This window comes from Martes martes (genome assembly GCF_963455335.1).
Source record: "Martes martes genome assembly, chromosome: 5".
Lineage (NCBI taxonomy): Eukaryota > Metazoa > Chordata > Mammalia > Carnivora > Mustelidae > Martes > Martes martes.
This window is the reverse complement of record NC_137892.1, coordinates 144660365-144804543: the sequence shown is the minus strand read 5'-3', so window position 1 is coordinate 144804543 and position 144179 is coordinate 144660365. Positions and strand designations below refer to the sequence as shown.

The 144179-nt window shown below is 34.1% G+C and overlaps 1 protein-coding gene across 1 annotated transcript; it reads right to left on the bottom strand.

Annotated features, from left to right (window-relative positions):
* Positions 1–41252: 41252 nt before the first annotated feature.
* Positions 41253–123501, bottom strand: CDH9 (cadherin 9; the record flags this gene model as incomplete). Its single annotated transcript, XM_080804574.1, has 11 exons — positions 41253–41740; positions 46692–46943; positions 47039–47156; positions 51200–51321; positions 51763–51899; positions 63829–64082; positions 65252–65439; positions 67556–67723; positions 68308–68427; positions 75661–75955; positions 123274–123501. The coding sequence occupies 11 exons, from the start codon at positions 123499–123501 to the stop codon at positions 41253–41255; spliced, it is 2370 nt and encodes a 789-aa protein (XP_080660700.1).
* Between the last annotated feature and the right edge of the window lie 20678 nt (positions 123502–144179).

Below are 144179 nucleotides of genomic sequence, written 5' to 3'. Positions count from 1 at the left end.
AAATGTGACTCCATTGTTGGCACTTACAGAAGATCAGCGTGAGCCCCAAATCTGATTTGAACATCTAGGCAATTCAGTGCTAGAGAATTTCAAAAAGCTACTCTTTACTTTTGAAAAAAAGTGAGTAATTGACCAATTACTAATGAAGAGTCTTATGTTTTTGTATTTGCGTTCATTTATTCAGTAAGATTTTATGCAAAAGTGTTTTCAACAAGTTGAAAGGCTGTGAGGTTAAAGGTAACATCATATCAGTTCAAGTCAGTGGTAAATATAAGTCACAGGGATGATAATTATAACGTTAGTCATACAAACTTAAGAATCAAAGATATTTTCTTGCCTACAATGTCACTTGTAAATTTTCAAGTATATTTTAGTTGAATAAAAGAAAAATGATGAGATATTGTATTTAAGCAACTTGTCAAATACTCATGTATTAAGTATAGTGAGGTGCCATGATAAATGGAAACCTGCAAATAGATTGCATAGATATTCTATTCAAATGGTTTATTGTGTTCTGCATTACTGAAGTTTTGTATTGCACTTTACTGGTTATAAATGTAACTAAGTACTGTGTTATCTTTTGTTTCAGATATAACTAAATACAATCATATTAAATAATTTAAAAATGGACCATTAAAACCACGTATAAATAAAGTTCATACCATCATACCAAAAAAAAAAAAAGGCTAAATCTCCATATTTACCCATTGATGTTTATCCATAAGAGATAAAAATATTTTTTTAAAGATTTATTTATTTATTTTAGAGAGAGAAAGTTTGTGAGTGGGGCAGAGGGGAGGGAGAGAGAGAAAAGCAGCCTCCCTGTTGAGCTTGTATAGGTGGGACTTAAGGCGTGGGGCTTGATCTCACAACTCTGATATTAGACCTAAGCTGAAATCAAGAGTCCTGATGTGTAAGCGACTGAGCCACCCAGGCATCCCAAGATAAACGTATTTTTAAAGTGTTTTGTAATTTCTTATGTTGCTTCAGTTTATAAAATGAACTCAGTTTTTAATATATGAATATTAATTCATATATATTCATATATATGATATAATATATTAATATAATATCATATAACATAATTCAGATATATGGGAAAAAGCATCATGAAAGGATAGTATACTTGAATAATTATGTAAATATGTTTTTTATTTGTTTTTGTTTTGTTTTGTTTTTCACATAAATAGATTTAAGATTCTTAATATATTGAGTTTTAAAAAGCACAGTTTTTCCCTGGAGACTGGCTTTGAAGTGACCCCCCCCCAACAAAAGAAGTGCTTTAAGATGTTCCAGAGAGAGTGCTTTTCTAGTAAGTAGGGAAAGGGAATGCTGAAAGAGTTGCTGTTAGTAAAAGTGGCTTTTGGTTCACAGATATACCAAGGAGCTCCTGTCCGTTGAGGTTCACTTCTGAATAGAGAAACCACATTTCCTAGAATAGAGAATGCTTCCATTCCCACTGACCAAATGTTCTCAATTGTCCATTTCTCTCTCTCTCTCTCTCTTTAATGTTTTTTTGTTTGGGCATAATTACAAACAGTGTTGAATTAATTTCAGTTGTGCAACATAGTGATTCAACAAGTTTATACATGATACAATGCTCAGCACAAGTGAAGCTTCCATCTGTCGCTATTACAGTATCATTGACTGTTTTTTACCCTATGCTTTGTCTTCTTTCCTCCTTACAGGTCCCTGAATTCCAACTGACTCCCAAGTCTGAGAAAGAGCTAAAAAAGTGAACATGCCCTCTTACCCTAGGAATCTACTGAGTGCGGCGAGACGCTTCCTGTCAGACTATAATGATCATTTTCCCTTACTTGTCCAACTTTCTCTTATAAGTTTTTGCTGATCTTTGTTACTCGTCCTCGCCACACAAAGGAAAGCCTTTTTCCTTTTGATTTTGAGACACTAGTAGATTTCTAAGATTGAGGCATTCTCCCTGTATAATAAACTTTGTTCTGAGTAAAGTCTTTCCCCATCTAGGTCTAGATTCATATTTATTTGACAGCACCCTGTGGCTTGAGTTAGGATGAAAAGAGAGGGGCAGAATAAGGCCAACTGTTTGTTCTGACAAGAAATCCCAGCAGATTTCCACTGATGTGGCCCCTTCTGCTTTCATCAAGCCCCTATCCATGACATATTTTTCTTTATTGGGGCTACAGAGCTGGGACAGGTGGGGAATTGCTTGGGTTCCTCGCCATGTTAGCACTCAGAGTAAAGATCCATTAAACAGTGAAAAGTTGGAGAAAAGTCTCAGCCAAAACTGTGATGTCCTTTTATTGCGGTCTGCCTTATCATGGATTGAGAGATAAACATGTCATCTCTATCCATCTGCCTATTGATCTCCACAAATAAAGGTGTCAAAGAATAACAAAAAAAACTACCACAACAAAATGGTTTGTATCAAGGCTGAATTTATTAATTTGGCAGGAAAGAGAGATTCGTATCACTCTGGAGAGAGTTCAGTGGTTTACTCTGGTTGTGTGAGTACTAGATACAGGGCCAAAATGAACAAAGTTACTTTAAACTATGACAGACTTCTGAAGACATGTTTTATTGGTTACTAAAGGAAATCTAAAAATCTCTCTTTTGACTGATCAGTTTCCATCATGACACTTTTTGGGCGAATATGAAACTGGGGTTCGGTTCTTAATAAGTTCTGGAATGGTTTAAGGCTCAAGCACACTGTGGACTTGTGAAAACTTAGAGAATTCCTGTACAGAAGCCAGTGATAGGCTTCTGAGGTATTCCTCTTCAACGCAGCAGGTGAAATGTGTAATACTATCAAGTATGTGTCAAATAATGGTAAAATGTGTATTAGGAAAGTATTATGTTCTTAAAGTCCAGACATATCAGAATCCTACATTGTCAACATCTGCTGCCAGGAAAAATTACAGGGAAATGTGTATTCAGGATAAAATAGGCACATTTTTAATAGAGGCCTAACAACCAGGGATTAAGGTTTTAATTTTTTTTCCCAGTCCACAACATGTGATTAGTCTCCTAAGGTGTCACTAACTGGTTAGCCTAAACAACAGAGATTACTGTTTCAAGATTGTAGAGCCACAAAATACAAAATCAAGGTGTTGGCAGTGTTTATTCCTTTTGAGGGATATCAGGTATTTGGGAAATATAATTGAAAAAAAAAATTCTATCCTATCCTAGAGACCTTCCCCATAAAAGTAATAGAGAAAGAAAATAATTTTATTATTGAATGATCATTAAAGAAGAATGTGATGTTCTAACAGGCAATTCACTAAGAGGTTACAAAGACAGAAAGGAATCTCAGCATTTTATAGTCAAGCAGATAAGCAGATATGTATTCTCAAAATGAATACTAATTAGTCTTCAAGTAAGAATAGTTGACAGTACCGTTTTTTCACACATAGATTATGCCAGATTCACCTGGTATTTGGGTGACCACCTCTGTTAGCTAATTGGCTTTATGAGATGAAGATCAAACTTCTCATGTCTTTATGACATAGGAGGCAGTTTTGCAATTTGGAGCAAATGCTCAATGGGATGTCTCTTTTATTCATAAGAGGGAGAATGGAAAGTCTTACTTATTTTTATTTTTATTTATTCTTAAAAAGGGAAAGATCTGTTTCAGGCCTCTTCCTAGCTTGTAGAAGACTATCTTCTCTTTATAGAAGACCATATCTTCTCCTTGTGTTTCTTCACATCATCTTCATTTATTCCCACTTTTTATAAGGATACCAATCATACAGGATTAAGGCCCACCCCAAGGCCCTCATTTTAAATACTTGACTACCTCTATAAAAACCCTATCTCCAAAAGGTTCATACTTTGGGTTAGAGCTACAACATAGATATTTTGGGGAGGATAGAATTAATTTCATAACTGCATTATATTACTATCTACAAGGCTAAGAGACTGAAGAAATCAGCATTAGCCAAAGAAAAAGCCACATAGGTGGCTGGCTGGAAGTTCTGATTAAGTAGGAAAAAGATACACTTCTTTAGCTCACTTCTTTAGACAGAATTAAGTACAGGAAGACAGAAAAAGTGAAAAGAAAAAATACCGCTGGTTTATAAGGGATTTACTACTTTGCACACTCCTGCTGCTTGAAAGGAGAAAGAAAAAAGTTCTTGACCTTTTAATTCATTATGATTTTATCAATCAGTAAAAGTAGTGCAATTAGAGACAGAAATTTAAAATTTGCACCTGAAGCTTGGAAAGATTTGCAAATTCTTTTTATGGATTGTCTCAAAATTGCAGGCAAACACTTAGCTGGTGAAATGCAATTAAGAATGTTTTTTTTTTTTTTAATTTTATTTTTTCAGTGTTCCAGGATTCGTTGTTTATCCACCACGCCCAGTGCTCCTCCTTAATACCCAATACGTGTCCTCCTTAATACCCACCACCAGGCTCACCTAACCCCCACCCACCTCCCCTCCAAAACAGTTTGTTTCTCAGAGTCCGCAGTCTCTCATGGCTTGTCTCTCCCTCTGATTTCCCTCAATTCACTTTTCCTTTCTTTCTAATGTCCTCCATGTTATCCCTTATGCTCCATAAGTAAGTGAAACCATATGATCATTGACTCTTTCTGCTTGACTTATTCAAAATCTGAGAGGAGAACACAGGCAGTAACCTCTTAGACATCAGCCACAGCAACTTCTTTCAGGACATGTCTCCAAAGGCAAAGGAGACAAAAGCGAAAATGAACTTTGGGACTTCATCAATGTAAAAAGCTACTTACCGCACAGCAAAAGAAACAGTCAACAAAACAAAGAGACAACCCACAGAAGGGGAGAAGATATTCACAAATGACGCTACCGAAATGGAGCAAATTAAGAATCTTAAAGCACTGTGCTTACTCCCCCGGACCTATGGAAACCACTCTGCCCTGAGGCAAGTAACCACTTGTAATGGACTAGTCTATTTGTAATCCTCTAAGAAAAGAATTTTTACTCATTACAGAAGTATAAATATCCTCTCTGATTAAACAGTTATAAGAAAATTTATCCATTCTTTACCAACCACAAGCCAAAAGTCTTGAATACTTGTGCAGTTATATATGTGGAGAAACGTTATTGAAACTTACTGTCCTATCTCAGGCTCTGGTGATTGAAAGAGTGCTGGAATGGAATGTTTCAAACGTACTGGAAGTGCCCTTATATCAACAGAATTTTGAGCCAAACCATCATTTATAGACCATTTGAGTCAGAGTTCTGGACTAGATGCAGAGAGTGAGGGTGGAGAACGTCCGAGTCTCCATCCTTTGCGGCCAGTTGAGTGTTTGCATCAATAAGAACCAGGACAGGTGGTCACATTAATTCCCACTCTTGTGTAACCTGGGGTCTTGGCTAGTCTTTACATTAGCCCAAAACCTTGAGTAGGGAGATTCCCACTCAAAACTGTAGGGGAATTCAAAATCAGGGATCGAGTAAAGCTGTGATTACAGTGGTAAGCCAGAGTGAACCAAAGTCAGAGCAAGGGTCAGAAAAATTGATAAATTAGAGGAAATGCAAGCACTAAGTATAAGTGTAGAAATATAGATGACTGAGTAAGAACAGAAACTAGAAGATCAAGAGCAAACCCAAATATTTCCAGATGGGGTTTTTTTGGTCAGAGTTCAAATGAAAAGAAATGCATATGCTTGAGGTGTGTATGTATGTATGCATATATTTATTTATTTATTAATCAGTATGTGCCAGGTGTTATTGATGTATATGGGTGGATGACTAAATTTTAAGACTCTGGAGTAGAACATTAAAGAATATTTTCTTTTCAAATGAATTGAATGCATTAAAATTACATACTAGTTTTATTGAAAAACTTTTGTTACCAGTGAGAGCGTCTGCAATGTGTGGATGGAGGTCTTGGATTCCCCATGGGAAGATTTACATGGGGATCCATGCTGGAAAAAACACAGCCAGAAGGAAGGCAGCCAGCACAAGGCAGTTTGTTAAAGTGAAACTACACTCTCGAGGTGGGAGAGAGGGCAGATTTTGGTAGATGGAACCAGCCCCTAGGTTGTTTTGGGATTGGATATTATCAGGTCTTTCTGAGCTGGGGGGAGCTGTGACATACAGTGGGTTGGTCTCTTATAGAGGCTGCTTCCAGTCATTTTGGGGATTCCTCCCACAGGCTGGGAGCGGGAGTTTTTGATGCTACAAAATTAGTACAGCAACTGCCATAGCAGCCTTTCTCCATGGGGTATGCACCTGCAATGCAAACGCATTAAAATGAGTCTAGGGGTTATTCTGGGGCAGAAGAAGAGCGCTCATGCTTCTTACTTGTGGCTCATTGGTCTCTCAGCCCCAAGGGGTCAAAAACCACAAGATCAGGATATTGTGTCCCTGACTTGTAATGTGTAGCTTAGTTATCACCCTCCTTGCCTCCAGTTCTGTTCTCTGTCATTCCCCTTTAAGAACTGGGGACTCTTGAAATCAGGTAACGTGATGCCACCAGTTTTATTTTTGTTTTTCAACATTTCCTTAGCAATTCGGGGTCTCTTCTGATTCCATACAAATTTTAGTATTATTTGCTCCAGCTCTTTGAAAAATACTGGTGGAATTTTGATTGGAATGGCATTAAAAGTATAGATTGCTCTGGGCAGTATAGACATTTTAACGATGTTTATTCTTCCCATCCAAGAGCATGGAATGGTCTTCCATCTTTTTGTGTCTTCTTCAATTTCTTTTAGGAGTGTTCTGTAGTTCCTCGAGTACAGATCTTTAACCTCTTTGGTTAGGTTTATTCCGAGGTATCTTATGGTTTTTGGTGCTATAGTAAATGGAATCGATTCTCTAATTTGTCTTTCTGTATTTTCATTGTTAGTGTATAAGAAAGCCACTGATTTCTGGACATTGACTTTGTATCCTGCTACATTACTGAATTGCTGTATGAGTTCTAGTAGTTTGGAGGTGGAGTCTTTCGGGTTTTCCATATAAAGAATCATGTCATCTGCGAAGAGAGAGAGTTTGACTTCTTCCTTGCCAATTTGGATACCTTTTATTTCTCTTTGTTGTCTGATTGCTGTTGCTAGGACTTCTAATACTATGTTGAACAAGAGTGGTGAGAGTGGGCATCCTTGTCGTGTTCCTGATCTCAATGGGAAGGCTGCAAGCTTTTTCCATTTCAAGCTTTACTACAAAGCTGTGATCACCAAGACAGCATGGTACTGGCATAAAAACAGACACATGGACCAGTGGAACAGAGTAGAGAGCCCAGATATGGACCCTCAACTCTATGGTCAAATAATCTTTGACAAAACAGGAAAAAATATCCAGTGGAAAAAAGACAGTCTCTTCAATAAATGGTGCTGGGAAAACTGGACAGCTATATGTAGAAGAATGAAACTTGACCATTCTCTTACACCGTACACAAAGATAAACTCGAAATGGATAAAAGACCTCAACGTGAGACAGGAATCCATCAGAATCCTCGAGGAGAACATAGGGAGTAACCTCTTTGATATCAGCCACAGCAACTTCTTTCAAGATATGTCTCCAAAGGTGAAGGAAACAAAGGCAAAGATGAACTTCTGGGACTTCATCAAGATAAAAAGCTTCTGCACAGCAAAAGAAACAGTCATCAAAACAAAGAGGCAACCCACGGAATGGGAGAAGATATTTGCAAATGACAGTACAGATAAAAGGTTGATATCCAGGATCTATAAAGAACTCCTCAAACTCAACACACACAAAACAGATAATCATATTAAAAAATGGGCAGAAGATATGAACAGACACTTCTCCAAGGAAGACATACAAATGGCTACCAGACACATGAAAAAATGTTCATCATCACTAGCCATCAGGGAGATTCAAATCAAAACCACATTGAGATACCACCTTACACCAGTTAGAATGGCCAAAATTAGCAAGACAGGAAACAACGTGTGTTGGAGAGGATGTGGAGAAAGGGGAACCCTCTTACACTGTTGGTGGGAATGCAAACTGGTGCAGCCACTTTGGAGAACAGTGTGGAGATTCCTCAGGAAATTAAAAATAGATCTTCCCTATGACCCTGCAATTGCACTGCTGGGTATTTACCCCAAAGATACAGATGTAGTGAAAAGAAGGGCCATCTGTACCCCAATGTTTATAGCAGCAATGGCCACGGTCGCCAAACTGTGGAAAGAACCAAGATGCCCTTCAACGGATGAATGGATAAGGAAGATGTGGTCCATATACACTATGAAGTATTATGCCTCCATCAGAAAGGACGAATACCCAACTTTTGTAGCAACATGGACAGGACTGGAAGAGATTATGCTGAGTGAAATAAGTCAAACAGAGAAAATCAAGTATCATATGGTTTCACTTATTGGTGGAGCATAACATAATAATATAAAGGACAAGGGTAGATGGAGAGGAGAAGGGAGTTGAGGGAAATTGGAAGGGGAGGTGAACCATGAGAGACTATGGACTCTGAAAAACAACCTGAGGGTTTTGAAGGGGCGGGGTGGGAGGTTGGGGGAACCAGGTGGTGGGTATTAGGGAGGGCACAGATTGCATGGAGCACTGGGTGTGGTGAAAAAACAATGAATACTGTTACGCTGAAAATAAATAAAAAATTGGAAAAAAAAAAAAAAAAAGAACTGGGGACTCTGCCTCGGGGCGTGCCTTCTACAGCTCAGGTCGAGCTTCTCTACCTAAAGCTTTGAATCTAAATTAATTAACTCTAAGTTTTCAGATATCTCACATAAAGAACAGAATTAATATTAACATAATGCAGTGTACATTATGAATACATTGTATAAAAGGTAAATATTATACTGAAGCAGTGTGTTCTGTTTCAGATTTTGTATTCTGGTATATGCAGGTATATAAAGGCACAATATATAAGGAAAACATAAATTCAGCAAAATGTAATAAACAGTCAAGGCATGAAAAGTTTCATTATAATGGTTAATATTAACAAAATGGTAGATCAGGAGAACTCAGCAATTTGATTACATGTAGTATACAAAAATATGTTGAAGACAAAAATATGTTACCTAATTTTAGTTGCTCCAGGTGTATACTTGAAAGAAAAAAAAATATATGCAAAGAATAATTAACCATTTAAAAAAGAGCAAGTTAGATCGTGATTAATATACTTTAATGGATATCTATGACTTATTACAAACTGGCAAAGTAATGTCAGAGGACAGTTTTACTAAATGATACATGCTCTGATTTCATAAAATATGTATGTTGGTGCATGTATATGTACACATGTGTACATACATATATGTACATAACATGCAATTTATTGCATGAAATATATTTATTGCAATATAAAATTGACTTAATTTTTTAAAATAAAAATTTAATTTCTGAGTAAATCTAATACATTGAAAGATGGAATATGTTCTAGTTTTAAATAGATGAGATGGTAATTTTTGTTGGCCTTCACTTCCCTGCAGAGAATTTTCTTTTAATGGTCTCTAAGGAAGATAATGATGCAGTATCCCTGAGTAAGTATCTCATCTTGAGAGAGCACAAGATTATAGTTTTTAAATGATAATGAGTTTGAATTAAATTTTGGCACAGTAATGAGTTTACACCATTTCATTCTTTGTCCTTGCTTCAAACTCTGTTTTGAAAAGGAAGTGTAAGACTGTTAGCGGCTGATATTGTCAGAGCAAATAATGGTGATATAGACATCTTTTCTGAGGGATTTTGACAGAATCTGTACCATGGAAACAATCTCTCAGCAACAAAATTGCCCAGATTGGGAAATAATCCCCCAATCTACACATCCTTTTTGCTGATACTTTTGTGATTTTCTTTAAGCTACTTTAATTTCTCCATTAAAGAAACCCCAGGGATAAAAATCTATGACTACATTAATACTATATTCTATTTGTATTAGAAAATCAAACCACAGAATTATGGCTTTGAATGTTCCCTCAGAAGTAATCAAGGATAGCACATTCATTTGAGATAGGGAGAGAACAGGATCCAGGATGCCAACGTGCATTGCCCAAGGCCAAGTAGTTAGTGAGTAGCAGAGCCTCCAGGGAAATAGAATTCTCCCTAGTCCTTTTCAGGGACGTTTTTTACTTAAGCTGTAACAAATACAAAATACAAATTGAAGGCGTTATCCTTAAATTAGGATTTTACACAGCATTTATTTTAATCTTTTTATTTGAGTTAATTGACAACATTGCTTTAGTTTCAGGTGTACGACATAGACTCCTGTATACATATTATGCTATGCTCACCACAAGGGTAGCTACCATCTGTCACCACACAAGGCTCTTATAATATCATGGACTATATTCCCTATTCTGTGCCCTCTTTTCCTATGACTGACTCATTCCATAACTGGAAGCCTGAATCTAACACTCCTCTTCATCCACTTGCCTATCCCCTAGCCCACCTCTCCTCTGGCATGCATTTATTTTTTTAAAAAAGACTTGATTCTAGAAAATAATTCCTTTATGAAACTTTCCATTATATTATGCTTAAAATTCATACTGATTAGAAGTGTGAAACTTAATTTTAAAATTTTAGTGAATAAACTTTATTTTTTTAAAGAGTTTATTTATTTTTTGACAGAGACACAGCAAGAGAGGGAATATAAGCAAGGGGAGTGGGAGAGGGAGAAGCAGGCTTTCCGTGGAGAAGGGAGCCTGATGCTGGGCTCAATCCCAGTTATGACCTGAGCCTGATCCCAGGACCCTGGGATTATGACCTGAGCCTAAGGCAAGATGCTTAACGACTGAGCCATCCAGATACCTCATGAATAAACTTTAATATGTATTAAATTGGGCTCATTAAATAATACATTTATATTTTATTTCTTGTAAAACTAAAAAGATAAACTTGAAATGGATAAAAGACCTCAATGTGAGGCAGGGATCTATCAAAATCCTAGAGGAGAACATAGACAGTAACCTCTTCAAAATCAGCCACAGCAACTTCTTTCAAGACATATCTCCAAAGGAAAAGGAAACAAAAGTAAAAATGAACTTTTGGAACTTCATCAAGATTAAAAGTTTCTTTACAGCAAAGGAAACAGTCAACAAAACAAAGAGGCAACCCACAGAATGGGAGAAGATATTCGCAAATGACATGACAGACAAAGGGCTGATATCCAAGATCCGTAAAGAACTCCTCAAACTCAACACACACAAAACAGATAATCATGTCAAAAAATGGGCAGAAGACATGAACAGACACTTCTTCAAAGAAGAAATACAAATGGCTAACAGACACATGAAAAAATGTTCATCATCATTAGCCATTAGGGAGATTCAGATCAAAACCACATTGAGATACCACCTTACACCAGTTAGAATGAACAATATCAACAAGACAGTAAACAACAAGTGTTGGAGAGGATGTGGAGAAAGGGGAACCCTCTTACACTGTTGGTGGGAATGAAAGTTGGTGCAGCCACTTTGGAAAACAGTGTGGAGATGCCTTAAGAAATTAAAAATAGAGCTACCCTATGACCCCACAATTGCACTACTGGGTATTTACCCCAAAGATACAGATGTAGTGAAAAGAAGGGCCCTCTGTACCCCAATGTTCATAGCAGCAATGGCCACAGTCGCCAAACTGGAAAGAACCAAGATGCCCTTCAACAGACGAATGGATCAAGAAGATACGGTCCATGTATACAATGGAGTATTATGCCTCCATCAGAAAGGATGGATACCCAACTTTTGTATCAACATGGACGGGACTGGAAGAGATTATGCTGAGTGAAATAAGTCAAGCAGGGAGAGTCAATTATCATAGGGTTTCACTTACTTGTGGAGCATAAGGAATAACATAGAGGACATTGGGAGATGGAGAGGAGAAGTGAGTTGAGGGATATCAGAGGGGGGGAGACAAACCGTGAGAGACTGTGGACTCTGAGAAACAAACTGAAGGTTTTGGAGGGGAGGGAGGTGGAGGGTTGGGTGAGGCTGGTGATGAGTATTAAGGGGGGCACATATTGCATGGAGCACTGGGAATGGTGTATAAACAATGAATTTTGGAACATACAAAAATTTTTTTAAAAATTGAAGTGAATAATTACATATCAGAAATTCCTCATCTTGTTATCAATTGAAAAAGGAACTCAATTCAAAATTGACCAAGAAAGTGAAAAATCTGAGTAATGATTTATAAACAATCATTGGAAAAATAAATGTTTTCTCTATAGATAGATATATCATCTACCTAAATATATTTTGTTATTTGACTTCAATTCATTTCTTTTTTTTTTTTTTTTTTTTTTTTTTTACATAACATGTACTTTGTTATATGAGCAACTGCCATCTGTCGAAACCAAGAAACAAAAATGTTTCCAGAATCCTCTTTTAGCTTATGCATTTCTGAGCAATTGGTTCCCGAATGCCTCTGGTACCTTGCTCCTAAAAAGGAAAATACAAAATAAAACAAATAAACCAAAAAAACTACATATATATATAGATATATATCTATATATACAGATAGGCATCTATCTATATATATATGATTAAGTCAGCTTAAAACCAGAATGCTTCCAGTAAGCCTATAATGGCTGTATCTTAGGGAAATTATCATATATTCTATGGAGCGCTACTGTTCTACATCAGGGTTTCTGTGTACTTTTATTCAGTTTCTCTCTCAACAAGTATTTAATGAGGACATTCTGTGTGCTCAGTTCAAAGTGGACATTAATGGGATAATTGTAAGCAAAGCACATAAGGTTCTTAACCTTGTGGAGTCTCATTCTGATGGAATAGATTGTAATCAAGCAAATAATCACAAAAATATACAAATATATGTAAACTACCATACCTCTGATGAAACAGTGCATGTTGTAACCTTGAATAAATATAAAATAAATAACCTTAAATGGTGTAAGAGGAGGAGTTAATCATTTGATAGACCAGAAAAATCTCTGAAGATGTGATCTTTAGGTTAAAATTAGAAGGAAGGGTACAATTTCACAAGGGGGAGGATGTGTGAGGTAGAGTTAATAGTGTCCCAAACAATGGAAGCAACAACTGAAAGTCCCTTTGAACAGAAGCATGTCACATTTGCAGAAACATAAAAAGGATAAAATGGCTATCATCCAAAGAAAATGAGTGTATCTGAGGCAAAACTGAAGAGGCATAAAGGAGCCAGACCTTCTAAGTTGTGTTAAAGAGTTTAGGAGCAAAGGAAGTGCACTGATTTTTGTTTTTAATTTAATTTAATTAAAAAAATAAACATTTTATTTGTTTGTTTGTTTGTTTAATTATTTATTTATTTGAGACAGAGAGAGAGAGCGCGCGTGAGTGAGCGCACAAGCAGGGGGAGAGGGACGTAGAGGGAGAAGCAGGCTCCCCGCTGAGCAAGGAGCCTGATGTGGGGCTCCATCCCAGGACCCGAGCCAAAGGCAGCTGCTTAACCAACTGAGTCACCAAGGTGCCCAAATTTTTTTTTTTTAATTTTATTCTTAGGGGTATGGAGTAACATAAATAAATTTTAACTTTATAAAATTATTCCCAAGTACAGCATAGATAAAATGGTTTGTAAGTGCCTAAGGCACTGGGAATCAAATTAAAAGGCTGTTGCTGACTCCAGGAGTGCTATGGAGGTATCTTGGAGTAAGAAGTAGTTTTGCATGTGGAAAGAAGTAGACGTAGTGTTTGAACAGTGTTTAGGAGGAAAAAAAAATGAATAGGAATGTGATGATGGATTAGATAATGAAGACTTTGGGAGAGTGTGAGATACTGTGTTTTCTGGCTTACATAGCTAGGTGGAATCAGTTGTCATTTACTAAGATAGAGAAGGCTGAAAAATAATCACTTCTGAGGGTAGAAAGATCGTGACTTTAGTTTGGTCTTGAGTTTAATTTGCCTTTGAGTCAGCCAGGGAGTGATTCAAGTAGGCAAGTGGGTTGTAAGTCTAGAGCTATGAGTATTTTATGATAAAGTGTTTTACATGTGGAAGCAGATCTCACTAGAAGGGACTTTTATTTGGAAAAAAAAAAAAAAAAAAAGAAGGCACTTTTGGCTGATAATATAGAACAGTTATTAAAACTGTGTTCATCCCAAGCCAGTTTAATGTAATCACATCTGAAATCCACTCTCAAATATGACTGTTATGCAAATGAGTAAATACCTCTTCTATTCTGAAGTTAATGCTGGTCTTTAAATTACTATTTAGGAACATATTGAAATTTCAAGTAAGAATTATAATCTAATTGAAGCAAAACAAATAGTGATATCTGAATGGAATATTCTTATCATGCTTACAGATTCAAGTATTTGCCAAAATAAAGTTCATTACACAAGACAGAGACATTTGATTACTTTGTTAGTGAAGATTTAGGCTTCAGGGGCACCAAGTAGACATTTTACTTACTCCAGGTGGCTTGTCAAAGACACTGATGCTTGTGCCCTAGATTTCTGGGACTGTGCAAATAGTGCAATTTGGAATATTCCTTAATTACAAGGCTGTGGGAATTATGAATAAAGCTTATAACGAGAGCTTCAAATTGAATCTCTTAAGTAAGACTTCATGATTGGATGAAATATCTTTTGTCACTTCAATAAAACATGCAGTAAGAAAATATGTAAAAAGGACTTGGGATGCCCTAAACTATTAAGACAAGAGTTCTTACCTTTGTGGCACTTCACAGTCTACCAGAGTGAGACCGCTATAAAGCTAAAGTGCCAGAGAGTAGTACTATCAGAGCAGAACAGTATTCAGGGTCAAAGAAAAGTGTGGTCCATTGTACTTGAAGGTGAGGGTTAGAGTCTTAAAGGGGTGAAAAGGAGTAAGTGCTCTTGCTTCACATAGAATTAAATTTAAGTGCAGTTGATGGCAGAGATGCACTCTCTTAGATGTCTATGTCACATCTTCTTCTCTCTCCTAAATCACTTAAGACTTCCTTTTCCTGCCTTGATCCAAGATAACTTTAGCGCTTTTTTCACAGAGAGAATAGAAGCAATGAGAAGAGAATGTCTACATGTATCTACCTCCACATTTATCAAATCTATATGAATCTATGTTTTTGTCTTTCTGTCACAGTGGATATGCTGCTTAGGTCCTTTATAGGTCAGAAATATCCACTTGTGATTTTTTTGTCTTCCCTTCTCTACCATTACTTCAAAAATTGTTCCCTGTTTCTCTCTCTCTACCTGTATGTTTTCCTTCTATTAAATCATTTCATTAATATACATCTTGGCTTTCATAACTCACCTCTCAAAATATCTCTTCTTACTCTGAACCCCTTCCAAGTAACAAACTTTTGAATTTTTAACTCTCCTGGCTTACTTCTCTCTTTTCTTTGGAAACACTTCAGTCATGATTCATTTCTCATGATGCCACTGACATAGCTCTTCTCAGGATAACTAATAGACCTTGGATGCCAGCTTCAGTGGACGGTTTGAAAACGTCATCATTCTCAACTATCAGCAACATTTGACAAAAGTGATATTTTTCTAAGTTATCTTATCCAATCTCTTAACTTTTAAATGCTCTCTATATAGATCAGCTGCAAATTCATATCTTGGGCTCATATCTTACTCCTTAACTCCAGAAAAGTATTTGTACTTGATTGTATACGAGGAACTTGAAATTTAATATGTATAAAATGAAACTATAATTCCTCTATCCAACCTACACTTCTGTAGTGCTCCAATCTCAGTGAAGAGATATCTTCATTTTACTTGCTCAGACCAAATCCATGGAATCATCCTTGAGCCTTGTCCATAATATTTCATACTCTCTACATCAACAATGCTATAGGTTGTTCCACTGATATTTATCCTTGTCTGACCAGTTCTTACTACCTCACTTCAGCCATCATTGTCCATGACACCAAATCTGATGCTTGAAAAATAAGTCTCACCATATTGCTTAAATTCTTCAGGGTTTTCTTACTCCTACAATCCAAATTCCATGAGAAGGTCTTCAAGGATGTTTATGGTCTGAGCCACTGTTATTATCTATTACCTGTTCCTTCCCTCTTTCCTTCATTCTCATTCTTATTTTCTCACTCCCATTTGTGCTTTTTATTGTCCCAAAGATTGTGCCAAGTAAATCCCTGCCTTGATGACTTAGTGGGTTTTTTTGTTGATTTGTTTTTGTTTTTGTTTTTTGTTTTGTTTTGTTTTTTTGTCTTTCTGCCTGGGAAATACTCTCCCAGAATTTTCAAGCACTTTTGTCCTCTCATTTCCTTCTGGTGTCTGCTGAAATATTATCATATTGAGGAATCTTTACCTAATACTCTTATATAAAACACTACATACCTACTTAAGAATCTTTGTCTTTTGGGGTGCCTGGGTGACTCAGATGGTTGAGCATCTGACTACTGGTTTTAGCTCAGGTCCTGATCTCATGGGTCGTGAGATCAAGCCCCACATCAGGCTCAACACTTATCAGGGAGTCTGCTTGAAGATCCCCTCCCTCTGTCCCTCTCTGCCCCTCTCTCAAATAAGTAAAAAAAAAATCTTTAAAAAAATCAAAGAGAACCCCTGTCTTTCTTAACCTGTTTTATTTTCTCCCTAATTCTTAATCAACCCTCCTTTATCCTATATTATATTTATGTGTTTGTTTTATATATTTTCTCCACCAGAATATAAGTTATATCCACATTCTAGAATATGACTACATTGAAGTTGTCTCTTTTACTCACAACTACATTAATGATGCACAAGTCTGTGTGTAGCACATATTAATATCATAATAACATTTGCTAAATAAATAATTGACTGACAGACTGAATAAATAAATGAAAGGTACAATGTGAATAAGATTTCAGATGTAATGGAAAACCCAAGTATGCCTCAAAATATAAAATATGACTTCAGAGTATAGCTACACCTTTTTTGTATAAGAGAAAAATTGACGTGGCTAATTATTATTTTACCAGATACAATTACTGTTTTTCTACGTTTATCTGTAAAGCCTTAGGACTGAATTTCATTTCTGATTTTCTGATATAAACAAATAATTCTGAATGTCTATCATGTGCTTGGCATCACATTAAGTAATTGGTATGCAAAATGAGTGAAGACTAGATGTCATTGACCAGGGAGAACAGTAATCATTAAGTTTCTTTTTTATTTTTTTCAAGATTTATTTATTTACTTATGAGAAAGAGAGAACACACAGCAGGAGGGGCAGAGGGAGAGGGAGAGAGAATCTGAAGCAGACTCTGCGCTGAGATCAGAGCCTGATGTGGGGCTTCATTGTAGGACCCTGAGATCACGACCTGAGCTGAAATCAAGAGTCGAATGCCTAACTGTGCACTACCCAGGTGCTCCCATCAGTCAATTTCTATACAGAAGAATAAGCGCTATGATTGGAGAGCATTGTTTTAAAGTATGCTTAGCAGTGGAGTACTTAAGTGTCTCAGTTGGTTAAGAGTCTGACTTCAGCTCAAGTAACGATCTCAGGGTCCTGGGATTGAGCCCCATGTCAGGTACCCTGCTCAGTGGAGAGTCTAATTGTTTCCCTCACTCTGCTCCTCCCTGTGCTCACTCGCTCTCTTTCTCTCTTTCTCAGTCTCTCACATAAATAAGTCTTTTTTTTTTTTTTTAAATGGAGTATGCTCAGCAGAGGTATTTCACATGGTCTTTATTCTAGGCTTTACAGATTTAACTATTAGAAAGACTAAACACTTGCTTAATGCACCAGCTGGACAAAGATGCCACTTAAAAAAAAATGAATGTATTAAATTTTTTGATGGCCAAGCCTTCAAGAAGTTTTAAAACTGCCTCTATTGTCATGTTTCTCAAAGTGGCACGATCACAAAAGGCTTTAACCACATTTTTCTAAGGATAAGCCCATATCTTTGATTTTATTACCATACATTTAGTACAAGAGCCTTTTGTTTAATGCTTATGACTACATTTATCTAAAAACTGGGAAGAACACTACTGAATGCTGATGGGTAGAGACATCTGCCAATGCAGATCTGAGATTATGTTGTACCACTTAAATCTACACGTGGTAGGCCATAAAAAGTTAAAAGTGAAAGTGTTCTGATTCCATTTCCTACTTTCCCTGACTCTAATGGCTTCTTTGATCTTGCTCAGAAGCTATAATTGGGACACTTTGGAGTGAGATAACCAGAGTTTCATTGACAGGGGGGTAATTTTGTTTCCTGAGGGTATGATGATCCTTTTGGTATTTTGCCAAGAATCATTTTTTAAATTCAAATATGATGAGCGAATCCTTAAGAAAAAAATATATAATATTCTTAGTGTGCAAAAAGAAGTAAATTAACTATCCTTCAAATGTAAAGTTTTAAAGAGATCACATTACATAATGAAATATCTATTTCGTACTGATGTTAGTATTACAAGAAGTAAGACGGAACTGCAAGATGAGAAAAGAGACATGATAAGTGGTACAAGCAGAATCTTCAAAGAGCAAAATAAAAGCATTTAAAAAAATGTGAGCAAAGGATATACAATGCTAGAAATTTTCTCAGTGACTACAGTGGAGGTTTCATGGAATTAAACCTTTTTACGCATTGGATCATTTCAGAGAGAGGCATTGCAGAGAGCCTTTTCAGAGCAAACAGAAATGTGGCAAAAGACAATAGAGGAACAGAAGACAATTTGAATGAACATGGATCAGAAAAAAGAAAGATATTCCTAAAATTCATCTCTAAATAGAGCTGACCAACTACCTAGTTTGACACAAAATTAAATGACTACACTTTTAACAAATTGCCGTGATAAGTGGGGTTCCTTTTTGTTTTTTGGGTTTTTTTGTTTGTTTATTTGTTTTTGGTCTTGTGATGAGGACTTCGAAGATCTGTTCTCTTAGCAACTTTCAAATATGAAGCACAATATTATTATATATAGTCACTATGCTGTACATTATTATATCATTGTAACTTACTTATTTTATAACTGGAAGCTTGTACTTTTTGAATTCCCTTGCTTTTTTTATTCATGCAAAATGTATAATATTTAATGTAATGAGTATAAATCTAATTATAAATTTTATCATAAGCTAAGTTCTTTGTTCTACATTTTATGTTGGGTAGCTCATACAAGACATTTTGGTTGGCTTAAAATGGGGACACATGTCATGTCAGTGGAACTGAGGTAAACTGAGCAAATCACTTTAAATGTTATTATTTTTCTGCTGTTCATAGTTGTCATGGAACCATGATGAAAAACAACTTAGTTTGGTGTTTAAAGCATTTTTTTATCCCTGGAACTATTGATTGGATTGATAATGCATTTCTCCTATTCATCCTATAAAGTGTAAGCTGTTATTTTTAAATAATTGTTTTATGTGCACAAATTGTCAGATTGGCATCTAGAAAGACAAACATGGAATTTTATTATAAACTTGAACTTAGAATTTTGAACACAATAAATTGCACAGCATCAATTGATATATCACATAGTTCTCAGAATTTAGAAAAAATGAGAATTTCAGATTATATTATCTAGAGAATTATTACAGATTCTCACAATCCCTTCTGGGGGGATAATTGCCTTATGTGGTTATTAATGCAAAATAGTTTGTGGGCTTGTGCAAAAAGGCTGAATTTACGTGAGATTGTAAATGATGCCATTAAGTTGACCTCTTCAGTTACTTCTGCATCTTTTGGGGAAACATTTTATTTCATCTGGTCTTGAAGAATTCCTTTGTCTTCTTAAATGAATACATTAGGAACCCTTGCTTCAATAAATAACCATAATATCCTGTAAGCCTCAAGGGATTTTCCCTTAGTCCCCTTTTTTTCTCACTCTGAAATGTAATGGGCCAGTCATTTCACCATGGGCTTCTGATAAACTAACCTCATGGGAAAATAGTAAATTTATTCCAATCAGATCTAGGAAAAATATAACTATGGGTTTTGGTGTTCAAAAGTAAACATAAATCTCCTAGATGCTAGGAAACAAGCTTGCACTTAACATAACCTCTATGTATTTTTTCTTCTTGCCAGTATGTTCTCACATACTGAAAGTGAGTCAGTCCACAATCATCCACATATCCATTCAGCTTGACCGTTTTAAGGCTTGAGATAATTGTTGTGCTTGATGTTTCTATGTCTTGAGAGAAGACAAATTGGATGCACATAATCTATTTTTTTATTTTTGAGAATGTCATAATAATTGCTAGCACTTGAGGAAATATGTTAAGAAGTCTGCTTTCTCATAGGGTTTATATAAAATGCTAAATTCAATGGTGTTTAAATAGATTCCCAGTTGACGCCTGAATAACACAGGGGTTGGGAGTGCCGACCTCCCACATAGTCAAAAATTCCTGTATAACTTTTTACTCCCCTGAAACTTAACTACCAAGAGGCTACTGTTGCCTGGAAGCCTTACTGATAACATAAACAATTGATTAACATATACTTTGTTACATATTGTATATACTATATCCTTACAATAACGTAAATCAAAGAAAAGAAAATGTTATTAAGGAAGTCATAAAGAAGGGGCAATGCATTTACAGTACTGTACTGTTAAAAAATACACCTATATGTGAGCCAGTGCGGTTCAAATCCATGTTATTCAGGGATCAACTGTGATCAAAGAAATAGTTTTAAATGTTTTTGATGAATCACTGCATTAAACTTTGGGTGACATGTCCATTCTCAGCACCAAAATCTGGACCTTGTTATATGGTAATATCGTGTGAGAATCTTCATTGAATATGCAGGTTAATACTTTCTACATTTAACCACAGGATCTTTTTTTTTTTTTAATAGTACATCTTGCAAGGTGGATATTCCATACTAGGTGCAAGGGGTATTAGGATATGATATTTATTGTGCATGGCCATTTGCTAGGCTGAAAATGTTATCACTCTAAAAGGCAGTAACAAATACTAAACTAAAACTAGCAATTAGTAGGAGCACCTGAGTGGCTCAGTCAGTTAATTGTCTGACTTGATTTTGGCTCAGGTCATGATCTCAGGGTAGTGATATCAGGCACTGCTCTGTGCTCCATGGATGTCTGCCCATTTCCCCACTCATATGCACTCTTGCACACTTTCTCTCTCTCTCAAAATTAAGTAAACAAATTAAAAAAAAAAAAAAAACCCTGGAAGTTTGTACCTTTTTTTAGTAAACTAACTTTAAAGAGGTAATTCCATTTTCATTATATCCCACAGGTCACCTGTCTTCAATATACTAGTAATACATACAAAGAAATGACTTCAAAAAATGAAGTCAACTCAGTAAACACAACAAGAAACTTCTCTAAAATTAATCCCCAAATTTCTTGATGGAATCTTTTACCTGTGTCATTTTCCCTTCTTTATTTTCTCTCCCTTGTTTAATTCACGGTGGCATGGTTCTACTGACAGTATTTTACTCCTATCACACTCAGGAAAACAAAATAAAAAGTCTCTTGCTTCTAGCTCCTGTCCCATCTAATTTTCTTGTGTTAGAACTATATTGAGTATAGTTGCCACTAGTGACAAAGATAAAATAAACATAAGCCATGAACTTGTTTTTGGCTAGTTGGTGTGTTCTGTGGGCATGAAGGAGTGGTTGGAAGAAAATCCAGTTAGTATGGTGCCTTAGGTGCATGTTCCATGTGGTTGTTTCCCATTTTTCTGTGAACCTAAAATTGCTAAAAATAGTCTTTAATAAAATAGAAAAACCAACAACTAAAAAACATCTTGATATTCTCAAGAAATAAAGCATATCTACACACAAAAGCTTGTATGCAAATGTACGTAGCATTATTATTCATAATAGTCAAAAAGTAGAAACAAATTGATGAATGGATGAACACATTTAATATATCCAAACAATGAAATAATATTTAGCAATAAAAAGAAATGAGTGCCGATAACATGCTATAGCATGGATAAACATTGACAAATGTGCTAAATGAAATAAGCAAAGTCATAAAGGCCACATATTGTATGATTCTATTTATATGGAATGTACAGAATAGGCAAACCAATAGAGGCAGAAAGTTTGCCTAAGTTTGGGAGGGAAACTTATTACATATGTACCTATGTGCAAGATAGCGTTTTATTTCCTAATCATATAAAGGTAAAGGTTTGTTTCTTTATTATATCTTTATGCCATCTGACCTACTGTATTGACTCTGCTCCATCTGTTTCTTACATCATTATCCCTAGTAATTTACCTTTACCCATTATTTCCACCTTTACTACATTAGAGATAGTAGAATAGGCAAGGAATACCATTTTGGTGGTTCAACACATACTAGGGAAGTAGAAGGGTAATGGCTAAGGGGAGTGGCATTTTGGGGGAGATAATAAAATGTTCTAAAAGTTCTTGGACATGTGGTAGTAGAAACAAAATGTATTAATGGATGCATGATTTTGTGAAAATACTAAAAATACTGGAGCAATACACACTGAATGGGTAAATTTCATGGTTATGAAATATGTCTTTATTTCAAGATGTAAAATAAAAATTTAATTATTTTATAGAAGAAGGGACCCACAAAAACAAAACTTCTTATGGCCCATGAAAGCCGTAATGCAGCCCTGACTCTGTTAAGAGAGGCTTGGAGTAAGTGTGCACTACCTGATGTTTTTGCCCTTATTTACTTATTTATTTATTTATTTATTTATAGATCATGGAGGGGAGGGGCAGAAGGAAAGAGAGAATCTTAAGCAGACTTAACCCCCAGTGGAGAGCCTGATATGGGGTTCCATCTCACAATCCTGAGATCATGACCTGAGCCGAAATCAAGAGTTGATGCTGAACCATTGGAACCAGACAGGGACCCCTTTGCCCCTACTTCCATTTCTGACCTTAAAATACAGAAGGAGAAGCAAGCCAATACCAATAATTCTTGTCTTTCAGATCCTTCTGTCTCATTATATGTAGTGTGGAAAACATACCAATAGTTCATGAGATACTTATGGTTAAAAATACCTCTGGTATTGAAAAATACACAAGATCTGACTGCAAGGTAGCATGTACACAAGTGATCTCAGCCCTTTTTCTAGCATGGCAAACTTACTGAATGACCTCAGTCTGGATCAAAAGCAAAACAGAATTAATACCATATCATTTTCATAAATTCAGGATGTATTAAAAGAGAAAAGAGTTATAAGAAAAGTTCAGTAGAAATGCAGGTCACTATTCTGATATTTAAAAAAATAATACAGGCTGGGAAGTAGCAAAATGAATAGGATACTAAAGCCTTGGCTGGATTTCTAGAGAGAATTTACTAAGTACGGGGTGTTTCATCTAAAAGGCATTAGGATTCCAGTTCCCCTAAGGATAACATTTGGTAAATGTTCGCAAATCTAAAATTGCTCCTATTCTATATTTGGAGGACGGCTAATACATAAGCTAGATTCAGTTTTTTCTTCCAAATACATGGTTTCTTTGGTAGTTAATTATACCCTTTTGTAATGAGAAGACTTGAATTAAATTATTTAATAATCATCTTTTTTTGGTCGTGGTAAAGTTAGGCTGTAATAGAGATACAACAATAATTTAGCTACTTAAAAAGGATAGGAGATTCTTTCTCTTTCATGTACTAAATCATGGTCAGTATTACAGCTGGCAGACAGACCGCTCTGCCCCACAGAAGCATGGCTGTGTTCTCCCTGATCTCCAGCTCCACAAATTCTGGCTGATATTTGAGGCTGGTTTATCTTCCCATTGTAGACTATTTAACTTATTCAGAAACTTTTTTTTTTTTTTTTCATCTTCAGAGTCCTTTGTTTAATCCATCCTGAAGGAAGCAGATTTTGGGGTTGACTAAAACAAGTAGTTTAAAAACTGTGAAAGCCTTCTGATAAAATACTCCTGGACTATTATATAATAGTCACAGCTGCAGATCTAGAGGCAGACTGCCTGGGAGATATTTTCAGCTTTGTTATTTATTAACTGTGAGAACTTAAGCAAGCTATTTAATGTCTCCTTACCTGTTTACTCATATCAGAAATTCATGTAATAATAGTCATGCCTCAGGGGCACCGGGTAGCTCAGTGGGTTCAGCATTGCACTCGTGGTTTCAGCTCTGGTCACGATCTCAGGGTCGTGAGACTGAGCCCTGTGTCGGGCTCCAGGCTCAGCACACGGAGTCTGCTTGAGATTGTCTCTCTCTCCCTCTCCCCCTCCTCCCCCTGCCCATGCTTTTTCTCTTTCTCTAATAAATAAATCTTTTAAAAAAATAGTCATACCTCAATGATACATTAAATCAATAATAGATTTAAGGAGCCTAGAATAGTAGCAAAGCCATAATAAATAATACTGAGTACTGTCTGCTAGAATATTAACTAACTTGAGGTAAAGTAAGGTAAGGTGTTGCCTTTTTTGTTTACTGTTTTCTCTCTGATACCCAAAAGGCCTGGGAAATAGTAAGCGCTGAAATGTTTGAGTTAATAAATATTGAGGCATTCCACAAAATATTCTTACATTTATCTATTTGTTAATACAAAGAACCCAATACTCAAAATATGGTTTAATGTAACTGATATAGCATAGTGTTTCTGAACTTACTCGGATGAATCCATCTAATTTGAATGCTGGATCTTCAAACCCCTAAAGGTTTATTTAACTTCTGAGTCACATTTGCCTCCTCAATAAAATAGGATTACTAAAAGCATACCTCTCAAATGTTATTTTAGGATCAGGTAATATGATATACCTAAAGTGCTTAAGATGATAATTAGAAAAGTGATGAATCTATCACTGGTATTATTATTACTACTATTATTACTTCCCATTTGGGTAATCATTAAAAGTGTAGGGGTTCTCTTTGTGCTGTAATTACATTAACATTCAGTAAGCCTACTTTATACCCTTGTTATTTTGTCTTTCATTAACTTTTAAAATGCTTGTTTTCTCAGTAGACATGTTTCATACCATTTTATATTCCATCTGCTCTCACTGGTATATGACTGCAATGAATGCCAACTGGTGATTCATCCTAGTGATTTAGAGAAAGTGTTCTTTAGATATAAAATCAAGTCAGCCAGTTTCTCTGTGATCAATTACTCATGTCTTTCTTTCAGAAAAGAGATATTATTTAAAAGGCCTGTCACTCAGTAAACCTCTCAGAAACATGGTTCCATCCAGATATGGTCTTTATTTAAATGAAGTATTTTTGCCATCATGTCTCAGAACAGCAGTACTTCTCTCAGGCTTAGGTGCAATGATCTTATAGGCACTGTTGCTAAGAAAGATCTTCACAGATTCTTTGACACTGATTGTCTTTTTGTTACTTTTCTCACTGACAAGGGACAGGAAAATGAGCTTTGACCTTACCATTATTATTCAGTAAGTCTTTTCAGTGGAGACAGTCCCTTTGGAAAAATTGTTGTCACTCACTTAATTTTCTTCCTACAGTATCATTTTGAATATTCCCTGAGTTTTATGAGGTAAGGTTTTCCTAGTCTGCTCTCCTCTTTGAAGACAAGGAATAGTCATCCCAAATATTTCTATTCAGGTAGCCAACAAATACATATATTACTAATTCCATAGTATTAGCATATGCTATGTGCCAAGGATAAACAGAATTTACTCTCTGTTCTCTTGGAGTCACTGCAATAGTGTGAGAGATGGCTGAAGTTGAAAAAAAGTAAGGTGTATAGCTAGTGCATTAAAGGGATCCAATTTATTAAATTTTTGAAAAACAAAAGAAAATGTATATATTCATCCAGCGTATTATTTCAGTTGACTTTTGAACTCTGAATGCCCCTTATTTTACTTTCAGACACTGTATTTTAAAAGGCAGTCTGTTACCAAGAAATAAGAATCATTTATTTTAGATAAAGGATCCTTCTTTCTCATATTTTCTACTGAAACAGTGCCAAGATTAATAAACTACAGAAGGCTGCTAAATCATCATTGATCATCATGGTCACATTTCATGAGAAATTTATTAACTTTCAGACTTCAGGAAAATCCAAAAGTCTTTACATTATCTACAGGTTTATTAACATTAGGAAGTTTTGTCATAATGCTAAAATCTAATACTTCCCCCAAATGATCTTTTGTTTTTGGTACAGTATATATTTTTTGGACTGTGGAATAATTATATGATTGTAGTTTGACCTTCAGAATATCTTCTAATAATAGACATCTATACATGTAAGTTAATTGCTTTCTTACATATCTTTGATTAGTCAGAATGTTATTAAAATGTATATAGGAGTTTGTAGTTCCATCTCAGACATTTAGAATTGGGAATAAATTAAATTTCCACATTTCCTATGAAGATTGAAATCGTAAGAATTTATATAGATTGGCTATTTTGATAGTATCTTTCTAAAATAATTTGAAATAAGGGCGCCTAGGTGACTGAGTTGGTTAAGTGTCTGACTTCAGCTCAGGTCATGGTCTCAGGATTCTGGGATAGGACCCTGCATTGAACTTCCTGTTCAGCCGGGAGTCTGCCTGTCCCTCTCCCTCTGCCCCTGCCTCCACTTGTGCTTGCTCTCTTACGCTCCTTCTCTCAAATAAATAAATAAAACCTTAAAATAAAATAAAATAAAATAAAATAAAATAATTTGAAATAGTTTTCTCTTGAGAATAATCTTTGATTTATGAACAATAGGAAAATTTCTTTTAAAGCTTCTGAAGCAAATCATAGCCCTATAATATTATCTTCAGGTTGTTAAGAGGTGCTGTCTGCCTTGAGCTCAAAGAATACTTCCTAGGGTTGGGTCCTTTGGAAAGAGTTGACACATATAGTCATTCAGCTTGTTTAGAATCCCCTTAGGAGATTTTTAGGAGACATGCTTAAGGCAGTTGAGTGATTTGCTGACTCAACAGCTACAATGTATATATTAAACAAGTTTTAGTACAAAGCATTGTGTTAAGAGTTTGCATCTGGATTTTACGGGATAATCTGTGCGGGGTAGGGGTAGAATGAGCATGACCATCTCTTCCAAACTGACTGAGCATATCTGTAAATGTAGCTCCAGGCTGAGTCTGCACAGTGTTTGTGGGAAATGATAGGGTGGTAGTCCATGTACCTCTAGAATTTGGGTTCCTTTTGAAAAGTTAGTTTCTCAGTTCTAAGTTTCCAGGGCTGTCTCTATTACTCATTTCAACAGTAATTAAGCAATTCAGAGAAGTGAACAAAATCGTATATTCTGAAGCCAGAGTATCCTTTATTTGGATCTTCCTTTTCGCTCTATGACCTTGGGAAATAACTCTCTGTGCTTTGGTTTCCTCAACCATGGAATAGGGATAGCAATGGTACTAACCTCACACTGTTGCCAAGGGAAATAAATGCATAGAATACTTAGCACAATACCTGCCACATAGGTTTACTCAGGAAACATTAATTTTATATATGTAGAGTGTTATGGAGGTTGAAAGGGACTTTTACTAAGATCTCATAATTGACAACCTGATGGTTCATTTCTGTTGCCTCTCCAGATCAATTTTCCAAACTTTCTGATCTGCTTTGTGTTGATCTACTTTGTGCTAAAAGGTGTATATGCTTCCTTATCTTTTAGCTTTCCACTGGGTTTAGCCGATGGGAAGCACCAGAAATAGATATGAGTATAAGAAGACAGATCAAAATATTGATGTCCCTCTCTGTTTGCCATGAGTGTGTTATGAAACAGATTTCTTTACCCACAGGGACCCTATTCCAAACTTTGTTCCTGTCACACTGCTTGTCTGCTTATTATTTTTGAACTATGGGTGAAAAGTCTTCCCATTGTTATTCACTCTCCCTTGTTGGTTTCCTTAACTCTGTCCTCTCTTTTGCATATAATCCTTTTCTTTGGTTAAACACATTGAACATGCTGAATATGACATCTTTCTTTTTTGATGAATTAAATATGAGACAAAAATGTATCATTAAATACTCCTTTGAGGCTTACAAAGAGACTCTTGAAATATCTCTGCCCTCTAATCACCAAACACCTACTCTTCACCTAATTTTATGTACTTAAAATTGCAGGGAAGCAGAGGGGTAGTCATGAGATGTCAAAGGTTACAAAAGTTGTTGTTCATGGAAAACTGACATTTTGATTCCCTTCCTCCACGTGCAGGGGAGGAAATGATTCTTTCCCAGTGCATCTGCTACCTGTCGCTATGTAAAAAGCTATCTCAAATATATGGGTATAAAACAAAAGCATTTCTCTTAACTCACCATTCCATGGATTGGCAATTTGGTCGAGGTTCAGGTGGGTGATCCTTCTCATATTGGCCTGGGTATTATTTTCAGGGCTTGATCACAGTTCTGGAGGATTATTTGGAGTAGCTAGAGGCTCTCCGTATATAAGTATCTCTTATCCTCCAGGAGAGTAGCTGTGCTTGTTCATATGAGGGAGGACTGTTTCTCAGGACAAGGGGAGAACTGCAAGTCTTTTTGAAAGATAAGCTCAGAACTTGTACAAGTCACTTCTGCCATATTCTGTTATAGTAAATAGGTATAAATGCCAGCCAGCAGCCTTAATTCATGGCAAGGCGGAATAGATTACAGTTCTTGATGGGAGAAGTTGTAGGCAATTTATGTCTAATTTTTCAATGTACCATAGTCATACCTCCCAGCATCAGGTGGACATGTGGACATGCTCAATGAGAATGAAACGAAAGTCACATAAACAGATCAGAGATATATTAACAAAAATACAATCTGGCTTCCTCTCTCTTCTTAGTTAGATGTTGACTAAGATCCTGAATAGGAAGGTTACTTTATGTTATCATCAAAGCAGAACGGGGAGAATATAACAGGATACTTTTGGAAAAGTCCAACAGGTATCTTATAATTTTGAAGAGTGGACAAAATTCTGGAGGTCCTTTCCATTACTGTCTAGATGATTAAAGCTTTGATAATGAAATAGCCCATGACAGTGGGCTAAGAACAAAGTACAGATTAACAGAGCAGCTCCAGAAAAGGTGGAGGCTCTCTTCCAGTTTCTCAATTCCTCCCGCTTCCCCTACATTCTCTATACCCTTCTCTATGACCCATGGAGGGCAAAGAATATCTTAGAACTTCTGAAATACCATGTAAATGAGCACAGAAAGCAGAGAAAATTTGCCTGTAGTAAAGACTAATGATCTCTAGAAAATAGGAGACTTTGATCTGTAAGAAGATAGTTGGTCAAATCAGTAAATGGTACTATGCAAAAACTGACTCAGTGCCTAAAGGCAGGGAGATAATACTTTCATAGTAAACTCAGTAAACTAGTGATGATGGACACTTGGCAACTTCTAAAGTGGAAGTGGTAAAAAATATGATTTAAGTAAGATAGGCAAGATAAACCATGGAAAGGTATGTGTTCCTTCTTGTTTATTGTCTCTCTGGCTACTTATTTTTTCTCCTATCAAGATGCATTGCTAGGCTTTGTATTGATAAAAGGACATTTGTACAATGAAAGATAATGAATGCTGTTAAAAGCACATAAGAACTCTCCTATGAGCATATTATTCCTTAAATCATTGTCATCTTTGTTCTCAGTGGATTAGAACTTAACTCATTTCTATGGTTGATTTTGTTCTATTTGGGATTTAATTTTAAATTAAATTTTAATGAGGTAATTTCCTTTTCCTCATAAATTGAAGAATAAGGATGAACTTTCTTCTTTTTAACTTGGAATAGAATTCAACTTTTAAAAAAATCTTGAAAATGCAACTACCCTTTGAGATTTATAGCATATTTTTTTAGCTTGGAGCTTTTCTTTTTGATCACTTACATTTACTGCTTTTCCTCTTGGACCTTTCATAGGAATCTATAAAAAGAGCTTTTCTCTCAAAGATGAGAATTTCCTCTTAATCTTAAGTTCACTTCCTTGATCTCAATTCACAAAGGTGTTTTTGCTGCATATACAGAAATTACCAAAAATATATGCCTAAAATTGTTAAGTACACATTAGTTTTTCTTCTGAAATAATATTTTACTTATAGGTTTCTGTTGCTTGGTGACATGTATATTTATTCTTAGAAGGAAAATGAATATAGTATTTAGAGAATAAATCATATTTTTTGTTATACTGCTGAAAACAAATACAAATCCTGTTAATTAATTAATTAGTCATATATGATCTAACAGCAAGCAGTTTAGCTCTATTAGTTTCAACTGAATTAGAGTAGATTTTTAAGTAATTTTTTTAGGAATTCAGATCATTCTTTCATTTAACAGAAATTGCATTTAAATATCTTTTAACATTGTTTCTAAATTATTTGTTATTCAGTGAGTAAAACTGACGGTTATTGCATTAAAGTTTTAATGAATAAAGGTTGAGAATATTTAATATAATTTCATGAGAATAAGTAAGTATGAGAGTAGATTAATAATGAAAAAATGCAAAATACGATCTTTCATTATAGCTGGAAGGTTAAGGAATTAATTTTACAGACCATGAAATGGAAATAACTTCCCCACTATTTTATTAACTGATGCTTAGATCAGTATAATCAACTCTCCTATTCAGAGCATGTCTGTTCTCTGATCTAGTAGCACTAGATCGACATTTCCAGCAGTTCATTAGGTTAACATAATTCAATAAATAAATACCCAAGTAAGAACTACATCATATTACATGATTATTTCTTGATAAGATGCCTTATTTCATTAACCAAATACATCAACAGTTTTAAAACTGAAAGTGTGAATTTGTTAGCAACATTTTTTGTAAGTTACTCAATTTATTAGCATGATGCCATCAATACAGGAAACTACCGTTCACCAAGAAAATAAGGGGAATATTTAGAATACTATAAGCCTCACCACCAGTTTTTTCTTATTGATTGGGAGAGTTGTAATTCCAAGTATGATTTTTTTTTAAATTAAAGTCTGAGTGTATAAATACCCTCAGATGACATAAATGGATGATCTTCTACACTTTTGGAAGATATTATTATATAGATGCTTTAATATGCATATATTACAGATATAAATATTATATCTGTCTATCTACCTGTCTATCTAGATTACATGTATTCTGGTTTTTCTCTTGGCAATGTATGAAGTTTTCTATCGTTGAGGAGTGAAAAAGTCACAGGAATAAAAGGTATAACATAGATAATGTAGTCAGTGGTATTGTAATAGCATTGTATGGTGACGGATGGTAGGTACACTTGTAGTGAACATAGCATAACATAAAGAGAAGTTGAATTCTTATGTTGTACACCTAAAAATAATGTGATATTGTGTGTCAACTATACTCAAATAACAAAAATATGAAAAATAATCATGCTTGGGGAATATGTGGATATGTGTGTGGAGCAGAATGGAGAGCCATCAGAATGTCTCCCTGGCTCACCTCTGTGATTTGCTTTAATCGAATACGCATAGAAAAAGAAGCCATGTATTTTAATCAGTGTCCAGAGGAAAAAGTAATGGGACTAGTGTCACCATTGCTCATACCTCTATTCTTTCATCCTGGTAAGATGTTCCTAAATTCCAAATTGGTCTACTTAGAATGAATGTGGCTAATGATAAGTGTGATGTTCAATATTCCTTCTTGGGATTAGACTTAATCACTTCCAGGCACCATTTTAATTTGCTTGCTCTATAGATTAATTCAAAAGTGGTCTGAATTATGTTTCAAAGTTTTGAAAGCATAATATGGAAATGCAAGACATAAAGTCATCACTTCTGACCTCAACTCTTTGTGTTTAGTGCTGGCGCTTTCTAGTGCCTCTGCCCCAGTCCTATGCAAGAGAACAGTGCACATTCCCCACCATTACCTGGCTTCAAGTTGTGAATACAAATTTACTGATAATTACTACTGTTAACAGAAGATTCAAAATACATCCAAATATATTTTAGTTCTTAAGGAAAATAGACATACCTACACATGCTCCATATGACTTATTTTCCAAGGCATACTAATAATGTATAAAATTCTGTGGGAGTTTCCCCCGATCATAGATTAATTCCCCCATCTAAGAATAAGATAACCAATAGAAATCTTGTCCATATTGTGTCATTTTACATTTTACTGATGGGGAATTTTTTTTTGGACATTATCCTAACATTGTGCCATGTCTATATAATTAGTAAAACTCATTGGATTCTTTTTTTTAATAAAGTAGAGATTATTATTCATGTTATTATTTAATAGTAAGCATCTCAATGATGAAATTCCCATTGCTCCATTCAGCTTATTTTCGAAGTTCATGTCATTAAGGAATGATAATATAGACTCAGTTCCTGGCTCACTAAAAGTACACAGTAAATCTGTGTTGTATGTACTGTGCTGAACCACTTATTTAATACTATAGGAGAGTATCAATTTTTAATACATTTCTTATATACTGCAATTTTGTTAGCTTTTCTATTTATTCTTAGATATCATATGTCTTTAGATTCAGGTATTGTCCTTATCTCGAACTTGCTTGTATAATTTCAGATGCTTTCATTTGCAAGAAAAATATTTTATATCCTTTAGTTTTGAAAAACCCCAAACTTTTGTTGGATGTTTTGTTATTTTTTAAAAGATTTTATTTTTAAGTAATCTCTACACCCAATGTGGGGCTTGAATTTACAGCCCTGAGATCAAGTCTCATGCTCTACCAACTAAGCCAGACATTTCATTAAATTTTTAATCAAAATGAGTATTATTGATATTATCTGAGACAAATAGATAATTAAACAGTTCCTAGCTCAGTGCTACTACCATGCTTTCAGTTTCATAAATGATGATCCAATATAGGGTACTGGCTAAAAACAGAGCCTTCCCACTCAGGTTGCCAAGAGTTAAAACTTTCCTTCATATTTTACTAACTTGTAACCTTTTTTGATTTTAGTTCCCTGTTTTATATAATGAAGACAAGGGTAATACCTAAATAAAAGACTTTTGAGACTTAAGTGAATAATCATTGTAAAATGCTGAGTACAGTGCCTAGCACATATAAACATCAATACACATTAATGTAGCTATTCTGTTTCTCTATCTACCAACTTCCTTAGTCTATCAGTAACCAAATGCACATCATACAACTATGCTCTATACTAAATGATTGCATTTAATAAAAGAATACAATGATAATTTAAGCAATTTTATGATACCTCAATAAAGCAATTTCTAGATACCTCCTAGATATCTCTAAAGTACTAGGAAGATGGGGATAAGAAGGTTGCCATAAATGTTTATTTTTAAATGTTTATAAAAACACATTTTAGGGCACCTGGAGGCCTCAGCTGGTTAAGCATATGACTCTTAATTTCCGCTCAGGTCATGATCTCAGGGTCATAAGATTACGCCTCACACTTGGGCTCCACAACCAGGTTGGAGTCTGCCTGGAATTCTGTCTCTCCCTCTGCCTCTCCCCACCTCATGCCCTGAATAAATAAATACATAAAAGTTTAAAAAAAACATAATTTTATCTGTTTTTAGCTTTATCAAATTACCATTTTTATATATCAAAAGCTTAGTTGTAATTTGTGTGTTGCATTCTCCAGTACAGGTAAATGGACTCCCGCTCAAAGTGTAATTTGGATGTGGAGACCAAAGATGCCATGCAAACACACCAATGAGGTATGAAAAGCTTTGTTATTTATGTGATTGAGTCCTCTGGAGAGAACACTGATAGCCTCTCGAGTAAGTCCAAAATGACTGCTTTTATTGTGGTTAGACAGTAGGGCTGGATGAAAGGTTGCTTCTATAGGTAGGACGTAAGTGAATTGAATTTCCTGCCTGTGTCCAAGGAAGGAACACCCAGACTTCCTTATCAGCTTGTCTAGATGTGGGACTCAAGAAGATGGAAGGGTGAGACAGTAAAACTGTCAGTAGTCAAAAATCAAAAAATGGTCACAGTGTCCTCATTGCACTGTAACCTTAAACTTCAGTATCCAAAATTTACAGAGTTCAATGAAGTAGAAACAGCTTCTTACCATATTCTATTCAGAGATTCCTTTGATTGATTTTTACTGGATATAGTAATTCTCATTTACCTATTTTTAAAAGATATAATTGTGAAACACATGTGAAGCCGAAAAATACCATTTTATCCTTTATCTTTATACCATTTCTAAGTCCTAATCACATACCTCATTATAGTTAGTTACTTGTGTTTATGTTTTATCTGTTGAATTGAATTCTAAAGTCTTTTTAAAAGGAATGGGTTCTGCATTGTACTATTTTTGTTTTTATTTTTCAATTAGTCTCATAATGCTAGCTATTATTATAAAATTAATACATTAATTATTAAGTTATCTAATATCCTATCAATGAAGTTTCTTGGTTGATATATCATCCTGAAAAAGGTAAGTGATAACTTGAATGAATACTTTTCATTAGAAACATCTCTTTTCTCAGCATACTACTCCTATAATTAATAGGAAAAGGCATCAGTACGTTTCCTATGAAAAAATAAATTTGAAACTAACATATCACACAACCGAGTCATTCTTTAAAAGTTGGTATTAGAAGGTTTATAAATGTGATATACTCTGATGGTTATAACTTTTAATTCAGCTAAATGCATAGAGATATATGTTTTATTTGGCTTCAGTTTCTGTTTATATGCATACTGTTCTAGAGCAGATTATTAGGTGAATGTAAGCATACCAAATTTCCAAGTATGTAAAAGGTTTTAAGTGAATTTTATAGAATAATACACACTGAAAAGTAGTATTGAATGGATGTAATAAAGCCAAATAGACAAAACCATACCTGAATGTTTAAATTCATCTCAAGAATGTATTTCTTTATAAAACATACATGTAAGGTTATTATTTATTAGTGTAAGAATTATATACTAAATTTATAATAATTAAAATCATATAAATAACATATATTAATAATAACTTTCATACATATTTTAGATTTCTGGTCAATGTTGTAGAATAGGAATTACAAACTCCAATGCTTAATGCCTATGAGGAGCAGTCAGGTCATATAAATTACTGAAGGACGTGTGTAAATATCCATAGAGAAATTTCTGGTCATCAAGGAGTTGAAATACTTCCTTCAAACTGGTGCAACTTCAGGGTACCAAATAGAGCAAAAAGACAATAGACTACTAAAGAATTTCTGTTTGTCTAAAACAGTGGAACTATAATATTGGACGCAGATATGCAATATCATCGTTGAAGAGATAAATAGACCAAATATCCTTAACATGAGGGACAGAAGGAACAAGAAAAACAAACAAAGGGCTTGACATGGGATACAGGACTCAGGACTCCAATTCTGAAGGAGAGATCCAGGGACTACCCAGGTGAATGGCTATAGGAGCTACCAGGAGGCACCCAGCATAGAAGGCAATTAGTCCCTCTCACTAGAGCAATTCAGTGACGGAAGGAAAGATTTCTTCAAGGAGATCACATTAGCTCTGTACTTTTTTATGCTTCTGAATCTCTAGAGAGAAAAATTAGACAATTGACAGTTTGGAGTTGAATTAGTAGTAAAAATACATAGAAAAACCAAGGAAAAAAAATAGCCGGGAAAACATAAACCATAGTGTGTATATATATATATATATATATATATATATATATACACACTATATATATATAATTTTGGTTACATTGAAATTAATTACACTGAAAACACAGTCACATACTTGTGAAAGAGATTTATAGTATATGTTATTGAAAAATGAGTATTATAAAAATTATAAAATTATAAAAAATATAAAAATTACCTAATTATGTGTTTAGAAACAATAAGAAAATACCAGCCATGAACTGGCAATTTGTGAAATTTACTGAATGACATAAAAATAATGGAAAACTGCCTAATTTCACTAGTAAATTCCATAAGAAAATTGAGAGGGAATTATTTATGAGGGAACTATCTTGACTTTTAAATGCTAGCAATATCATGGTGACTTTTGTTTCTTAATAATATATTAGGTAATAATATTCTGTCAAACAACAACTGTAACAAAGACTGCAGATAGGATAAGGCCCAATGTCTGCGTTGCTAGTTTTAACATAATGGCTTAAATAGCTGGTTTCCTATTCCGTATAAACCGTTATCAAACAATATTTATTTAAAAAATACTCAGACATTATTACTGAAATTTATAATGAAATTAAACATAGTAAGAAAACATGTTCATAGCGTTGTTCAGCTTGCCTTTACTCACAAACTATTACCCAAGTGTGAGAAAAGAGGACCAAGAACAGCCCAATAAGTAGGTGATTATAAGGATAATTAAAACTGCAGGGATAAGGCTATTTATTTGATTCATTTTTTTGTGTTGGCTTGTGTTTTGATTCTGACATTTAGAATTGATGGCCTGAAATCCAATCCCAAGACCATATTCTTTTAGAAGCACAGATCATCAAATACAATTTTAGTTTAATAAGGCTTTTTTAAAAACTGGAAAAAATTAGTCGTGCTCTTCTGTAATTTTGAAAAGATCTTTTTAAATAGTGACCTAATTATGATCAACCAGAATTCAGCCTACAGTAACTAGATTTAACAGTTTAGGCTATAATCAATACTGTGTTGAAAGCATGTACATTCTTATGAATTTGAGTATAATTCTTTTTTGTTTGTTTTATTTTAATCTCCTATATATTCATAATATTTTACCAAATTAAGAAAAGTGTCATATCTAAATTATGAGCATGTCACTTAACCTTTAACAAATATTTGCTGCATGTCAACAAGGTATGATTTGGGGACCAGTCATTGTTGGAGGAGGTCATTGAGAGGATGTGACCTCAGGTTGTCCCAAAGACTGGACCCTGGGGAGTCAGAAGCTCCTCACGCAACCCTCCCCTGTCCTTGGAATGTACATTCTTCCCACCATTCCCACTAGGAGCTGTTTCAGTAATGCAGCCTTAAGACAATAGGGAGTATTTGAGACTATTTAGACTAAATATATGACTGAATTCAGTTAAATCCTCTCTATATACTTTCAAGATTCTGGCAGGCAAGGGCAGAGATCTACATGTGCTGTTGCTGCCCAGGACAAGCTTCAGATGTAAGTTCCCTTCCTTATTAAACCTGCCACCTACCAATCTGGAGTGGCCTGCTCTTTCTTCCATCTCCCCTTTCCCTAGGTGTAGAGAAGCCAGTTGTGAACCGACAATAATTCTAGTAGAAGTGGGCAGATGAAAAAATTAAATAATAAACAAATTATGTATCATGTTCAGTGGTGATATTTGCTGTGGAAAATTTTTTTTTAAAACAGATTGGGAAAAGAGAAATGGATTTGGGAGATTATAGTTTTAAAAGTGGTGTTTTAACCAGGACTTGAAGGAAGATCTATGGTTGACTTCATGGGTATCTGGGGAAAAATAATTCCAAGCATAGTGACAAGTTAGTTCAAAGGGAAAATGGTTAGCATTTTTAAGGAACAAGGAGTCCAGAATAACTAAAGTGAAATGTGTTAAGGAAATAGAGGAGAATAAGATCAAAGAGATAATGGGTACTTGATCTATGACATGGCAGATCCTTTGTGAGGACTGACTTTCACTGTGAAGAGCAGTTGATAAATTTTGAATAGAGAGGTGAGATGCTCACACTTAATTAAAAGGGAGTAAGGAAGGGAGGGAGGGAGGGAAGAAGGAAGGAAGGGGGTGAGATAAAGAAATGCAACCCATTCTGTATTCTGTGTTCAAAATAGACAGTAGGGGCAAAAGCTAGTCAGAAAGAACAGTTAGAAATACACTGCAATAATCCAGATAAGCCTTTTAGGCCCCAGGATTGTAGCAGGGGATGTGATGAAAAAAATCATTCTAGGGATGCCTGTGTGGCTCAGTCATTAAGCGTCTGCCTTAGGCCCAGGTCATGATCCCAAGTTCCTGGAACCCAGCACTGCATGGAACTCATTACTCAGTGGAGACCCTGCTTCTTCCTCTCCCTCTGCTACTCCCACTGCTTGTGATCTTTCTCTTTCTTTCTCTCTTACTATCTCTCTCTGCCAAATAAATAAATAAAATCTTAAAAAAAATAATTCTATACCAGACAGATTTTGAAGGTATAGTCTATAGGATATCCTAAAATATAGGATATGAAGGATTATGTAATAATAGGGATGAAGGATGACTTCAAGATTTTTGGCCTGGGCAAGTTAGTAAGATGCTATTGCTTTTTTTTTTTTTTTTCTTTATTTTTTTCTTTTTCTTCCTTCCTTTTTTCTTTCTTTCCTTCTTTCTATCAACTTGGGCCAAGTTGAAAGTAGAGCAGATTTAGGGATGAAACTGGAGGTTAGAATTTGGGTGTACCCTACTTAATTAGGCATCCAAGTGGAAATGTAGAATAGTTTGTTGGACATGTGTTTGGATTGTTAAGAATGAGGCAGAGATGGAGGTCTTCATTTGGGTATGTTCAATTTATCTCTATATTGATATGTCCATATGTCTACATAGATATTGATATAGATATATATGTCATAACTGGGAGGGTAGATAGATCATTAAGAGCCAGACTTTAAACCAAAAAAAAAAAAAAAAAGAAAGAAAGATGAGGACGTGGACCACTCTAAAATAGAGTTAGAAAGAAGCCAGTTAGGGAAAGTAAGTAAAGTAAAAGAATAACCAGCATAATAAAGGATCTGCAAGCCAGCTCTGGTGCTTATACCAAAATGGAAGGAATCATTAGCTACGGTCAGTTCAACCACTGGTTACAGTAGGATTTTTTTTTTTTCTTATTTGTTTGCTTGCTCTTGTTGTTAATGCTGTTTTTTTTTCTTTACTAAATTAATTTTTAAATCATTGAAAGCTATTTCACACACCTGAGAGTAGTGTCGATGATAATACTCTCCAGACTACTTATTAAAGTTCAAATAATGTAGATAGTTTCCTCTTTCTGAAAAAAACCTTCAAACATAAATATAAACATATTATTCTGAAAATTATTGAATATACAAATTAAAACAATGGTTAAGTTTTAATTGTATTTGGAAAAAATGGTGACTGAACTAGCTTCAATTCTATCTTAAGTTTAAACAGTCAAAGCTAGCTAATTTATTTTGTTTAGAAAGTAAACACATTAGGAATTAATTTCACTCAAATTTTACCAATGCCACAGTTCATGAGGAAATAAAAAAAAGCTGATGAGACTTCTAAATGTATTTTTCCCATTATAAGAATGTCATAGATTGTTAGAAAACTATAGGAAGTGTTAGTATTTCACAGATCTGGTAATTTTGATCAAATCATACCCTTTGATTTATAGCAGACATAGTCATATGCTTATTAAGAATGAAATCAGTTGGCTCTGTCCTCATAAACACCCAGTTTATCAGTCATTCTTAGATCAAGGAAAGGGAGAACTCAAACCAGTTTTATTAAAGTGCTGAAAAATGGTAGTCAAATGAACTTTTCTTCATAATCAAGCTTAAAAATTTAATGTGTCTTATTCTATGTAGTCGCAATATGATTTTCTCATAGGATTTGTAGGTTTACAACTTTCAGGTAGCTTGCTTTGTTGTGAGGCGCTTAGTATTTAAAGCGTGGTAAACCCAGGCACATGTGACTATCAATTTCCCTTTTCTGACTCAACATAATTTTAAAAAGCAGGTGTTGCACCTAGCCATTACACACCTCTTTTTGATTTGTTAACTTATTGCCACTTACTCTTCTAGTGATTATAGAATAAAGTGATTATAAAGAGGTCTGAACAGATATCAAATTCATTTTTTTTTTTTTTACTACTTTAGGCCACTCAGTATCATCCTTCTCAAATATTTGTCTGATTCGTGCTGAAATAGTTCTAGCAATGGGAAAACGGATTACATTCTAAAGTGAAAACTAAGAATTTCTAAATGAAAACTAAAACTAAAAACTTGCTGTTTCCTGGGAAATTCCAATGATTAGAAGCATTTCAAGTATTTCCTAAGTGCGAAGTATGTCTTATTTTCTCAGCATTAAATATGTGTTAGCTTCTGGTGGTAAAGATGTTGAAATGGTCTTCAAAAATTTTATAACATACTAACAAAATACATAAGTTTGTTCATAATTGGTATTTGCTGTTTAAAAAGACTTGATAACAGACTAGCTGATGTTAAATTTCTATATAAATTCCACTCTAGGAATCACCCTGGGCATGACATTTGCTCCTTTAAAGATGAATAATAAAAGAGAAAGAAAAGGATAATTCGTGGCACAGAAAGAGAGTAATATGCTATTTCCTTATGAAGTTTCTATCTTCTGGTTTAGGTTTTATCCTCCAGATTAAACCAAGGCAAGTTTTCTGGTAGTCTTTTAAAGATTTACAAATAATTATTATGTACAATTCTTCCTTTCTCTCTTCTCCTTCTTTCCCACGTCTTAATTTGTCTGTATTCTGTTTTCTGGACAAGTCCCATCATTAGTAAAACTTCACATTCCCTAAGGCTTCTTATCTCCAATGGACATGTCACTAGTTCTTTTAAGATTTTCTCAAATATACAGTGACTTTGAATCTCCTCAGTAAAATTTTCGATTAAAAAAACCCCAAACTCCTCTCTGTTGATACACATTTTAAATGTCACCCAGATTATATCCCATGAATTACCTGATTGTGGAGAAAAAAAGTCAGAACTATTACTTTTTGTTCTGAAAACTATTCTATTGAAGGAAGAGTGATTTAGATTTTTTTGTTATCTGCATAACATTCCTTACATACACTTCATACACTCGCCAATAAAATTCACTGGTTGATTCTACAGAAAAAAAAAGTATACAAAAAACTTAATAAAAAAAAACCTTAATCATTTCCAAGCATATTTATAATAGTTTATATTTCAGAGATCTCACATCTTATCGATGGATAGATATGAGTGGCTCAATAAACCCTTCTCCATATTTAAGTAGCAGAAGAAAAACATCATTACTTATACTAAAGCTCTTTTACAGTCTTGCTACATTCTAGTTCTAAATCACATGAAGTAACTTAACTGTTTTTTTCCCTGAGTGAATCATGTTTTGCCTATAGAGATGTAAAAAATTTCTAATATAAGTGAGAGCAGAACTGCTTCTAGAAATTAAATAAAATGATATTTATTTTTATAAATACTAGTTTATTTCATAAAAATACAAAAATATAAATATACATTTATAAAAATATGAATGAATTAACACAAAGACATTCTTCAACTAAATAAATATGGCAGTAATAGTCATTCCTATTTCTTTAGGGATATACTTTTTCGTATTAATTTACAAAGCAGTTGCACAATGTTTAATAGTAAAGGTGACTGTAAGTCAGTTAAGAAAACATTTATAAAGTCTTTATACTTAAGGAAAGGCACAAAAAGCCTTTTATGTAATTTTTATTGATTATTGATGTGATATACTTTCCTTCAGAGATTGTTAGGCAAAGAGAGTGAACTGGTTATTATTACTTTTTTTTAAAAATCTATATCATTCGTATTCATTCACAGAAACTTACTGATTAAGCAAACCCTTACTAAGACAACACCTACGTATTGTTTGTAATTTCAAATTTTTAAAAATTTCCTCCAAGGAAGAGAATGCGGGCCACTCAATCTAGTAACAAGGAGAGTACTTCCAAAAACATGGATCAAGTCATACAATACTCTTAATCTCGGTCACTGTCATCACCCCCATACATATCGGCAAGCTTTTTAAAACGAGGCCCCCAGTCGCTGAGGTAATCATAATCTTGGTTACAATCTGCTGTGAGAGACTCTAAAGAACTGAGTGAATCCGCAATGGAATCATTCCCTTCATAGGCATATGTTGCCAGTGAATCATAGGGTGGTGCACTTGGGTCTGAGTCATTTTCTTTTAATCTTCGGTGGATAAAATCTTGTACATCAATATTTTCCCACAGAGGCACAGTCCTCCTTATCTGAAATATAGTTTCAGGCATTACATCCCTTCTAAGTTTACTGTCTTCTCTTGCTTCTGGATTCCTTAATGTGCCAATGTCAAAAGCTTGGGTATCTTCTTCCCCGCCTCCTTCATCGTTGTAGGTCACAATGTTGTCCCGGACATCGTCTTTTGAAATTATCAGAGGTTCCTTTTTCCTCTGCCTCTTCAGTGCAGCAAACAATACAACTAAAACTATGAACAACAACAACAACAACAACAACATCAACAAAGAGAAAATAGTGAGATTCCATGATTCAGGTTTAAATTAAATATAGCACACTTTGCTGAAGGAGGTTTGTGTGGCATGAGAGATGCTGAGATTTGTTTGGAAAAAGAGTAACTACCCTACACAGATACAGGGTGCCTTGGGCCAATGACTAAATGTCCTGCATTGGTAAAGCAGTAGATATTAAAATCCCTTTATTTACTTTCAAGACTCACTATCCTTAGATTTCTGGCATTGCAAAGGCCTTTTTCAGTTATGGCTAATTCATTTAGCCAACTGTTAATTATGTGATTCCTCATTCCTCTCAACAGTAAGCTTGCTTAAACACAATAAAATTCTAAAACTACAATCATTAGTATCCCAAGAGAAACTGAGCACCAATTTAATATTTTCTTAATGACTCAAGGGTATATATGCAAAACATTATTCACATATATGCATATGTATGCATTATATATGTGCATATATTACACACATACATATACATATGTGTGTATATATACACATAAATATATACGTGCTACTGATCTAATTACTTCCAGTAGCTCATATCTGTTTATTTTTTATTTATTTCTATTTGTTTATTTATTTTTATTTTATTTATTTATTTATTTATTTATTATTTATTTTACAGTACATCATTAGTTTTTGATGTAGTGTTCCATGATTCATTGTTTGCATATAACACCCAGTGCTCCGTGCAATACGTGCCCTCCTTAATACCCATCACTGGACTCACCCATCCTCCCACCCCCCTGCTCATATCTGTTTAAATTCCTTTATTGACTTGGTTTTGAAAGCCTGCTTAAAATCTGAACTATAACTCTATAAATGACAATATAAAATTTAGTTTAACTTATCTTTAACCTGTATTCATCTTACAAGACAGCTCAGACTAATTATCTGGTTACTGAAGATTTCCTTGACTTATACAGTTGCTTTGGAACTTTCTGGCTAAAATGTTAATTATAATCCCTCTATTCACTATTCAATATATTGTTTTTATTATTTACATACTCATATTATCAGGCTAACTGTGAACTTCCCCACAGAGAATATACTTGCTTGTTTTTTGCTGTATTACTGAAATTTAACATATGTGTATATGTGACAGTGAATGTATGCAAAATAAATATGCTTTGCAATTTACACACTCACTTAAAAATATGAAAAAAACACACGATTTCCAAAATATAAGTTTTCCATTGGAAATGGACCAAGTCCCTAATTTTATATATAAGAAGTGTTAAGAAATAAAGTTAATTTGGCTAAAGCACCCTTGCACATTGCATGGGAGAAATAAAAAACATGTTCCCCTTACTTTGGGCAGCTAAATGTTTTGTCAATACTCCTTCTGTTTTAATAAAAAACAAGAAAATGTTGGCTCAAAATCTGTCATTTCTTTTCTCAATTTTTGTATTGAGATTACACAAAGCAAACTCATTTACATTAAGACCACATTTCACCAAGGCCTTTGAGTGCCCTATAACTCCATTAAAAGCCTGTCCAATGCTATTATCATATTGACCAACACACTTTCCTTAGCTCCTACTAATTGGTAGAAAGAATAAAAAAAAAATTCTCTTTGAAGCATCTTCAGTTAACCTCCACAGAATAGGTTATGGGTGCTGAGGTATTATATTCAGAATCATCTTGGAGACAATTAAAAAAAAGTGAACTTTTCAATAAAAATGGAACATATTTGTACTCTCCCCTATTAAAGGATGAAAATAAGTTAATTAATTCCAAGATAGATCTGAAACCCACCAATCTAGTGAATCATGGAGTAAAAAAGAGGCCCTTCTAAATTTAATATTAAATTAATTTATAAATTCTCTACTTTTCTCAAAATTTTTATAAATTCTCACTATAAAAGAACAACAATATAGTCAAATTATTTTAAGGGTTTCTTAGCTAATATAATATTTGTTAACTCCCACAAGTGGAGCTTAGAATATTCTAAGTTTTTTTTCTCCTCTGTTGGGTCAAAATCACCTATTTCGTTTCCCCAGCCTGAGGTTATTTATTGAATGGAATTTAGAAAGGTTAAGATAAGGAATAGAAAAAAGTGTATCATTATGTTCATTAATCTGTAACTGAAATTTATTTCTATTATGAATATCAGAATATACAGTTACTATAGTGATAGTCAGAGTTATGTGTGACTATTAAATCAGTAGAAAGCAGGGATATTTTATATTGCATTTTAGTTATGACATATCTCAAATGATCATTAGACTTGCACTAGAAGAGGGTACATATGACAGTAAGCACATTTTGCTTTTGTTTCTTGTTTAATTGGATGCACACATTTCCTTTTGTCTGATATATCCTATTCTTATTAATTTAATTATCATTCTAAATAGTTCCCATAAGCTTCCTCTGACTCCCAAGGTGTCTTAAGGAACCAAAAAAATTAGAAAAGTCCTGCCTCAGGTTTTAGTCCTTGACTTTGCCTTGTAACATAGACAAACTCTAAGAACTACATTTCTTCAGACTGTAATAGGTAGGTTTAAAGTATCATTGTCCATGCTATATCACTCTCTTGCTAAGAGTAGTCTCTCTTTACCATAGAAACTTAGAAATTTAGTAACTGTGTGCAAACAACAGTTGTTGGCGAGGATGTGGAGAAGGGGAACCCTCTTGCAGTGTTGGTGGGAATACAGACTGGTGTAGCCACTCTGGAAAACAGTACAAGTTAAAAATAGAACTACCCTATGATCCAGCAATTACACTATTAAGTATTTACCCAGAGGATACAAAAATACTAATTCAAAGGGATATATGCACCCCAGTTATAGCAGCATTGTCCACAATAGCCAAATTATGCAAACAGTGCAAGTATCTATCGACAAACAAATGGATAAAGAGGTGGTATATATCTTTACAGTGGATATTACTCAGACATAAAAAAGAATGAAATCTTGTCATTTGCAATGACATGGATGGAGCTAGAGAGTATTATGCTAAGTGAAATAAGTCAGAGAAAGACATGGATGGAGCTAGAGAGTATTATGCTAAGTGAAATAAGTCAGAGAAAGACAAATACCATGTGATTTCGTTCATATGTGGAATTTAAGAAACAAAACAGATGAACACAGGGAAAGAAAAAAGGAAGCAAACCGTACATAATGCAGACTCGTAACTACAGAGAACACACTGAGAGATGGTGAAAGACAGGTGGGGAAGAGGGATAAGTTAAATGGGTGATGGGGACTAAGGAGGGCACTTGCTGTGATGAGCACTGGGTGTTGTATGGAAGGTTGAATCACTATATTGTACACCTGAAACTAATATTACACTGTATGTTAACTAAGTTGAATTTGAATAAAAACTTAAAGAAAAGATGAAATCACAGCAAAATAGCTTAAGGAAGTTTGATAACAAAACCTGAATTAGAACCAATTTTAACTAAAATGATAGAAAACCACTCCATATATAAGCAGCCAGTTGGGAAGGTGGATGGGCAGAAAGGTGGCAGACTTTTCAGAATAATGAAACAGCCTTCTAGGATTTCTGCATAGGAAAAATATGCAATTTAGTTTCCTAATGTTATGGTATCTCAGCTTGTTTTGGGGGTGCTTTTGTTCCCCCCATGGGCGCATGCTTATCTTTATGTCTGTATGTATTATCTTAATATAGAAATGTTAAAAATCAAATTTGTAATATACATATTTCCATGTTGTTAGAAATTAGGAAAGTAGAACTGTGTGAGCAAATAAAATATAGTATCAGTAGCACTTAGCCAAAAGGGAAGCCAAAATTTATTTTCCGTGGGGATACAAAAATATTTTACAGAAGAGCTGAACTTCCCAGGAGCAGTTCTGAGATGTGGATTGGTGGTATGAATATTCTAAAGCACCCTGAGAAAATGTTTTTCTAAATAGTTGGATCATTTTAGCTGAGACAAATGTTTTCCCCTCACTTTTCATCAATCCCCCACTGAAGTCCTGCAAGGATATTTGGCCAAAGGGATTTCATCCAGATAGCTTGAAAGGATTTGCAGTGAAAAGGAGCCAGCACATATGAGCACTGGAACATAAATTTGGCTGGCTCTCATGCCCTCAGCATAAGCATTTTGGATGAATATTTGATGGAAACAATTTTGGGGGGAATGTTTTACAGTGGAACAACTGTTTAATTGAATTAAATTGTTGTCCTGTTAGGGCATGCTCAAATAAAACATTTGCTATTGAAAGCATGACTTTAGAAAACATTGCGGGACTAGGTATGACCACAATGTCATGGTGATATTTTTAAGAAATGAACTTAAACTTTTATTTCACACCTATGTTTAACAAATTACATGAATAAAAAGTTTATCTTATCTTGACAATTTAAATGCACTTGCCAATTAGGTGTCTAATATACATAATTTAATATTTTGTATATTAGTAATTTTGTTTAGTAATTTTGTTTGTAATTTTATTAGTAATGGTAGTCTTTGTTTTTGAGAATAATGGTTTAGAAGGAAAATTCTGAAATAGACTTATCTGAGTTTGAATGCTAGTTAAAACCTTTCTAAATGAGTGAATTTATATGTTATTTAGTCTTTCTTGAGAAGAATCCAAGTATTTATCTTACAGTTGATATGAAAATTAAATCAGTTATAAAATTAAATATCCTTAGAACAGTGGCTATGGTTTGTTAGCAGTAAGCAGTATAATATAAAATAGATATTTAAAATATATGTCTGTATATAGTACTAGCTATTATCTGTTTTTTATCTCTGGAAAGCTAGACCTATCTCAGAGAAAACTCAATTTTTTTTTTTTCCTAATAGAAAGAACCATTTTATAAAAAAGTTAACTATTTCAACATTTAGCCCTAGAGAAGTGTGCTTTTCGGTTGCACCATCACTGAACGAGAAGGGAGAGACATATTAGAGCGAAATGAGCATTCGGAAGTGTAACTTACCAAGTAGGATGATAACACAAAGAAGGATGGCAATGAGGGCCCCCGTGCTCAGGCCAGCTGCTAGGACCAAGGCCTCTGCATTGCAGGACTGCATGTTTCCTTGATTATCACAGGCACACACACGGATAGTGAGTGTGCCAGTGCTGCTCTGAATTGGATAATCATTGTCAAAGATTAAAATCGGCAGTAGATAGGTGCTCATTTTGTTGCGGCTGTACCCATCCTTTCGAGTCATGATTCCTGCTGTATTATCTAGGGGAAAAAAAAAAGTGAGGGAGAAAAAACTCAGACCAGTTTTTAATTTTGCATCTGAAGGTCTCAGTTTTAGCTTTAAAAATGTTCTATACCTTTATTATCTACAATAGTGAAGTTCGGATTGAGAGGAAATTCTGGTACTGGTTCAAAGAAAAATTTGTGGCCTCGGGGAGGGTCGTCTTTGTCCATGACACTGACAGTCTGAATCAACTGAAACCAAATCAATAAATTAAATAAGGCACAACGAAAAGCAACTCTTATTGTTATAGGACATTTTAAGCCAGGTTTGTGTTTTAAAGATATCATTGACATTAAAGAAAGAAAGAACAGGCCATTTTCAGAAATTATGCCAAAGCTTTTTATGGTTCAGTGTAGTGTAACAATTAGTTAAGGTTAAAATATGTTCATCAAGTATTACTGTGTGAGGTGTCTCTATGATCACTGTCTGATTCTTGGCTCCTGGAATATCCAACCTCAAAGAAAAATTTAATCAGTCCAACATCTATCTTTTTTTAACATTGTTAGAAAGCACCCGTCTGTTTTATTAATAATTGGTTACTAATTTGTTGCCTCCACTAACTAACGATTATCTCAAAGGCAGAGAACATAACAGATGCATTTAAAAAAAAACAAAAAAAAAAAACAAAAGTAATTAGCACAGCTACTCCTACAGATCAAGAACACTAAAAATATAGTTTTGGAAAAATAAGCAATATGGTACATAATACCAGAAAGCAAAAGATTCTAAAGTGATGGGACGATCTGACTATGATCATATTGCATATTTTATTCAAAGTTTTGGTTTTTCTTTTAATGGTATCTGTAAAGTGTAGGAAGATATACGAATAAATGCCTTTAATATTTCATAAAATTAGGTCAAAGTTGAGAAATTACAACACCTCTTAACTGTACTCACTGTAAGTCAGACGTGTGCCTTACCGTGAAGATGGAGCAGCAAATAACAGGTCAGTCAGAAAAATTCCATTGAGCGTTTTATAGTGGAAAAAGCACTAAGCTACACATCGGGGTGCCTGTTTTTCTATTCACGGGTCTGCAATCTGGTGCGACTTGAAATCACAGCCATTTAATTACTCTTACTTTCAGATTTCTTTTCCACAAAAAGAAAGAGGTGCACCACTTCCAGGTGTAACAGTGCAACTTCTGTGATGAACAATTATTGGAATCTCACAGCAGTTTGACATACCTATTGTCTTGGTTATTGTGTACCCTCTACAGCCCTACTAACCTGAGTACTCATTAGTCAATACCGTTTCCCCGTTAATTTAATATTAACTATGATCTCATTCATTTTATTGGCAGAGAGTCACGGAACCTTACTTTTGTTTATACAATGCTTCTGAAGGTGCACAATTATGAATACAAACTTAATGCACATTTTCTCCTTGGGAGATTGGATCATGACCTAGAAAAAAATACTTGTAGTACTTAAATACTTTTGTTTAACCTCCTGTTCCAGATTGGCAATGATATGTCTAATTTTTAGGAATATTTTAGACGTAAACAACATCAGTCCTATGGTTATATGGCTGAGTTCTTAAAATGATTAGATGGGGGAACCTGGGTGGCTCAGTGGGTTAAAGCCTCTGCTTTCGGCTCAGGTCATGATCCCAGGGTCCTGGGATCGAGTCCGGCATCGGGCTCTCTGCTCCGCAGGGAGCCTGCTTCCTCCTCTCCCTCTGCCTGCCTCTCTGCCTACTTGTGATCTCTGTCTGTCAAATAAATAAATAAATAAAAATCTTAAAAAAAAATGATTAGATGGGCCACTGTTTATGCATATTTTAACAGAGAATACATATCAGTAAGCTTAAACTATATTTTCAGTCTTGTTAATTTTAACAAGCAAATCGATTTCTGCCAAGTGTATGAACAATGACAGAAATTTTAGTAGTAGTATATATTAAAATAATAATTAATATCAATATACTTTATCATTGTCAAATACTAAATTATACTAAATACTAAATAACGTGTATCAATTACTCACATGGGTCAACAGAAGAAAAGCATATTAATAGGCAAATAAGTAAAGACTATGTATATGCTATTGTCAATTGGCTTGTCTCTTCAAAACATATGTTCAGATCCTCATTCCCAGTACCTGTGTATGTGGTCTTATTTGGAAACAGGCTCTTTGTAGATGCCATCAAGTTAAGATGATGCCATAGGATTAGTGTGGGCCCTAAACCAATGAATGGAGTCTCATAAGAAGAGGGAAATGTGGATACAGAGAAATAGAAAAAGAATGTCACGGGACAGTGTGCACAGAGATTTGGAGTAATTCTTAGAATACTTGGGATGCCAGTGATTTCTGGCAATTCCAGAAGTTAGGAAACAGAGTCCTCTCCTAGAGTCTTTACAGAGAGGACAGACTGCTGACACCATTGATTTCAGACTTCTAGCCTCCAATACTGTGGGAGACCACATCTCTGTTATTTTAAGCTCTCTAGTTTGTGGTAGTTTCTCATAGTAGCCTTGGGAAACTAATACATCTGTGAAGATTATTTTAAAATGGCCACACATTTATGAAAAAATGTTCAGCCTGAATAATTTGGGAAGAATCCATGTTAAAATTATTATGAGATATTACCATTGGGTGGACACTTAAAGTCTAGTCTTCCAATAAATAGGCAAAACACTGGGTAAATGACCTATTTGGGAAGCTGTTCGGAGGCATTGGTGAGTATTTACATATAAAATTTAATTATTCTTGCTTCAAAGGTTGTATCAAAGGAAAAGAGTACCAGGTAGTGTATAAATATAAATGCATTATAGTGCTCATTATGGTGCTGTCTGCTAGAGCAACATTGTGTTTATAAACCAAATTTCTATTAGTAAGTGGATAGTTGAATGAGCTAATTAATCTATAGCTGCACTATAAAAATTCAGCATCAAATTAAAAAGAATCATTTACTAAATTGAGAGTATGTCCATTACATGTTGCAAAATGAAAAAAGAAAAACAATTTTTAATCCAAATAACTGTGTAATGATTCTTTTTGGCAAATAATGATAATACCCCATTTTTATTCTTGGGTATGTAAGTGGAATCTCTGTCTGGGTCTGCTTGTTTGGGCTGCCACGAAAATCACTGCAGCCTGGATAGTTTCAATAACAGAAATTTATTTTCTCACAGTTCTGGAGACTGGAAGTCTGAGATCAAGGTACCAGCTTAGCAGGTTTCTGATGAGAGCTCTCTTTCTGGCTTGCAGACATCTTTGCTACATTCTCACATTGCCTTTCCTTTGAGTGTGTGCATAGAGAGAGAGACAGCGATCTCTCTGGTGTCTCTCCTTTGAAGGACATTAATCCTCTCCAATCAAAGCCCCAACCTTATGATCTCATTTAACATTCATTGCTTCCTTAGAAGCTCCATCTCTAAATACAGCCATGTTGGGGGGTTAGGGCTTCAGATGAATATTTGGTCCATTGCAATCCTCACTGGAAGAAAAGGAGGACAGTATTTCACTTTTGTTTTCTATATTTAAATAGACACAATGGTATTATGTATGATTCTTAACATCTATCTACTTTTTCTTTAAAGAAGTACCTAAATAACTTGTTAAAATTTCTTTCAGTGAAATTTGTGCAGTTGCTGTCATTTATAAAATGCCATATTAGTGCCCAAAATGAACATACTCTGCATTTGCTTAAAGTTACTTTAGAGATCTCTTATATATTAGGGGGACTTTGCAAGAGGACTTTGTAACTCTTGTACAGTCTCATTTTATCTCAATAATATTAAAGTTGAAAAATCACAAAGTATAATTTATCAAACCAAAATATCCTGCCTGAGATTAAAAGAGGAAAATATAATCAATGAGACAATTATTGCAATTCCCTTTATACTAACCCAGAACAATTTCATTTTCATACTTCATGTTTTATTTAGTAATATATTTCCATTCTATTCTTGAATATAACTCAGTATCAGCATAATTATGAATCCAGGGAAGAACTTTCCATATATATATATATATATTCATTATATACCCAGTATATAAATTAAAGCATATATTCAAACTTTTCCTATTACATCATGACTTTCATAATAAGAACAACTTCAGAAGTCATCTGATTAGATCGCTGTGAGTGTTTTGGAAAGGGGAGATGAACAGGTGACAGAGGATTGACAAGGGTTTGCATAAAAAAAGTTGGTGCAAGTGAATTAATATAATGTTATCTGCCTTTGTGAAGAGGAGATATATTTTTAAAGTTCATAATAATTTTATTTACCTGCCCAGGTTTTGCATTTTCACAAACAAATGTTTCATAGTACATGGCAAATTCCGGAGCATGGTCATTTATATCTAGAATTCTGATGAAGACAGGGATGTGGCTACTTTGTTTTGAGTTATCTGCAACGAGAACATGTGTAAGACTTCAGTCTCATTTACAGAGAAGCGGTGATACCACTCACCCCATTTGTAACTTAGCAACAGATCATTTCTGTAGTATTCACTTTCTCAATTGGATTGCTGATGAATAGTTGAGCTTTCTTACATGGTCCAGATGGAAAGCATGATTAAAAAGAGGAGAATATGATTGAGAATGAAGTATTATTTGTAAGACATAATTTCTTAGATTAATTATTTTTAGGAGGTTAGATTGTATTTCTATCCTAGAGTAAGGCGTAAAAGAATATCAAGTTTAAAAAGTGGATATTCGATAGTCATTAAAATAATACAAGTATCCAACACAGTCTGATGTTGTTAATGATAAAATCATTCAAGAAATAGAGTCTACTTAATGCTATTATTTTACCACTTTGGTGTTCAGGTGGATTATTTCCCACTCACTTATTTCTGTGGCTGTAACGGTGATGTTGTGCCAAGGAGATGATTCCCGATCGAGGGGTTTCAAAGTGAAAATAGAGCCATTTTCGGAGTGAATGCTAAAAATCCGGTCCATATCAGTATGCCGATCAATAGAGTATCTGGCAGAAAAGAGATTCATGAATCTAGGCATGAAGATTCTTAATTCATCTGCTATTTCTTAATGTTACAGACTATTTAAGCAATGTTCTCATAGAGTCATGACCAGTAAAATGCTGACAACTTTCACAAATTTTTGTTTAATATAATTGTCATTTAAACAGTTTGATATATTCTGCCTTTTCTATCACTACTATTCTATGATTATATGTACTTCAGAGTTATTATTTATACTCCTGAGTCCTTGTGGCAACCTTTAAGTGAGTTTTTAATTGTCACTTGATTTGCTTAACCTATCATAGACCTGTTGCAGTGCCTGAAACATAGTAACCAGTCATAGTAAATTTGATAGAGTCAATTGCATTAGATAAATTAAAATATGCTAAAAAACATAAGAACATGTGTCCACGGAGTCCTTATAACTGTAAGTGAATAGAGAGAAGCTGCTGTAAAGTACATTGCTCTTGAATGGCTCTCTATTCAAGGAACATCTCAGATGCATCAAAGGTTATCCTCCAATCTAGTCCTCTAAGCTATTGCAGATAAAAATGAAATGACATATTACACAGAGTTTTATGACTCTTTTCTTCAAGGCTGGCTATGGAGGATGTCATCATAAACTTTGTATCACTCCATGGTTGGCAAAATAATGCCTCCCCACCTCCCCTAAAGGATGCCCACCTCCTAATCCCTGAAACCTGGGACTCTGTTACTTTACCTGGTGAAAGTAATTTTGCAGATGTGATTAATGTTAAAGTCACCGAGAAGGGAGATTATTCTTGATTCTCTAGAAAGGCCTAAACTAATCATATGAACCATTTAAAGTGGAAGAAAAAGGCAGAGATGGGGTCTCGAGAAATAAGACGGCAGGAAAAAAAGAGATTTAAAGTATGAAAAGGACTTAACCTCTTACTGCTGGTTTGAGGACAGTGGAAAGGGACCGCATGCCAAAGAATACAGGCAGCCTCTAGAAACTCAGACTGAACCTTGAGCTGACAGCAAGAAAATAAGAATTTCAGACCTACAGCTGCAAAGAACTGAAATCTGCTAATAACTTGAGTGAGCAAGGAAACGATTTATCTCCTACAGTTTCCAGACAGGAATGTGGCCCTGTCCACACAAACACCTTGACTTCAGTCCGGTGAGACTCATCCCAGATCTCTGACCTATAAAACTGTAAGATAATAAATTTGAGTTGCTTTAAGCAGTAAGTTTATGGTAATTTTTAATGATAGCAATGGAAGGCTGCAATGCACTTATAAGAAAGATCTTTTAAAAGACCAGCTTATAATAAAATCCTATCATTATGTCAGGCCATATTAGGCTATACTAACACTTTACGTCTGTTTGAGATTTCTGCTGAGTGTCTAATTAAGCCATATAGGAAAACAAGTTTTTCTTAAACATTACTGTTCATATGAATTACATTAGGATCTTGTTAAGAACAGATTCTGATTCAGTAGGTCTGGTGTTGGAGCTAGGATTTTTATTTCTAACAAACATCCTAGACCAATTGCGTGTTATAAGCCTATGGACAAGGCTCATACAATAAGGTTATATACGATGGAATAAACTGATTAGAATAAAGACAGAAAAAGAAAAAAAAAGGGAGAAAACTAACAGACTAAACAGCATCCGGTATAGTTCTCATTTTTCTAGGTATCTTATTAACTTCAGTTAGCAAATGCACTCCTTTGACCTGGTGAATTGGGAAATTACAACTCCCATTATAAATATAATATATGCAGTATCAGGCACTGATTTTGACAAACATATAAGTAATAGATATTGAGCATCCAATGTTATAAACATGAAATATTTGTAATTTTAAAAAATATTGGATGAAAATCTATTTATCTAAATTCTATGATTTTTGTTTGTTTGTTTGCCTTGGTTGTTATAGTAAAGAATCCATGACTTAGTCTATTGTTTTAAGAACTATACTGAAATTAAGAGATCCATTAGTAAATTCAGCTTTCCAAAATAATTGTAATAGCTTAACATCACGGGGTTTGCCTGATTTATGTTCTGCTAAACTTTATCAAAAGAGTTTCTCAGACTGACAGATACCATTTCAAAGTGAGTATTTGAGCATGTGGGCAAAATATATACATATACTGGATTTTTTAAAAAGATTTTATTTATTTATTAGCAGAGAGAAAAAAACAAGAAGAGGGAGCAGTAGGCATAGGGAGAAGCATACTCCCTGCTGGGAGCCTGATGCAGGGTTCGATCCCACTGGGATCATGACCTGAGCTTAAGGCAGACACTTAACCAACTGAGGCACACAGGCACCCCTATATAATTTATCTCAAATATGGAATAGCTAAAAGCTTTACATAGTTGGTTTTAGGTTCCTTTCTGTATCTAGTCTCAAAATATAAAACCAGACCCTTCACCTTCTTGTCCTTTGGAAGGGTTGTGCGTGGGCACTAGAGCCACGGGAAAATGGTGGTATCTTCTCACTTTTTCAATAATCATAATTGTAATTTTCCTACATGGTGTTATGAGAAAATTGGGGAGATTTTTGATATTTGGTCAAATTATTGATTATATGATATATGGTCACTGCTGAAAAGTAGCTATACTTCTGGTGTGGGAACTCCTAAAGAGATAGAAGATAACTAGAAGCTAGATACAAAAATAAATATATAAAATACACACGGTGTATATGTATATCTCCCAGAAGCAAAATTTCTATCAGGTTTTAACCAGCAATTCATTGTCAGACAAGCATCTGAAAGATTATTAAAAAAATAACTATTAATGTACTAAAATTGAGGATGGCAGTCATATTAAATTTTCTCTTCTAAATCTCTATTGCTTAATAAATGCTGACATGGAAAAAAGTACCGTGCTTCCTATCTCTAGGTGTCAAGCCTCATACAATTTTAGTTCCTAATATGGGCTAGGAAAGCCAGTAGAACATTTTTAAATGTTCTGTTTTACTTAGATAATTAAATACTTTCACCAAATTCTGCTAATGAATAAAACAAACCTAAAATGAACAGAAAGAAAGCAGTGCAAAAAAATACATATATAACTCAACCACATCTATGTATTGCGTGGAATTCAATTTATAATATTTGCCCGAATATATTTCTTTCGATTGTTGGAAAAGTCAGTAGCTAGCCATTATCACTATGGCTAATCAGACATTGGATTTTTTTCCTACTGTTAGCATTAAAGATCAAAATGAAAAATAAAATTCCTTTGTACTCATTGTTACTTGCCCTGGAGATTAGCATGGGGCTTTCTCTGATTGAGGAATAGATAACAATTCTAACATTATGCAAGTGCAGCTTTGACATGCTTGGAGCTTATGTGGCATCAGAGTAAGTTTCTGACTATCCTGTTCGTAGATTCAATCTTGAAAGGTATTACTTTCCAAGTGAAGAATTCACGGTGGAGAACCACTTCGACAATTTCGAAATGGCTCGCTTGAACACTAACACTGAACACTTCCAGGTATGTATTCAGAAATTCGCCCTAGTGCAAATGATGTCTCACAGTTTGTCAAAGCCCAGTGATAACTGTCTTGTATTCAGCAGCCCATATTCTGTTTTCAACACAGAATGGGACATTCTGGTTTACCTATTAGGAATAAATACACTAGATTACTGCAGATGGCTAGAAAGAGCTTGATAAACAACCCAGGACAAAGCTATCTTCATATTCCAGCAGATGGCCTATTAAAACAACACTATTTTATTGATCTCCTTACATTTAATTTTGATCAATTAGTTAAACAAAAAAAAAGGCTGCTGGCATAACTTCTTAAATGAAACAGGGTCTGCAGAAACAGCAAATAAATGAAAAAGAGCACAAGAGAACTGACCCTGTGGAAGCTGAACTCTGCTCCAGTTTGTTTGCTTTCCATTTTGCATGTTCTACTGTTAAGAATCCAACACATATCAGATCCCTGTATTTTCATCTATCACAATAAAACACGTAAATTAAATTACAGACACCAGAACAAATCAGTAGTATGCAGAAATGTGTCAGGGTTAGTACTTCTCTTCCTTTACTGAATGCCACGTACATCTTCCACCCACTAAGTCAATATTACTAGGCTATTAATTTGCTCTTTCCTTTCCAGCTACTGCATTCCAGAAATGTGTTTTCTATCTCCAAACTATGAAACTTTCATTGCTCTACAAAAAGAGAACGAGACTATATAGTACTTCTCTACAAAAAGAGAAAGAGACTATATAGTACTTGAGCAAATAGTTCAAATCTTTTTTTTTTCAAATATTAATGGCATGATTTTTAAATAATCATGATTTTTAAATAAATGAATATTATTTTACTCTCTAATAAAATCAAAGTATTAGAATATTAGAGAAACACTCACACACACACACACACACACACACACACATCCATTTATTCACTCATTTCAGCTTAGGGTAGAATCATGTACATTTATTGAAGCATAAAAGCGTTTCTTTCCAGCAAGTTTTTTGTGTACTTACTTCTCAGTTTGACTGCGGTAGAAAAGATTTCTTCTAAAATTTGCTGAACTTTAAATATGTTGAGCATAAAATAGGTGTGAAATGAGACAACATGTTCTTTCAGAACCTGTAAAGCTATAATCAACCCTATAACTTGGGAAATCCATGATTACTAATGAGGTGAAGCAGAGCTGACAACAGCTGCTAATTGTAATCATAATCTCATGTTGCAAGCGGCAGATGTATTTCAGAAAATATGTTTGATGAACAGATTTACTGGTGGGTGAGAAATAGTTCCTAAGATTTCCCTGGGAAATATTTCTGCATGTTGCTTACCGTGGCCCATTTCTGCTGTGGGGATCGATCCTCCTTCTAAATTCTATAGGAGCAAACGAAAGTGTCACGTATTACAATGTTGTCTCCTTGTTGCATTATTGCCAGTTTCTCACAGTGTAGTAGGATATCTAAAGGTTTTTGTGTGTGTGTGTGTGTGTGTGTGTGTGTGTGTGTGTGTGCATATTTCTTTATATAAACAGGAACCAGTCTGTCCTTATCCTGAGGAAATTCCAGATATAGGAAGGGATATATCTGTATAGACTGGTGGATTATGTATCCATATCTATTTCTATATCTGTATCTATATCAATCTGTATCTATATCTAATCCATATATATGTGTTTGTGTGTGTGTGTGTGTATATATATATATATACACATACGTGTGTGTGTATATATATATATAGGAAGGGATATATCTGTATAGACTGGGTGGATTATGTATCCATATCTATTTCTATATCTGTATCTATATCAATCTGTATCTATATCTAATCCATATATATGTGTTTGTGTGTGTGTATATATACACATACATACATATATGTATATGTATATACATGATTGCTGGAAATTTAGTTGCAGTCTATCTATATATATCCCATATATATATACACATGCATATATGTATGTGTATATATACATATATGTATACATATATATATGCATATATACACATATGTATATATGTATGCACATATATACATGTATGTATATATGTATACATATATACATGGGATATATATAGATAGACTGCAACTAAATATATATATACACATACACACATACATATACATATATACATATACATATATATACACATACATATACATACATATATAACTAAATTTCATACATATATATGTATGTATGTATATATATACATGGGATATATATAGATAGATAGACTGCAACTAAATTTCCAGCAATCATGTATCCCCTACACAATAGTATGTTATTTATCCAATAGAAGTTTATTGAGAAGGTTAATGGCATTATCAAATATTTACAATTAATAAAAATACATAAACCTATATATATTATAATGATCTCTACTTACTAAAGTTAGTTAGGTGATTGATAAATGGAAACTTTCAATATCTGATAAAAGTAGAGTAAAATACCACTGAAGTATCTATTGAGAGAACAATTTAATAGATGTCTTCTTCACTATAAAATTTCCTGTGCAAGAGTGACTAAATTATATAACTAAAAACTTGTTTTAAAAATATTTTGAATGTCCTTTTTTAGCAACTGTAAAATAACAAGGAATGGATTTACTAGCCCCCCCATATACACGTGCACGCGCATACACACACACACACACACCACTAACACTAAATGAAATATATGAAACTAAATGAAAATTATTTTTGAAGAATTACACACTAGTGAACAATGACAGTAATCCCAGGGAAAAGAGAAAGATACGATGTGATCCATAAAACTTCCCAGTTTGCTGCCAGGGAGAGGTTCCAGAAAATAATACAGGAAATAAGATCCCAGATGGAGTCTGTCAGTCCCCTGCATTCAAGCTGATAGTCCATGTCGAGGACAAAGTGTCTAGAATTTGAAAGGCTGAGTAATTCATGGGAGAGAACTCCACAAAGCAGGAACTACTGAAATCTGAAGAAAATATAACTCAAGTTTTCAGCTAAGTTCTGATCAGAACATATTTGGATACAGCTAAAGTGAAACAATAGAAGTAATCAATCACAAGGATTAGGAGGGAGCAAAACTATGAACTGGCATTTACTGGGAATAGTTCTGTTTCCACCAACCGAAGAGGAGAAATTCGTAACTCATGGGGCTCTGGTAGACTACTCAGGAAGGTCTTACTTGATTTACGGGGCAAAATTAGGTCTAGAAAAAGGGCTGCTAATAAAGCACAAAAGCCAGGTCCAAAAGATTAAGATGTTGTGAGTAATTTAAACACACATCTGAGGGGTGCCTGGAAGGCTCAGTTAAGCGGTTGAGCATCTGCCTTTCACTCAGGTCATGATCCCAGGATCCTGCTCAGCAGGGTGTTTGCTTCTCCCTCTGCCCCTCCTCCTCCCCCTGCTTGTCGGACTCTGTCCTCTCTCTCTCTCTCTCTCTCTCTCTCACTCGTGCTATCTCTCAAATAAATGAAAAAAATTAAACACATCTGAATGCAGCTCAAGAGTATATATGAAGATGCAAAGCTAAAAAAAAAAAAAAAAGAAAATGCAAAGCTACTTAACACTAAACACAGTAAAAGCACAGTGTTTGTCATCAAGTCAAAAATTACAGGCGTTGTGGGGCGCCTGGGTGGCTCAGTGGGTTAAAGCCTCTGCCTTCGGCTTGGGTCATGATCCCAGGATCCTGGGATCGAGCCCCACATAGGGCTCTCTGCTCAGCAGGGAGCCTGCTTCTCTCAGTCTCACTCTCTGCCTACTTGTGATCTCTGTCTGTCAAATAAATAAATAAAATCTTAAAAAAAAAAATTACAGGCGTGCCGAAAAACAAGAAAATATGACCGCCAGGAAAAATCTGTCCATCGAAAACAACCCAGAAATAACTCTTCCAGAGAAGAGATTATAATCTACGAAATGAAAAAATACTCTAGATGGAATTAAAGCAGGTTAGATATTGAAAGAAAAAAAGATTAGTAAACGTGAAGATGAGGATGAATGGGAACGATTTAAAATGGCTTAAAGGGAAAAAAAGATAAACAGCACCAGTGCACTGTATTGCACATATAGGAGACCTAGCATAACTATAATTAAATGCCCTTAAAGAGAAGAATATAGGGCAAAAAATATTAAAAGGACTTGCTGGAAACTTTTCCAAGTTTGAGGAAAGCCATAAAAATCACAGATTCACGAAGCTTTATAAACTTCAAGTACAAAATAGTTGAAGCATATTATAGAAAGTTACATCATAATCCAATTGCTAAAACCAGTGACAGAATCTATAAGCATCCTGTGACACAACTGACGAGAAGAGAAAAATAAACATTAAGGACAATGCAAAAATTTTATTGTATTGGTACAAAAACCAACAACACAACTAAAGTTGTACCTAGAGGGAAATTTATTTATCACTAAAATGCACATGTGAGAACAATAGCAGGTCTCAAATCAATGACCTCGGCTTCTGACTCAAAGACATAGACAAGAAGAGCAAATGAAACTCAATGTAAACAGAAAAAAAGAATGAAGATTGGAGCAAAAAAGAGAAAACAAACTATTGAAAAACCAATACAACTTGTTCCTTGAGAAAATCAATCAACTAAAAGTCTAGTCACGCTGGCCAACAAAAAAAAGAAAGTAGCTACAAATTAACAATATCATCAATGGCTATCATTACTAGAGTATCAAAAGGATAATATAAATATTATGAACAACTTTTTTCAACTATGATGAAATTCAAAAATTCCCTGAAAGATGAAGAAAAGGAGGAAAAAAAGCCAAACCAAGTCATTCAAGAATTAAGAAAACCTGAAGAGCCTTACAACTACTAAGGAAACAGAATTTGTAGCTATAACTCATATAAAAAAGATAATGCAGTTCTTTGCTTTTAAATTCTACCAAACGTTTGAGGAAAAATAACGTCAATTCTATGCAAACTCTCCAGAAAAGATTGAAAGAGCATCTTATACTTATAACTGCATTGTATGAGACAGTATTACCATGACGCCAAACCCAAACAGACATTACATGAAAACCAAACTGTAAAATAATGTCCCAGTAAAAATAGGTGCAAACTTATTTTTAAACTTCAGTAAACTGAATTCAACAGTGTATAATGATTATAGTATAACGCAGCTAAGTGGCTTTTATCCCAATAATACAGAGCTTGTTCAATATTTAAAAAATAAATCAAATAATACATCATTTTACTATATGGCCATCTCAGTAAACACAGAAAATAGCATTTGACAAAATCCAAACTCTGTTCCTGATAAAAATACTTAGAACAAAAGGAATAGAATGAAATTGACCCTGCAGATGGCATCATACTGAATGATGAAAGACTAAATGATTTCTTCGTAAGACAAGGTAGAAGGTAAGGATTTCTGCTCTTACTACTTCTTCTTAACATCGTTTTGGAAGTTTTTGCCAGTGCAATAAAGCAATAAAAATAAATATAAAAAATGTTTTTTGTAGACATAAAAAACCACAAAACACAGCTGAAAAAAAATCCCTCTATAAGCAGAGAAAATATATTCTTTTGGGTTAATAGATTCAGTATCATTAGGACTGCATCGATTCTGCGTACATTACTCTACACACTTAACACAACTCAAATCAAAATTCTAGCAGACTCTTTTGTAGCAGTTGATATATGAAAATAAAAAGGACCTTGAATTACCAAACAAACTTAGAAAAGAAAAAAAAAAGTTAAATGACAAATAATATTTAATTTCAAGACTTTTTATAAAGGTACAGAAAACTGTGATTTTGCAAACATAGATAAATACATAATTGGAATAGAAGAGAGAGTCCAGACTTAGATCCATATATACATGTGCAATTGAATTTTAGCAATGGTGTGAAGGCTATTCAGTGACAAGAATAGTTTTTGCAACTCATGATGCTAGAAATGTTGGGGATCCATATACCAAAAAGCAAAAGAACTTTGACCCATACCTCATACAATAGAAAATTAACTTAAATCATAGATGTAAATATAATACTGAAAACAGTAATCTTCCAGAAGAAAACATGGAATGAGAATTTTGGAATCAGGTAGATGTTTTGTATATAAGGCACTAAAAGCTCAATCCATAAATTGAAAGTTAATAAATTAGATTTCATCAAAATTGAGAGTTTTGAAAGTTTATGGGAATGTAAATACAGGGCACTAACTGAGAGAAAATATTTGTAAATCACATATCTGAGAAAGGACTCGTGTCCATTGTGTGAAGTGGGTGTGTGTGGGTCTGTGTGTGTATGTATCTCCAAATCGATAATAAAAAAGTAACACAGTAAACACAGTAAAATCTAAGCAAGTAGTGAATAAATATTTTATCAGAGAACATGTATGAGTGGCACATTAAGCATATAGAAAATGTTCAACATCGTTAGTCACATAGGCAATAAGATACTATTATACACCTACTAGAACGACTGTGGTTAAAAAGGCTGACTTTTTATGGTCCGATCATAACTCTTAGAGATATTTACTCAAGAAAAATGAAAACATGTAACTGTGCAAATTCTGATGCACAAATGTTTGTATATATACTTAAATACAAATGTATATAAAGGTATTGCAATATCCAAGTATTTGAAACAACTCAAAACTGATCAGTGAACAGATAAGCAAATTGTGGCATCTCTGAACAATGGAAAACTTTTCAGCAATTGGAGGGATAAACTATTGATGCACATAACAACATGGAAAAATCTCAATATAGTTATGTAAGTAAAACAAGTTAGACAACAGAGAATACTTTATGATTGCCTTTATACAAATTCAAGAAAACCCCATCTATTCTAATCTAATCTATATTGACAGAAACCTGATCAGTGTTTGCCTGGGGGTTGGAGGATGGGTTTTAGGAAGTTTGGGAGGGAGGTATTAAAAAGTACATGAGCAAACTTTGGGGGGTAAGATATATATTCATTATCTTGATTTTGATGATGTTTTAGTGGGCATATGAATATACAAAAGTTGATCAAATCATACACAAATTAAAGTTGTGCAATTTATTGTTAGTAATACCTCAATACATTTGCTTAAAAAGAATAAAAAGGCTGTAATTTTCTAAGCTACCATGTCTGTAGTTGGAGCTTATGAAATTCCCTTTTGTGGGCAATGGGAAAAATGAAAGGAAACTAGACCAAATTCTGAGGGACAAAAACCATGTTTTGCCCTTTGCATAATTTTGTCCCTGAGGGATCTGCCTTGTATAACTGAAGTCAGTCCAATTAGTCTACAAATGAGGAACATTATATTAATTATCTCTAATTAGTAAACAGGTCATTAAGAAAGCAGGGTACGTCTGCCAAAGAACAGGCTATGCATTCGGATCAACAAGTTTGAATCCTCAGTCTGTTTATTTGTGTGCTGTGTGTCCTTTAACCCTTCGCATCTCAATTTATTCTTCTATAAAATTTGGGTGATAACAATTACACCTGCCTAATAAAGTTACGGTGAGGCTTCGCCGAACTAATAAATATAAATCTCTTTAGGTTCTCTAGCTTATAGCAAGTGCTCAATAAATGGTGACGGTGATTTTACAGAAGAAGGAATAGGCAACATGTTTGATGGTCTGGTATCGTGAATTTAATGCCACAGTTGGATGTAGCTACCCGTCTTCACCCACCCATCCTATCCATTTATAACTATATTTGTATTCCCTTTAAGAACCACACATAGTAATCACTTAAGATTCCGGAACATTTGAAAGTTTTGAAAAGGTTAATACAATTTTAAACTTGGGGAAAGTATTACACTATACTTCATACTTCACAAAACCATAATAATTTTAATGTTTGCAATTCTCAAATATCATTATTTTCTCTACTAATTCTCTGTTACTACTAGAATATAATTGACATACTATTTTTCCCAAAATTTTAATAAATGGTATGCTGAGTAGCTGTTTTTAAAGGAGAAACCAGTATTGCACTGAATGTTAACTGACTAGAATTTAAATAAAAAGTTGAAAAAACATAGTGTATAAACAAACAAAAAAGATTTTTCAGCATTTTCAAATTACCTCCTCATAACATTTCTAGAACAATGTTTTTCTGATTTATTTGTTTAGATCACGTATTATTGGACTACAATTTCTCCAAGAAAGACAATGAGATAAGAATCACAGTAGCTAAAGGATTAAAGTCCTGGACTCTGGAGCCAGATGGCCTGATTCTCAAACCCAGCTTTGCCACCCACTAATTGTTTGGCAGGTTATTTAAATGCTTAGTATCTTAATCTTATCACCTGCAGACAGGTATAATAACAGGATCTACCTTGTAAAGTGATGAGTCAAATGCAATCAAATCACTTAGAAGGGAGTCCAGCTAAGAGTTTGTGGTATGGAAGTGTTTAGTCTTGTTACTGTACTTGATCATACATAGCACAGCATCATTTTTTTTTTCCACACATGCTTATAAATAGTGAAAAGATGATTATTTTTCTGCAGACTTAAAGTTTTACGAAATACTTACTTTATCAAATTGTTCATGGCATCTGGGTCATACGCTGTAACCTGTCCAATGATGCTGCCCTCCTTCACATCTTCATCTACTTCTATCAAGTAGAAAAGTTTACTGAACACGGGAGGCTCGTCTGTATCTTCCACAGCTATCTTGACCACGGCTGTGTCTTTGAAGGGTCCCAGGTGTAGGAAGCGTGGATCAGTGTGAGTGTTACTTGCATCCACTCTTAAAGTGTACAGCATTTTGTTTTCAAAATCTAAATTCTGAAGTTAAATAAGAAAAATTAGTATGATATAGCAGACATGACAATGGAAGACAATATTAAAATGTAATAACCGGCTTTGTTAATGGTACCAGTAACTGTGGTTAAAAAACTTCCCCGGGGCACCTGGGTGGCTCAGTGGGTTAAGCCTCTGCCTTCGGCTCAGGTCGTGATCTCAGGGTCCTGGGATCAAGCCCCACATTGGGCTCTCTGCTCAGCAGGGAGCCTGCTTCCTCCCCCCTCTCTCTCTCTGTGCCTGCCTCTCTGCCTACTTGTGATCTCTGTCTGTCAAATAAATGAATAAAATCTTTAAAAAAAAAAACAAAAAAAAACCTTCCCCAATTATTGCTTTTTAGGTATATCAAATAAATCAGTAATTTTTTGTTTTGTCTTACACTTACTCATAGAGGGTAACTGAATATAATGGTATGTACACTAAGATCAATTCCCACTTGGTAATGCATTTCACATTTTGATGGTCACAGGCAAAATGTATTATCGAATGGACATATAGATTATTCATTATTATTATCAAAGTTATACAAAGTTAAAATCAGAGAAAATATAGAAAAAAAGTAGAGATTCAGCAAACTGTTCATATAAATTGCTTCCTTAGTTCCAACATATCTAAAACTGTTATTTTAGAAAGAAAACCATATTTCATTAATCTGAACACTATGGAAAGCAAGATATGAATGAAAACAGAAAAATCAAGAAATTAGAATTTAATCCACATTTCTCTGGATGATAGTATGTGAAGTTTCACAATATTCTCTCACACCGCATCCAACATAAAAAACATGCAGCATCTTCAGGTTTCATCAGCTTAAAGAGGCTAATTTAAATATTTTGTAAAGTACATGAAGTAAAGTTATGGCTGCATGCCTATTTTTTGGGGCCACAGAAAATGTAAAATAAGGACTTTTGAGGCTATCTAACCCTAGTTTGATTGTGTACTATAAGCAGTTAAGGTTTTGTATCACATTCTAAGTGTCAGTGACGAAGTTGGTTTACTTATTTGAGATGAAACCACAGCCATACCCACTTCTATGAAAACTGGACAGTGTGTAAAGGATGGGAAAAATAAATCCTAGGCTTTTCTTCCCTTAACTGAAAAGCAAAAATAAACTGTAAGTGCTCAATGAAAAAATGAAGACAGCGTAAAGAAACCTGTTTGACAGTTATAATCCCTTCCTGTGTATCCTTGTCAGTGATGACATCAAACATGTCTGCTCCATCTCCTTCAGCAATGCTGTATTCCATCTCAGCATTTTCCCCCACATCAGGGTCATTGGCTTTTATCCTTCCAAGATGGGTTCCAAGAGGTACAGACTCGGGAGAATGAAATTGATACGTACCTGAAAATTAAATCAGAGATGTTTTGACATTTCCTCTTTAGATAACAAAAGTCTTCTTTCCTCTGCCTTTTTTCCTTCAGTAAATTAATTTTAAATTGGGAGAGGTTTTCATCGTATTGAATTGTAATTGTAAACTGTCAAAAATTATAGGTTTATTAAGTTGGAAAAATAATTCATAAAGGCAGAACAGTGTCCTTTCGTAAATGAGAAATACACATTTAGGAGGATTAAGTGAATGTTCCAAGGTTATTTAGAAAGTAGATGGTAGACATGTTATTAGAATCCAGAACTTCTGCTCAAGAGGACAAGAAAACTGACTATTCACTACATATCTAGAGCCTTCAATATTATCATTATATATTTTTACCTGTATTTTCCTTTAAATTACTTCAAAAACTTGGACTTATTCTTATATCCTAAGTCAGGGATAGAAAGTTAAATCCATACACAGAAACTTTCCTTCCTTTCTTCCTTTCTTTCTCCCTCCCTCCCTCCCTTCCTTCCTTTTTTGATTCTTAACGCCTTTAAGTGGTATATGAATGTTTCTATTTCCTACAGTTTTCAGCCAGTCATTATATTGCATTGTGCTGTCCTTGAAAGGATTTTAGTTTGTGACTTTTTATTCAAAAGACAATGGGAAAAAGTTACAAAAAGAGTTAACGAAAGTTAGAATTGTTTTTAAACATTTAATATGTGCTGAACTCTGTATAAGGAAAGGCTCTCTATATTAATTTATTTAATTCTAACACTAGTCCTCATAAGACCAAGGTAGTAGGTACATGATCTTCAAGGATAGGGCTCAAGGAAATCATCCTATGAAATTGAGAAACGCAGGTTTAATAACTAAGTCTCTCTGACTTCGAAGTCTATACTCTTCTCAATTTTCTTGGTGATTAAGAAGGACTTCCAAATCCAACTGCCTGCATTGGAATTCTTATTACTGGGCAAATTCAATTCTCTAACCCTTGATTTCTATAAGAATAGGGTGATAATGACAGGAATTAGCTCACAGAGTTGTTGTTGTTTTTTTTTTTTTTAATGAGAATTACATGAAATTATGTCCTTAATATGTTTACTCCATGGCTAGTTCTTAAATGTTTTTATTATTACTATAATAGTTCTAAACCTTTTGCTAAGATATAATAGATCATGGAATTATAGAGTGGCAAACCATTTGAGAATTCAAGTCATACTCTTTCAGTTTATATTTAAGGAACCTGAATGCGAAGTTTAGATTTATGATAATTAAGCTTATTATTTATATTCTCAGCAAACTTTTTAAAAACATTTGTCGGATGTATATGTCAAACATCCAAAGTTGAATCATCAAATGTTTTAAATTTGGCTAGTTTGGAAAATACTCTCATCTATTGGATTCAGTATCATAAATTTAAATTTGAGACCCTTTAATTGAACATTTCAAAAATAGGGCCCTTTATATTTTTATTCACTGCAAAAAGGAAACATTCCCAGCAGAGGTTTAGAATCTGTTTTTATGGGACTCATGGCATGGAAAGCATCTATGGTTTAACATACATGCCTAAAATGGTGATGACTAAAGGGGTATTGACTAATTTAATCTTTTTGAATATGTAACAGATGTTAGCAAACTTTAACATGTCTTGATGACATCAGAACTAAGATATACCATAATTCGATGAGCCATTTGGAAAAACAAATGCTGCCAATTAAACCCAAATTGCCTTGATTTTGATATAGTATCTGATTTCAGAGACTTTATAACATCGAGTGTGTGTTTTAGAATCAATTGTATGTAATAAAAAATAAATAAGTAAATAAATAAATAAGAGTGTATTATTCCTATATACAGACAAGATAACCGAGGCAAGACAAGTGACAGACATGGATTTGAAACCAGGCAGTCAGAATTGAGAGTCCACACTGTGAACCATAAAAGATATAAGAAAAAGAGTGGATGATCATAGTGAATATTGGGAAATCAATTTTTGGAAACTGTGATATTTTGTCAGGGGGACTGGTTGTAGATTTGCCTTTCTTCATAAACTGATAGTGAAAATACCAGTACAAATATTAGCCTCTGTTCGTAGTGTGTTGGAGTAGGCTTCCAACATGAGATAAATAAAACCTTCCTTACTCTGGGGAAATCGAGGAGGATTGTTGTTGACATCCGTCAGAGTGATGTTTACTGTGGTGGTTCCAGAAAGGCCTCCCATCTGGCCGCCCATGTCTTTGGCTTGTATAACCACTTGGTACTGCTCTTTATTTTCTCTGCTCATGTCTGGTAGTGCAGTTTTTATTATGCCTTTTAGAGAAAGTAGACAAATATTTTACAATTCAATAATTGAGTTTTAAGATTAACCTATGCAAGATCTATTTTATAGAAGTTTGTCATAACAAACAGATAAAAAGTTGGTGTACCTAAATGTATGAAATCCATAAATATTAAATTGTAATTGACAGAACAGAAAGAAATCTTCCACTGGCTGTTGTACAGGGAATGAGTTTGCTAAATCAATTTAATTATCTTTTTGATTAAGAAAATTAACTTCATCCAGAAATCTTCAGATTAATAAGCTTGCTTGATTTTGATGATCGTCACATTCCTTAGGTTTTGAGTATTTCCTATGACACGTAAAGTGCTAAATCTCTGAAGTTTTGTATTTGGTGTCATGAATTTAAATTCAGTAAGTAATAGTCTCAAAAGCTAACAGTTCAAATAATCTACATAAATAATATGAAATTTGCTTTTATTTCCATGGAATACCTGTAGGGAATAAATGAAAGCATGATGCTGAACCAATAGCTTGTAAAATACAGAGAAATCTATAATTGTGCATCCAGATGTATTACAACGTAAGAAAGAGACCAAGTCTTAAAGGTTATTACCTGATTCTGGGTCCACTGAAAAATATGGCTGTCCTTGCAATATGCTGTAGACCACCTTGGCACTGTTTCCATAGTTGGCATCATCTGCATCTGTTGCCGTCACTTGTATAACTGATGTACCTACACGAATCCCCACCCAAACACAGACACCTAAATACTTCCAACTTTGAAAACTGTCTTTCTGAAAAATTACTGCTAGTCATGTGGTATGTTAGACAATGGTATATATTTAAACAATTTTTTAAATGATGCTGCCTCAAAAAACCCACACTTTTCTTTGTCATGCCTTTTTTAATATTTCAGTATCCCTTAATTTTATGGTTTGAGCTATCTGAAAAAAAATCAGCAAACTATTTTATCACAAAAATGAACATAATGAAACAAATGCACTGCACTTTTAGTTGATCAAAAATACTGTAAGGAAAAATTTTTCACTGAATACAATGCACATGCAATTTTCAATTAATGCAGTTACTGCTAACTGAAAATGTGTATTCAAAGATAAAACCAGCATTGGTAACACTCAGGCTGCTTTTTGCTCTGGTAAGTTAACTGTATATTGTAAATAGAATAAAAAAATAGATGGGTTTTAATAAAAAACAAAGTGACATAAAATTGACCTGTAATTTTTGTGTATTTAAGATATAAATGATTATTAAGCATCTGTGTCTCCCTATAAAATGTAGTTACCAAAGTCATATATGATTGTATTTATTGGTATGCTACCTATTATTTGCTGCACATAATGAAATTAGTAGATACTTCCCCCCCAAAATTAAGAAAGTATATAGTTCTGTCACATACAATACTGTAATTTAATACTAATAACTGTTTAATTTTATTTTATAAACTTAAAACTTGTTTATAAAATATAAACTTAAAACCATTATAAAACTTAAACCATTGTCTTTTTACTTTATCATAAACTTTACTTTATCATAAACTTAAAACCTTATAAAACTTAAACCATTCTCTTTTTACTTTATCATAAATTGTCTTTAAAAGATAAAATGATTTTTTAGGTGCTAGTTTCAGAAGCTTAATGTATTGGACTTTTCTAATATTTTCCCTAATCACTATAAAGATTCAAAGTATGATTATAAAACTACTATTAACTAAAACCTACTATGTATACCTTGGGCAAAATGAGTTTATATGACATTTTCTAGTATACTACATGTAAGTTTTCCAAAGTTTGACTCTGATTCTTACATTGATTTAAAAATTCCTTAGCACAGGGCAAGTTCCATCTTGGCTGTGTCTCCTACTTGAACACCCCATATGTTACACACTCAGAACTTGTCTCTTTGACTTGTAGTGAATGTTTCTCAAAATTTGCATGTATATGCTTATGCAAAGCCTAAAAACTAAGTAATCGTACATTAAGATTAAACTAACAGCTCATTTCTCACCAATGTATCTGAATACTAACGCATGAATTTTGCAGCAGTCTTTTTATGGGTTTTTCAAAATTAACAAGAGAACTTGAGCTCTTTCTCTTGAGACCTTGAATTCATACTTGGTACATCCTGTGTGAGGACACACTGTGAATTACTCAGTGGATCCTAGCTGTTCTCCTTTGTCGTTTAAAAAATACCTCCTCCCATCTTAGCCAGGCCAAAGCAGAAATAATAAAGTGATCTCCACCTCCCCACAATAACATTAAGAAGTTAAACTAAAGTGGTTTTCTGATTTATATTGAATTTTTTACATAAACCTATGTGAACATATGTTCGTTAGAATAAGAATTGTTTTCATAGTTGAGGATTATTTGAAATATGAATTATTCAGTGTAATCAATATGCTAAATGCAAGTGGTTAATTCATCAATTTCATGACATGTAGTTTGCTACCAGTTTCATTTTTCTTTTACTGTGGATATCACTTCATAGTGAAAACAGGTAAAAATACTCCTCTATACCTTTTGACACTTTTAATAGTATGTTTTGTTGTTAAATTTGTTTTCTGTTGTTTGCTTTTATTGTGGCTATGTGATCTTAGAACATATCCAAAAATACTTGACCTAAAAAAGACATAAAATTTAATCTAAAGAATAAAAATCAATCTTGGAATGTGACTAAAATGTTATAAACACTCATATAGTACTAGTACTGTCCCTTCCCTTAGAATCATGGTAATGATTAGGAATGCTGTTAAACACTGATGAACACTGACAGCATATTATTATGATATTTCTAATGGTAGAATAAGAAAATAGAAATGTTGGACTTTAGGGAATAGATAGTTGTTTTTATTTCATAGGTTGTATTTTTTTCATGAACTTATTGCACAGTTAATACTATTTAGAAATAAAATTAGAAAGTAGTTTCTATTTATATATATATAAAAAATGCATAGATTTTATAATTGTGTGTTTATTATAAAGATGGATTAAAATATTGTGATTTTTATATCTCTCTGAATTTTCTGAAATACTTATAATTTTCATTTATTCTCAAATAATTTAAAATAAGTGTTTTACTTTTACATTAAACAAAGATTTAAAAAATAACTTATAGTGAAGCCTGAATGACAAATTTACTTTATTTGTTATTTGTAGGCTTTGTCCTGTGTGTTAGCTCCCCAAAGGCAGGGCCATGTCTATTTTATTCAACATTTTATCTTTGAAGCCCAGCAGAGTTTCTAGCAGAAAGTCATAATAAGAATGAACATTTACAGAACACTTAAGGTAGGCTAGGTAGAATATTCAGCCTTAATTTACATGATTACTTTATTCTCAGGAGATGCATGAGATGAAGGCCTTGAGACATAGAGAGGTTGCTGCTCATGGCCACACATCTAGAAGGTGATAAGGGATAGAAGGTGATAGAAAAGGTGATAGAGATCAACCTAGACAGTCTGAGGAAAGAAGCAGTATTCTAACTACTTCACTAAAGGGCTTGTCTGGCATTTGGCTATGATTAGATACATTCTTGAATCCACAGGCAATGAGCGCTTAGTGGCTTGGATTAAGTCAAAAGGGATTCATTGGTGAGTTCTATGTGTGATTTGAGAAAATTTACAGAGGGATTTCTTATTGAGGAGATGGTGTGGAAGGGGAACAGGGTAAGTTTTTGAGAGACTGGTTTTGGGAAATACGCGGTCTATGGGAAAGTATGCATCAAACACCACAAATTTACACAGTAGGACATTGCCTAGATGAAGATGAATGCATGCAGATATGGAAGAGTGATAGATAATCTTTAATCAAAGTATGATGACCGCAAAAAATAAAAAGAATATCTATGGGATCTGCCATAAATATTTGATATTTAAATATATTTAAATATAAATATTTAAATCAGTGTATCTCATTTTCCTTCATTATATATCCTTATATATTGTCTAGTTTATGTGTTCTGATGAGAAAATGCTAATGCATTTCAGATTTCAACAATTGAGTCATTTGATTTTAACTTTTGAAAAGGAGAGAAGCATGTGATTCTGAGAAACACAATGGAATGTGGCATGTGGTTTTGACAGAAGCAGGGGTAGAGGGATAAATAAACAAGGAGAGGAGTTGGTGAGAGAGGAACAAAAAAGACACAATTAGGACAAAAATAAACAGGGAAGGGGGACAATATGGAGGAGAACATTGGAGGATATCAAGAAGCATTCTTTCTTAATTTATTATGTATGGGCTTTAACTCTTAGTATCTGGGTTACACACAGCTTGAGAAAGTTCTCAAGTATCACCATTTAGTTTTTTGTATAGGTCAAAACAGAGACAATTACATCTACAAAATTTACTGAGTTAATATTAATTTTCCTTTAAACAGCATTATATACAAAAATATAATTTAAAAATATGTATATTTTTTAATTTTATTTTTTCAGTGTTCCAAAATTCATTCTTTATGTACCACACCCAGTGCTCCATGCAATACATGCCCTCCGCAACACCCACCACCAGGCTCACCCATCCTCCCACCCACTCTCCTCTAAAACCCTCAATTTGTTTCTCAGAGTCCACAGTGTCTCATGGTTCATTTCCCCCTCTGATAAAGTATATATATATAATATACATATATATAAAATATGTATTATTTATATACATAAATATAATAATATGAATATATATTTTATTTATATATATAATGAATAGACTTTATTTAGATATTTTATACATTAATAGATCTAAAATCTTAATGTAAAATGCAGCCACTCCCCTTTCTGTTTTAGGATTTAACTTTATTGATAAGGGCATTTGAATTAAAAGAATAAAATAAGAAAAATTGCTGTGGGGTAACTAACTGGGTGATGGACATTAAGGAGGGCATATGATGTTATGAGCACTGGGCATTTTACGCAGCTAATGAATCAATGAACACTATACCAAAAACTAATGATGTATCAATATGTTGGCTAATTGAATTTTTTTAAAAAAGATTTTATTTATTTACTTATTTGACAGACAGAGATCACAAGTAGGTAGAGAGACAGGCAGTTAGAGAGGGGGAAGCATGTTTCCTGCTGAGCAGAGAGCCCAAAGCGGGGCTGGATCCCAGGACCCTGGGATCATGACCTGAGCTGAAGGCAGAGGCTTTGACCCACTGAGCCACCCAGGCCCCTGGCTAATTGAATTTAAATTAAAAAAGAAAACTGCTGCTTTTGAGGAATTACTAAGAATCTCATAAAATTAGTTTTCCATAATAAGCACAAATATTTTAGAGTGGGGAAAAATACTAAGGCATTGAAATTATCCAGTTTTCCCTGCTTTTTATTAACCTTTTTTTCTCTTTTTTATAACTAGTATAGTAATAAATTGTGTGTTTTGGGGCAAGTCAGTTTAACTCTTTTGAGCTGATTTTTACTTATTTATTAGAAGAGGGGTAATATGGTATCTTTTGTGTGTGTGTATGTGTGCGTGTGTTTGTGTATAATATAATGCATTGATATTTAAAAATGATCACACATACGATGTCTGTCTGTGGGTCAAACAGGACCCACCCTTTTTTTCAGTTTTGTTGGAATTGTAGACACAGAGGAAGTGCCATTGACAATGACGTAAATTCTCATTTTTAAGGCTTGTAATAACCAGAAATTGTACTGCCCACAATTTAAAGCTTATATAAATGAAATATAGATTGCCTTACAGGAAGGGCTTTTTGGACAAGGTAATCTGCAGGCCTTCTTCCATGTATAAACTTGTATATTCTGTATATTATTATGGGTATTGAACTACTTAAGTCTTTTATTTTTAATAAAATATTCAGAACTTATTCCAGTGCTACTCTTATTACATACTTGATAAATATTAATAAATCAATGAAATAGAATACATTTGAATTAGGTAGATGATAGGAATACACAGAGTAGAGAGATAATATTCCATTAAACAGCACAAAATAATATGGGGAAAATACAGGTTATTTGACTTTCAATATTAACAGTCTGATAAGTAAATATTCTGGTTTTTAAAAAGAGGTAATTCTTTGAAAAATTTAAAAGTTATTCAAATCTAAGTCAGTTATTATCAAAATGTGTCATAGTCAAATGCCTGTCATCAAAATTATACTTTTTATTCCTCTAGGTATATAAAATCTATTTTCAGAAGGATAAATGAAATCTTTTGTACTATTAAGTGTCAAAATCTCTGACAAAATAGGGATGCCTGGGTGGCTCAGTCGGTTAAGCATCCGACTCTTGGTTTTGGCTCAGATGATGGTTTCAGGATCATGAGCTGGAGTCCAATCCCTCAGTGCAGAATCGGCTTGGGATTCTTTCCCTTTTCTTCTCATTCCCCCTCTGTTCCTCCCCCTGCTCACACTCTCTATCTCTCTTCCTCTCAATCTCTCTCCCTCTCAAGTAAATAAATAAATAAAATCTTTAAAAAAATATCTGGGAAAATAACATACAAACAGAATAAAAAATAATGTTTTATAAAAGTTAAAGTGTCTTAACCAGGAAACCAAACTACTTTAGAATGCTCACCCATAGGAAGTTGAAATAGAGAGTATAATTTTAGATGTATCTTCATCTCAAATATAAGCCATTAAGGGATCATGATACATACCTACCTCAGCCCACTGGTCGACCTATATGAACCTATCCAGTACTTTCCATGGAACTATACCAGGCTAGCAGATATTTTAAAATGTTAAAGAAAACACAACCACTCATATTTCATCCTAGGCTTTCTAAATTCATAGGACTCTTGTCTAATTTGATAACTCCCTTTCATATTATCAGAATGAATACCTGAAAAGGCAATTGAACTGCACTTTTCTCAGATAGATGAGATTTCAATTGCATTGAGAGGAAATAACTTCTTTACAAACCCCTGGTTCTTCTGGCTAGATGACACACATAGTTAAGAAATAATTTTGTATCATTAACTCAGTAAAGGTAGATATAAGTTTGGTTTCCCTCATAAAGAAACCATTTTTACTGAAACATGATTAATTATAATAATTTCAAAGTTAATCACTGAAAACTGATTTTGAAATAATATTCAACTAAACAGTATCAAATTTTGAAAATTGGTTGTATAATTTGGATATTATAGTAAGTTTATATCACTTCTTTTTTAACATGTTATGACTTAATTCTTACCTCACTAACAAATCTAAACTTAACACATGCAGGTAAAAATTGCATAATAACAAATAGTATTTAAAACTGTGAGGACCCTTAAAAATGAAACAATTTTTTCAGTTTGCATAATAAACTATTATTCGGTAGTGGAACTCAGCTAAAATAACATTAAAAGACTTGGCATATTGTTATTATGCTACTAGGTTATTTGATCTTAATTCAGTTACTTAATCTTTCAGAATCCTGAGTTCCTAATTAACAGAATGGGGATTTAAAGTTCTATTTCCCATGCCTTCCACATGAAGTTCTTTCAATGATCAAATGAAATGATCAAAAGAAATTTGTCAAATGCAAGATTAGTTGTTATGCAAAATAATGCAAGCAAAACTGTCCAAAACTGTCCAAAACTGCTGACACTATTTGATATCCCTTTTTTATTTCAGGCGAAAATACATTCAGCTTGACTGCCATTTGAATGGCAGTTGAATAAAGGTAAAGATTTTGGTTGAAATGGAATGGAATAACTGTTCTCAGTCATCATATTTTTAGATCATATTTTTAGGTATCATTTTAGGTATAAGTTACAACATAGCAGGAATTATTAAAATATGTAAAATTGAAAATAATTAGAAGTGAGATGGTTTCACTAGTAGTCTTCATATATATATATAATTCTTTTTTTTGATCAACATATTTATTGAGTACCTCAGTTATATATAATTCTATCTTGGAAGGGGCTACATACGTTAACTGTATGTCTGTAATAATCACCTTAGAAAACAAACAAAGAGGTTAAGTGGAATAGCATATACCTACCGACTCCAGACATTTCAGGAACACTGGCAGTGTATAAGTCTTTTGTGAATTTTGGTTCGTTGTCATTGATATCATGGATCTTAATAATAAATTCAGATTCAGGTTCCACCTGCCGCCCCGTCTTTCTGTCTATAGCCTTGGCACGAAGAATGTATAGGGATTTTTCTTCTCTGTCTAATTTCTTTGCAGCATGAATATCTCCTGTATTTTCATCTATAACGAACAGACTGCCAGCCCCATCTCCTGTTAATATGTATTTTAAATTTCCATCTCCTTTATCTTGGTCAGTGTGAAGCTTCAGAGAGGCAGAAAAGAAAAGTTCTATAAATACATGCATTGTTATTACAGAAAAAATTAATTTTGGCACATATCAGTGGATCTCCATAATATCACGGAAACAATGATTACAATGGTTATCTTAATTTTCAGTGTGAGAATACTAAACATTTCAGTTTTATCACTCTCAAAAATTTTAAATAACTATATTTACACATCATAAGGGGCTAAATTTTCAGTATGATAAAAATGAATATATCTTTTGAAACAGAGTTTTGAATGGTTCAAAGATGTACATAAACAAGAAAAAAAGATCCATAAATCTAGAACTGAGGTAGATATACTCCTGATTACATTTAACATCATTCAACTCAAAGAGATGATATGAGACATTTTGAACTTTTGATGATAAGTTTAGAATACCACCATAATTGTAAACTGATTTTACCTCCCTTCAGTATGATATTGTTTGTAGAAGCAGAAGCTCTGTCTTCAGAGACATCAAACAGAGAGAGAATTTTAATTTTAATTTCAAAGATTCTTCTCTGTACGACTTTGGGAAAGTACACTTTCAAACATGATGTTCTCACTTTTTTGGGAAGTCGACATATTTATAGGCATATTTAAAATCCAATTGATACCAAAAAAAACAGGGCTTTTCCACTGGCCATATAAGTATTTTTTTCATAAATTATCTTTCTTCTTCTGATACATACCTATCTTAAAAAGAGGCTGTCCATTGAGTACTTAAAACAGACAAACAGATCATATATTCACAGAAATTTAGGAACTGGAAAAGATCTTCACTTTTTTTTCAAATCTAACACTATTCTGAAACTTGATTCCCTATCCCTGCTATGTTGTCTTCCATCATATACCCACAATTCCCATTACATCCACCTATTTCTTTGATGTCCCATTCCATCTTTGAATTATTTGACTATTTAGTGTTTTTTTTATAGTAGCCAAAATAACAAACTTGTGATTCATATTTTATTCCTCTTTACTTTTAGTCCCAATGCTAAAATAATCAAATGCAGTCTTTTCTTCTCTGAAATCTCTTTCCCACTCATCTGTATGTCTCCATCTCTATGGCTGTCACCTGGTTTTGTCTTCCATGATGTCTTATCTGGACCACTGTAGTAATCTCCTAATGGACGTCTGCCTCCCCTATTGCTCTACTCCAGACAATTTTCCATTCTAAAGAAGGTGATTTTTTACATTAAAAGTCTGGTCATGTTACCTCTTAACGTAAAATTCTTCTACAAGTTACAGTGCGACAGAAACATGAATCTAAAGTCTTACGAACCTGGGTTAGTCTCATGCAAATTTTTGTGTTATATTGGACACACTGTGTATGTGTTTAATCTAAAGTTATTCTATTAAAAGGACATAGTATTCCTTTAAAAATAATCTTCATTTTTATTATTGTTCTAATTGTTTGGACTCTACCATCTTATTTATACATCTTCCATAATTTCATCCTCATTTCCAGAGGCATCTCTGCCACCTTTACCCACTTCATTGTCATTCTGTACATGCCAATTGTATTATTTTGCCTTGTACTATCTTCTTCATCTTCAGAGGGCCTGTTTCAGCTTTCATACTTGATGCTTGCGTATTTTCCTCTTACCCTTTAATACTCTTCCCCTTCTCTGCTTTGTTTCCTACCTAAATATTTATCATAACTCACTTAAAATAGGGATGACTTCTCTGATTCTCTAGATTAGGACAGATATGCCAGCTGTGTAATTATAAAGCACATTTCAGTGCCCTATCGTGATACTCACACATTTGGTGAAATTATTTATCATGCCCACTAAACTGTAAAATATAAAGGAGAAAGATTGATATTTTTCTTTTAAATTGTTAGGATTTCATTGAAGATGACATAAAAATGGAAGGGCATTCCATGCTCACAGATTGAAAGAAAAAAATATTGTTAAAATGTCTATACTATCCAAAGCAATCTATACACTTAATGTAATCCCTATCAAAATACCACCATCATTTTTCACAGAGCTTGAGCAAGCAATCCTAAACTTTTTATGGAACCACAAACAACTCCAATAGCTAAAGAAGCCTTGAAAAAGAAAAGCAAAACTGGAGGAATCACAATTCCAGATTTTGAGTTATATTACAAAGCTGTAGTAATCAAAATAATATGGTACCAGCACAAAAATAGACACATATATCAATGGAACAGAATAGAAAACTCAGAAATGAATGCACAACCATATGGTCAATTAATCTTCAACTGAGAAGTCAAGAATATCCAGTGGGAAAAAGACAGTCTTCAATAAATGGTGTTGAGAAAACTGGACAGCAACATGCAGAAGAATGAAACTGGACAACATTCTACACCATACATAAAATAATTCATAATGGATGAAAAACCTAAAACCATAAAAATCCTAGAGGAAAACATAGGAAGTAACTTCTTTGACATTTCATCTAGCAACTTCTTACTAGATGTGTCTCCTGAGGCAAGGGAAACAAAAGCAAAAGTAAACTATTGTGACTTCATCAAACTAAAAAGCTTCTGTACGGTGAAGGAAACAATAAGTAAAACTAGGGGCGCCTGGGTGGCTCAGTGGATTGAGCCTCTGCCTTCAGCTCAGGTCATGATCCCAGGGTCCTGGGATCGAGCCCCGCATCAGGCTCTCTGCTCAGTGGGGAGCCTGCTTCCCCCCCACCCCTGCCTGCCTCTCTGCCTACTTGATCTCTCTCTCTGTCAAATAAATAAATAAAATCTTTAAAAAAAAATAAGTAAAACTACAAGGCAACCTTTGAAATGGGAGAAAAGATAATTGTAAATGCCATATATGATAAAGGGTTAATATCCAAAATGCATTAAGAACTTATAACTCAACACCCAAAGAACAAAAAATCCAATTTTAAAAATAGGCAGATGATATGAATAGACATTTTTCCAGAGAAGACATACAGATGGCTAGCAGACACATGAAAAATGCTCCACATTGCTCATCATTATGGAAATACAAATCAAAATTACAATGAGGTATCACCTCACACGTGTCACAATGTATAAAATCAACAACACAAGAAACAACAGGTGTTGGTGAGGCTGTGACGAAATGGGAGCCCTCTTGTAATATAGGTGGGAATGCAAACTGGCACAGCCACTCTGGAAAACAGTATGGAGTTTCCTCAAAAAGTTAAAAATAGAACTATCCTATGATCCACCAATTGCACTATCAGGTATTTAGCCAAAGAATACAAAAATACTGACTTATAGGGATACTTGCACCCTGATGTTTATAGCAAGATTATCTGCAATAAACAAATTATAGGAAGAGCCCAAAAGGATAAAGATCCCTTTATCCCTAAAGGGATAAAGAAGATGTGGGTGTGTGTGTACCATATGATTTCATTCACATGTGGAATTTAGTGAATAAAATAAAAGAACATGGAGGGAGAAAGAGAGGAAAGCCAAGAAACAGATGCTTAACTATAAAGAACTAACTAATGGTTACCAGAGGGGAGGTGGATGAGGGGATGGGTAAAATGGGGGTTAAGGAGGGCATTTGTTGTGATGAACATCTGGTATTTTATGAAAGTACTGAATCACTAAATTCTAAAACTGAGACTAATATTACACTGCAAGTTAACTTAACTGCAATTTAAATTAAAACTTGAGAAAAATGTCAATGGAAATTTTACATACATACACATGAATCAAAATTATTTTTAATCTTTTCTGTATACTTCCTTATCAGTTTTCTATGTATTTAGCATAATGATAGTATGTCAACCTAAAAAAATAGCCAGTTACTTTATTACCAAAATTAATGTGTTTGGGACTAGCAGAGGAACTCTAATTCAGGATAAGCAAACTATGGCAAGCCATAGGCAAATCTGAGGAGACAAAGGGAAAATCAGCTTTTATTAAGTTGAGGAGGATATCGAGGAAGGTTGTTTTAAACCAAAGTCTGTTGTAGAAGAACAAGAATTTGAGGTTGTGACAGTTTCTCATTAGCTGCAAGTGGTGGTTAATGTGTTGTTGCTGGAGCAGGAAGAGATCTTTCTTCTTGTAGGTTATGTAGGCTGCAAGAGTGGTAGGTGTGGGAGATATATTTTTATATCTTACTTGCATTCAAATACCTGTGGAAACCATTCACTTTTCAAAAATTCTCTCTTCATTTAAAGTATTTTGATGTCTGGAAAAATATTTAACCAGCATGGTAATCATAATCACAACACTTTTCTCTGAAAGATTTTATATTTTATTTTAAATATTTCAAGGAAAATTCCGTATGAAAATTGTGCTGCTGGGACTGAATATGGGGTGCAGAGAGAAATTAAATTAGCTACAGATTTTCAGATTAAGTACATTATCTGAAAATACTGAATTTTACAAGATTTTCAGAATAAGTATTTTGAATTTTAATTAAATAAAATACTTGCAACAAAATGATAATATTATTTTAGTCATTCATACATTAAAACGATTATAATTTAGATTTATGTCTTATTCCTACCTGTTCTAATTCCTGCTATGATATTTTATATATACTCATTTAAATGCCATTTTAAAAGAATTATGTTATATAAAAATCACACATTTTATTTTATTTTTTTAAAGATTTTATTTATTTATTTGACAGACAGAGATCACAGAGAAGGAGGCAGAGAGAGAGGAGGAAGCAGGCTCCCTGCTGAGCAGAGAGCCCGATGCGGGGCTCGATCCCAGGATCATGACCTGAGCTGAAGGCAGAAGCTTTAACCCACTGAGCCACCCAAGCGCCCCAAAATCACACATTTTAAAGCAGGTCTTTATACAATTCCATTTTGAGAATGAAAATTCACAATACTTATTTTCTGATGCAAGTTAAGAAAAAAACAAAAAAAAATACTATCTTAAAATACTGGGTTTTATAGTCATGTACATTATTAATTTTAAGTTATACATTTAGAGTTGATAGAAATCAATAGTAAAATCTATTGTACCATAACCTAAATATAAATATCCTCTTATACATGAACCTGAAACTCAACAATTTTATAGGATCAATGAAAACAAAATAAAGTAGTAATGTTATGAATATTGCTTATCTATTATAGAACAAAGGCCACATAAAATTCCTAAAGAAATATGAGTACCCAAATATAGTTATTTTCTTTAGCTCTCAATGTACCAAGTAGTCCTCCCTCCCTGGAAGGAACTTACTTGCCTCTTCTAAACTTGAATGAAACCCTGATAACACAATAAATCCTAGATAATGTTTTGAAATGCTGTTATTTTCCAATAGTATCATTTTTGTACAGTATCAACAGCATCATGGTTGCAGGCTACCAAAACAGTTATTTGTTTTTGAGAAATTTGAAAAAAAACAAAAAACAAAAACGTGCACTCAAAATAAGCTAAAAATTTACATTATGTCTGGGATGTTTTAAGACATATACACCCACACTGAAAGGGTCCATAAAATAAACCTACCACTACTGGGAGAAATAAATTTGTGTGGGAATCCAGCATCATTGAAGAGCTTTGCGATCATTCCTCTCTATAGGCCATAGCTTACCAAGGGAAGCTATGCAGTCACTGAAATTGGTCACCTAAATGTAGTGGGAGTAATTGGATCCCAGAGTGTTTGGGGCCAAGTGGCAGCACTCAAATGCCTGAAGGAAGGTAACAGGATAACCATAAAGGATAGTAGAGTCAAAGCAGTGGTCAGAATAATTGGACTCACTCAGACATTGGCTCGTTGATCATGGTGTTCCTAGAAGTACAATAGATAGGAAGTCTACTAAATTCTCATGTGATCTGTAAAAGCAGAAGAGTTGAAGGTCAAGGAAACAAAAGACTAACTTGAACCGTAAAAACAGTGTCATGATGCCTCAGTCCGTCCCCAGACTTGAATAGGTTTATAGACCCAGACCCTTTGAAGGAAGGATATGCGGAAGTCCCCTTGAGGAATGTCCCCAGTACATGCCCAAACAGTCATAGTGTTAGTCTTTCGGTCTTTCTCCTGGCCTTCCCCAAATGGCCTATGTCTTTTACCAAAATAACTGTGCACTGGAAAAAAAGAAATAATCAGACATTTGGGGAATACTGGACACTAGCTCTGAATTCTCATTTATTCCAGGAGACTCAAAAAATCAGTGTGATCTGCCAACAAGAGTAGAGGTACGTGGAAGTCAGGTAATCGATGGAGTTTTATCTGAGGTGTGTCACGTAGTGGGCCCAGTGGAATCCTAAACCCATCCTGTAGTGAAAGATAAATTGTTACATCTGCCCCATCCTACAACCAGAAAGGGAGCACAATACCTTGTAGTCCTCTTTGGATTCTAGAGGTAACATATTCTTTCATCTGGGTATGTTATTTCTATCCATTTACTGCAACACCTGAAGAGCTGCTAGTTTTATGTGGCACCCAGAACTTGAAAAACCTCTGCAAGGGGTCTGGACTGCTGTGGGAGCTGGTCTACCACTTGGGCCATATAATCCAACAGATCCAACGGTGCTTGAAGTGTCAGTGACAGATGGAGATGTCACCAAGATGTTGCTTGGAGCCTTTGACAGGCTCCTGTAGGTGAACACTGGCCTTTAGGATTTTGGAGCAGAGACCTACTAACCTCTGGATATAATCTCCTTTTGAGAAGCAGCTCTTGGCCTGGTACTGGCCTTAGAAACTGAATATTTAACCATGGGCCATTAACTTACCATGCAGCCTATGCTACCACTCGTGAACTGCATGTTATCTGACCCAACAAGCCATAAGGTTGAGTGTGCACAGCAGCAACTCATCAAAACAGGTGCCGTCCTGCCGGCACATGCCCTGGAAGCATAAGTTAATTTACAGGAAGAAGTTGCCAAATGCCCATGGTCCCGCCTCGTGTTGCACTGCCTTCTCTTTCCCAGCCTGTACCTATGGCCTCCTGAGGAGATCCTTCAATCAGTTGACACAAAAAGAAGAGTCTTAGGCCTGGTTTAGAGATAATTCTGCATGATATTCAGTCATCACTGTAAAGTGGACAGCTGTAGCACTACAGTCCCCTTCTGGAACATTTTTGAAGGGCAGTGATGAAGACTAAGCCTCTAGATGGACAGAGCTTCCATCAGTGCACCTGCCTGTTCACTTATTTGGAAAGAAAAATGGCCAGATTTGTGATTATATACCAATTCATGAGCTGTCGCTAATGGTTTGGCGGGACGTTCAGGAACTTGGAAGAAACATTATTGGAAAATTGTTGACAAAAACATTTGGGAGAGACCTGGGCACACCACTCTGAATGTGCAAAACCGTGGAAATATTTATGTCCCATGTGAATGTTCACCACAGGGTGACTTCAGCAAACTGAGGTCTGGTGGATAGGATAACTGTTCGGTGTATACCAATCTCTATTCTCTATTCTCAGCCAGTCCTGTCGTTTCCTAATGGGCTCGTGAACAAAGTGGCCAGGGTGGCGGGAATATTATGCGTGGGCTGAGCAACGTGGACTCACCCACTAAGGACTGTCTGGCTATAGTCACTGCTGAATGCCCGGTGTACCAGCAGTAGAGACCAACATTGAACTTGCAGTATCATTACTTCATAATCATCCAGCTTCCTGGTGGTGGTTCAGTTACAATGGACTGCTTCCATCCTGGCAGGGACGATTTTTTTTTTTTTTTCTGTTTTATTCTTGGAATAGATGCTTACTCTGGGTATGGATTTGCCGTGCGGGCACACAGTGATTCTGCCAAAATTGCCATCCATAGACTTACGGAATGTCTTATCCCTCATCTTGGTATTCTGCACAGCATTAGTTCTGATAAAAGTAATCACTTCACAACAAGTGTGGCAATAGGTAAATGCTCATGGAACTCACGGGTCTTACCATGATCCTAAAGCAGTTGATTTGACACAGTGATGGAGTGACCTTTTGAAGACCCTGATACTGTGACAGCTAGGCACTGATACCTTGCAGGGCTGGGATGGGTTTCTTTTGAAGGCTTCATATGGTCTGAAACAGCATCCAATAAACGGTGCTGCTTCAGGATTCACAGGTCCAAGAATTAAGGAGTGGAAATGGGAGCGGCATCTCTCACAATTACCCCTAGTGACCCACTAGCAAAATTTTTACTCCCTGTTCCTTAGAGCTTATGCTATGCTGGCCTAGAGTTCTTAGTTCTAGAAGTGCTAGGAATTGAGAAAAGTCATGTCTTAGGACAAGGGACTGGGTCTATGAGTAAAGAATACATCCCGAGGAAAAAAGACTGGGTGTATGCCAGGTTCAGTTGGTAGAGCATGAAACTCTTGATCTTGGGGTCGTGAGTTCAAGCTCATGCTGGTTACAGAGCTCACTGAAAGAAAAATCAACTGGATTTAATAAAACTTAAAAAAGGAGAATAAGAATTCTTTCTTTTAAAAAAAAAGTAAACTCAAACAGGCCCATTCAAACTGTTTTTAAAACAAGACTTGACAGAACATTGTATCATCTACAATGCCCAGAATATTGTAGTCTAAATCAGTTATTAAGTTCTGGGAGAATGTGTTTTAAAATGTGTATATTTATAGCTCTCTATAGAAGCAGAATAGAATAGAAGCAGAAACAGATAATCCTGATAGTCAACTACTAACAGACATACACGTTACTGGAATCATGTGCATATACTTGCAGTTGCAAGAGGAAGAAAAAAATATGACAGAGAATGTTTTTTTCTAAAAGAAATAATGGTTAAAAAATTCTTAAGCGGTGCCTGGGTGGCTCAATGGGTTAATCCTCTGCCTTCGATTTAGGTCATGGTCTCAGGGTACTGGGATCAAGCCCCGCGTCGGGATCTCTGTTCAGAGGGGAGCCTGCATTCCCCTCTCTCTCTGCCTGCCTCTCTTCCTACTTCTGATCTCTATCAAATAAATAAATAAATAAATAAATAAATAAATAAATAAAATCTTTTTAAAAAATTCTTAAAAGCATCAAGAGAACAGACATAAGTTTAGGGTGAAAAAATAGACTAGGAAAGACAGCTGATTTTGCATTAGAAAAATGGAAGCTATAATTTTTTAGTAAAAATAACTTCCAAACATTAAGAAATGATATTTTAAGGGCACCTGAGTGGCTCAGTGGGCTAAAGCCTCTGCCTTCGGCTCAGGTCATGATCTCAGGGTCCTGGAATCGAGCCCCACATCAGGCTCTGCTCAGCGGGGAGCCTGCTTCCCCCTCTCTCTGCCTGCCTTTCTGCCTACTTGTGATCTCTGTCTGTCAAATAAATATATAAAAAAATTAAAATAAATGAATTTAGACTGAATGGAAATAATCCTAAATTGAATCCTTGACCTAAAGAAAGAAATGAGGAGCCTTCTAAAGAGCTGGTAAATATAACAGATTGTGTGTGTGTGTTTTTAAAGAATTTATTTATTTATTTGTTTGAGAGAGAGAGAGAGAGAGGAAGAGCACAAGCTGAGGAGGGGAGGGCAGAGGGAGAGGGAGAAGCAGGATCCCCCTGAGCAGGGAACCCCTTGCAGGACTCAATTCCAGGACCCCGGGATCATGACATGAGCCAAAGGCAGAAGCTTAACCACTTGAGACACCCAGACGACCCTAAAAGATTGTTTTAAAGTATTCCTTAAAGAAAATCAGCTGTTTAAATCTTATATAGTATCGGGCGCCTGGGTGGCTCAGTGTAGATTATAAGAGTCATGTAGATTATATGTAGATTAATTATATGTAGATTACAAGAGTCATGTCTTCAATATGACTGCAAAAAAATTTAAAGAAATAAAAACTTTGTAAATACTAATTATAAGAAAACGTGGGGCTATATTAATATTAGACAAAATAAACTTTAAGAAATGAAACAAATAATACATTGTATGTTAATGAAAATAAATAAATAAAAATATACATATTTTAAAAAATGATACAGAGGAAACTTCGTAATGATAAACAGGGCATTATCTCACAAAGATATAATAATCATTATTGTTCATGGCACTAACAATAAATTTCAAAATGAATCATTTTTCATAAAACTAAAAGAAGTAGTAGACATATCCAAATTGCAGTTGGATTTTATTGTGGAAATGATTAGCTTTTGTTTCTTATAAGAAACTAATACACTGTATTAGTGTATTAACATAACATAACATAACATAACAACATATAATTGAAGTTATGAGGTTTTAGAACAGATGATTACAGTGAGACATTATACTATCTGTATACCATTAAAGCAAATAAAAATAAATATACAAACAATAAGCATGTTCTTCTAGTGCTGTACATGTACACTAATAATGTTTTTAAAATATTTTTTATTTACAGAAAAAGTGCAAAGCTATCTCAATCAGTTCCCATCTACCTCACACCTAGTTTCTCTTTTATTAACCTGCTATTACTATGGTACATTTGTTACACTAATGAACCGACACTGACAAAGTATTCATTAAAGTCTGTATCTTATTCAGAGTCCTTTACTTCTTATCTAATATCTTCTACCTGATCCACATACATACCGTCTTCATGCTCCTTAGGCTCCTCTGTACTGTGACAGTTTTTTATTACCTCCACAGTTTTAAGGATATAGTATATCTGTATTTAGTAATATGTCCTTTTATTGGGATTTATCTTGCATTTTTTCTCATGATTATACTAGGATTATGTGTCTTGGGGAGAAAGACCACAGTAGTAAAGTGCAATTTTTATCACATCATATCAAGGGTGTATACTGAAAACATGATACATCATTTTTAATGTTGACTTAGTTGGCTTGGTGGTTTTCCAGTGTCTCCACTATAAAGTCATTTATTTCCCCCTTTTCCTACTGTATTCTTTAGAAGGAAGTCACTATGTTCTGCCAACATTTAAGGAGTGAGGAGTTATACCTCTTTGAAGGGGCGGTATCTTCGTATATCATTTGGAATTGCTCTATGTGGGAGACCTATTTATTTTTCCCACTTACTTATTTATGATTACTTACTAATATCAGTCTGGACTCTTGGATTTTTTAATTTTATGTTTTGAGTTATGGTCAAATACCACTGTACTTCATTGCTCCAATTTTATTCAGCCTTGCCCATTGGGAGCCCCTATATAGTCAACTCTTGCATCCTTTCGCCACATCCCTCTTTGTTATGTGTTTTTGCATGTGTGCATTTCCTTAATTTCTGGCAACACAAGATATTCCTTGTGTATTTTCTGTTCTAGTCCTAGAATCAACCAGTTTTTCAAGATGCCCTGGTTCCTTTTACTAGAGAATGACATTAGAAATCAAGATCTGAATGCTAGATATGCTTATTGTTATTGGGTTGTTGTTGCTTTTAGAATCTCTCAGCTGACAGAACAATGAAATATATGACTGAATACTAATCTGTGTATATATACATATATATATATGAAACTAGCTGTATCAATACAAAGTTCATTCAGATATCTATATTTGGATATTTTAACATACTATTTTCAGTAAGTAGAGAACAGAAAGACAAATAATAAAGATATAGAATATTTGGGCAATGCTATTAACCAAATCAATCATAATAATAATTCTATAGCACAATACCCAAAATATCCATTATATGCATTCTTTTCAAGTACATATGTTACAATCATCGGGTTATACTATATATTAAATTGGGTTGCACAGCCTGTTGATGTAGACTCTGTATTATATCTATCCTCCCCCACATATACATATGTATGTATATATACATAAAATGCCTTGTATTATATATCATATATAAAGTCAGTACTCTCCCTATCAAAATTTCAGTCACTTATATTTTATAACAAATTGATAACCTAAAATTAAAATTGTCATGTAATGCAAAGCTAGAGTAGCCTAGATAATTCTGAAGAAGAAATATGTAGGAGAACTTGGTTATTACATTTCAGAACTTACTGTGTATTTCAGTAATGAAGACAGTGAAGTATTAAATGGACAAATGAGAGCAAAATGAAAAATCTAGAAATAAGCACAGGGATACACAGTCACTTGAGTTTAGGTACCAATGCAGTTTTGTGGACAAATTCTCCAAATTCTTGAGCAATTTAATTGATCATCAGTATTTAAAAAAATGGAGAAACGCCATTCATACCATACATGATCTAATTAATTTGAGATATATTACAGACTTAAATATAATAGTGGAAACAAAAAAAAATCTTGGAAAAAACATGACCTTGACTTCATGACACTGAGAGAGGCAAATATTTGTTACACAAAAACAACAGGTGCTAACAATAAATATAATAAAAATAATATTTTTATTTAATAAATATTAAAATACATTCATCAGAAGACAGTGTATTTTGATGCTCTGCGGTTAGGTGCATACATGTTAAGGACTGCTGTCTTTTTGGAGGACTGACCATTTTGTCATGTAATGTTTCTATTTATCCCTGATTAATGTTCTTTTTCTGATATTGGCTGCATCTGAAGTTCATACAGCTACTCCAACTTTCTTTAGATTACCATTAGCTTGAAATACCTTTCTCCATCACTTTACTTTTAATCTGTCTGTGTCTTTATATTTAAAGTGGGTTGATTTTAGACAACATAGTGGAGTTTTGAATTTTTTTATCCACTTTCTCTACCATTGGTGTATTTAGACTATTCACATTTAAAATGAGTTTGCCTGGTGCAGCTGATTTAATATCTACCATATTTCTAATTATTTCCTTTTATAATCCATTAATACCTTGTTCTTTATTTCTTTCTTGTTTATTTGTTTGTCTGATCTTTTTCTGCCTTTTCTGGTTTTATTGAGCATTTTCTATATTCCATGTTCTCTCTACTTTTAGCATATCAATTATAAGTCTTTAAAAAACAGACATGAAGGAACTTTGAATGTGTATTACTAAGTGGAAGAAGCTAATCTGAAAAGACTACACGCTGTATGATTCTAACTTTGTGATATTCTGGAAGAGACAAAACGTTAGAGATATTAAAAATACCAGTGGTTACTACGGATTAAGGAATGAGGGAAGAATGAATAGACAGAACACGAGGGATTTTTAGGGCAGACAAACTACTCTATATGACACTGTAATGGGAATACAGAAGGCCAATCACTTGTCAAAATCCATAGACTGTACAACACAGAATGAAGTCAACTGCAAACTATGGACATTAGTTATAAGGTAATAATATTGCTAATGTCACTTGTAACAAATGTAGCACACTACTGCATGGTGTGATTGGAGAAGGAACTCCACACATTCTGATCCATTTTTCAGCAAACCCCAAACTTCTCTGAAAATAAAATATATTATTTAAAAACAAAACAAAAAATACAAAGTTATAAAAAAAAGTCCATGTAAAGAATGTGAAAATCAAGCCATATACAAGTCATATACTAGAGTATATGACAACAAAGGACTCATCTCCATGAATATAAAAATACTACAAGTCAATAAACAAAAGACAAAGAATCCAACCAATACAAAGTGGGTCAAAGGACAACAGCCATTTCATAAAAGTAAATACTTGAATAGTCAGTAAATATATAGAATGTTCTCAATGGCATTACTCTTCATCAAAATGCTTGACTGTGAAAGCTCAATGGGGAATACTACACATATTCCAGAATACCTGAAATTAAAAGTTAACCTGGTAAGTTCAGACTGTGAAAAACACAGTTCAATTTGAAGGGTAATTTGTTTTACCGATCTGATAAATTTTTTTGCACTTTCTAATAAAATCAGTTATATACCTTGTGCTGAGAACAAGGGTAGGTACTCCTTGTAATATATCCATATATGCCAATGCGCCTTTCAAAAACTTGTATGAATTTGTTCATGTAGATTTTATTTATAATAGTCTGATAACCAATAGTAGAAATGATAAATAAGTTATGTATATCAATACAATTCAGTACTGCCCAGAATTAAAAAACGAAATGCTGATGCATTCAGCAACATGTATGAATCTCAAAAACTTTACAGTGACTAGAAATGTTTTAAAAATACTTACGAGTTCACTTATATAAAGGTCAAAAACAAGCAAAATTTATTTCTGATGATATAAACCAGAGTATTGCTGTATTGATTGGAAAAGGTAAAATGACACTTTCAGAAAAGATGGAGATTCTCTATACCTTGGCCTGAGAGGTAGTCACTTAGGTGTTTGTGTGTGAGCGTGTGTGTGTGTATGAGTACATATAAACATATATGACATCATCAAGCTCTTAAGAATAGCTTTGCTTTTTACTGTGTGTAAATGATGACTTAAAATTACTATAAAATGGTGTTCCTTAAACAACTATAAAGGCAGATAACAGCTTGTAAAGGCCATGGAATACCAAAGCAGTGCCTTAGTCAGATTTCTGGAGGTAGCCATTTGGGTTTATAAATGAAAGGACATGCTGGGGCTCAGCCAGTCACTGATGTGATGGGAGATAACAAATGCCTTTGGAATCCAACAAACTATCTAATGTGTCCAGAATTCCATCCAATATCAACAGAAAAATAATTGCTTGAAATGGCTGTGACTAAAGTTCTGAAGTACTAGGGCAAGACATCCTGCACACCACACAACCTACAGCCTGAGGGGGTACAAACATATAATTGGGGCCTGACACTCATTCTTAGTTCAGTTTTGTTAATCATTTGTGTAACAGATATGGCATCAAAGAAAACATTTAAAGGATTAGAACAGCAAATTCCATCAGTGTGGACTACAGGGGTATATTTCTTCTACTGAAGCTATACATGATTTTATGCTGTTGTAGATAGAATCAAGGAAACATAGATTTTGTAAGCATATCACAGTACTTATTACACACAGAGAAGTGCTCTACTCAGTAGGCAATTGAAACACTTGTTATTCAAAACAGGTGACTGAAAAGTCTCTATGGGTTGTCTTAATAGTTTAAGTGAACATGTCCTTAAGTTCCAGTATGAGAGGAAGTAAAAGTGAGATCTTCACAAGAATCGCTTGTAGACTCTGGAGATAGGAATGGATGCATGGGGAAATGAAATTACAAAGCTCTTCATCTTTCTATCCAAGAAATTTTTTTCTTCCATCATTCCTTATCCAGTGATGTGAGACCTATTTAAAAATTTTGTATATGTAAAGAATGCCTGAGACCTAATTTTAATGTCACTGACTTTACCAGTGCATATTTTTAAAGGTATTTTGGGATGAGTCATAACATCAACCCTTGTGGCCTAATTAGGGCTACCTATAAACACAATTTCATTATCAAACAGCAGGACTTATCCAATACTCTACCTGTCAAATCCCAAATCTGCCTAGAGCTGGGGGCAGGGGTGGGTAAGAAGTGTTAATAAAGCAGCTTTTATACCAGCTCTGTAGGTAGATAACTTGCCTGCTAAGTTTAAAAGTCAACCTTAGGTGAAAAAGTAATAAACAGAAATGGGAAACATACCAAATGGAAAAGGTATCCATAAAAAAAGGTTAATATACCAGGAAGGAATGCAACTGTGCAATTTCCAAGTGAACATCTCAGAGCAAGAGAATACACTTTTAGTCATCCCTTTCAGAGGTAATGATGACCACTGGTGGGTGGAAGGAGAAAACTCAAGACTTCTTATTCCCACAGAAGAAATATTGAACTCCTGTCCATTCCCCTCTGGCGAAAACATATGTGCTGACTTGTAAGCCCTGGACCCATTGTTTTGAATGTTCTGTGCGTATGTTAGAAGCTCACCTGGACATTCTGAGTAGGATTAAAATAACTTTCCTAGAAGGTTGTCAGCATGATGAAAACATCTTGCTTATCCAATAGGGACAGTAGAAAATGCTCTTTTCCAGGAGATTGGCAATGGCTAGAAAGTGGACTTGAGAGAAGATAAAGCTCTAATTATATGTCTTAATTAATTAATTTATTGAAATATTTTATTTATTTATTTGACACAGAGAGAGACAGCGAACACAAGCAGGGAGAGAGGAGGAAGCAGCCTTTCTCCTGAGCAGGGAGCCTGATGTGGGGCCTGATCCCAGGACCCTGGGATCATGACCTGAGTCGAAGGCAGACGCTTACCAACCAAGCTACCTGGGTGCCCCTATGTGGCTTAATTTAATAATAATTTTACCAGAGCTATCAATAAGAGAGCTTATTTAGTACAGAGAGTTTATTCATTATAAGGAAAGACTACCAGATACCATGATCTCTGATGCTTTTAAAGGTTGATGACTTTGTGGCATAGAGAGGCGAATAGGAAGTTCAATTGTGTGAATACTAGATGAATTTTAAGTAATAGTGGGGTCATCACAAAGAAGTGTTTTTTTGTTTTTTTAATCATCATTTTCTGATGGCCTGAATATTACACAAAAGAGTTTACTATGGTGCAAGTCACTGAGTTTGAGTAGTGGGGTAAAATTTAGTCATCTCTACTGGGTATGGGTGGAATAGGAGACGTAGTGCACAGTGCTGACATGTGAAAGCCAGTGTCCTGAACCCTTTCCTATGGTAACTGGAACATTTTCATGTCCACAAACCCAAACATAACCCAGAATTCACAGAATAATGTCCTTTCATCACCGTCTCGTTGGCCAGAAGGTATGCTACATAGGGAAATTAGTACGTTAATTTCTCTGACAGAGCTATTTGATGAACACATGATTTAGAGAATTAAATTAGAACCAGACTTGTGTAAATAATAATTCTTCAGGTGGAAGAAATATTTTATGATCTAACCTGAAGCCACCACTTGATGAAAGGACTCTGAAAATGGTTTTCCAGAAAAGGAAGTGAAGTTGGCTTTATAAAAATTACACATTCAATAAATGCTTACATCAATGTATAAAAAGCTCAAATGACTGTCGTCACTAGGGGGATAAGAGTAATTACACTGACAAAAGAATATTAAAACAACTCAAAGGGGATACAATCATGTTTAACAAGATTTGCAAAGGAAATTCCTATTTAAAATTGCATGAGTTAAATCCGATTCATTGTCATGTTGTTAGTAAGATTAATCTTTGTAGAAAATATAGCACAAGATATAAAACAGAATAAAAATGTATCTTAGAAATATGAAGATATTGACTGAGGATAGAGATTAGTCTAGGAAGTTAAACAGCTTACCTAGAATGTGTTTCTTTTGCATTATCAGAGAGACCCTCCTTAGGTTGAAAAAGGCATGTGAACATGACCTAACCTCAGTGTTAAATACGCTAAGAATATAGGTCCTAAAAACAAACTAACAGTATTTGGTAGGAGGAGAATACTTCTCTTTTAAATGCTTTAGTGGACTATCTCTGGTTTAGGTGTGCCTATAGTAATTAAATGAATGACAAAAAAAAAAAATCCATGATTAATGAGGTGTGCTGTCTGGAAACCTCCCATGTAAGTATATGTGAGCTATTTCAGTACAAAATAGAGATGCTTCAAAACCTAAAGATACTCAGTTTTCTAGAGCAGGTGACTAGTCTTTTCACTTAGAGACCTATTCTTTGGACATGGGCTGGAGATCCATGCTATGGGGATCGGTTGCTGCACTGAATCCCTCCAACTCTCTCCCCTTTGTGTATTTCTATAGGTTGCATGTATCCTTGAAATTATTAGTAAGGCTTGATATTGGGTAGTATTTCTGATCAATGCAAGTCTGGTTTGACAATTCCCAATCTTTTGTCTTCACTCAGAAGGGAAGAAGAATTACTTGTAATTCCTTAATCAGAGACATCCTAATGCTTTTCTCACAGGTGTCTTTTTTCTTGGTTCAGAAGTCCTTTCAAAACTTTCATCTTCAACACATAGGTTCAGTTTAAAAGAAAAGAAAAGTCCTAGGAATTTTGTTGTTCTAAGACTAATTCTCATTTAGTCAACCAAAACGTCTCCATTTCCTAAAGAACACACAGTTTAAGGAGAGAACAAATTTGAATAGTGAGGAGATTTTAAAAACAGTAAAGAAATTAAAATAAATATATATTTCGGAAGCATGATCTATAATTGATATTCTATGTAGTCTCAGCATTAAACATACTGCCTGTGGTAGATTCCTCACATTAACTTCAGTGTAATCTCAGTGTTTATAGAAGCTTTTAAAATTCTGCAATACATTTCCTCATTTTTATTGGAAAAGATTATAGTTCATTCTTAGTAATATAACAAACATTCATTTTTAGAAAACCTAATAAGTCAGTAACTTGACATATATAAAGACATAATTTAAGTTCAATTGTTATGGAGTAAATTTGAAATTTTAACTATTATTCTATTAAAATTTCTCTATTATACTTCAAAAATTTTATTAAAAATAAAACTTATGCACCAATATATTGCAAGTGCACTCACAAAGCATTCTTTCCTAGATATTGCCATGGATACCACCTTAATGAATTTATCATTATATAATACGAATCCTTATCCCAGTCTTTTATTTATACTTTCTTCCTAAGTAGTTTACTTAGTCAAATGACTTTACATGCAAATTATATGTATCTTCATCCCTAATTTTTCTACTGTCTTTTCAAATCTATTATTTAACTGCCTGACTTTTCTACCTATCAATATGTCAAATAGACCATTTGAAACAATATATGGCCAGAGCGCTTGGGTGACTCAGTTGGTTAAGTGCCTGCCTTCCGCTCAGGTCATGATCCCAGGGTCCTGGGATCCAGTCCAACATCAGGCTCCCTGCTGAGCAAGGAGTCTGCTTTTCCTTTTGCCCTCCTCCTTGCTGGTGTTCTCTCTCTCTCAAATAAATAAATAAAATCTTTAAAAATAATAATAATAAAGTAAAACTTTATATGGCCAAACAAGATTCTCTGTTTCTCTCTGGGCTATCTACTACTCATCCCTTCACCTGGCTTTTTCCACTGTGGTAAATAGTGCTATCCTTTGTACGACTGATCACACTAAAGTTAGTGGATCCATGTTCCACACATCAACCAGACTGATTCTTTTCAAAATAGAATCAGTTTATATGAATCACCTGCTTAAAATACATCCATGGGTTTTCATTGCACTAGATTACACACACATACATACACACACATCAATAATAAATAATAAACACAAACCACAAAGAAAACCAATAGATTACCATGGCTTTCAGGAACCTACCTGACCTTGCCTCTTTATACCTCTCCTTACTTCCCTCCTCACTCACTGAGCTACATCTGCATTTGCTTTCTTTTTTCATCATGGATTTCAATATAATTGATCACAAACTCTTCAATTATAATGACAGATTGACTATCTTGCTTAAGGTCATGTTAGAATTTTTTTGTGGAAAGATGACTAATCATTTTTCATTCTTTTCTATAAATACCTAAATTCCAATTAACGACATTCACCACAACTTCCTTCATTTGTGATCAGTCATCAATTATGAATATTAATTCTCCAACTAGATTTAGAAAAACTTAGAGCTTTTCCCTTGGTAACTGCCCAATTTTTCCCATTCTTGAAAAACTAAACTATTATTCTTTGGGTTTTAAAAACTTCTCTCCTGTAGTGAAGATAAAAAGAATTCTGATGTAAAGAAAGAAAAATAAACGATAGTTTTTTTTTGTTTTTTGTTTTTTTTTAAAGATTTTGTTTATTTATTTGACAGACAGAGATCACAAGTAGGCAGAGAGGCAGGCAGAGGGAGAGGAGGAAGCAGGCTCCCCGCTGAGCAGAGAGTCCCATATGGGACTCGATCCCAGGACCCTGGGATCATGACCTGAGCCGAAGACAGAGGCTTTAACCCACTGAGCCACCCAGGCGCCCTAAACGATAGTTTTTAAATGATAAAATAATAATTTGGATCCTCTTTAATTTGATTTCCTTTCTTTTCTTTTATCATGAACTTTTACAACACTACATGAATAGCATGAATAGAAGGCATCCTAGATGCTTCCAGTGAGATCACTTGCCCGGGAGTATGCATTATGCAAACAGTAGACAAGTCATCAACAGTCTTGGACACTAAAAGATAAATGAGTGATCTTTGTTGTGCATGCTTATGTTCATGTTCAAATTATTTTGAAACTGAATTCCATACTCACTAAAATTGTTAAATGAAACGATAAAATAAGATAATTCATGCATGAACACAGAGAGTTTACCACCATGTGTCATTCATAAAACAACAAAAAGTTTACCACCATGTGTCATTCATAAAACAACAAAAAGTTTTGACATCATATTAGATTTTCAATTAATAATATAATTATGATGCAGGAGGCTTTTTTGTTGAGAATGGTATTTGTACATTTTCTCAGCATAAAGGAAAACAACTAGTTACTATAAACAAAAATCTTTGGAACGTATTCACAGTTCAGTTAGAAAACAAACTAAAAGGTAGCATGGTTTTAATAACTGGTAAATAGGAAGAAAAGAAAATTCATATGATTTTGAAGCTTTGAATATTTTAATTGGTCATTTAGGTGACATTAATTTTCAAATGTAGATTATAACTCCAATTGTAAGTTGGGTATCAGCTGATATGTTTAAACCTTGATATTTTAGATAAAACTACACAAATTGCCTTTTACTGTGCAATTAAAATCCAAAGCCCTCTCCATTAGCTAAACAATTAGCAAAAGTGCTTATACTCCATCACTTTTACTCCTCTCTTATATGTTTTCCAAGTCATCTCAGATATAATTCTTTAAGTAAAGAAAATAAGGAAACAGTTAACCCACTTAATTTCCAACCAAACTAATCAGTGAACCAGCCAACATACCCACTAACAGACCCATACACTATTTTTATTTTATTGGAGGAGATTATTTATTTATTTGTTTACTTACTTACTTACTTACTTATTTAATCTGGTCCAAAAGCAAAAAAGGGAGGCACAGTTGAGGGCAAGATCTGTGCTGGCCACATAGAAGACTAACCATACTACTCATCCTAATCACCAGGAGACTCTGGAAGCACTCAAGATACTGACTTTCATTATAGATATTGGCTTAAAAGCCTGATGAGGAAGCAGAAACTTTTTTTCATCATCTTCTGAAAATATCTCCTTCTTTATAGCAACTCTTCTTATTTTAGTGTTTTCTGTTTATTTTTGTCCCAAATGAGATAAGGGTTAGTATCATTTTGTATGTGAAAGATTACAAAGGTACCTCAATGCAGAATATTCGTCAATTTGGCATGATGAGCTTCTTATTTATATACTTAATTATTTGGGGCATATGAAAATAAAATGTTTAATATTATTAAACCAAATAAACAAACAGACCCAGGATTTTTTGTTATTGTTTTCTTTTTGTTTTTAATTCTCAAGTTCTATATTTATCAGAAATTTGTCAGTTTCACTTTCATTTTTTTTAACTCTCTTATTACTTGATTTTAGGAAACGCATACAATGTACTATAATATTTCATCATTGATAGTTATTAAAAATCAAACTTTATCATAAAAACAGAGTAAAATGCATTATAACACAAAATCAACAACAAAAAAGCTAACAGTACAGTATATTTATTATATAAGCCCAAGCATAGTCACTTTGACCCCATACACAGAAATCTAGTATTCATTATGTGTTCACTATGTTAAAGCCCTTTTTGCTATCAAACCCAAGGTTTTCTTTCTGACTTTTACTGATTCTTCACCATGCAAAACAGATAGCCTCCTGTCGCCAATAATCCCCCTGATCTCTACCCACCCTTGTTGGAGAACCCATCAACAGGAAAAACTCCAAACTTTATCCTTTTACCTGTGCTTTGTTGATTTAGATTCTGCCCTAAAGATCTCAGTCTGTAATCAGTTTATCAAATATTTTGTAAACAAAAATTGTTTTCTTATTAAAAAGAATCTTCCTGACATCTAAGTCAATATAGTTTCCTACCCCCCCAAAATCTCTTCTCTTTGAACAATTAATCTGCACAGTGATTTCATGAGAATATGAAAGAAGTTAAACAATTACCTAGATTACTATTGTCTGCAAAAATACTTACTATAATACACAAAAGTATTCTGACAATTGATCAGAACTCATTAAATCCTATTGGAATTGATCACTTAGAACTACTGGTAGTGATAAGATCTTCAATCTATAGCATTTGGACATTGTCCTTTTTCAAGGATAGTGTTTGCTTTGCTTAGAGCAAAATGTAAAAAATAATATAGTATCAGAATAGTTTACATTCCTTTGTAGTTTAGTGGTGTATCAGCTTCTGACTCTAATCCCTGTGAGAAGCTATTTACTGGACTTTTAAGTTAATTTTGATATGTCACTTACATCTCAGACTCTCTCACAGCATATAGAAAAAATAAGGGTAAGCACAAAGACATTGAATGCCACGTCTATGTTTCCTAGTGTATGCTAACAGCAACAGTTCATTGCTGAGTTTTAAGCCTAGCCAGAACATTATAGGATAAAATCAGCACCCGTGAATGAATGAATGAAGGAAGGAATGAATGAATTAGCACCATTATTATTCTCTCAAAAGATTCTAAAATAGTGAAATCTGAGAGTATTAACGTCATTATTGTATATATTTTTTCTAGAATTATGAGCACAAGTGCAAATTGACTCTTATCATGTATCCCTGAACATTAGTGCAGATTGGTGATTATGTCTTTGTTACTCTTTAAAAAATGATACATTTCAATGTATTGCAAAAAATCTCCCAGAGATTAGGTAACTCGATGAATGTTAATTGAATAATAAAATGAGAATATGGGAAAATGTGACTTTAACTTGAACTTAAAGATTATTAGAAAGAAATAGCACTGATTAGGAGTTTGAAAGTCTTTCTGAATAAATGCTAGTATGATTTTGGAAAAGACATTTAATCCATCTCACTAAATTGAAGGGCTTTTACCAAATTATATTCAAGGTTCATGGCAACATTCATATTACAGTTTTCCATTAAAAGGAAAAAAAAAAAGGTGTGAGTACTCATGTTAAATATACTCAAGAAATTGTGAGTAGTACTTTCATAAGCTTTGTAATAGAGGTGTCATTGTGATTTGTTTTATTGTTTTGTTCAAGGAAAGATTCTCCTCATAAAACTTATGTTCAATCTAGAGAAAGTCTCTATGTTGATTCATACATGCATAGATACACATACACATTTTAGAACATGTTGATTGAGAATTTTTTTTAAATCTGTATTTCACTAAAGCCAAAACTTCTAAGATCATCACAAGGAAACTGTCATTTCTACTCTCTAGAAATTTGGTCTACTGAGTTACGGCATATCCTTTCTCGATGAATGCACAGGAGTCAAAGTCAGAAAACATATAAAACTATAAATTATGTGCTATTTTTTCCATTAATCTTTTTCTGTTCCCAGAAAAATAGTGTGTTGATTGAAAAGAATTTTGCCTTCATGAATCAAATAGATTTTCTCAGTGCCATTATATCGAGGCCTTGTAATTATTTATAAGAGATAAATGGAATAGCTTCTGATCTAGCAAAATTCCAATCACTTATTTCCTTGGTAAGAATTTCCAGCTAAAAACTTCAATTCTTACTGGTCTCCTAGTGATTTTACTGGGACAGACAATGAAGAGATTAATGAGTTACTAGAGACTGTTATAATATCTTTTGCCCGTGATCTTCCTTTTTAACAGAACAGTTATAAATCTATTTAAAAAATAAAGTCTTATAATTAAAACATCCAGCAAACATTGACTTTTAACTAGGCTGTATCTGTATAGTAGTTTTCATATTACATCATTAAAATAAAATATCTCTCTTTTGTAGTTGGTGATACACTTATGAGCTTTATGATCAGGAAACAGTAATTGGACAACTAGAAACTGAATTCATTATTTTAGCCTAATTATGTGAACACTTCTGGTTTTGTCCCAAGAAATGTGGAATCCATAGTGACAGAAAGAGCCAGCGTACTAGATTTTTGTGGTTCATTTTCTCTCATTTTCTATGTAGAACTGATTCAAAAGCATTGCAGCAGCAGTAACAACAAAATTAAAGATTTAAATTAATTCTATGGCAATATAAAATAAAGCAAAACATTTTATATTTTCATAAGCAGTTAAATGTTAACTCTAATAAATCTTTTTGTTGGGTTTAAACATATGCACACTACTATGATATCATAATATTATATACTGTTTTTGCCAACTGACTTCAGTGCTATAGACCTATATGTTCTGATCAACCTGCTCTCCTCTTCAGAACTAGGGAACTCTTCCCCAGGTCACTGATAAAGATCTATTGTGCACTGCCGCTCAGTGAAAGGGAACCACCTCACCAAAGGTTCAACCCTTTCCCTGGGGCTCCCCACAGCCAATGCTTGATTCACAGTGCAAAGCCCTGCACTCCTTATTTCAGTTTGGGGTAGCTCTGAAGGGCAGTTGCAGATCTAGAACTCTTCATGGAATTGGCTATTCTACCATGTTACTGTTCAACTTCCTCTGTCCAATCCTGTATCTTTACTTCCTTATAGTTCTGGTTCAGAGTGTTTCCTGAGAGATCTTCATACAAAGCTCTGTCTCAGGATCTGCTGTTGTAGGAAAACATCTAAGATGCATCCATATTCAGAGTATTCTGAACAGACATCGTCTGATTTCTTCCATGTGTCCACCCAAAGAACAAAATATTTAATTTCGGTAACGCTATCACTTGTTTTCCCTTTCTTTTTTCCTACAATAAACGAGGGAGTCTCTACTAATATTCTCCACTTACTCTTCTAACATTCCCAAGAGAGTTCTTTATAATTTGGCTTCTACCCACAAAACTGAAATGCTCTTTTACAGTTAACAAACCCAGTATTTCCCTTAGTCCAGCTAAATAAATACATTACTGTGACATCATTTACTACACAGTTATTGCAAATTATCCTTGCCTGAGCTTTATAATATTGAACTTCCCAGAGCCTGTCTCTATCTGTGTTTTTCTGACTCTTGCTCTGAAAATATATTCATTCCTTAGTTTCTGTCTTAGAGTCTCTTCTGTGGTCTTGTCTTTTCTAGTGTTCTTTTCTCTTGTCTTTTCTCCCTGTGCTTGTTGCCTTGGTGATTTAATTCCTGTCAGTGTCATCAAACACTATATTTTCCTGAGTAAGTTTTTCTGAAGGAGAATCCTTGCTCGTAAGATTCAAGACAAAGTCAACAACAACAACAACAAAAAGATTCAAAACCAAGTCCTGTTGGACTGCTTCTCTGGAAATTAAAACTGTATCTATCCAAATTTGAATTGATTATAAATCAAAATCCTTGAGAAAGTTATTTAATTACTTGAACTATAAATTTCCTCAGGAAAAAGTACTTATGAATGTGTTCATTTGTTTAGTATCAAAATATATTCCAGGCACTTTTTTAGGCACTGTGCATATAGCAATAAACCATGCATGTGAAAATGCCTGCTAAACAGAACTTATATTCTACTCGGGAGAAACAGCGAGAAGTACTCACATCCTATTTTACATTACATCCATACTTTTCAAACTCTGTTTTTTATTTCGTATGGCCTTTATTTTACTTGTCATTAGATACAAATTATAGACCCACTGTGAACCATCAACTATGCAATACATTGTATCTGAGAGATAAAAAATAACATCAATTTAATGGATTTCATTACATTTGAATGGAATGCTAGGTATCCAAACAAAGGGAATATAAAATGGTATTATTAGAGTACATATAGAAGTATGTTCAGAAGCTAAAAGAAACCTGGAGAGATTTGAGGGAAATTTTTCTGGAATTGATGGTATATGAGGTGAATTTTAATAAATGACTAAATGTTGTATTTCGTAAAGAGCAAACCAGAGAGGTGGGAGGTGGTTTAGAACACTTAAAAAAGAATAGGGGCACTTGGGTGGCTCAGTTGTTAAGTGGCTGCCTTCAGCTCAGGTTATGATCCCAGCGTCCTGGGATCAAGCTCCACATCAAGCCCCGCATCAGGCTCCCTACTTGGCAGAGAGCCTGCTTCTCCCTTTCCCTCTGCCTGCCTCTCTGCCTACTTGTACTATCTCTCTGTCAAATAAATAAATAAAATCTTTTTTATTTAAAGAACACTTAAAAAAGAATGAACCATTTGTAAAATGCCAGAGGTATAGAAACATGACATGATCTGAAGACAATAATCGTTTCAGTATGGTCAGAGGTCTAACCTTTGGCAGGGGTAGTGGCTAGAATTTAAAAAGAGTGATGGGGCCAGGTCTGGACAGGTTTTCATGCCACACAAGTTAGATAGAAATGTCAGTACTTTGTCTTACTGTAAAAGCAATACATGAAAATGATAGAGAATTGAGATATTAGACAAGTATGTAAACCAAAGTAAATATAAAGACCCATCTGTCCTCACCTCACTGACCTGAAACATAGTCTAATAAATCAGAGGTATAAATATATAACTGTTAACCGATGTTTATCCTCCTGAAACTTAAAAATCTCTTGCACTTGAAAAATTTTTTTACTAATTTATCTCAGCTAGCTTCTTGTATTATTTCATATAGTTTCCTGCACTTGTTTTCCACAATGAAGTACTTGTTTATTCTTGTTTAAGTAATCTTCACTGAATGGATATTTAGTTTTGTTCCTTTTTTGTTGTCATTGGTTATTCTATCAAGTGCTATAATGAATACTCTGGTCTATATATCTTCATATATCTCTAAGAATATATCTCTTGGGCAAATCGGTAGTGTGGGAATTGCTGTATCAGTTATTAACTATCATTTTACTCTTGTGTTAGTTTTGGATACTTACAGATATAAGGTACTTCAAAATCTCATGCCAAGTGTCAGGCTTTTTCATTTTTACAAGGATCATTGAAGAATAACAGCATTTCACTATTGTTTTGATATTATTTTTACTATTGTGGGTAGAGAATCTGTTCTAATGTTAATTGGTCAAAAAGGCTTTTCAGAATGATAATCATTTAAAATTATTGAAATATCAGTATAATAAATTAGAGTGAAAAAAATAACTTTTCCCTTTGTATGTATGCTCATATTCCTATGGCTGTTGGATTACGTGATTCTTGTAAACATTCACTGTAAACATGAGCTATCTTAGCATAATGTCTAAAACATATCAGTACATAGTTGTAGAGTTTAATCAGATTGTATGATAGTTTAAATATTCAAAATTTCCTTCTCTTGATATCTGTACTTATTATTTCTTTTAATTATCTTTTCCTTATCTTATTTCAGACATTAAGAACCCTAGACTTTATTTTTCTTAGTCTGCTGTTTTTACTAGTATATTGAAAATTATATATAATTATATATGCATACATATTTATTTATATACCTGTTTCAAAGTAAGTCTTTCGAGTTTCAAAACTTCTTCATAAAAACCAATTTTAAATTATTGAAAAATTTTAATGATACTTTAAAAATTTTAATTAAAATAAAATTTAAAATGTAGTAAATTTTAAATTCTAGTAATTGAAGGGATGTTAGGTTTTTGTTTTTATGGAAATGTCACAATGCTAAAATAGTCATTGTCTTTTTCTTTATACTACATACAAGTTAAATTATAGTTACTGACCTTAAATTAATGTTTTTCCTTATCAATTAAACTTTTTCAATTAGCTTAGTGAATAAATGAAGATAAAGCTTGCTGTATTAAAAGTAAAATAAATCATCAGTTTATTTATTGTTTTTCTAACAACTCGCCTAACCTTAGAAATTCGTGAAAAGAAATAACCTTAGTGAGGTTAATATATATACATGCACATGATGTATATGGTTCCATTTTCATATAAATGGTTTCCCAATATTGCATTGCTTGGCTATTCATGATCAAGCTTTGTTCTTCAAGTTAGATCATACTTACCAGGGTTATTAATCTAAAATAAATAGATAAATAAATCATTTTAACAACTCCAAAGAAGTATGATAGAATAATTGAGTACATCCTGAAGTTTTTGCGTTAATAATCAGAACCTTCATTCCTCTGCCTTCACTGAATTTTCTTTCCATTGATTTACATGGACTAGATCTTACTTATTTGAGAAAAAAACTCATTTTGCAAATTTGACCTTGTCTTGTATACCTGGATACATGTAAATAAGATGATTTTTCTCATAAATGTTGCAAATCCTACAGTGATTCACATGTCTAGTGTGAATATAATAAAAATGGTCCTGAGATCTTTACATATTATTCAAATTGAATACCAACATAAACTTTCATTTCCTTTAAATTTTCTGATCCATAGCGGGGAAAAGAATGTTAGCAGCAAAAACCTCAGAAATGCTCCTGACATAGAAGAGGCTATTCTTATCACAATTCACACATTTCAGCTACCTTTTATTCTACGAAGTTCCTTTGACATAAATGCAAACTCTGCTTCTTTTTGGCTTTATGCAAAGCTAAAATGGGAACCTCTATTTCTAGCCTTGACCACAAAGTCAGAAAAGAGAATGTGTACTGTATGATTCTAGCATTATTCACCATGAAAATGGTCAAGATGAAGCACATATTACCAGGAGTGAAATGACATGAGAGAAAATTAGGATTCACTCATTGGTCATATTATATCTCATAGAATACAAATGAAGGTTATTGCCTTGAACACATCATTTTTAAGAGGCAATTATTATACTCTGGGGAGTGCTAACTACAGCAATGTATTCTCACTCCCACTCTTTCATTCCAACTTTAGAGAAATACCTGTTCAGTAGGAACAACTTTAAAGGGTATTATCCACTGTGGTCTCAATGCACACAATTTATTAAATTTAAGTAAAAAAGAAGGGAGTTCAGAGCGAATCATTTTCATGCAACTTATTTGTGTATGTTGCTAAAATCAACTAATGGCTGAAATACACTACAGCAAGAGGATTTTCCTTAGGATATTTGCTCAAGATGCTTAGTCTCTTTACAAAGAAAGCTGTTCTTATTTCTCTAACATGTGTGTGCGTGTGTGTACGTGTACACACGAGTGCACATGTGCACATGCACACATGTATGCATCCACCTGCCATTGTGCCAGGGCATTGGAATGTAAAAGATCACACAATTTTTCTTTTCATAGCCGGCACAAAAACAACTCACAACATACACAAGCACAAGAACTCATACACGTGCACATGCGCGTACACACACACACAGATACAACTGTGTGATAAGAAGATATAAAAACGCTATATAGTGAAATAGGACAGAGAATGGCAACCCCACTGACTGGCAGATGGTAAACAGCTCGTAAGAACAATATCAAATGTAAACCTTTTACATTTGAACAGGATTTACTATGCAGACAATAAAATGGAAGGTATAAATAAACTGTAGAGATGTGGGGATTAAGTGGTAAATTAAATATGGGGTGATTATGTTATGAAGAATAGTGAATGCCCTATTAATGGTTTTAAAATAACAGTAATCTTGGGGCGCCTGGGTGGCTCAGCAGGTTAAAGCCTCTGCCTTCAGCTCAGGTCATGATCTCAGGGTCCTGGGATCAAGCCCCACATTGGGCTTTCTGCTTGTCAGGGAACCTGCTTCCTCCTCTCTCTCTGCCTGCCCCTGCCTGCTTGTGATCTCTGTCTGTCAAATAAATAAAATCTTTAAAAAAAAAATTGTTTGAAGAAGATAACATGGTTTAGAAAAAGTACTCTCATAGAGTATATAAAGGTAATTTGAAAGACAAAATGAAAGTCAGAGAGAATAGGACCAGTTGGAGATTTAATATAAGAAAGCTGAGAGACGCGGAAAGACTACTTACAGTGGAAACACATATGTCACCACACTTATGAGTTTGGAAGATAAATGAATAGAAACTGATCAATCACCGAAGAGGTATAAACTCATGCATTTGTTTTTCTTTAATCTACTTTGTATATTAAATGCTTTCAATGGCCGCGCCGGACCAAATATTAAAAGCATCTTTATCAGGACTCACAGCATATGGTCACACATTTAAAAATGTCTTCTGGTTCTGCACTTTAGTTGCAGGTTGGGGGTAGGAGGAAGAAACTAAAAAGTGAGAATGATGATTCTTAATTTTAGGATTGCTAGCTGCAGCAAGGTAATAGTAGCCTTATATTTTTATCCAACTTTAAAATGATACCTGGTCATGAGATGGGCTTTATATTGATTATTGAGAGTGCTGTCTATATTAGCTCTATACTGTGGCTTCAGTTAACGGCTTAAGAATTTGGAAAACCTAAGCTACCCATGGTCTGTAACCTTTAAAATGTTGTGCTAGGTATCTGATTGCATAACTATATTATTTGCTTTTGTTCTTTTGCTTGCACTTTTATGGCAACTATTTTATCTTGTAGTCTCTTATTGAAAAAACGTGCCTTGAAGATAAGCAGTGCAAGCCATATTAACTATTGATATCCAGCACAGACTGAATTTAAATTTTATCACAAGTATATAATTATAGAGTATTATCCATCAATTTCAGCCTCTTCCATGATTGAAACTTTTCAAGTGATTCTAACAAGTTTCACCAGTTTGAGTGTCTGTCTCTCTATCCTAATACAACTTAGGGAATATCTGTTAATATTTCTTTGAGTGGATTTTTTTTTCATTTTATATTGTGATCACATTTTTTTTTCTGATCACATTTTTTAATATAGTATCATTACTGAATTTAAGGTCCAATGCAGTGTTTATAATGCATTTTTACAACTTAAAATACATTGAAGTATCAACCAAATAATATGATGTTTATATTAATCTATATGGCTCTCGATTTTATGTAATTATCTTACATAATATATTTCAAGACTTAATTTATTGTCTCCTCTGCTTCATTTTGTTAAGATCATGTCTTCATGTCTTCATGTTGGGGCGCCTGGGTGGCTCTGAGCACCTTTTTATATATACGCTAATTGGCCACTTTGGTATCATATTTTGTGAAATAATTAGTTGGTCATTTTGCTCATTTTCATATTTACCTGTTCATCTTTTCCTTATTGATTTACATATTTCTATAGGCATATGATATTTGTCATACCTATTATGGCATATTGTATATGTATTAAAATAGCCTTTATCAATTTGTAGACATTTTATCAACTTATACCTCCAAATAAATACTTCAGCATCTATAACCTAAGAACAAGAAAATTATCTAATATAATCATGGTATAATTATAAAGTTAAAGAAACAATAATATAATTATATTTAACATTAAGTTAAACAGTCCCTCTTCAAATATGACAATTGCTCTAATAATGAATTTGTGATCACATGCTACCAAAATTCAGCATTCAGTCCAGGGTCACACATTTCCTAAAACAAGTTTGTCATTTTAGTCTATTAAATCAGAAACTGTTCCTGAGACTAGCAGAAACTGACAAGCTAATTTTAAAAGTTTATGAAAATGCAAAGGACCTCAGAAGCCACAGTGATCTTGAAGAAGAGGAACATGGTTGAGGGACTTATATGACTAGATTAAAAAATAAAACAATAATGCTTTGAAAATTAACACAACCTGGTATTAACATAAGGATAAACGAAAAGTTCAACAAACACATGCACGTGTAAACAGCCACATGAATTACACAAAAAGTTACCATTAGAATTAGATACAGAATAGTCTTTAAAAAAAGAAATGCTAGAGCAAATCTAGGTCTGTATGCACTCTTTGATCTCTACTTTACATCTAGTCCATAAGTGAATTTAAATTGGCTTGTAAGACCTAAACATGGTAGATAAAACAATGAAGCTTCCAGAAAAAAAGCAAAAGATACTATCTTAATGATGGGCAAATGTCTCTTCAATAGGACACCAAAATTAATAAACTCAAAGGAAGATGTTGATATATAGGAACAAATTAAAAATAAGAAGCCTTCTTCATTAAAAGACACTATGATGGTAATGAAGAAGTAAGCTGAAATTAGGAGAAAATAATTTCAATATCTCTCGAAAAATGGCTTGTATATAAAAAAACCTTTATAAAGTGTCAAGGCAAAGTTAATAATAGAAACATTAGTAAATATATGTAATAAATAGAACATTCACAAATTCCTGGAGGAAATGGAACTTGGTACAATCTATTTGAAAACACTTTATGAACATCTACTAAAGATAAATCTATGCCCACTCTGTGGTTCAGCAATCCCACTCTTCAAATATATCCAAAGGAAATGAATCCACATGTAACAATAAAAATGTGTAAGAATCTTTATCACACTTTTTGTATATAATCATGTACAGTTAGAAGCATATTAGTTATTTGTCAATAGAATAAATTAATTGTGTCATATTTAAACCATGGAATACTATATAATTATCAACAATTAATCCTACATATAATGTCATGAATGAATTTGTCCTGCATAAAGCTGAAACATAGAAGTCAGATACACTGTGTAATCCCAGGTATATAAAACTCAACTACTTGCAAACTTATTAATACGGATTGGGGTCAGCAAAGTGGTAACCTCTGGGAGGGCATTGATTAGAAAGGGCTAAATGAGAGGGTTTCTTCTTGGATGCCAAACATTGTTTATATTGTGATATTGGTTATATTAACATAGCTAAATAGAAATGGCAATAGGTGAATAAAAATCTCATTGAGCTGTGCAATTAAGATGTGCATACATTAGTTTGTACATGTACATCTTAACCAAACCAAGTTTGCAACATATACCCATACAAACTTACATCCATTCATTGAAATCCTTATCTGTTATTCCAGAATTATTTATGACAGTCTTTTTTTTTTTTATTTCTAACAGGGTTCTTCATAATGTTCTTTTCTATTTGAAGCAGTATCACATAGCAATTATAAACTATTTCTAGAAAATCATTTTAGGGCATCAAAATATGCTCACACTTTAAACTTAGGTACACAGGGAGAACACTATTTGTACTTTGCAGATACTTACTATATACAAATTTTGGGACAAAAAATAATGCCAGAGGAATTTATCTCATTGTAACCATGGTTATCAGTGAATTTGGGACTTACATTTTCTTCTTCACTTTTCTTCATCATTTATAAATGCTCCACTATCAATGTACATTTATCCTCTCTTTGAACACTTTGAAAGAAGGCGTTTTATTACTTTAGAAAGAAGACTGTTTTATTATTGATCAACTCTAATTATTCACAATTTTCTAGCTGCAGTTTTTTCACTCTCACTCTAAATCTTAACATTTTGTATTATTGCCTTTGACTTAAAACTTAAAGAGAGTAGCAAAGGACACAGTAATAATGGCTGAGTGATCCAAGGCAAAGAGAATAAAATTAGCAGGCAAAATCTGGGGAACAGATATGTAGTGCAAATTTCCTGGCATCTCTAAGGGTTATTTTTAAATGTGCGTTTATGCCTCACCAACTTTCTCTCAATTTCTCTAAAGGTAATAAATGGTCAAAAAATAATCTCTATGAAATTAATTCTAAATATTATTGGTTGTCATAATCAACCACTCTAGTACTATTGTCTTGAACTTAATGGCTCTCTGCATGTCACACAGTTTTAGTACATTAAAAAATATTATTGAAGTATAGTTAACATACAATGTCATATTAGTTTCAGGTGTACAACATGGTGATCTGACAATTCCGTATATTACTCAATATTAACTGTGATAAGTGTTGTCACCGTCTGTCACTATACAACATTATTATATTATCAATTATGCTGTACTTTTTATCTCCATGAGTTATTTATTTTATAACCAGAAAACTATACCTCTTGAACCCCTTCAACCATTTTGCCCCTTCCCTCTACTTCTCCTCTGTGTTTAAGAGCCTATTGTTTGTTCGTTCTGTTGTTTAGATATCATATGTAAGTGAAGTCATATGGTGTTTGCTTTTCTCTTCCTGTTTCACTTGGCATAATACCATTCAGTTCTATCCATGTTATTGCAAATGGCAATATTTCACTCTTTTTATGGATGAATAATATTCCATTGTATATATAGACCTCATCTTCTTTATCCATTCATCCATCAGTGGATAGTTTTAGAATAAATGAATTCATTAAGGTTGCAGAACATGAAATTATTATATAGAAATCTGTTGCATTTCTATACACTAATAACAAAGTAGCAGAGGGAGAAATTAAGAAAATGATCCCATTTACAATTGCACCAAAAATAAAATATCTAAGAATAAATTTAGTCAAGGGGGTGAAAAACCTATACTCTGAAAACTAAGACACCGATGAAAGAAATTCAAGATGACACAACTAAATGAGAAGATACATGATGCTCATGGATTGGAAGAACTAATGTTATTAAAATGTCCATACTACCCAAAGCAATCTACAGATTCAATGCAATCCCTGTTAAAATACCAATAGCACTTTTCACAGAACTAGAATAAGTAATCCTAAAATTATATGGAACCGCCAAAGACCTTAAGTAGCCAAAACAATCCTGAGAAAGAAGGACAAAGCTGGAGGTATCACAATCCCAGATTTCAAGACATGCTAAAATGCTATAGTAATCAGAAGAGTATGGTACTGGCATAAAAACAGACACATGGATCAACAGAACAGGATAGAGAGCCCAGAAATAAATCCATGCTTAACCAGTCAATTATTCTACACCAAAGGAGGCAAGAATATACAATGGAAAAAAGACAGTCTTTTCAATAAATAGTGTTGGAAAAACTGGACAGCTACATGCAAAATAATGAAACAGCATTTTCTGTACCACACGCAAAAATAAATTCAAAATGGATTAAAGACCTAAATGTGGGACCTGAAAACATAAGTCTCCTAATGTAAAACCAGGCAGCAATCACTTAACCATCAGCCTTAGCAACATATTTATAGATATTTTTCTTCAAGCAAGGGAAACAAAAGCAAAAATAAACTATTGGAACTATACAAAAACAAACAAACAAACAAAAAAACCCCCCAATTTTGACTATAACATTTTTTATGTGTTCTTCCCATAAACACTGACCAGACAAAGTACTTCTTGGAGATAAAAGCTAGGCAGTGCCTAAGACACATCTACCCTTCTTATCTCTGTCTTTCTTCTCCAGGCTGGGGATGGTCAAAGATTCTAACTTTCAGTTTGATCTTCCAATTTATCACCAGCAACACAAGTTGTTCTTTGCTAGTATTAGACTAACAGAAGTAGGAAGAAAAAAAAAATGAAAATTTTCTAGTATCCCCAGTCTATGTAATTTGAGGACAAATACTGAAATTTCCTGCCTTAACTTCAGAGCTGCTCTTATAATAAATTTATGGGAAATATTGACATAACTTTGTATTTATGATCTTTCATTATATTCCTTTTAATGATTTCCCTAATACCCATTTTATAATAAAATTTCACCATTCCTCTGTTTACATTAATTTTAAAGTAAAACGTATATTTATTTGTGTGAAAAACATAATATAGGTCATTGTAAATTAGAATTTAAAATTTATTTTAAAAATCAGTATATTTCATGATAAACTTGGGACACATGGAGTATATAGTCTATGTTGTTTTGTTGTATATTAGAAAACTGGTTTCAGGGGCACCTGGGTGGCTCAGGGGGTTAAAGCCTCTGCCTTCGGCTCAGGTCATGATCCCAGTGTCCTGGGATCGAGCCCCACATCGGGCTCTCTGCTCAGCAGGGAACCTGCTTCGCCCCCTCTCTCTCTGCCTGCCTCTCTGCCTACTTGTGATCTCTGTCAAATAAATAAATAAATAAATAAAATCTTAAAAAAAAAAAAAAAGAATGACTTCACTCACTTGAAATGAAGACTTTTTTAAAAGAAAGTTTAACATGCTTTATTGAGGTAAGCATAGAAAAGTCAATAAAGCTTTTTTTTTTCAGATATTTGTAAAAACCTTTAGCACAGCAAGTAACCTAGTATTTTGCAACTTTAAAGATATTTAATATTTCATTTTATTGATTTTTATTAATCTGAAATATACTACAGTGACTACAAAAAGTGATTTTCTAAGCAAGTAAGAACGTAAAAAAATGTGTTTTCACAACATACATCAACATAATTAGTGGAAAGTAGTTATTGATTGAAATAGAGGTGCTTCTGACTTTTCCCTAAAAGTTTATTATCCTTTAACTTATAAGTATACTGGCTGAATTTCAACAGTGGTTGAAGATGAATTAAACAACAAACCCAGGAAAAGTGGTGAATATAAAGAAGGGTTACATCCAAATACATACTTCTGCCTAGTTACTGCCATTATTTCCATATAGTGTTAGGAATACTATATGCTAATGATTTAATATTCTCCTCAAGCAATTTGCTTTCTTCCTTCAACCATCCATCTTAACATATTGACAATACTATTTTAATTAAAAATCTGAAAAAAGTCATTTAAAGCAGGAACTTAAAAATTGATATGTGGTATTCTTAGAGCACTTTATAAGAAGCTCAGGTCCTTCTTCAGTTCCTCCTGTGCTGTGGAAAAGAAAAATTACTCAAGAAAAGAAAATGGAGGGGCGCCTGAGTGGCTCAGTGGATTAAGCTGCCTTCCACTCAGGTCATGTTCTCAGAGTCCTGTGATCGAGCCCAGCATGGGTCTCTCTGCTTAGCAGGGAGCCTGCTTCCACCTCTCTCTTGGCCGGCCTCTCTGTCTACTTGTGATCTCTCTCTCTCTGTCAAATAAATAAATCTTTTAAAAAATAAATAATTTTTTTATTCTGTCAAATAAATAAAATCTTTAAAAAAAGAAAAAGAAAGAAAAGAAAATGGAATGAAATAATTTTTAGCCAATATGTTCTAAACCATATTTGCATTGTTGATTCGATCTTAGAGGACTTCATTTTATACATGCATTAAATCATAAGACATTTATTTATAGGAAACACAAGTTTTAATAAGGAAAAAAATACTTAGGAGTTCTGATTCCAGTCACAGAAAATAGCTTGTCTGGGAACAACACTCTTATTGTGGAAATAATTAACTCCTTACAAACTAGATTATTTGTTGTTGTTGTTGTTGTTGTTGTTGTTGTTTTAAGACTTTATAAAGTCAGTAGATAAAAACCAGGAACACAAACTGGGAGGATTGCTAGCAAATAGGGGTTAAAGTGATTTACATATTAATCCCCTTTTCCTTGCAAGTATCCCGCTTTTCATGTGTCATGCAGAAGACAGAATTCGATCAGAAAGCAGCAGTCTTTACAAATTAAGGAGTCAGAGGTCAGGATTCAGGGATGCCATAATGGCTAAAAATTGGGAAGATATCCAGGAGTAGAGAAAGCCACAAAGGAGAAAGCTTGAATACATGCTACATGTAACATGTAGGTGACTTCTAAACTGGCCTTCTATAGACTAAGACTCCAAGGAATCCAGAGAAGAGGAAGAGTCTAAAAGTTAAAAATTAAGCAGAGATTTTAGCTGTACCAAATACTAGGAATGAAAAGTTTAAGATTAATGCTCCTTGTAGGTAAATGTGTTTGGTAAACACTTTGAGATATCCAATAAAACAGCAGAAAAGTGATAACTTAGGAGTTTGGGTGATGTACTAGGATATAGGGTTACACCACAGGCAAAGGGAATAAACAAAATAGACTGCCATGATAATTCTAAAAGCCTACATAGAATCAAAGTAGAATCCCACAATTTCACTTCCTGCTCAGACAAAACTCAACAATCTTCAGAGGAAGAAAACAAAATCCAGAATCTCCACAATGTGTTACCCATAATACCCAGTATGTAATCTAAATTTTATGTAGATTTGAAGAGCAGAAAAATATGACAAGAGAATAATCAATAGAAATAGGTAAAAGTAACTCAGATGTTAAATTTAACAAAGACTTTAAAAATAACTATCATAAGTATACTAAAGAATTTATAGGGCACACTAAAATAATGATTAAGTAAGGGATTTCATAAATTATATTAAAAATCAAACAGAAAAGGAAACCTAGAACTGGAAACTATATCTTCTGTAATAAAAACCTGTAGCAGTAGATTAGACACAGAAACAAAAGAAACAATAAATTTGATGACACTAAAAATTAATTAACCAAATTAAAGCACAGATATAGAAATATATTGAAAAAAATATAAGAGAGTCTCAATGATGTAAGAGAAAATGTGGAACATCCTAATATACTTGTATTTGGAGTTCTCCCTCTGCAAAAAAATTAAAAAAATATATATAGCAGACCATAAAAATGAGCATACAATTTAAAGGTTTGATGAAAAAAGGCCCACTGATCTAAAAAAGCCAGTGAATCCCAAGGAGGTTAAGCAAAACACATCTAGGGGTAACTGGGTGGCTCAGTTGGTTAAGCATCTGACTCTTGGTGTCAGCTCAGGTCATAATCTCAGGGTTGTGAGATTGAGCCCTGCATCTGGTTTGCATCAGCAGGGAGATTAGTTCTGTCCCTCTGCCCCTACCCCCAACTTGTGTTAACTAAATAAATAAGTAAATAAGTAAATAAAATCTTGAAAAGACAGAACAAAAACACAGCCAGGTATCAAAGCACAACCCATGTTGAAACTGACTGTCAGAGAGCAAAAGACATAGACAGAACCTTAAGAGCAACCAGAGACAAATACACATGACATATAGGACAACAATGATAAGAATAATGACTGACTTCCTACTAAAAGTAATATAATCCACAATGCAATATAGCAAAAATTTTAAGTGCTAAGAGAAAAAACAAACAAATAAGCAATTATCAGGTCAATCTATAGTCCTATAGCCACTTAAAATATTTTTCAAAATTAGAAATGAAATAATTATATTTTCAGATTAAAAAAAAAAGCTGAGAAAATTTATTTCCATCAGATCCAAACTACAAATTATGCTAAAGGAAGTCTTCAGGTTGAAATGAAATGACAGCATGCAGAAATCCAGATCAATATGAAAGAGTAAAAAGCACTGACTAGAAATGGTAAGTACATAAGTAAAATATAATATAATACAAAATTATATTTTCTTTTTAGGTTTTTAGTAAATAATGAAATGCTTAAATAATGAAATATTAGCAACATATAGTACAATTTATAACATATACAGATGGAAAATATATGAGAAATATGGAGTAAAGGCTGACAGAGAGAATAAAATTATATTGTTCAAAGATTATTGCATTGCATACTAAAATATATATTTATTAGATTTATTTATAATAGGTAAAAGATGAATTGTAAAGAACAAATTCAGATATTTTAAAAAAAACTCAATTGACGAAAACATGGTAGGAAAGCAAAAACAAACAAATCACCTCTGAGATGTTTACAAGAGCTGTGTTTTAAATAGAATTGTACAAAAAGGCCGAAAGCAAAAGGATGTAAATTACAAACTGTACAAACATAATCACAAATGATGATTGGTGTGGCTAAGTTTGTATCAGGCAAAGTAAACTTCAAGCAAGTAGTATTATGAAAGATAAAAAGTGATATTTCATAACAACAAAGCATCAATTAATCAGAAACATAAAAGATGGTTGGCCAAGCATCTAATAATGGCATAAAAAAATAAAGAAAACTTGGCAGAGGTAAAGAGAGGAATTCTCACAGTAAGTATTGGAATAAGGTGACACAAAACTTATAACCATAGAGAACTGAATAACACCATCAAGTTTACATAAGATTGCAAAATACTGTACCCAGTAAGTGTGCAATACACATTCTTTTTTAAGTATGTAAGACAAATTTAGCAAAACAGTTTTTTAAGTGCATTTTTTTCTAAAACCATTAACACATAATAGCAATAGATCTTATTGTATTTATAGAGGAAGATCAATAGAACATAAACTGTGGAAGAATCTTTTAATTTTTCAAGAAAAGCTATTGTTATAGAAACCATTGAAGAAGCTAAAACTTCCACAAAAATGCCACCTACAAATATATCCCTTTCCATTTTTAGGGGGAAAAAAAAAACCAAAGGCCTCTTTCCCCTTAGATTTACCAAGTCACTTATTCTTTGATCTTGAACTCATTTTTGTTTCTCTGTTCATGTAAAGGTCTGAGTATGATGATTTTTTGTAATCATATCCCTAAAAAAAGATGGCTCTGAGGGAATTCCACTAAGTGTATATTCAATGACATATCTAGAATGACCTCAATTACAGTATGAAATCAGTGTAAAGAAGCCTGATCATGGGAAACCTAACCCGCCTCAGTTGGTTAAGTCTGCCTTTGGCTCAGGTCAAGATCCCAGGGTCCTGGAATAGAACCCCGCATTGGGCTCCTTATTCAGAAGGGAGCCTGCTTCTCCCTCTCCCTCTGCCTGCTGCTCTCCACCTGCTCGTGCTCTTTCTCTCTCTCTGTGTCAAATAAATAAATAACATCTTAAAAAAAAGAAGCCTTAACATCTTTTAGAATTTTGTCCTAAGTCCTTTTCCATGAATAATACCACCATAGCTATAAGACTATTAATATGAGTTATTAGAATTTACTGTGGACAAATTACAAAATGTTTGCACAAGCAAAGTTTGGTTATTTTATGAAAATCTGGTAAAAAACAAGTCTGTGTTCATGGGAATAGGGAAATATGATAGTCTTAAATTAACAAATAAACCAACATGGATCCATTTTTAATTTGGAGAGTGATCCTAATGCTAAATTAGGCTAAGTAGAACTTCGATATTAGGAATTCAGTCTATTGATTAAGGAAAAAAGGATCATCCTTCATCTAAACTGAGATTTCTTTCAGTCTTTCTCCAGCAGGCCAGTGATAACAGCATTTTGTTTTTTATAGACAGAGACTACTATATCTACAATAACTTACTTATATCTATTTCTAAGATGCAGACAGGTTCATTTTATTTACTCTTATTTTTAGGACTCCGCCTTGCCCACATTGTAGGTGTTCAGTTTTTAAAACTAACTGAATAATAACACATAGGTCTAAAATCCACATTAATATAGTCATAACTTTTATATCCAGCTTACTAATAATATCCTGTGTTGGCACATTTTGGAAGATAAGTGTTATCAATTTTCTGAAATATAGTTGACTAGTGCATACCCAGAGCTTTAAAATGATATCTTTGACTCTTGAAATTCCACTTCCAGTTGACAATCTAGTAAGCATAATTTAAAATACACTAAAAATTATCAGTTACCAAATTATCATCACAAAAGGGTGTGTGTGTGTGTGTGTGTTAAACTACTCTATATAGAAATTTCAGAAAAGATATAAAATTAATTTAATCAGAAACTATATCTATGATGCCATATGGATAATACTGAAATTTTAACAATGTGCAGAAATACAGAATTAACTGAGAAAGACAAAGTAAAATATACAGAAGTAATGTAAAATCTGCAGTATTAATATATGTAACAAGAAAATAAACATAAAAATGTAAACATTTTAACTTTATCTTCATAGTGTGATTATAGTTAATCTTTGATATGTTTTACATTATTTTTTTTATTTTATGGACCTAGTTTGTTGTAAGGAGCAAAAAACACTTGTATAATAATAATAATAATAGATGATGTTTGTGCTTAAATATTTTTTCACAATCCTCCCTCTAGACCATCCTGGAGATGCTAATACTTCTTTTTAAGTTTCTTTCTTTTACTAATTTTTTTATTTTTGGAAACACTGATGGATATACAAGGGTGTATGTGATCTTCTACAAGTCTGGAAGTAGAGGAAGAGAATGTTGAAATATTAGAAATAGTTCAAAAGCATTGAAATTGGTGGAAGATATCAGGAAAAAAATCACACATATATTTGGTAATCTTACTAATAAATATTTTCTGCCATACTCTAATATTTTTTGAATGGTTTAACAGTTGCTATAGTCCAGAAAAAAAAATTTACCTAAATTTTAAATGTAAACTTTTCTAGAAGTAGTTACAGTTCCATAATCAAAGTCAGAATTTATTTAATCTTATCTTTTAATTCTTAATGCCTGTTTAAAGTTATCTGTATTAAGGACATAGAGATTTTTTTGAAGTAAAAGGGATTCTCAAGTTTGTGCTGTTTCAGGGCATAGAGCAAAATGGGAGGATCTTGGGTTGCAATAAGGAGCCTCAAGTATAATGGAAATACAGGAAAGAAATTGACCTTGGTGCAACATGTATCAGGAAAGTGGGATTTTTTTTTTTAACTTTCTCTGATCTTTTAGTGTTTTGTTGTGTCAATACCTCAGGACCCAGAGTAATAAATGGCCAATAGAGATATATTGAGAGCAACTGAATATTAATTTTGAGTAAATAAATACGTTAAGTCAAACATTTTGGGTAAGAAAAAATGAAATCCAACACAGATTCAGAGTCCAAAATTCACAGCTTCTAGATGGTAAAATATTAGACCAGAATAATTAAAATTATGCCTTGAATAAGTTGAGAGGTAGTATAATTTTGATGGGAAATTCTAGCTGGGGAGAATGACAGTGGGCATTTTGTATGAGGACTCACGAGGTAGGACTGAAAGCAAGGAGAAGAGATGAAATTATGAAAAAGGAGTTAGATACTCTCTGAAAAAGGTCTGTGACCCTGATAAAATAGAAGTCAAGCATATGGAAAAGAAAAGATTTCCCTTTGCCCAGAGCTAAACCCATAGTTGTAGGGATGATATCCAGTATTTGGGATTCTACTTAAGTGAACTTGGGTTATTTTTCTATAGATAGGTTGACCTGGAGATTGGCATCATGCAAGAGACACTACATCAAAAACTAATGATGTACTGTATGGTGACTCACATAACATGAAAGAAAGAAAGAAAGAAACAGTGTGTCGTATGTTTTTAAGAATTACAAAATAATGAAGTCAACTAAAAAGTCCAGTTAGTGCGCTAACGCAGTGGTTCAGTGAAGTGGTGATAGAGTGCTAGCCCCGAGGAAACTGGCAGTCAGAATTAAATGATAGCACTCTATTCGAAAAGCAAAGTTTTAGAGAGCTCAGTGTGAAATAAGCCTTTGTAGACTGTCCAGAAAACCTAGACTTAATGCTTAATATTTTTCTCATGTGTTTTTAGCTTTAAACAACTAACCTATAAAGAGCATTTTTGGGATACAATGTGCCCATAAATCTGAAACAGCTACTACAGCCCAACTAAAGCTTTGCAATTTATTTAGATTCTGAAAAACACTGTAATATACTATAAAAATTTATCAAACATTCTTCAGGAACTTTGAGACTTTATTTCTGTTTCTGTACACATCAACCTGCCATTTTCTGAAAGCCTGAGAGAACACTGCCTGTCCAAATACATTTTTTTATGTATACTTTGGAGAAATATCAATATTTAGTGCATATGTCAATAACTGTAAGTACAAAAGAGAGTTTCATCACTCAGTCTGTTAGAAATCAGACCCCTGTCTGTTTTCCTGTTGGTACCTGTGTTTCCCTGTGTTTTAGTTAACACTTAAATCAGTTGCACCCAGTTGTAACCAAGAGCTTGATAAATGTTAAAAGTCCTCTTCTATTCTGGGAATCTGTAATTACACTCTTGATGTTTTCAGCTCTGGAACAGTAAAAGTTTTTGAATTAACACTATTAAAAATTTAGAGCTAACTCTATAAAAAATATATCGTATTTAAATGGTGCCTAGTTATAGGCAGTTCCATGGCATGATGTTGATTGCTCTGAGCAAAGCTAATGCCTTGAATTGAAATGTAATGGTCAATTAAGCTGATCTTTCAAATTATTTTATGAACACTAATGTTTTCCTTCAAAAGGGAATAAACATTATAACTTTAAGTTTGGTATCTTTCTGTGTAATAAATGTGCTTTAATAACTAGATATCAAATATCAATTCTCCATAATAGGCATATGATCAGTTAATTATTAATCCATGACAACTCAGGATTGTTCTGAGGACAAATTCTCAGGATCTAGATCTAATGTGTAAGAAGTCAAATGTATATGAAGTTTCTCTAACAGAATGGTAGGAGCCTTTGCTATGCTTCTTATTAAATTTATTTGAATTCTTCTCTTGAGCGGTATTACTCTTTTGGCTAAGTAATTCAGCCACATGTGTCTATTCAAATCACAGGGAAACTACATAGCAATTGTCATAACTTTGTAATCCTCAAGTAAGAACCAAAGAGTTCCCTCATTACAAAAAAGAGAATTAATAAGTCTCTGATAGCTTCCATCAACAATGAGCAACCAAACTTCAGATTGCATTATTGTGGAAACAAAAATTACTCATAATTAATTTTTTAAATTTTAAATCCAGTATAGTTAAAATACAAAAATTTCTCTTAATTTCAACATTCCTCAATTTTCTGTCCTGTATTGCAAAAATCTCTAATGACATACAGAAATATTCCCTAGTTTTTCTTATAAAAATATCATCATTACTCATTTTGTTGCTTCTCCAGTCCATCCTGACGCTGAAAGCAAACTGAGCATTTCACACTTGTGATATATCAACAGTAAGTTAGTACAAAAACTTTCAACAGGACTCACTTTCCATGCTGTATGTGAAAATAACTCTGCATGGAATTCTGGGCCTTTTACAGTAGTGATCTAACTTCATCGTATTAGGCTAGTCTATGTGTGTGTGTGTGTTTGTGTGTTTGCATGTGTGTTTCACATGCACACCATGCCATATGCAATCCCACCTCCTTGGATTTATCCACATGCAAATTTTATTAAATTTTTACTACCTCTTCTTGCCCTCAAATGCAGTTGCATCCATAATCCTAGAAAACATCAGAATTTTGGAGTTAAAGAAATCGTAGTGACAATTTAACCTAATAAGAATTTGAGGTTTGGAAAGTTTAATTAGCTTCTAAGTTCTGCACAGTTACTGAATGGCATAATCAGGACTGACCCTTGTAAATTTCATGTTTCAGTGCATGCACAAGTATATTTTATTAAATTTTGCTGCTACTACTTTATTATTTGTTTTAAAACTCCTTCCTTGGAGCGCCTGGGTGGCTCAGTGGGTTAAAGCCTCTGCCTTCAGCTCGGGTCATGATCCCAGGGTCCTGGGATGGAGCCACGCATCATCAGGCTCTCTGCTCAGCAGGGAGCCTGCTTCCTCCTCTCTCTCTAACTGCCTCTCTACCTACTTGTGATCTCTGTCCGTCAAATAAATAAATAAAGTCTTTAAAAAAATAAAATAAAACTCCTTCCTTTAAATTCAGAATCAAACCCTAAATTTTACATCCAAGGATATATCCTTCCACCTTTATACGATTTTATATCACCTATAAATTAAAAGAGGTCTTAACATTGTCTGCAATACCAACCTTCTATAAAACTAAAGAAAAAATATGAAAATCTCTTTACATTAGAAGCTACACATTCTCTTTGAATCATGGTGCGTGGTAAATATGGTAGGTATTTACATCACATGAAGGTGGCCAATGCTGTGGGTCCTTGAAGACGAGGGAAACAGAACAAAGTGGTCAAAAAGAAAACAATTTGTTTGGCGTTCAAAAAGTTAAATTCTCCAGAGAACTCATATGTTTGACCAAGCTGAGATGCAAAGGCCTAGTTAGTCTCTGCATATGCAAATGAATAATGAGGTCAGAAACTAGAAGAACAGGTTAGGAGAGTTCATAGACCCTTAAGAACTTAATGAATACTAGGAAGTCCTTGGAAGCCTACTTTTATCTGAACTAACCGTATGGTGCATGGCAAATCTAAGACAAGGCCCTGACACAAAACAGAGAAATCCTTTTTTTTTTTCAAAAAGAAGTGCATGCGTTTTATTTTGTTGAAGTTTCTCTTTCATATACATGTTTCTTCCCAAGTATAATTTGAAAATAAGTTGACACAGTTTGGGTTTGACTATCTTTATTTGACAAAAATTCTGATTATTATAATGGTGTTGCACTTTTGGTTCATAATCTGGTTGTCAAGGATAAATAGGCACAGAAATCTGACACCTTAACTTGTCCATGGATTAAAAAAAAGGTTATTTTCCAAAGACAAGTGATAAAATATTTCATGAAGACTAATTAAATAAAACTATGCACACATTTAGTAACTATTTTTGACAGATTATTGAGCTAATTAAAAATAAGCAGGATGGTACAAAAAGATCCAAAACCTAGTGTATATTTTAAAATGTCAGTGCAATAATGGTGTCTGTTAATCAATGCACACTCAATTTTTAGAAAGAAGCATTTTTGTTTACAGCTAAAAGTAAATGCCTGCAGTAGAGCCTTGATCGCCTTGTGACTGAGTATCTCTCTTTATCTGTGGCTGTTCTTCTGCATCTGTGAATCTCCCAAGGATAAAACCCTCTATGTGAGACCTCATGAACTGGATGTGTCCTTTATACACTGCCTTAGAAAAAGAATCACAAGGCAATTTCAAGTCCTTAGACACAAACATTTGTCAGTTGAACTTGAAATATCCTGATGTTAGTTATTAACTATAGTGTGAAAAGTGATGTTAAATGAGGGATGCAGGGGGATGCCCTATGACTAACCTGAGGAGAAAAAAGAGGGAAAAAGGAATCAGCAAGTGAACTCTATGGGGCAAAATGAGTATGACCTATGGAACCAGGGGAGAGAGATATCAAAAGAAGAGGAAATAATAGGCTTCCAATAAAAGAAGCTATGTTTGAAAAAATACTGTCACACATACAAAATGAAAAATTAAATCAAGATTTTGGCAGTTTCACAGAATAAATGTATTTCTGGCTTAAAAGCAATAGCCATGACTTTGTGATTTCAGGTACTTTTTATATTTTTATTTTTGGCCTGTTCTATCTTATCTGCCTTGTGTTGACAGTAAGTCAAAAAATACTCAGACCATCACAGTCACTTCTAGCATCATGTACAAAGAATCAAGAAAACAATATATATGATTTATGGGCATTGTTAGCATTCATCACTGTTTATTTTGTTTTATTCTTAGAATTTGAAAGTATCTCAGCATTAGGCACGTATGTGGGACAATGAAGTGAACAAGGAATTGTCCTGTATACAGAAAGGTATGAATGAAACTGGTAAGGTGAAGATGGATCATAGAAAATTCTGGACATTGGCAAGATCATGTCCTCTATTTTGAGACAGAGAAGAAGCAGGAAGACAAAGATTGTGAATCTGTTTTCCCAAAGTTGAATATAAGAAGGGAGAGTTACATATTCTCTATTGCCATTTGTTCCAGACTGCTAATGAGCGCCTGTTGCTGCTGCTAGAACGGCTCATCCCAAAGGTACTGCCTTCTTTCTAGTTCTGTTTTCCTTCTCCTTCTCCTTGAGTCCTTTGGTCTGGCTTACAGGCCGGAAGTAGTTCAGTTCGACTGAGACTAAGAAACAGACCATGTAGATAGAAGTATTTGTACTTACTCTCATACACTGCTTACTATTCAACTTAAGAAAAATTGTTCATTAGTAGAGACCAATATCGTTTTTGACATATTTTTGTGTTTTATTGCCTCACATAGCACACTAAATTATTATTTTACATGATGTTAAATTTCGAAGAAAGTTTTTAAAATCTTCTAAATGCACGCACATAAAATTGAGTCATATGTAGCCGATTAATAATGAATCAAGTCCACACATGATGTTTTATGTTGAGGCTCACTATGGATACTGACCTGCGCTTAGCTACCTGAATAAGTCACATTCCCCATTCTACCCTACTACGAACATTTGCAATATTATGCCTTCTGCACAACGTAATTAGTCAGATATTTTGAAATAATCATTATTTTAAACAATCGGCACAAGAAGTTGCTATAAAACTGACTACATTGCTACCACTTTTTAATTGCTTTTCTTACCTTGCCGACATATTGTGTATCTGTACCTGTGTACTCTTCCAACAAGAAGAACTGATTCCACATCCAGCCACGCTTGGTGCGATGTAGTATTTTACCATCATCTTTCGTCAGATCCACTACTCTTTTGCTTGGTAAATCACTGTTAGCTTTTTCTTGTAGTGGGATAGCATCAGCTATATGCAACATATAGGTCCAGATGAATAGTGATAGGCAGTAGTAAGTCCTCATTATAGGCAGCTTCAGCAGGATATCAAATTCAGTATATTGTCTGATGCCCCTGAGGACTAGAGGGAGAAAAGTGGTTTATCATGTTGTATTTCATTTTCACATAACCTGTAAACTATAAAACTTTTCTAAATGTTACTAAAATTTTATAAATAATATATTAGATATACATTATTTGTCCATGTTACATCAATGAACTATCATTAAAACCTCAGGTATCACCTGGCTATGTAAGGAGACATATGTAGCACAAGTAAACAGGAAATTAACAGCTGACTTTAACATCACATATATTGCAGCATATAAATGAGAAGATATTTGTAATTTAAAATACTAAATAATTGAAAAAAATTAAGCCCTACACTATACCAAAGATTATACTGAGTTTTCCTAAAGTCTTTAAGACCAATAAAACTAGTGTATTTATTAATATATATATATGTGCTTATATATTTTAAATAACACTGTTTTCTGCACACAATTTGTCAATTCTATAATGTGTTTCTTCTCCTCCTCCCCTTCTTCCTCCTCCTCATCTTCTTCCTCTTTCTTGTTCTTCTGTAACATGATAAGATGTTCCCTCAAGGCAAATTAAATTATGCCGAATGTACTTAGGATTGTGTCTTGCAATACCTAGCACCATACTATGTCGATCCTTTATAACTGATAGCTATATTTTTTCTTACAATCAGTTGAGTAAGTTACTCAAATTTAATTGGATTCTGAAGAAAGCATGCTCTAAATGGAAACATATTACCTGATAATTAAAAATAACAACACATATTAATTCCTAAAATAATAGGAAAAATGAGCACACAAAATTGGTATGGTAATATTAGATATGAGGTCTCAGCTATGGGATAATTTGATCTGGAATTTTGCAACCAACAATGTCACTCAGTCAAGATGGTAAGTTGATTCTTCCTTGAAGTAAAAAACAAACAAACAAACAGACAAAAAACAGTTCATTTGGTATTTCAGAATTAATTTTATTTATTAGAAAGTTGGTTTTATTTGTGAAACATTTCATTCAGAAGATGTGAAATTATAGTAATGGTGCTGCTGGTAATGCCTTTGATAAGCAATTGAAACCCATCAAACTAGTATAGGCAAAAGAAGAATTCCTTGGATGATCAAATCAAATTAAGTGTGGAAAGGGAGGGATGAAAGGAGCAAAGAAGCAACTGGGCCTTTGTGCTCATGAAAACAAGAATTAAGGGTTTAGGTACTTTAGTACTATTCTCTCTAGCTCATTCCTCTCTCCTCTCTTGCTTTCAACTAAGCCTCCCCAACCTGATGCAGTAGAGGAATACATAAAGTTCAGATTTAACATCTTCCAATCCAGAAAACAATGAATAGTATTATCTAAGTAGAGTCTGAAAAATTCTGGGAATGGACTCTAATTTACCTGGCTTGGGCCAGATGCCTAACACCGGATCATACATCTCTGGAGTCAGTTGTTGTTATCGAGGCATAAAGGTCAAACACATGCCTCTAGCCTGGTTTCATCCTTTATTGTCTGTGAGATTTGGGGATATTTACTCAGTCTCAACTACTTCTTCCCATAAAAGAGAATAATTGATATCTGGCTCACAAGGTATTATTATTAAATTTATTTTGAAATTTAGTCAATACAAAGTAATAGTTATTTGTATCACAAGGACTTTATTTTATTTATACAACAGCATATACCTACAAGGAAACCAAAGTGTGAAGAATGTAAGTAATTTAACAAATGCACAGATAATAAGTACTGGAACAAATTTTTAGACACACAGCCTTAAATAGTATGTTTTACAAAAGATAATCTATGTAAACTAGTATAGTGCTAGCATACAAATTTTGAACATGTTAATGTCATCATCATCATCATCAACAACCATGGTTGCTTCTACTATAAACATATGTGTGTGTGTGTGTGCATGTGTGTGTTTATATATGTAAACATATATCAGATAGGGAATGGTGATTGGCAGACGATAGTATGGATGTTTGCCATGGTCCAGAGCTATGGGCTCTGTCCAGCACATATGTACTCTAATTCCCATATCTGTTGTTGTTGTTGTTTTAATCTTACTTAACAAAATACATGTGTATGGTCACAAATCCACATAATTTGACATAAGAGAAATCAAAATCACATCACTTTTTGACTCTGAAATCTCAGGTGATGGTACTTATCTTTTAGCAAGACTTTATGTGGCTATTCATAATCCTATAAACTGCAGGAAATTGGTAAATTTAACCACAACAGATGTAAAGCTCTGAAATAAATATCAGAAAACTATAATCAGAAAGTGTTTGGAAAAAGTGCAATAGCAAAGTACCCTCTAGTGGCCACTAGCTCAGAACATGCCCTGCATTTTGTTGAACAGTGTTGGTGCTGTGGGAAACGAGCAGCCAGAGAATCGCAAGAACATCTGGTGTCTCACTTTGATAAAATACAACAAATTCCTTAACTGACCACACTGGTCACTAGTTTTTTCCCCACTGGGAGGTCTCTTTTGACCATCATCCTTACTGATCGCTCTTGCAAAAGAAATTGGAGAGCATTTTTTTCATTTCCTGTGGTCTGTTCTAACTCTGATGCCCATTTTGGGTGGAATAGAAGCCTTTAAGCAGAAAACCCCAGTTGTATTAGATGGAGCCAGGGACTTAGGCAGAAGCCAGGATCCTGTAGGTCTTTGTAAGCTGGAGTAAAAAATTTGCATTCATTTTCAGTGCAATGGAAATCAGTTGGAAAATTGTAACACAGAATGTTTAGAAAAGATCAACTTGACTGCAGAGTGGACAACAGTTGGAGAGTAGGCAAGAAATCTGGTTAAGGAGGGAGATCAGTTAGAGTCTATCTGTCTAGTCAAGAAAGTGATGGCAATGACATATAGAGAAGTGGTTTGTGGTGGACACTGTTACTGTTGTCAGGTTCTCTTTCATTCTTTAATATGCACACACACGTGCACACACCCATGCACACACACTGCACGCACTACAATTTCTGCATGCTTTTGCCTCTAATGACCTGCACCTGCAACTCTCTTTGGAGGACTTCCCTTGGCTACTGGAACCACTTTGCTCACATGCACCCCGGGGGACGCCTGAAGTGCCTACAAGTTTACAGTCACCTCCCATGAAATCCTCGAGCCATTGTCTAACAGGTGCAGAAGTATGGAAATTCACACTTTATTTACATCCCATAGTTCCCCTACAGAATTATTCTGAGGCTGGAACTTCAAAATTATATCCTGTTTGGATTCTTCTTTCTGTACTGCTTTCCCACGCTCCCTCTCATTTCCTGACCTGGAAGCAATTTATTAACCAATCACTTGCATCCACGTCCTCGCCTCAGGATCCACTTCTTACTTAGGTCTCAAGACCCATGATGTGAATATAACCCACATATTGACATATCAAGAAGAGTAGATACTACCTTCTCATATAGTAATGACGAAGGTGCCAAAAAAGACAACTAAATAATACCTTTAAGATTATTAGTTTGTGAATGGAGTAGATTATCATGCCATTTTGGGGAGTGTTGCGTATAGCAGGGAAAAGATGATCTAAAACAAAGAACTAAGTTTGTTTGTTTTTTTCCTTATTTGTGGTCACTTTTATTCTGCTACTATTAATAGCATTTCTGCATATAAATCATAGGAAGCAAAATGATTCACTGTGCTATTAATCTAATTTAATGCAATTTGTATATTTATGGCAACTATTTAAAATGGGTTCTTCTATAATCCCTCATATTATGATAAGGAAACTGAGGCACAGAGAAGTGAAATGACTTTCCCAAGTTTATGTAAGTAGAGACAGAAGCATTGAGAATTAAATCCAGGTATGCCCTTGCATTGAGCTCCACAGCTGGCAACGAGCATTTATTCTAACTTGCATTCTGTGTTCTAGACACTATTCTGAGTCTTTTTTTTCAAGCACTGTGTATTTAAGTCCCATCACAGAAATGCTATGAGGAAGTTATGAAGACATTAGACAGAGTAAACTGAGGCTTTGCTTGTTGAAGTAATACCAGAAGGAATATACTTGTGATATATACTTGCACTTGTTAATACCACAAGGTGGTAGGCACCTGTGGGGAAGATGGAAGGCATCCAGGATTTGGATTCTGTTGGACTGATGTCAATGATCCTGATATTAATTGTACTGCTCCTAAGTACTGTTGCTCCATATATGCCCACCAGGGCCTCCTTCACATGCTTTAAGCGCTTGCCCAATTCAGGGTCTTTATTCACAATCTGACCTGGAACGACCTTACCTGGTTCATCTAGAGCCATCCCCACATCATTATTTTCAGTCTCTCTGTCATATTCTGTTTTCTTGAAGAGTCTTCTATAACAACTTTTTCAAAAATAGCTTATCCTATTTTGGTTTCTTTTGATTTCTTTCATCCTATCCATTTATTTACTATGTATTGTTTACCATGATTTTAATGATGTCTTTCATTTAGTGGATTATATGTTTATTGACTGTTTCCTCTAGTTACAGTGTAACTTGTATGGTGGTGGGATATTTTGTAAATCACTGTGTTCTGCATAAAATAGTTATTGGTATATAGTATGTACTTAATATGTATTCATAAAATTAATTGACTCATGCTTAAATAGATAATCCTCAGCTTAAGTCTGAGATCACAAATGAGATTGACTTGAAAGTCCATTGCACAAACAAGCTAACAGAGATACGGAAAGAGTTGAACTGGGAGGAAATGTGCCTGTGAAAGAACTCTAGTGGGTTTTTCCCTAACAAATGAACTACAACCTATATTTCCAGTGGAACAGGAGTAATATGTGTAAAAATGTGCGTTATGTGAGATTAAGTATGAGCTTCAGTATAGGGCTGGCATAAATTATAGACTGTTTGAACTTGAATCCCTTTCAGTAAATATAGTCTTTATTTTCCGCATAATTCTTTCACATTTAGGAAATATTAGTCTACCCCTCCTGTGGCCAATTTAATGCCCGTACATTCCTCTGCTCTTAGACAAAAGTACACACTATAAAATGGTTTTATTGCATTTTGTTTTAAAGTTAGCAAGCTCTTATCCCATGGGATTTATTAAAAGTTCTTCCCATCCTTTATTCATTCAATAGCAACAAGCTGATTACTAAATTTTCTATGCTTAATTATCTCTATCAACCTTAAATGTTCTGCATTTTAATCATATTTTTGTTGATAAATAAATACCATCAGATGCACTATGAAGTACAATATTTTAAATTTGCTTTAACTTTGATTTTGTAATCAGGGAATTCACTTGAATCTTGTTAACTTTAAAAACTGAAAATTGTTTTATTATTATTCCCTTGTCCCCATAATTATATTTCAATTGCATTTGAGAAAAATGGCTCTTGGCTATTTGTGAATCAAAAAAATGTGCATTGTTGTAATTAAGTAGGATGTTCAGCATGTAAAATACACATCTAAATTTAAATTATATCATTATTTCTTATCCCTATAGTGTAAACTCAGATAAACTATTGTAAAAATTTCCATCTTTTTTTTTTAGGCAGTTTCTCAGATGAAATGTACATATAACACAAGTGTATATGATTAATTTTAGTATCTTATACTATCTGTAATCAACAAAGTACTTCCACATCAACTTATTTATCTTTTTAAAAAATGTGGATATGGTCATGCAATTTAAATCTTTTTCCGAATAAGATATATGAGGATTGGAGAGGTGAAGAAAGCTGTTTTGACTACCCAATTATTTTGTGACTTAAGCAAAAGTGATATTCATGTTGTTTGATTCCTTGGCCAGTGATCATCCCAACATACTATGTGGGCTCTTTATTTATATCAGTTGGAGAGACGAGTCTGACAGCTCAGTTAGGTAAATGACACATATATAATAAGAACAAATTCTGTAATTTGAATAGACATTAAAATTATGAGTCTTACATAATCAAGAAACTATTTAGGGATATATGTTTTAACATATCTGTTTTTCATAGTAATTGATGATTCTTGCATTTATATATAAACATACGTATGCATACATGTGAATATATATAGTTGATTATTAGTTTGCTATGTTTATTCAATATGTATTAGAGGTCTCTCAAATCATTTATGGATTTTTTTTTCAGCAACCTCACATTCAATTATTGTAGCATTGCAATTTGTGATTTTACCCTTGCCTCAATAAATGTTATACAATGATCTCAAGAAAAACAGACATTGTTGGAAGAAACATGAGCTGCCACCTTTGTGTAAGGATTTCTGAATAGTTAGTATAAGTAAACTCTCAGCTTTTAGTATTTAGCTGTAGGTCATTAGAAAACTGGCAGGATAAACTGGTATCAGAAGAGAAGCTCTTGAATCAGGCTTCCCCAATGTCCTATCAAAAGAACAATAATAACACTGTACATAATATAGTGACATATATAAAATATATAGAATTATATAATATAAAGACAAGTAAACAACCTATTTCCAGAATCTGAGAAAAATAATCACAATCTGTAAGGATAGTGAAGCTAGACAGGAAAATAAATGACTGATGGCTCTCTGATATATGAAAAATCCATTGACTTCCAATGACAAAGAAATAGACAAGAAAGTTTTTCCCAGTATTGGTCCCCTGAATCAGGGGATCAAAAGGATTAAAACTTTTGTATAATCTTCTACAAAGATACCGCCTTTGGAGTTTGCCCCAATATTATTGTATCTATTCAAAATATGCACACCCTATAATATAATAGGACTGAGGAGGAAAGGAGACAATGTAGGGGGTACTATTTTATATATTAATTTGGAGATATGCCTTACAAATGTATCATTTTAGTTAGTGTCAGAGATGGATGAATTGACTTTAAAGTAAGAGCAGTCCATATTCAGGACTTAAAAATACTGACTAATGAGGTATTAGTGGTGTAGGGGGGCAGGTAGGATTTGAGAGTATCATAAACAAATAGTGGCATTTTTAGTCAATGTGTTCTTAGACACTAGAAACTAGATTAAAAATTTAGAAGTTGGTATGGGAAAAGGACATATTATACAGCATGAAATTGGGTTATAATAAAGCCTCTGGGAATGTGCACCATCCTATCACACAAGCACATGCAGTAACACTTTCACCCGAAGGTAAACACACACACACAGAAAAACAAAACAAAACAAAAACACCTCACAAAGCACAATAGTGAGTCCATGAAAATGCAGGAAGGCAGATGCAGAGAGGCCTCTAAATAAGGAAGAGCGATTAAGCTAGTGTAGATGGAAGAACACTAGAATCCCAACACCTCTCACCATCAGGTGAATTTCTTAAATACCTGACAAAAGGAGAAAAAAAGACAACAAATTTTATGGAGATTGAATGAATAACATTGATAAATAAGAACTATTCTTAAAGCTAGTGACAAAATAGTGGGTTTTATTTATTTATTTATTTATTTATTTATTTATTTTATTTATTTTTAAATTTTCAGTGTAACAGTATTCATCGTTTTTGCACCACACCCAGTGCTCCATGCAATCCATGCCCTCCCTGATACCCACCACCTGGTTCCCCCAACCTCCCACCCCCCACCCCTTCAAAACCCTCGGGTTGTTTTTCAGAGTCCATAGTCTCTCATGGTTCACCTCCCCTTCCAGTTTCCCTCAACTCCCTTCTCCTCTCCATCTCCCAATGTCCTCTGTGTCCTTATGCTCCACAAATAAGTGAAACCATAAACAGTGGGCTTTAAATATAAGTATTTAAAAAGGAATCATGGACATGTATCCATTCATTTTCTAAACAAATTGATAAAAATTCACGCCCACTGCAAAGACTGTTCTAAGCACTGAGGACATAGCAATGAGTTAAAGTGCTTTACCTTGTAGAAATCGTAGCGGAAGACAAATTATCGTCAACAACAAACTGGCAGATACTTTCAAAACTTATTATAAATTTACATAGATTAGGACAACATGGTTTTGGCAAAAGGACAGACATGTACATCGACTGAATAGAACGGAGAGTACAGAATTCGATCCACAAAAATTCAGTGAAAAGTATTTGTAACAGGGCAAAGGCAGTTCAGTGGAGAAAAGATACTTTTTCAACAAATTTTTCTGGAACAGCTGGACATCCACATGCAAATACTTTTAAATGAATCTAGATACAAAACGTGTCTCTTAAACACAGATTAACTCAAAATGGTTTTAATTCAAAAACTGATGTGGTTGTGGAAAAAACAGGAACTTGCCTTCATTGCTAGTGGGAATGCACTGTGATCCAAGCAAGCTAAAAGACTATTTGGAAGTCTTTTACAAAACTAAACATAGTAGGTGTATAACTAATTGCCTGAAAAATAATGTCCATACAAAAACTCACATTAATGCTTATAAAAATTTTTATTCAAAATCTCCAAAAACGAGGGGGCTGGGAGGGTGGAGGTTAGTAAGTTGCAGTGTAAGCCCTGACAGTTGGGTTTCCTTTTTCTCTCTTTCTCCTTTTTTTTTTTTTTTCTTCTGTAACGAAACTGTGTGACTCTCCACTCCAACTATGGTTATCTCAAATAAACACATTGCCAGTCACATAACTAGATAAAGAACAAGATTCCCCCTTACTCTCCTCTGAGGATCCTTTGTTTTAGAGATGATGTTTGATTTAGGTAACTGATCATTTACGTTGCTTGTGTTTCTCTTCACCAGTGTTAAATTCGTAATCTTACGTCTTAAAATCACCAGTAAATGGTGAACCTCAGAAACCCTGCGCTCTCACCTTCAACCACAATAAATGCAGAATCTCAGTCTCCCCACCCCCCATCCAGCTCTGTTCTTTGTTCCTCCCCAGCCACCTTTACCTCCTCCCCAGAACCTCATTTATGCCCCAGGTGCTCTTTGTGCATTCCTTGTGCATTCCAGGAGCTGTGAGTACAAACCCCCGAGAGTCTCCAGATGGTTATTGCTGAGGGGGCCTTTTAATCATAAGAATCATAAGACCTGGTCAGTTTACGATATTGGTTATGGATAGGTTGAGAGTGGTATAAAATATACCACTCTCAATGGATAAACAAATTGTGGTATATTCACTTAATAGAATATTATCAGAGATAAAATGAACTATCAAGTATCCAAAAATTAATAATAACTTAAATAAATAGTGCTAAGCAGGAGAATCCAGCCTGAAAAGGCTACTACATACAGATTGATCCAAACTACATATATGATATTTTGGAATAAGCAAAGCTATAAAGACAGTAAAAAGACCAGTGGCTCCCGGTGGTTTGGGTTGGGGGTAGGTAGGGGTATAGGGATAAACTGCTAGAACAAAGAGGAACTTTTGAGCGGTGAATTCTATGTGATATTATGCATTTGTCAAAACCCACACATCTTCACAACACAGAGTGAACAATCGTATATGCAAATAAGAAGAAATCACTTTGGAGTTGGGGGCTGGAGGAATGGAGCTCCAAGAAGGAATGCAAACTGTGACAAGGGAATCTAACTTACTACAAATGTTTGAAACAACTGCACTGAAGGGAGGGGGAAGAAAATGTGCTGGCTTGAATAACTCTGGAAGTGAGTGGAGCCTCTAAGACTAAATGGAAAGGGATTGCACATACGTACTGCATTCTGGTTAATAAAGTTGTGTCTCCAGAGCATATAGGTGAACAATTCTCATACTGCTATACATGGACATACTGAAACTGAACAATTAAGTAAATGATGACAGACATTGGGAGTCAGATTTCTTACTGTTGTTATGGGAATTTATAGATAAAGGGAGAACAGTACCATTCATGTGGCGAAGGATTAGAGTTGGAGGCATTGATGAAAACTCATATACTCTGATATATTTATGGATGGCTATATACTTAAATAATTATAGGTATGTGCGTATATACAAATTAGTATGTACACGTATATATTCTTTGTTCTATCAGCTGAGATGGCCTAGCAGCAATGCTGTCCAGTACCAATAAACTCATCTAGCATCCAGAGCTTGTTTCTAATATAATTTTCCAATTAAAGGAACCAGGGCTTCTTGAAGGAAATAGCTGATTTTAAGACTAGAGGATTACACCATGAGCCAGGAGCATGTCGCAAGGCCAGAAGGTAAAGGAGTGCTTAACAAACACACGAGCACACACATTACATTGGCAGGAATATGTCAAGGGCTCACAGAACAAAAAAACTCTCAATGACCAAAACTGGATTAATTTGAGCAAGAAACTAAAGTATTGCATTATAGTTGCATGGGTAATAAAAATATCCACTAATTCAGGTTGATATAAATAAATGATTCAATCAATATATAATTGAGGAAGAGAACACAAATCTCCCTTAGGTATAAATTCCAAACAATTTATATAGAAACTGCCCTCAAGCAAGAAGATCCTATATTCCTACTTCATAAATGTATGACAAACATAGTAACTTCTTTCCAAAGAGGATAGCATAAAAATTGGAAGGAAAAAGTATTATTTATTTATTTATTATTATTATATTTTTAATTTTTTTCAGTGTAGAAACTTGAAAAATCCTCTCCGCCAGGTGATCAAAGTCAGTATCAACAACATTAAATCAAGCTGATAGTAAGTTTCTTTGATATGGTATCATGAAAGTGGGATTTTACGTCCATGGTCTCCTCTAAGCCAAACACAGGCTGATCAGAGAAGAACATCAGAAAGATTCCAATAGACGGGGACCCAACAAAATACCTGGCCAGTACTCCCCAAACCTATCTAGGTCATTAAAAGAAAGAGAAGTCTTGGGAACTGTCTTTGCCAAGAGAAGCCTAAGACGACATGACTACTTAATGAAATGTGATATCCTAGGTGGAATTCTGAAACAGAAAAATTATTAGATACAAACAAAGGAAATCTGAATAAACTATAGACTTCAGTTACTAACAATATATCAAAATAGTCATTAATTGTAAAAAAAAAGAGGATTATGCTAATATATGTTAATAATAAATGAAACTAAGTAAAGCATATATTGGAACATTATGTTGTGTTCTTAATTTTTCTGTGTTCATAGCAATGTCCACAGTAGCCAAAATGTGAATCTAAATGTATTCTAAAAAAAACAAAAAACAAAAAACAAAAAAACCCATAAAACACTATTTAAGAAAAATAAAGTGAGTTTAATGGGTAGAGAGGATAAATTATTTGTGCTGGGAGAGGTACTGTTATTTTTGATAATGTGGTCAAAGAGCAGGAGTCTTCATTATGGTGATATTTGAGCAGAATGCTGAAGGGACTTAAGGAGAGTTATAAGGATTTCAGTGGGAACAGTGTCCTGAGAAGGGGTCTAACTAAATGCAGACACTTAGGGGCACCTGGGTGGCTCAGTGGGTTAAAGCCTCTGCCTTCAGCTCAGGTCATGATCCCGGAGTCCTGGGATCGAGCCCCGCATCGGGCTCTCTGCTCAGCACAGAGCCTGCTTCCCTTTCTCTCTCTCTGCCTGCCTCTCTGCCTACTTGTGATCTCTGTCTGTCAAATAAATAAATAAAATCTTTAAAAAAAAAATAATAAATGCAGACACTTAGCACTGAAGGGATGGGGGAGGAAAGAATGTTCGTGCTAGAAGCTTTCAAGTCATAGAAAGGACTAAGTGTATCTACAGCTGAGTAAACAAGGGGATAGTCACAGATGACACGCTTCGAGAAGCAGTAGACTTCTAGAGTCTTACAAGGCATGATAAGGAGTTTTAACCTCAATAACGTTGAAATCACATGAGGGTTTGTGGCACAGAAGAATCCTGATGTAACTTAATGTTAAATGGGTAACTGAAAGGCATGTGAAAAATGCACTTTACGAGGCAAGAAAGGAGACAGAGAAAATGGTGAGGTGATTATTCTTATTGGGATGGAATTAATGAAAGTGGAAGAGGTAGGAATGAATCTGAGGCTTTGGCCTGAACATCAGGTTAGAGCTGCCATTTGCGTTGGAGAAATTCAGGTTGTATGTGGGAGTAGGGAAACAAGGTTTTGATTTAGAACATGCCTTATTCAATATCCAAGTGGAGATAACCCATATGCATTTGGACATTCAAGTTTGGAATTTAAGGAATTGTCAGGACTGACAGAATATTGAGTTTCATCAGTATATTCCATGGTTATTAAAGAGATGACAGCGTTAATTTTGTATCCACATGAAGTACAAAAATAGGAATACAGGCTTGGGGTGCCCAGCTGGCTGTTAGTGGAGCACATAAGTCTTGATCTCAGGTTGTGAGTTTGAGTCCCACAGTGAGATTACTTAAAAGATTATTTAAGGATTACTTAAAAGTAAAAAAAATCTAAAAAAAAAGGAATAGTTTCAGTTTCAAAGGAAAATAAGAAAATACAGATTTTATAATTAAAGTTAAAATTATAACCCTTGTAATTAAGGTTGAAGGTTACATGATTTGATAGTTGACAATGAAAGCTGAAACACTGAAAAAAAAAAAAAAAAACAACCAAGGATAGTATTTAGTGCTGTTAAGGAGTAGCAGGATGGGCATAGTTCTTGGTATAAAAAAAGATTATTATTATTGATGAGAGTAAAATGCATAAAATTTTGTTGAAAGTAATTTGTCAATAAACATCAAAACCTTAAAATGGTTTACAGTGTTTGACTAAGTAATTCAAATTCTAGGAAAGTTTCTTAAGAAATTAGGCTTTTAAAAGAGAGATTGGGGTATAAACATGTATATCTAAATATTACTTATCATTTGATGCACTGGAAATTTTATGTTTGTGCCTTCAGATCCACTCTCAGTTCTTACTTTGCTCAGTACAGCAGGAGATAAATTTATAGGAACTATATCAGTGGGCTCACTGGTCCTCGTTTGAATTTAGCCAGTGTGAGTGAGGCACGGGCAGGAGATGAAGGATAGGAGGAGGGAAGTAGGTTCCTCCACAGTGCACCCCAAAGAGTTGGTTGCTTTTCTCTACAATGAGCCACAGTTCCTTTCAGATAGCTGGTGTTCTGTTAGAAGAACCAGTACTCTCTCTGAAGTAGTGTCTATCCAGCACCATGTCCTGTTAGTGCTGGGAGGGGTAACAGGTATATGCTATTGTGAATTCCTGCTATGGCTCTATCCCTAATTAGTTCCTTTAACCCCGCTCACACCCTCTATTCCCAATAACTGAGTATGTCATCTGTTTCCTGAAAACATCTTGACAGAAACATTGGAGAAAAGTTGGAAATGAGCTAAATGTCTTAAAGTAGGGGAAGGATAACTAAATCGTGCAACTTGCATGTAATATAATGACATCATGAAGTTATCAGAAAAATCTACATACTAATTCCTTTACCAAATATACACAAAATGCCTAGCTTCTGGACATTTTTCTAGGCGAACAGAATAGCAGATTCCTTGAGGAGTCTACATTCTAGGAATATAGTCTATACATATATAACAGGAGTTATTTGTGACACACCTGTGAAGAGATCACTGACAATAGAAGCATTTTTTCCCCTCTCTATGAGTCTCTTTCTTTGGGTTTTGTTGTTGTTGCTGTTGCTGTTGTTTGTTTTTTTTCTTAAATTCCACATATAAGTGAAATCACACATTTTTCTTTCTCTTCTGACTTATTTCATTTCACTTAGTGTAACAACCTCTAGGTAAATCCATGTTGTCACAAATGGTAAGATATCATTTTTTATGGCTTAATGTTTCATTATATATATTATATATATATATATATACACATACATACATATATATATGCATGTCACATATATATCTCATATCTTGAATTTATTTAATAATAGTTAATCTACTGGAAAAATGAAAGAAAAACTTAAATTTATATCTCAAATTTTTAATTGGTAGAGAAAGGTATAAGTGAATTCCCTGCCTGTGGTTTCATGTCAGCTTTCAGTGATAGAAATGAATATCACAGCCTGTCAGATGCAAGTTAATGAGTGTTTCACATGCCATCAGCCTACACTAAGTATTTCTCATTTAGGAAAGAGTGCGTAGTACTAAAAAGTGTCCATATTTAAAACTGTATTTGATTTGACAGAGCTTCCTTCTTGAGTTAGGTCCAGAAACCAATAGTTCAGACAAAACTGTTGGCCTGCTTATGTCTTAGAGTGGGGAGAGGGAAAATGGGGACCAAGTGGTCGGTGGTAGGATGTGCTTGGCAGTACTGAGGAGAGAAAGGGAAATTAAATAGCTCTGGAATAGCAAATTATAACACAAATATCCAAACATTTATAATAATTTCCACAGTGGAGATACAAGTAAGTTAGTATCTTAAATATTTACTATCTTTTATTTTTTAATTAAATATTTTAAATATTTCAAATATTCAACAAAGTATTACGGATTTTAAAAAGGAATTTCAGTCTTTTGTTTCATGAACATTTTGTCAGTCTGACAAAATAATGTTTTTAAAGCATGAATTAAGATACAGGATATAAGTATTAAAAAGGAAATCAATTTTATTAAAACATAGCTATCAAATTATTTTTAAAAACTGATTTTGGTAAAATACATATGCTTCTTAATTAATGCAATAAATAACAAAACCCAGCAGCAGATCTGATTATTCCTGTAGTGTCAAAGAAAAAAATGAACATACAAGGTACATAGTAATCTTTAATTTCTGCTCATAAAGTCACAGGACCTCTAATACTTCTATGTATTGATATTTATAAATATAATTGAGAAAGATTCTAAATTTCATCTGGAGACTAGTACAAATACTGATGTAATATTTTTCAGCTTAAATATATAAATTCTATGTTTAGAATGCTTAGGACTAGTTTCAAAATAAAAAGGACTTAAAAAATTTGGAAAAATAGGTAATTTTACAATGACATCATAGATGTAAGCAGAAGAGGGGAATGAACAGTAAACCCAGAGGGAGGACATACGGATTAATATTCTGAGTTTGTCACTCTCTTAATGAGCTTAGGCAAGTTTACTTTTTATTTTCATTATATCTGGAATGGGAATCATAGGCTTACCTTATAAGGAGGTAAAATAATTAAATAAAACCATGAGTATAGAAAGAACCTGAAATACAATAGATTCATAATATATAATTATAGTCTTCCTTTCCTTTAGACTGAAACTATCGATTAGGTCATTAAATAATTATATTCTATTAATGTGCAGTAAAACAGTATGCATTTGCCTAGGAAACTATAAATGAGCTTTGAGAGGGTCATTGTAAACTATTACATTAAGCATTTTAAAGGCATAAGGACATCCATAGTTTATTTTAAGTGTTAATCTGAATTCTGTGGTAGACACTATTGGGTTCCACACAGATTCCGTGTACCAAGCCAGTGTACTCACTAGGCAGCTGTTGTTGGGTTTGGCTGCCAACTACTTATAGCTAACCTCTTCTAAGAACTTTTCTGAACTGGTGAGAACCACCAAACTAGCGAAGTTACTCTGCTCACCACTATGATCAATGACAATGAGGTACAAATAGTCAGATCCTTCACTTCAAGGTGGGTCAACTCTCTATTCCCTTTAATGCCTGGAACCTTCTCTCTGTGGATCAGGCAAGGCTACACTCAGTCTGAGACTGTCAGCATCTTTTCTCCTTCTCTCTCCTGTTTTATTCCCTTTTTTATAGTTTTCCCCTGAAAAATCACATTTTTAATCAATCACTTATACCCAAATCCAAGTCTCAGACTTTCTGGGGAAACACATAAGATTGTATATATGGTCTGAATGAATTTCTACTCTGTTAGAAGTGAACCATCCAGTTATTTTCCAAATATTTATTTGGTGCCTACTTTTGTGAGACCCATGGGTATTTGAGATACAAAGAAAATATACAGACTCCTGCCCATATGTAACTTACATTTAAGCAGGAAAAGACAAACACTACCTAATAAATGTAATAAATATGAAAACAGTAGAGAGAAGGTATTCAGTGCTCTTGAGAATAATAGAGCAATATAGTGGGATCTGAACATTGGAGCTGGAGAAGGGAAGGGAAGGGGAGGGAAGGGAAAGCAAATTCCAGGTTGGCCTCATTGGGAAGGTGTTATCTGAGTAAAAAAATTGAAGTAAGGGGAGCTATACAAGTAGATATGTGTGGGAAATATTTTCAGGCAGAGTAAATGCAAAGGTCCTACAGCAATGAAGTGCCTGGCTTGCTTTAGTTGTGTCTGAAAAAAGTAAGTGAAGGGGAGGAGAGGACAGGCTGAGGGAGGGAGGTTCTTACATTGCAGAAAGGAAAGAAGAGTAAAAGATAGTGACATCAAAACAAGTGATCAGAAATATGGGGACTGGAAATTGACCATTGGATCGGAATGATAATCTTTACTACGTACTGAATATATTGCAATGCTTTTATGAGTAAATAAATTCTTCCTTTACCTGGACTTTTCAAATGATCTCTAAATATTCAGAATGCCAAATGATCTAATGTTTAATTTCTAGAACACACTACAAATAAATTAGTAACAAATAAATTTTTGAATGTTCTATGTGTCTTGATTTCTCTTTTCTGTGAAGTCAGCCTGGAAAACTGTCATCTGTAAATACCTTCTCCCATTCAGGAGGCCATCTTTTAGTTTTGTTGATAGTTCCACCTCATCTTTATCACAATTTCAGACTAAGGGAGACATGCTTCGCTCTGTACTTCCACATTTGCCAAGGCAAGAAAAACAAAACAACTTTGCCTTCAGGCCTTTAACATCTCCACCCAGGATCTCCACCCATCAATTAGACGACCTTTTCATTGACCAAATCAGGGTACATTGTCTAACTTCAAAGTTACTGGTAAAATACCTTCCTATTAAACACTTAGAAGTTAGTAATATTTGGTAAATAACAAAGATGATTATGACAATTCAAGCCCTCCTTACCAAATACAAGGCTGATTCTTCTTCCTGGAGAAAAATATGCAGGTACAATTCACAAGTCACATCCAGACATGTCTTTAAGTTCAAACTGAGGGAGTATGGAAGAAATACCACATGCAGTAGTTTCTATATCAGATCTATGTGAGGCTTTTCATGATAGAGACTGATGAGCTGAAAGATAGTGTGTGTGACATGGGGAAAGTAGAAGCCACAACAAATTTTCTTCAGAAAATTATGGCAATTTTGAAGCCCTGTCTGCTTGTCCTACAATTCTGGCAGGGGAGAATTAAGCCATATTTAGACCTTTTTCTTCAGTTTTGCTACCTTACGAGGGGCGTCCTTGTCTACTATTGTTTGTACCCCTTTACCTTCTGGAATTCTTTCATATTTGTTGACTTCATTGACCACTGCTGAAAAAGGAAGTAGATAGTATCACTCTGCAAGTTGAACAAATTTTTTGGCCAGCTTACTGACCAAGCAAGTTGATGGCCCCAGAATCATCTTAACCTCAATGACACCCAGATCTGTTTTTTCTGGCTTGGTGGCTGCTTAAAGTTCTTAAAGACTAACTCCTTTTTTTTTTTTTCCCCCCCCTGTCTGGCTCCAGTCAATTTCATGTGACAAGAGTCACTCCATGGAATTATTTTCTGTTTAAACATTACTTCTTAGATTTTCTATATTTATTTTTTGTACCACACTGTATAGCAAGTCTTGCTATATCTACTTAATTATAGTTTCTTGCTCTTATTAGGCTTTACTGGATGAATTATAGCTTCAATATCTTTCACATGAGACAACTTATCTGAGTGTAAGGATTTATTGAGAATCAAACACTTAACTAGGTCCTAATCTTGCTGATATCATCCATTTAGAAATTTTTAAATAGCCATGATTGTCATTCTTTTAATTTGCTTTTTGCTATAAAGTTTCAATCATCCATTTGCACACCAAACTATTATTTCTCTTTTAACAAAGAGCATTAAATAGCTTGTCTCTTCCCCTCAATGTCAGTCCCCTATTCATGTAATTTGCGTTTCATTACATTTTTTGCCACCACATGGACAATAGTTTTCTGAATTTATCTCTTTTTAATCGTATTTTGACAATAAAGCCATACAGACAAATACGCACTTCCATGACTCTGATTTCCCACATCTTCCTTAGGACTACAAGTTCACTGGACCCAGGATCTGCCATCCAAGTTATCACAAATATTACACCTTTGAAGGAAATGGATTTCCAACTTTGAACCTCTGATTTGGCTCTCTTTACAGTTGGATGGCTAGGCCTTAAGTCAATGCTACAAATTTTATGATTTGTTGTTTTTAGGACAGCATATCAATTTCAATAGTTATTTATGCACCTGTCATATGATGCTATAGTAATGGAAAATAACCAAAATCGCAGTGGCTTTAGAAACTAATGCTTATTCTTGCTCAGGGTATACGACCATTGCTATTTTTCTGAGAGGTTATGATAAACCTTATTGCCAGGAACCAAGGCAAAAGGGAAGTTCTATGGCCATGCTCCAGGACTGCCAACAGAAGAGAGAGGAAACAGGGAGAATCCCGTGTTGGCCCTTCCACACAGAAGGCCTTGCACCCACTTGCACCCACATTTCAGTGGGCAAAGCAAATCCTATGGTTATATCTAAATCAGAGAGAGGGGAGAAGGATAATCTTTTTTTTTTTTTTTTTAAGATTTTATTTATTTGACACAGAGAAAGCGAGATCACAAGCAGGCAGAGAGGCAGGCAGAGAGGCAGGCAGAGACAGAGAGAGGAAGCAGGCTCCCTGCCAAGCAGAGAGCCCGATGCGGGGCTCAATCCCAGGACCCTGAGATCATGACCTGAGCCAAAGGCGGAGGCTTTAACCCACTGAGCCACCCAGGCGCCCCGGGGAGAAGGATAATCTTATGAAGAATTTTGTTTGGAAGAGAGAAATCCAGAAACTTTTGGAAAGAGTTCTTTTTGTCGTTGTTGTTAAAGATTTTATTTATTTATTTATTTATTTACTTATTTACTTATTTATTTATTTGACACCGAAGGAGAAAACAAACAGGGGGAGCAACAGAGAGAGAGGGAGAAGGAGGCTCCCCACTAAGCAGGGAGCCTGATGCATGGTTTAACCCCAGGACTGAGCCACCCAGATGCCTGTGGACAAGGGTTCTGATGATTACTTCAATAGTATATGAGAATGTTTGCTTTGGGTTGAATTGTTCCTTCCAATAAGATATATTCAACTCCTCACACCTGGTACCTATGAATATGAACTTATTTGGAAATAGGGTCATTGAGGATGTTATCAAGTTAAGATGAAGCCATCCTGAATTAGAAGGGACCCTAATCCAATGGTGTCCTTATAAGAAGAGACACAATATAGAGCAAAGAGAGCCATGTGAAGGAGGAGGTAGAGACTGGAGTTATGCTTGACATAAACCAAGGTATCAGAGGCTGGAAGAAATAAAGAAATATCCTCTACTAGAGCTAGCGGACAGGATATAGACCTGCCAACACCTTGATTCACATGTATAGCCTCCATTGCTGTAGAAGAATACATTTAAGTTGTTTGAACCTACCCAGTTTTTTGTTTTTTTTTTTTATAGCAGCCCTAGGAAAATAACACAGTGCTATTGAAATATATATGTTTATTATCAGTTTGTAATATTTGCTTGACTTTATCAGGTAAAAGTAAAAGATTCTTTCTCTGTGGTTCATCATCGAGTCCATAATATTAAGGTCAGAGAGTTAACATGAAGCATTTCGAGACCTTAGACTTGGAATTTTTTTGGAAGGCTATTAGGTAACTTTCGGTAAGACACTAACCTCTCTCTCTATCTGTTAGTTAATTTGTAAAACAGAGTTATAATAATAATAATAATGCTCATGGAATTGCTGCTAATTCTGTTAAAAGGTTAGAAAAATGTTCAATTAACTTTAGATATTTTCAAATTACTTACGACTCTCTCTTTTGACTATGATTTTTGACTTTTGTCTATGATTCAAAATCAGAATAGTGACTTTTTCAACTATATTAAATTATCTTGCACAGTGCAGAGCACAAGATTAAAAAATGTGTGGACTAGATTATTTAATTAAGTTAAGTACTTAATATTCACTGTATTGAATTACATATAGTATTTTACATTATTTTTAAAATTCAAATTTGAAAAATAACAATGTAGAAGAAAATTATATGAGCAACTCACATATTAAAATATAGAATTATATAAAAATCACAACCATTTACATTAAAGATTTTTCTAAAAATATATTTTTATTTTAAAACATATATATTATTTTAACCATGTATATGTTTTATTTTTAAATACATTTTTGTTTTTAAAACATATTTTTTTCCTTTAACTTAGCTTATATGAATAAAAGCACCAGCAAAATTCCATTTATGTTCTTGAAATGCACAGTGAAATGAGCTCTATCAGATCAATAGTAAAGATTTCTTGGCACGGATACCAATTTAAATGTTACTATAGCAATCACCAATGGTAATGTTTTCAATTAGTGATACATAGTCACAGCATAACATGAGTCTGGTGTACCATTTGGCAACTTCAAAATGGATCTACAGATTATTTAATTTTACCAGTCAGATAAAATCTAAACAGACCAAAAAAAGAAAAGAAAAGAGTGAAACAAGCAACAACCATGAGCTATTCCTAGGTTTCAAATTTCAAATACTCTCCAACTAAAGTTTGAAAATATTTTAGTGTCGGGGTGCCTGGGTGACTCAGTGGATTAAGCTTCTGCCTTTGGCTCAGGTCATGATCCCAGGGTCCTGGGATCAAGCCCCACATCAGGCTCTCTGCTCAGCGGGGAACCTGCTTCCCCCTCTCTCTCTGCCTGCCTCTCTGCCTACTTGTGATCTCTTTCTCTGTCAAATAAATAAA